This window comes from Lygodium microphyllum, chromosome 4 (assembly GCF_053477565.2).
Source record: "Lygodium microphyllum isolate KBCC chromosome 4, Lygodium_microphyllum_v1.1.10, whole genome shotgun sequence".
Classification (NCBI taxonomy): domain Eukaryota; kingdom Viridiplantae; phylum Streptophyta; class Polypodiopsida; order Schizaeales; family Lygodiaceae; genus Lygodium; species Lygodium microphyllum.
In genome coordinates this window covers 171,330,274-171,474,452 of record NC_141138.1, presented here as the reverse complement: position 1 = coordinate 171,474,452, position 144,179 = coordinate 171,330,274, and the positions used below count along the sequence as shown (strand labels likewise).

The 144,179-nt window shown below is 41.2% G+C and overlaps 1 protein-coding gene across 2 annotated transcripts; it reads right to left on the bottom strand.

Annotated features, from left to right (window-relative positions):
* Positions 1-38,275: 38,275 nt before the first annotated feature.
* On the bottom strand, positions 38,276-109,207 carry PFI (tubulin folding cofactor E / Pfifferling (PFI)). 2 transcript variants are annotated; one of them, XR_015690731.1, is made up of 16 exons: positions 108,801-109,207; positions 96,895-97,065; positions 96,754-96,800; positions 96,497-96,643; positions 96,245-96,319; positions 88,725-88,834; positions 87,894-88,000; positions 87,719-87,780; positions 62,467-62,574; positions 62,322-62,356; positions 62,164-62,232; positions 61,816-61,910; positions 61,646-61,722; positions 61,399-61,476; positions 47,352-47,458; positions 38,276-47,181 (listed from the first exon to the last, which is right to left on the bottom strand). XR_015690731.1 is itself a non-coding variant. In XM_087676888.1 (15 exons), the coding sequence occupies exons 1-15, from the start codon at positions 109,126-109,128 to the stop codon at positions 47,080-47,082; spliced, it is 1,611 nt and encodes a 536-aa protein (XP_087533014.1). In that variant the 5' UTR covers positions 109,129-109,206; the 3' UTR covers positions 38,276-47,079. The 2 variants fall into 2 exon arrangements, 1 of the variants encoding a protein (XP_087533014.1); XM_087676888.1 differs by lacking the exon at positions 47,352-47,458 and having other exon boundaries at positions 108,801-109,206.
* Between the last annotated feature and the right edge of the window lie 34,972 nt (positions 109,208-144,179).

Sequence of the window (144,179 nt, the reverse complement as noted above, 5' to 3'; positions counted from 1 at the left end):
CTCAAGCTAGAATTAGGGCTAAAGAAGCTAAGGACAATTTATAGCCACGTGGCATCAATAGCACACTTTCCTTGGCCTCAACCACTGAATCGAACACCTTTGGATGACTTACTACTAAACTTGGAACACAACTGTCTGGTCAACTAAGGAAGTTGTAGTATCAAGTAGTAGACCCTAGCATTTTACTTGCCTTAGCCTTTACAAGTGTCTCAATAGCATTGGGCATGCTTTTCAAGAACAATCCTTCCATTTGGACAACTTTTAAGACTTGGATTGATGGAAGTAATGAAACGCACTTTATTAAGGAGCATCTACAAAATTCATTGCTTGGTTCCCCATCTACCCTCGCCCCTAGTGCTCTTAGAGTTGCCATGTTCTAGGAGGGTGCTAAACAACATGTCATTTTTCTTGCAAAAGTCGTATGCGACTCCATGAGAAAAGGCATTATCGATACAGGAGTTGGTTCAACATCCTAAATCAAGCTATCCTTAAGATGTGGCACAACCCTCCTATTGAGGCTATCTACTTTAATCTCACCATCATCGATGGTTCTAAAATACACCACTTGGTATGTTGAAGGATTGGCTGGTGAAGATTGATGGTTTGAAGTTCTATGTCACATTTGTGGTCATAAAAGGAGTTAACTAGGACCTATTACTTGCAACGCATTGCCCTACCAACCCTACATGCACAATGCACAACTCATTGAGGATTAGGGTAATGGTCTAGTCTTTTTGAAAATTTGTACTGAGGGTGTGCGCATTGAAATGGGTGGTTGGAAGACTACCTCAATTGACCTAGACGCTATTTCTAGGTTATTGCATGGTGACATCATCCGTCCCCCAACACAGAAGCCATTGAATAAATATGTTCCATGCCCGAAGGATGAGCAAGAGTTGCTTTATAGTCTTGCTACCTTGGAGCTACCATTCATTGAGGAAGGAGAATACCAAGAAGCTAGTGCTCATCTAAGTCAAAAGGACTTCCTTCTATGTCATTGATGATGCATGTTGGCCCATCACGAACATCTAAGCCAAAAGGATTCCGTGCACCCATTGATAGACTTGAGCTTTGTAAACTCATCTTATTATGGAGACCAGCCTTCAAAAATGTGGGTGGGGATAACCTACTTGTCTTTGAAGAGCTCTTAACATGTTCCATATGGCACTGGACTACACTACATAATAATGTCTCCATGATGCCCCTTGATGAATCCAATAGAAAGGAAGATATTGACTTTAAAGATGAGCAGACTGAGTATCAAAGTAATGCAGATTCTGATACAAACCATGATTATGATAAAAGAACAATCGAGCAAATCAAGGCTGACCAAAAGCTCTCCAGACACTTCACATTGCTCATTGATGATGGCCTTGTTCGTGCTAAATCATACTTGGAATGATTGGAGTACCTAAAAGCCATGGATTATGCTTAGCTATAATCCCACAAATTGACCCTACTTCCAACCATGATCTATCCACAATCGAAACCTCAAAAGACCTACCCTTTGATGCTCCATTGATGCTAGAGGAGTCTGATTCTGAGTCTAATGCTAGCATTGAATCGAATTTTGAAATACCCCAAGTCGCCTCTCAAAGATTAGCTTTCCAGTTCACTTGAGAAGAAAGTATCTTAAGAAAGCTAAGAAGAACCCAATCTCTAATGTGGGCACTCAATGTAAGCCCTAGAATCTTTCGAAACTCTTTACTAGGTTTAAAAAAGAGTATCGGATTGTCATTATGCTTGGTGCCAAACACGAGGGCACAACTTGTGAATCTATTGAAGGCCCAACTAAAGTAAAGGAAGTTTACCTTGCTGAGGAGGAGGAAACACTTAAACCAACCTCCGTCATTGAGGATTTACATAAGGAAAATGAGGAGGCACTCATCTGGCTACTCAAGGAGTTCCACGATGTGTTTGCTTGGAATTACACACATCTCAAATGAGTGCCACCTTAGGTACTCACTCACACCATTCCCATGCAACAAAATACCAAACCTATCAAGTAGAGCACCTATCCTATGAATCCTCACTATGCTCAACATGTGAAGGAGGAATTGGATGAATTGCAAAAAAAAGAAGGAATCGTTTATGAGGTTGAGCATACTAATTAGGCATCACCCATTGTTATGGTACTCAAAAAGAATGGCAAACTTCAAGTATGTGTCAACTATAAGAAAGTCAATGCAAAGACCAAACATGATCACTATCCACTACCGTCGTACACAAATTACATGCTTGAGAGAGTGGGTGGAAAGGAGGCTTATAGTTTTCTTGATGGATCCTCTTGATACAATCAAATTCAGGTTCACCCCTATGACCGGCATAAGACTACTTTTGCCACCAAGTGACGTGTCTTTGCTTACATTGTCATTCCATTTGGTCTAACCAATACATCCACCACATTTCAATGATTGATGTGCACCACCTTTAAACGCATGTTGTATAAGTGGCTTGAAGTCTTTGTTGATGATCGCTGTTTCCATACCAGTTGGGAAGAGCAATTAGTCAAACTTTGCATTGTCTTTGAAAGTTGTCAACAGCATTCGTTTTCCCTAAATCCACTGAAATGTCAATTCTAGGTAAAGCGTGGTAATAGGATACTTTCCCTAAATCCACTGAAATGTCAATTCTGGGTAAAGCGTGGTAATATTCTAGGACATATTGTGTCCAAGAATGGAATTGCTACTGATATAACTAAGATCAAGGTTATTATGGAGCTTCCACCTCCACATGCTACATCATTGTAGCAACTAACTATATAACTAAATGGCTAAGACACAAGCCACCTACAAGAATGACACATGTACAATAGCTAAGTTCTTGTGGGAACAAGTGATTTCTCACTTCAACTGCCCAATTGAGTTGGTTAGTGCTAAGGGGATTCACTTTCTAAATGAGTTCATTGAGCATTTGCTCTCTACTTTTCTCATTATGCACCGCAAGTCATTTCCCTACTATCCTCGGACCAATGGCTAGGCTGAGTCTACAACAAAATTTTGCTCAATGTTTTGACCAAGATTGTTTGTACTTTGTGCTCTAATTGGAATAACAAGCTTATGGCTACCCTTTGGGCCTATCACACAACTTTCAAGACTACAATTGGCCAACCGACTTACCTATGGTACTCATGCTATTATGCTAGCTAAGTTTCTCATCTCTCATCTTTGCATTGCAATACAAGAGCATTGTGAAGGCACTAGTGCTTGGACCAACTGCCTTGTGGATTTGGAATGTCTCGTTCAAACTTACCTTTTGGCCACATATACCCTCAGTGCCGAAATGACCCAACATAAAGCCTAGAATGATAGACATGTGCAACAATGTTCCTTTGATAAAGGTGACCTAATGCTCTTGTATTCTCTTAAAGTCCATAAGAAGAAATTGAAACTTCGAGGCCTATAACTATATCGTGTTTGTCAAATTAGCAAAATGGGCAATGTTGAATTGGAGAACCCTAGAGGGAGATGGAATTGGACACTTCAAGGGCAGTCGTATTCAGACATATTACCCCCTAGGCCATTACTTACATTAATGCCTCATCCATCCTCCTAATGTTCCTGTTAGCACCGTCATGGTGGCTGAACAAAAGTGGTATGCAGCTTGAGCAGAAGACTAATGCCCATAAGTTGGCTTCACCCAGCCCTATGCAGGACTCCTATTCATTTTTCCATGTACGGGATGTTTCCATCTCTTTAATTTACCCCTAGGATGAACCTATCAGCCTTTCTTCGAATAAAATTGACTACTACCAAGCAAACCGTTGCCGATGCTCTCATTGCTGAAGGTTCTAACTTCAACACCCTTCCATATAATCTTTGGATGGAGTTAGGCAAACCCACTTTGATGCCCACTCACACTAAGCCTAACCCCTATGGTGGTGACCCTACTGGATATTGGGTAAATGTAATCTTATACTTACTGTTACAACTCCGAGCATTCCTCTTTTTTTTAATGTTCTTCCAAGGGAAGGAACTTCTCTTGGGTCGACCCTTTAAGTATTAGATTCCTTGAACCATCAACTATCTTGATCAATGCATTACTTTGCAATTTTCATGTGTCCATGTTCTTTCTACTTTCAATAAAGGGGATCTTTCTGCAAGACACATGCGAACTCCTAATCCCACCCCTTTGCAATCTAGTAGTTCCTTATTTCATCAATTTCTCCAAGCCAAACATAACCACGCTACTTCTATTACGTGAGAATCAAAATCCAAACTTTTGAGGTCTCCTAATTTCCAGTGGCACCCACCTCCCATTGTTGTCCCATCTCTGTGTAATGCCTACATTTGGATTCCCAAACAATCTAATTTTTTATCCGTAACTTCTCCTCGAGCTCAATCCCCGGCTGCTCCAGGCATATACAAGTGCCAAACTTCCTATCCACAAGCTTCTCACTCTTCACTGCCCCTAGCCATGCCATTTCATGTAGAGTTCAATTCTACAACCCCTTCTACCCCACTTGCATAGCCACTTTCCAAGGATTCTTTTCTATTGCCTCCACCTGACCCACCATATACATCTGTTGCTCCTTCTCACTGCCACAATTCACCTACTGATCCTATTCCCACACTCTCCCTTACATCCTCAAAATCCTCTAAGGTATCCTCCTTTTCTACCCTCTCTTGGCTAGTTCACCAGATGGATCTAGCCACCCAAGCTAAAATCCAACACAACACTTTGGTGAATTTGTTTGCTATGATTGACCTTGGCCTTGGTGACAATGAGGCACTTGAACTTGCTACCTAATGGAAACCCAGTTGGGAGGAGAATGAACATCTCTTCCACAAGTCTCTTGTTTCGAGTTGGATAAGTCAAAACTCTTCCTTAAAAGCATCTCCAGTCCTCCCCTTTCATCTCTTCTTATGCCCTAGTGATCAAATGTGATGATGATGCTTCGATTGCAAACCTTACAACTAGATGAACTACTTCTAGTCCTTCCTTATGTTGAAATTCCCATATGGATCTAGAGCATGGCTATGGCAAATGCAACACAAAGGCAATGTTCACGATGACATAGATTAGAGAGACCAATTGTTACTCAAGTGAATTAGGTTCCAAGATGGAAGCTTGGACTCATAAACACAATCTTGAGTATGACACTAACTATGATTGAATTGACAAAGTACAATAGTATTCCATCATTGAATGATAAGAAGGTACATCACTTTATAGGCTCATGATGGTTCCCTTTTTCTCCATTGTGTTTATGGGATTCAAGCATCCTCTCTAGTAAATTGTTTGAGTCTTGCCCTATTCGTCTATCCAAAGAGATTGTCACATGGGTGTGATTGCATAACTCTCAACACCCCTCCTCAATCACAACCATGAAAAAGGTACTAAGTATACAAAGGTTGTCACAAGTAGAACCTTGCTAAGTGTGGTGTATGCCACAAACATGGTAATCATCCAAAGGTTGTCACACAAAAGGCTAAGTGTGGGTACTAAAAACATGGCTAACATCCAGGGGTTGTTACAAGGTCCCACTAAGTGTGTAGAGGCTGTTATGCATAGGCTACATGAGGAGATTTACAAAGCATAAGACAGGAGCATTAATGGCAAGTACATACAATAAAAAGCTCTAATGAAAAGTGGAGATAAGTACTGACAGGACCTTGTGTTTTTCTTCATTAGATATGTCATGGTAGACATAACAAATCTTCTTTTCTTTGTCTTCTTCTTTGATTAGTCCACTTTACTTTCTTTGATGCTCTTTTTGTCTTCATGGTCTTCTTTTTCTTAGTTTTTTTGGTCTTCTTCTTCATTGACTTTACTTGCATTAATCTTCATGTCTATGTCCCCCTCAAGCAAAGATATCATCATCTTTGAGGCAGCAAAAATGTCTTCAAAGTCTTCAAATAAGATCATTAATTGCTCTTTAGTACAGGCAGCTACATTTCTTCCTGCAAATAGATCAAACAAGTCTTCCATGTAGTTGAAATGAGCAACAATGATTATGTCACTCTTTATGAGAAGCATCCACTTTAAAAAATTCATGTTTGGCATCAACATCAACCTCAAATGAGTGAGATCGGAGTTAATTCTTGAATATGCTAAAAAGCATTGTTGAGAGATCGAGCTCCACTCGTGATATGCCAGGGTGACCGTTGTGCATTTATGTCACCGACTTGTCAGTTTTGCAGATGCGGTTGGTACACCGCCCATGAATAATAGCTAGATGACAGCTATCCTTATCTACTCTAGTTCATGCCTCAGTTAGTATGCCACCTTAGTTATTTGAGTTTGGTTTGAGACCCATATATAGGGTTCTTCTATTTCTTTGTATGAGCGTTCTTTTTGTCTTACACAACTAAGAAGAGGAAAACTGTTTTCAGCCTCCACCTCTGTGTGTATTCCCCCATTGTGCAAGCAAGAAAGCTACAAGTGAGACTCCTTCCTTCTCTCCCACAATCTTGATATGGTATCAGAGCCTTGTTCATGGTAAGGAGCTCAAGAAAGCAAGCCAAGCTCGCGGTGTTCTGGTAAGAGGAGCAGTGTTGCTTTCATTTTCTGTTTTGGGAGCAGATCTCTGTAGGTAGCACAGCCGGAAAATTGCAAGAGTGCATTGTCTCAGGTTGAGACGCCCTTCGCAATGAAGCAAGAGGGCAGTATATGCTGCGGGACAGGGCTTTAGCCCTTGGCGACCCTGTTTTTTTGAATTGAGGCCATTTCGGGGCCTGTTTTGGAGGCGGAAGTTTTCTGCACGCACTCAGGAAAAGGCCCAGTTTTATGCTGTGTGACCACTGTTCTATAGGTCGGTGAAAAGTTACTGTAGAAATTCCATCGTATGCTTGTGTGCAGAGACATTGGGAGTTACAGAATCATCCTTGTTGCCTGTTGATGCAAAATCGTCACTCGGAAGTGACTGTGTGGTCAAATACCACTTTCGTCAGTTTTGCAGATTAGCCCTTGTGAGGCTGAAGCTGTGTTCTTTGCAGTGACAGAATTTTTTGCAGTGTTCTGTAATGGCGTCTGATTCTCTCTCACAGATTGTCACTGAAAAGCTTGACAAGAACAACTTCCAACCATGGAAGTTTAGAATGACGAATTTCCTTATGGGAAAAGGATATTGGGAATTTGTTGCAGGAAATGAAGAAGAACCAGTTCTTCCTGATGTTCCAAACAGCAAATGCAGGCATTTAAAGCATGGCATGAGAGAGCCAGGAAAGTTATGTACTGGCTGTCTATTAGTATTTCAAACTCTATGATTGTGCATATTCAGGATGCAAGTACGCCAAAGGAGACATGGGATACTTTGTCAAAAATGTATAGCACAAATACTCAAGCCAGGAAAATGCAGCTCAAGCAAAAGTTGCATAATGTGCAAAGAGAAAATATGAGCATCAATGACTACCACATGAAGGTGAAGAAGATTGCAGATGCACTTGCTTCCATTGGGTCGCCAGTGGAAGATGATGATTTAGTTTCTGTGACCTTGAATGGTCTAGGAAAGGATTATGCACAGTTTCAAATATCCATTTCCGTCCGTGAAAGATTTCCTGATTTTGAGGAGTTGATTGCTCTTCTAATTTCTGAGGAGCAGAGAAATGGTGGTGCATCTTCTTCAGGAGGAACTTCAAAAGAAGCTGTCTTCTACTCAAATGCTGGACGAGGTAGAGGCAGAGGTAGAGGAGGCCGATCTGGAGGCCGTGGTAGAAATCAGAAGATGCAGCAAACTCAAGAAAACTAGTCCTATGGAGGAGGACGTGGTAACTCTAGAGGCAGGGGGAGCCAAAGAGGCCGTGGTGGATGGCAAAGAGGGCAAAATGCAAACAGCAATGTTGAATGCTACTACTGTGGTAAAATGGGTCATATGGCTAAAGATTGCTATAAAAAGCAGAATGACATCATGAATGGAAAACTACAACAAGGAAATGCATCTTCTAGTAGACAAGGTGATGACAGAAATGAGCATTTGTTTATGGTGCAGCACATGAACAATTCTGTGACAAGTGCAGAAGAAAGCAACGATGTATGGTATGTTGACTCAGGTGCATCAAACCACATGACCGGTCATGCAGAATGGATGGAGGATGCAAGAAAATTGGAAAAACTAGGATTTGTGGAGACTGATGATGATACTGCACATCCTATTGTGCAGATTGGAAAAATTCCCTTGTCTATGCAGGATGGGAAAAAGAAATACATGTCCGAATATCACCAAGAATCTGGTTTCTATTGGTCAAATGGTTGAGCAGGGCTTGCAGGTCAGCTTTAATCCTCATGGATGCTTTGTTGAGGATATGAAAAATAAAGGTCGCTTGATAGCAAAATGCAAGAAGAAGGGCAAAATGTTTATGTTGGATGCAGACATGTCTGAATTGAGTGCAGCAATGTTTGCACATGGGACCGGTGTAGTTGCAGATATTGATATCTGGCATAAATGCATTGGTCATGTTAATGTACAGCGACTTAAATCAATGCAGGTCCAAAATATTGTTGCAGGATTGCCTAGATTCAAGGTTGCAGAAATGCATAAGGTATGTGAAGCCTGTCAGTTTGGAAAACAGGCAAGGAAACCATTTCCTAGACATGTTCAAGAGAGTAAGAAGCCATTGGAATTAATCCACTCTGATATGGACTACTAAAGCTGCATCTCTTGGAGGCTGTCATTATTTTGTCACTTTTATTGATGACTATAGCAGAAAAGTTTGGGTGTATTTTATGAAAAAGAAAAGTGAAGTTTTTGGGCATTTCAAAACTATTAAAGCTATGGTTGAAAAAGAAACAGGCCTGCAAATAAAATGCCTAAGGTCAGATGGAGGGGGAGAGTACCTCTCAAATGAGTTTGCAAGGTTCTTGCAGGAGCATGGCATAAAGCAGCAATATTCATGCAGTCATACCCCACAGCAAAATGGAATTGCAGAAAGAAAAAACAGGCATATTGGAGAGGCATCTCGTGCCATGCTCAATGAAAAAGACCTACCAGATTTTTATTGGGCTGAAGCAGTTGCTACAGCAGTCTACATAATGAACAGGACTCCCACTGCAGCAATACATGGAATGACTCCAGAGGAGAGGTATACTGGTAGGAAACCAGATATTTCTCATTTGAAAATCTTTGGTTGCATTGCCTATGTTCATGTGCCAGATGAGTTGAGATCCAAGTTGGATCCAAAAGCTAAGAAGTGCATCTTTATTGGTTACTCTCTGCAAGCAGAAAGGGTATAGATGCTATAACCCTTCTACTCGTAAGTTTACAGTGAGCAAAGATGTTGTTTTTTATGAGATGAGTAGCTAGTATAAACCAGTAAATGTGATTGATGATGTAGATGCACAAAATGGTAATGCTGCACAGAATTCACAGCAGTAGTCACAAAATATTAGTGGACCTGGAGTGTCCTCTAGCAATGGTTCACATTCTTCGCCATGGACAGGCAGATTGAGATCAGGAGAATCTTCTCAAAGCAATGCAGATAGTGGTATGCAGGTTTCACGAAAAGGAAAAGAGAAGGTAGATCAGCCCATGTTTGATGTGAATGCAGGTCACTCTTATGTGGATGGTGAATCCAGTGGCTCAGAACAGAGTATTGATGATGAGTTGGGTATCCCCTCTATTGTTACACCTGGAGTAAGGAAGACCAGGGATGTTTTGAGAGCACCTGGAAGTGAGCCTACTTTGCGTAGGTCTACTAGAGCTAGGTATCCTGTGGATAGGCTGAAATATGATGGATTTACAGCCATCGACTATGCATATATGGTCAAAGTGATACAGGAACCAGAACCCACTTCTTTTGAGCAAGCCATGGGAAAAGAAAATTGGGAGAAAGCCATGGATGAAGAAATGGATGCCTTGGAAGCAAATGCTACATGGGAATTGGTACCTTTGCCTAAAGGTAAGAATGCAATTGGCTGTAAGTGGGTTTATAAGGTGAAGCACAATGCAGATGGTTCTGTGAATAGATACAAGGCAAGATTAGTAGTCAAGGGGTATGCACAAACATATGGCATTGATTATGAAGAAACATTCAGTCCGGTTGCAAGGATGGCAACCGTAAGAGCAGTCATTACTATGGCTGCATCAAAGGGATGGTCTTTACATCAGATGGATGTAAAGAATGCCTTCTTGCATGGTGATTTGCAAGAAGAGGTCTATATGGAGCAGCCACCAGGTTATGTGCATGCTGTCATCCTGAGTTTGTTTGCAGATTGAAGAAAGCCTTGTATGGCTTGAAGCAAGCACCTAGAGCATGGTCTGACAAGATAGGGCAGTATCTTGTCACTATTGGCTTACAGATTTCCAAGGCAGATTTCTCACTTTATGTGAGAAAAACAGAGAAGGTATTATGCTGCTTGTCATTTATGTTGATGATTTGATTATGACAGGTGACAGTGATGAAGATATCCTTCATGCGAAAATGCTATTGAAGCAAAAGTTTGAGATGAAGGATTTGGGAGAGCTGCGTTATTTCTTGGGCATTGAGGTGATTAGATCACCAAGTGGGATACAGCTCTTGTAGAGGCAGTATGGATTGGACATGCTGTCCAAATATGGGATGACAGGCTGTAAGCCTATTTCAGTTCCTTTGGAGCAGAATGTGAAGCTGAGCGCAGATGCAGGTGAGCTTCTGGAAGACCCTACTATGTACAGACGCATAGTAGGAAGTTTGATTTATATGACTATTACCAGGCCAGATTTGAGCTATGCTGTTGGATTGGTAAGTCAGTTTATGCAGGCTCCAAGAAAATCGCATTTGGATGTGGCTAGACGCATACTCAGGTATGTGAAGTCCACATTGCAGTATGGACTATTTTATGAGACTGGGGTTTAGATACAGTTGCATGGATACACTGATGCTGATTGGGCTGGTAGTATTTCTGATAGACGATCTACCAGTGGGTATGTGTTCTCTTTTGGGAGTGTTGCAGCCACTTGGAGCAGCAAGAAACAGCCTACAGTTGCCTTGTCGAGCACAGAGGCTGAGTACAGGGGTGCAACAATGGGGCTGCATGTGAGGTAGCTTGGTTGCATAAGCTACTTTATGATATGCATCAATCTCTACAGATGGGTCAATTGTCATTTATTGTGACAATATGAGTAGTATACACTTGGCAAATAACCCAGTCTATCATACTAGAACAAAGCACATTGGGGTGCATTATCACTATGTGCGGGAGAGGGTTTTACTAGGTCTTATTGATCTAGTTTATGTCAGCACAGAGGATCAGGTAGCTGACATATTCACGAAGGCATTGGGCGCAGAGAAGCTACGCAAGTTCAGAGACCTGCTTGGTGTGCAGGAATTGGGATTGAGCTCGAGGGGGAGTGTTGAGAGATCGAGCTCCACTCGTGATATGCTAGGGTGACCGTTGTGCATTTATGTCACCGACTTGTCAGTTGCAGATGCGATTGGTACACCGCCCATGAATAATAGCTAGATGACAGCTATCCTTATCTACTCTAGTTCGTGCCTCAGTTAGTATGCCACCTTAGTTATTTGAGTTTGGTTTGAGACCCATATATAGGGTTCTTCTATTTCTTTGTATGAGTGTTCTTTTTGGCTTACACAACTAAGAAGAGGAAAACTGTTTTCAGCCTCCACCTTTGTGCGTATTCCCCCATTGTGCAAGCAAGAAAGCTACAAGTGAGACTCCTTCCTTCTCTCCCACAATCTTGACAAGCATAAGTCATGGCAGTGTCAAATCCCACTATGCAGTATCAAAAGATACTAGCCTAATTCTTGATGTTGTTGTTGCTTGATGTTTGATTTATCTTGATGATTTCGAGTGATGCTTTGCTGGGAACTGAGTAAGATTTCAGATCAGACTAGCATAGACTTCAGTGAGTTGGAATGAAGTGAAAATTTGAAGTGGGAGGACTTGAGCTTGGTGTTGGATGCTTGGTCTTGAGGTCTTCAAATCTTCCAAAGTCTCCCCTTCTTGCTAGTTTGATGGGCAAATGTTGTTGGAGAATAATTAAATCAATGATTCAGAGTAGCAGTAGGCTTGGTTTAAGTGGCAAAAGAGAGAAAATGAAGAAAAAAGTGAGCTTCAAGTGAAATGGTTATGGCTGCCCTTTAAGGTTTGCAGACAGGGCCCTGGTTTTTTTACTGATTTTAGCTCATATAGGTGATCATTTGGGGAACCCTTTGAGTGGGAGAGAGCTTAGATATGGGTCTTTAGTTTCCCTATGGTAATCATCAAGATCGCGACCTGCACACAGCATGGCAACAGTGTGAACATGCGCATGTGAATTTCTGCAATGCTGAGCTCTGGAGTGGTCAACGTCAAGGGCTTAGGTGATGAGAGGTTGCACCCTAAAGTTAAAAAGGTATCCCTAGAAGAAAGCTTGCAGATATATGCTCTAATTTGAGATATTGAAAAGCTCCAAGCAGACAGGGCGTAGGCTAGCTATGGAGAACTTGAAGACAAACTGAAGATAGAAGTGGAAGATGAGATCTTAAGCAAGTACTGATCTGCAAGAGATGGAGAGGGACCAGAGTAGCAAAGAGAAGAGATAATTTGAGCTTAAGGAAGTACTGATCTGCAAGAGATGGAGAAGGACTAGAGTAGCAGAGAGAAGAGATAATTTGAGCTTAGCCATGCTCACCATGGCTCTAATACGATGTTGAAATGCATCGATCTAGAGCATGGCTATGGTGGATGGAACACAAAGACAATGTTCATCATGACATAAATTAGAGAGACTAACTGTTACTCAAGTGAATTAGGTTCCAAGATAGAAGCTTGGACTCATAAACAAAATCTTGAGTATGACACTAACTATGACTGAATTGACAAAGTACAATAGTATTCCATCATTGAATGATAAGAAGGTATATCACTTTATAGGCTCATGATGGTTCCCTTTTTCTCCACTATGCTTATGGGATTCACGCATCCTGCATTTCAAGTATCCTCTCTAGTAAATTGTTTGAGTCTTGCCCTATTGCTCCATACAAAGAGGCTGTCACATGGGTGTGATTGCATAACTCTCAACATCTTACACTGCTCCTATGGCCACCGACTTGAGATCGTTCATGTTGGTAGCCACCTTATGACCACTGCTGAGCAATGGCATACCATTAGTACCCTTTGGGCTGATCCTACATATCATTCTCATGCTTCACTCCATGCCTTCATTTTGGCTCATGACTTAGGAGTGCCATTCAATCTACAACACCATACATTCATTGGTAAGATTCTTATGGTGGAGAAACTACATGTGGCTAGTTGCTTTGATGATCCCTATCTACTCATAAGTATTACCACTCATTTGTGTGGTTTGGCTATGTGACCATTTAACCTTTATGCACTTGCAGAATTGGACCATAATCCCAACTTTTACACTTGGTGGTTGTCCACCCTTCCTTCATCTTTACCCTCCAACAAGTAGTAGTCTTTGAATTTTCTTTGTATCTTATCAATCTTCTTTGTCTTTTGCTTTTTTATGTTGCACTAACATCTTTTCCAATCCTTTGCTAGTTACACCAACAAGCTATGAAGCGCCTCACTTCCAAGATGATAGAACAAGCCATAGGTCCTTGTCGAGGATCAACAAGCATAATAAACCCACTAAAACTCCCTTAGTGGACAAGAAGTGGGGTGGTAACTCTAATGTCACTTCGAATGATTTGCTACTCTTTGCTATTGTGGAGAAAGATCTTAGGTCCACTACAAACAACATGAGGAAGGAATTTTACAACTCACAAAGAGTTGAGGAAGAATTTGTTAGGGGACTAAGAGACCCTTGCAAAGGAAAGGGAAAGGTTGAACAGTGATCAATCCAATGGATCTTTAGATATTTAAGACCACCTTACAAACCATGTAGGCCAAGATCAATGTGTTGGAAAGGGGTCAAAAGAATGCACAAGGACATCAATAGATTTGGGTGGTTTTGGTCCAATAGAGCTCTTATTTGAGGAACTAAAACAGAAGAAAGAGCGAGTAATCCAGGACAAAGAATAGGCTATTGAGGAAAATTTTGAAATTCAAAAGAAGCATAAGGAAGAGAGAACAGCTCATCATCCATTTGTGAGGCACTCAACCCATGCCTCACAAACCTAGATTATAGAGAACAACATGGAGATGGAGGGGCTAAGAGAACAATTGCATGATGTTGAGATTATGAGAAAAAGGGAAGAAATGTACCAAATTCAGGTGGTTGATCTTATGGTCCAACTAGAGGAGGAAAAGGCAATGACAACAACTCTCACCAAAGAGTTAGCAAAACACATCGAACTCTCAAGGGCAGATAAAAGAAGCCTTCATCAGGCTACAAGATACAATCAAAACGAGTCTTACTACTATTGTTAATCAAGTTGAAGAGAGCATTTACAGAGCTTATGAGGAGATGTTGCATCAACTACTCGTAGACTTGGCACATTCCCTTCACAAAGAATGCCAATTTAACCTTCATGCAGCAACATATAGACATGCACTGTGATTACAGCAAGGGCTTTATCACAAGGCCATTTGCACTATATCATCCAGAAGCACAGATGATATGGAGGAACTCAAAGCTCACTTGGGACTCGCTACAAGTATTGTGGCCAATGTTGACCAAGGGCATGTCAAGATTGTGGGAGAGAAGGAAGGAGTCTCACTTGTAGCTTTCTTGCTTGCACAATGGGGGAATACACACAAGGGTGGAGGCTGAAAACAGTTTTCCTCTTCTTAGTTGTGTAAGCCAAAAGAACTCTCATACAAAGAAATAGAAGAACCCTATATATGGGTCTCAAACCAAACTCAACTAACTAAGGTGGCATACTAACTGAGCTACGAACTAGAGTAGATAAGGATAGCTATCATGTAGCTATTATTCATGGGCGGTGTACCAACCGCGTCTGCAAACTGACAAGTCGGTGACATAAATACACAACGGTCACCCTGGCGTATCACGAGTGGAGCTCGATATCTCAACACTCCCCCTCGAGCTCAATCCCAATTCCTGCACACCAAGCAGGTCTTTGAACTTGCGCAGCTTCTCTGTGCCCAATGCCTTCGTAAATATGTCAGCTACCTGATCCTCTGTGCTGACATAAACTAGATCAATAAGACCTAGTAAAACCCTCTCCCGCACATAGTGATAATGCACCTCAATGTGCTTTGTTCTAGCATGATAGACTGGGTTATTTGCCAAGTGTATACTACTCATATTGTCACAATAAATGACAACTGGCCCATCTATAGACTGATGCATATCATAAAGTAGCTTATGCAACCAAGCTACCTCACATGCAGCCATTGCTGCACCCCTGTACTCAGCCTCTGTGCTCGACAAGGCAACTGTAGGCTGTTTATTGCTGCTCCAAGTGACTGCATCACTCCCAAAAGAGAACACATATCCACTGGTAGATCGTCTATCAGAAATACTACCAGCCCAATCAGCATCAGTGTATCCATGCAACTGTATCTAAACCCCAGTCTCATAAAATAGTCCATACTGCAATGTGGACTTCACATACCTGAGTATGCGTCTAGCCGCATCCAAATGCGATTTCCTTGGAGCCTGCATAAACTGACTTACCAATCCAACAGCATAGCTCAAATCTGGCCTGGTAATAGTCATATAAATCAAGCTTCCTACTATGCGTCTGTACATAGTAGGGTCTTCCAGAAGCTCACCTGCATCTGCGCTCAGCTTCACATTCTGCTCCAAAGGAACTGAAATAGGCTTACAGCCTGTCATCCCATATTTGGATAGCATGTCCAATCCATACTGCCTCTGCAAGAGCTGTATCCCACTTGGTGATCTAATCACCTCAATGCCCAAGAAATAACGCAGCTCTCCCAAATCCTTCATCTCAAACTTCTGCTTCAATAGCATTTTCACATGAAGGATATCTTCATCACTGTCACCTGTCATAATCAAATCATCAACATAAATGACAAGTAGCATAATACCTTTCTCTGTTTTTCTCACATAAAGTGAGAAATCTGCCTTGGAAATCTGAAAGCCAATAGTGACAAGATACTGTCCTATCTTGTCAGACCATGCTCTAGGTGCTTGCTTCAAGCCATACAAGGCTTTCTTCAACCTGCAAACAAACTCAGGATGAACAGCATGCACATAACCTGGTGGCTGCTCCATATAGACCTCTTCTTGCAAATCACCATGCAAGAAGGCATTCTTTACATCCATCTGATGTAAAGACCATCCCTTTGATGCAGCCATAGCAATGACTGCTCTTACGGTTGCCATCCTTGCAACCGGACTGAATGTTTCTTCATAGTCAATACCATATGTTTGTGCATATCCCTTGACTACTAATCTTGCCTTGTATCTGTTCACAGAACCATCTGCATTGTGCTTCACCTTATAAACCCACTTACAGCCAATTGCATTTTTACCTTTAGGCAAAGGTACCAATTCCCATGTAGCATTTGCTTCCAAGGCATCCATTTCTTCATCCATGGCTTTCTCCCATTTTTCTTTTCCCATGGCTTCCTCAAAAAAAGTGGGTTCTGGTTCCTGTATCACTTTAACCATATATGCATAGTGAATGGCTGTAAATCCATCATATTTCAGCCTGTCCACAGGATACCTAGCTCTGGTAGACCTGCGCAAAGTAGGTTCACTCCCAGGTGCTCTCAAAACATCCCTGGTCTTCCTTACTCCAGGTGTAACAATAGAAGGAATACCCAACTCATCATCAATGCTCTGTTCTGAGCCACTGGATTCACCATCCACATAAGAGTGACCTGCATTCACATCAAACATGGGCTGATCAACCTTCTCTTTTCCTTTTCGTGATACCTGCATACCACTATCTGCATTACTTTGAGAAGATTCTCCTGATCTCAATCTGCCTGTCCATGGCGAAGAATGTGAACCACTGCTAGAGGACGCTCCAGGTCCACTAATATTTTGTGACTACTGCTGTGAATTCTGTGCAGCATTACCATTTTGTGCATCTACATCATCAATCACATTTACTGGTTTATACCAGCTACTCATCTCATCAAAAACAACATCTCTACTCACTGTAAACTTATGAGTAGAAGGGTTATAGCATCTATACCCTTTTTGCTGCAGAGAGTAACCAATAAAGATGCACTTCTCAGCTTTTGGATCCAACTTGGATCTCAACTCATCTGGCACATGTACATAGGCAATGCAGCCAAAAATTTTCAAATGAGAAATATCTGATTTCCTACCAGTATACCTCTCCTCTGGAGTCATTCCATGTATTGCTGCAGTGGGAGTCTTGTTCATTATGTAGACTGCTGTAGCAACTGCTTCAGCCCAATAAAAATCTGGCAGGTCTTTTTCATTGAGCATGGCATGAGACACCTCTCCAATATGTCTGTTTTTTCTTTCTGCAATTCCATTTTGCTGTGGGGTATGACTGCATGAATATTGCTACTTTATGCCATGCTCCTGCAAGAACCTTGCAAACTCATTTGAGAGGTACTCTCCCCCTCCATCTGACCTTAGGCATTTTATTTGCAGGCCTGTTTCTTTTTCAACCATAGCTTTAAGAGTTTTGAAATGCCCATAAACTTCACTTTTCTTTCTCATAAAATACACCCAAACTTTTCTGCTATAGTCATCAATAAAAGTAACAAAATAATGACAGCCTCCAAGAGATGCAGCTTTAGTAGTCCTCACATCAGAGTGGATTAATTCCAATGGCTTCTTACTCTCTTGAACATGTCTAGGAAATGGTTTCCTTGCCTGTTTTCCAAACTGACAGGCTTCATATACCTTATGCATTTCTGCAACCTTGAATCTAGGCAATCCTGCAACAATATTTTGGGCCTGCATTGATTTAAGTCGATGTACATTAACATGACCAATGCGTTTATGCCAGATATCAATATCTGCAACTACACCGGTCCCATGTGCAAACATTGCTGCACTCAATTCAGACATGTCTGCATCCAATGTAAACATTCTGCCCTTCTTCTTTCCTTTTGCTATCAAGCGACCTTTATTTTTCATATCCTCAACAAAGCATCCATGAGGATTAAATCTGACCTGCAAGCCCTGTTCAATCATTTGACCAACAGAAACCAGATTCTTGGTGATATTCGGGACATGAAATACATCGGACATGTATTTCTTTTTCCCATCCTGCATAGACAAATGAATTTTTCCAATCTGCACAATCGGATGTGCAGTATCATCACCAGTCTCCACAAATCCTGGGTTTTCCATTTTCCTTGCATCCTCCATCCATTCTGCATGACCTGTCATGTGGTTTGATGCACCTGAGTCAACATACCACACATCGTTGCTTTCTTCTGCACTTGTCACAGAATTGTTCATGTGCTGCACCATAAACAAATGCTCATTTATGTCATCACCCTGTCTACTAGAAGATGCATAATTTCCTTGTTGCAGTTTTCCATTCATGATGTCATTCTGCTTTTTATAGCAGTCTTTAGCCATATGATCCATTTTACCACAATAGTAGCATTCAACATTACTGTTTGCATTTTGGCCTCTTTGCCATCCACCACGACCTCTTTGGCTCCCCCTGCCTCTAGAGTTACCACGTCCTCCTCCATAGGACTGGTTTTCTTGAGTTTGCTGCATATTCTGATTTCTACCACGGCCTCCAAATCGGCCTCCTCTACCTCTGCCTCTACCTCTTCCAGCATTTGAGTAAAAGACGGTTTCTTTTGAAGTTCCTCCTAAAGAAGATGCACCACCATTTCTCTGCTCCTCAGAAATTAGAAGAGCAATCAACTCCTCAAAATCAGGAAATCTTTCACGAACTGAAATGGATGTCCGAAACTGTGCATAATCCTTTCCTAGACCATTCAAGGTCACAGAAACTAAATCATCTTCCACTGGCGACCCAATGGAAGCAAGTGCATCTGCAATCTTCTTCACCTTCATGTGGTAGTCATTGATGCTCATATTTTCTCTTTGCACATTGTGCAACTCTTGCTTGAGCTGTATTTTCCTGGCTTGCGTATTTGTGCTATACATCTTTGACAGAGTATCCCATGCCTCCTTTGGCGTACTTGCATCCTGAATATGCACAATCATAGAGTCTGAAATGCTGATAGACAGCCAGTACATAACTTTCCTGGCTCTCTCATGCCATGCTTTGAATGCCTGCATTTGCTGTTGATTGGGACATCAGGAAGAACTGGTTCTTCTTCATTTCTTGCAACAAATTCCCAATATCCTTTTCCCATAAGGAAATTCGTCATTCTAAACTTCCATGCCTGGAAGTTGTTCTTGTCAAGCTTTTCAGTGACAATCTGTGAAAGAGAATCAGACGCCATTACAGAATACTGCAAAAAATTCTGTCACTGCAAAAAAACACAGCTTCACCCTCACAAGGGCAAATCTGCAAAACTGGCGAAAGTAGTATTTGACCACACAGTCACTTCCTAGTGACGATTTTGCATAAACAGGAACCAAGGATGATTCTGAAACTCCCAATGTCTCTGCGCACAAGCATACGATGCAATTTCTACAGTAACTTTTCACCGACCTGTAGAACAGTGGTCGCACAACATAAAATAGGGTCTTTTCCTGAGTGCGTGCAGAAGACTTCCGCCTCCAAAACAGGCCCCGAAATGGCCTCAAATCAAAAAAACAAGGTCGCCAAGGGCTAAAGCCCTTTCCCGCAGCATATACTACCCTCTTGCTTCACCGCGAAGGGCGTCTCAACCTGAGACAATGCACTCCTGCACTTTCCGGCTGTGCTACCTGCAGAGATCTGCTCCCAAAATAGAAAATGAAAGCAACACTGCTCCTCTTACCAGAACACCGCGAGCTTGGCTTGCTTTCTTGAACTCCTTACCACGAACAAGGCTCTGATACCATGTCAAGATTGTGGGAGAGAAGGAAGGAGTCTCACTTGTAGCTTTCTTGCTTGCACAATGGGGGAATACACACAAGGGTGGAGGCTGAAAACAGTTTTCCTCTTCTTAGTTGTGTAAGCCAAAAGAACTCTCATACAAAGAAATAGAAGAACCCTATATATGGGTCTCAAACCAAACTCAACTAACTAAGGTGGCATACTAACTGAGTCACGAACTAGAGTAGATAAGGATAGCTATCATGTAGCTATTATTCATGGGCGGTGTACCAACCGCGTCTGCAAACTGACAAGTCGGTGACATAAATACACAACGGTCACCCTGGCGTATCACGAGTGGAGCTCGATATCTCAACAGGGCAAGAGCTCACATTATTGACCTTAGACCCAACTAGAAGTTAGATGATTGATCACTTGCATGACATGGGCTATAATGATCAAGAGTTGAGAGATTTAGGAATGGTGCAACCAAAATCCATTGAGCCATGTGACATATAGCGTGAATCACTTGATGAAGACTCCATTGTAGTAGAACATCTTGAGAACATGGTTCCTTCTTTTGATTATACGGAACCCTCAGAACAGGAGGAGAGAGCTACAAACAGGAACCACCACCAGTACCAAAGATGTCACCTAAGTTCCAAGAGCTCTATAATAGGATGGTTCATGTCCTTTAGGATATCCCTTAGGATGTGCCAGAGTATCCAATCAACATGCAAGGAGTTGAAGTGCAAGCAGAGAATCTAGATGAGTCCATTAAGACCTATCATGGGAAGCAAAAGAAGGACAAAACCATCATTTCTTATTTCAATTTCTATGAAAATGCCAAATTCAAAACACCCTTTGAAAGGTAGAGTGCGAGTGGAAGCAGACAAGCAGAAGCAAGAGCTATGGAAAATGGAGAGAGAGAGAGAGAGAGAGAGAGAGCGAGAGACCGTATGTGGGAACTCCAATAGTCACAATGTGTAACCATCCTTCCCTTATTCAAATGTCACTGAAAGAATAAAGAATGAAGTGATAATGATGGGCGCCTACCATCTGTAGTATACAAGTGTGCAAGTATTATCAATGTAATGAATACATAGGTGGTTAAGCATAGGTGTCTTTATCTCCAATAGCCTCCCACTTAAAGGCAAATGTGCCCCTAGTGAGGAGAGAACAAGAAAAAAATGACAAAATAAAAATGTACATAAAGTACAATAGAATAAGGATATACATCATCTCATCCAATGCCCATCAGCTTCCTAAGGCAAGATGCTCCGCCACTGAGAGATTTTTACTGAGAAAATCTACATGAATTTGGTCAATTGAGATCTCGAAAAGCTCAATGGACTTGTCCTCAATGACCTCTCAGATAAAGTGGTAATGTACCTAAATATGCTTTCTCTTTGCATGGAAGACCAAATTCTTGGCCAAGTGAAGAATGCTCATAGAATCCGAATGTTGTGTAAGGACCACATTAGTAATACCAAGGTGTGCCACAAAATGGCCTAACTAGAGAGCCTCCTTGCAAGCCTCAGTAGCTACAATATACTCTGCCTCTGTGGATAAGGACGTGCATTTCTATACCCTGGACATCTAAGAAATAGCACCTCTAGCAAAGGTGAAGACCTAACCAAAGGTGGACTTCCTACTATCTGCATGTCCTACATAAGTAGAGTCAATGTACCCCACAACTCATGTCTCCTAGCCACCATTACATATGCATATATCTCCATTTCCCTTAAGGTACCTCATGATACCCTTCATGGCATCCCAATGTTACCTACCAAGTGTAGCCATATAGCGTGTCACAACTCCCACTGCAAATGCTATGTCAGGACAAGTGGCTATCATGGCATACATCAAACTATTCCAATGTTGCCTATCAAGTGTAGCCATATAGCGTGTCACAACTCCCACTACAAATGCTATGTCAGGACAAGTGGCTATCATGGCATACATCAAACTATTCACTGTGGATGCAAAAGGGATCTTGGCCATCTTGGCCTTTTTCTCATTAGACCATGGACAATTAGTGTGGCTAACTTTCACATAAGAAGATAAAGGATAGCTAATAGGCTTAACATCTTGCATATAAAACCACTCAAGGATCTTCTAGATGTACTCCTTCTACAATAAGTAAAGGAGCCCCTTAAAGCAATCGTGTGTAATGTGCAACCTAAGAATATGTGAGGCATGTCTCATGTCCTTCATCTGAAAGCTCTTCTTGAGCTAATATTTCAAGGTACCCATGAGCTCTCCCTCAACATATCACCCACATAGAGTAACAAAATCATAAGGCTGCCATCATGGGTCTTCTTCGTATATAAACACAAATTCATATCACTACTGATATATCCCTGTGAATTCATGAAAGCATCAAACTTGTGGTACCATTCCCTAGGTGCCTGCTTAAGGCCATCGAAGGTTCTTTCTTAGCTTACACACCAAATATTCCCTACATTTTTTCTCAAAGCCCTTAGGTTGTTGTATATAAATCTTATCATGCAAGCCTCCATGTAAGAAAGACGTCTTGACATCCATCTATGAGAGGTCTAGATCTATCTACACAACCAAAGCCAATACCAATCTTAAGGTAGTCATCTTAAGTATAGAAGAGAAGATTTTATCAAAGTCAACACCATGCTCTTACTTAAAACCCTTAGCAACTAATCTCGCCTTATAGGCTCGCTTAGGGAATCCAAGGGGGGTAGTCTTCAACTTGTATATCCATTTGCATGGCAAAGCATGTTTTTCAGTAGGCAAAGTAACCAAATCCCACGTATGATTTTGCTACAATGAGTCATACTTTGATTGTATTGTCCTCTCTCCCAAGAGTGAGTAGCACCTCTACACATGGCCTCATCATAAGTAAGAGGCTTGCCAATATTTGTCACTATAACATAATCCATAAAGGGTGCAAACCAATTAGGCTAACATCTATCTCTAGTAGACCGCCACAAAATAGGATGTGGGATCTGTAGCTCATGTCTAGCATCATGGTCCTGGGCCACTAGAGTATCAACTACTATAGGTTATTGAACGGGTTGTATAGTAACAAGAGGCTTCTCTTAAAATATCACCCTGCGTACCTCAATGACATGCTCATGTTGCTTATGCATTTTCTCTTCATGGAAAACAACATCATAGATGTGGATAATTTTTCGAGCCTATGAATCCCAAAGGTGATAGCCCATCTTGCGTGCATCCCCATAACCAAGAAAGATGCATTTCACGAACGTAGGATCTAGCATATTGTGCTTGTCTTTGAGAACATTGCAGAAAGCCTCACAACCACAGACACGCAAATGAGCATATGATGGAGGACTTCCATACCATATCTCTTCTGCAACCTAATAGTCAAGAGCAGTGCATGGGGATCGATTAATCAAATGTACGGTAGTGATAACTGCCTCAGTCCAAAAGTACTCCAGTAAGCTTGCCTAGCTAAGCATACTACAGACTCGCTCATGAATTGTCCTATTCATGCACTTAGCCATACCATTCTAGGATGGGATGTACCAAAAATTCAGTCGATGCTTAATACCCCTCTCTCATCACAAAACTATCTAAAGGCTTTAGATACATACTTGCCCCCGTTTCAAATTGTAGGTATTCCAGCCAATACATAGCTTGGTTCTCAACAAAAGCAAGCCAACACTTAAAGATAGCCAGGACTTCTAATTTCTGCTTTATTACCCACACCTTATGTCAGAAATCATCGATGAAAATAATGAAATATTTCACATCACCTAACAACTTGCAGGGCATAGCTCCATAAACATCGCAATGAACAAGCTCTAGAGGCTTACCCATGCACATAATGCTAGACTTTTTATGTGAGTTATGAGTCTATCTGCCATAAAAACAATTATCATAAAAATTAAAACACTTATAGACAAGGGGTGGAAGATACTGCAAACAAGTAAGCATTTTCATTTCCTTTAATGACATGTGCCGAAGAGGCAATGATGCCATAATAATACATGTGGTATGGTAGCCACTACCAAAACATGGTCAATAGACCTAGATGCAAGTAAAGAAAAAAGAGTGCCAGACTTGTGCCAAGAAAAGATTCCTATGGGTAAGCTTTCATAAGGAATCACCAAAAAATACAACATAGCCTGCATCATCCAACTGTCCAACCAAAAGCAAGATTTTGGTCAAAGCCAAAACATGGCATACATCATGCAAAGTAGGCATACTGCTTGAAGAAAACTGTGACTGGACATCTCCAATACCAACAATATCCAAGGCTAGGTCATTATCCAATCTGATAGATCCTATCATGCTATGCTAGAAGTGGAACCACTCTTGATGAGGGGTGACATGAGATCAAGCCCCTGAATCAAGTACCCAACACTGAGCATAGATAGACAACACATTAGCCAACTATGAACCATCAAGAGAACAAAAGCTACAAGTATGTAGTCATCATCTAAATCAGTCTACACAACATTAATCTCTTCAATCTTGACACTCAATTTGTTAGGAACAAAACTACGATCATTATTCTTTTCTTGCCCTTTATCCTTTCCCTTTTCTCTGCACTTGTCATCATGCATTTTATGCCATTATGGTCGAATATGACCTTGCTTTCCACAATAGTAACAAGTCAATGTAGATTTACGATCACGGTACTTACTGCAAGAGTGTACATGTGACTAAGAATGAGACTTCTAAGAGTCTCTTTAGAGCATTCATTAATGCTCGTACCATTGTTACCTTTGACTTTCAAAGCATGAGAGGTGCAGGAAGCATCAACATTCTTTCAATTAACCTCTTCATTCAAGAGTGCACCCTCTATATCGTGCAATTTCAACCCATCAGTAAGCATATTTATATACATAGCAGTACATAATGTGTCCCATGACTCAAGTAATGTAACCAATAAGAACAAGGGGAAAATTTTGTTCTTAAATGCAATCCCCTACAAAGACAAATGGTAGAAAATAGAATGAAACTCATTTAAGTGGACGGACATGGAGATCTCCTCCTTCATATAAAGGTCCATGAGTTGCTATAGCCAATACATATGAGGGGCAGGGCTATGCTTGTCATAGACATTGTGAATCTTATCCCATAACTCCCATGTGGTTTGCCTCTCATAGACAATATTATACTAGACCTACTTAGACAGTGACAGAATGATTGTCGATTTACATAACTCGTCCAATTCAACCCAATCCTCTACATCAAAGTGTTTGAACTTTACACCCTTATGTCTCAATGGCTTAATCTACAATTTCTGCACTAGAACTTGTCGGATTTATACCTTCCAATAGCTGTAATTTGTGCCATCCGACTTCTCAATGATAAAGATCTGCCATTCGAACCACCAGCTAAAATGTAAGAGATGAAAGCATAGTCCAAGACAAACAAGCTACTGTAAATGACAACAAAATAGTTTCAAAATCACAACCAAATCAAGGACTAAGCAAGAGAAACTAACAAAAGGATGACTTGTCCATTAACTATAATCAAGTAACTATCAAACCCAAGTGACTTCCTGGAGAGATAAAATGCATAAAACTACACTAATATGCCAACAACCAGGTCTAAACAACAAAGAAAGAAATAACAAGAACAACTAGCACTAAAGGATGTCACAACTACAGTGTGTCAGTAACCATACATATGGTAGGCATAAACATCATATGCATAAGAGATCTCAAGGTAAAGAGAGGAGAACTCCCAAGTCTATAACCAATTGAACGAAGCTCAATACATAACCCAGAAGCATATAAATCTCTAACAATACACTGATTGACATAAAAGTCAGGTCCAAAGTAAGTGATCAAATCAGCCCACTGCTGTAGGGTAACTACATCCAATACATATCAAGAGAGCATGTGCATGAAGTAAGTATCCTATGGTCTTGGTAAAAGTAAGCTCAAGCTCAATTGCATAAATCCAAATATCTATGCAACGTCCAAAGTAGCGCAAGAGTAACTCCCACTAAAACAAAATCGAATGCCAAATGAGCAATGCAAGCTCAAAACAACGAGTACATGACATCCCAGTATCCAAGATACATGAAACATAAGTTAGGAGCATAAAACCCAACAGATTCGTCAAGCTCATACTTGTATAAGCCACTAAAGTAACCAAAGCATGTAACCACATCCAAGATCAATGTAATGGAGCCCAAATTTTAGCTCAAAAGCATACCATAGCTCAAGTTAGATGCATTCGGTGGCTTCAATCGGCTGGCTCCATCTCTAATCCCCTAGTCCTCCTCTCACTATACAATCTCAAGGCACATCAAGGATAGGACATCCTGGGCTTGCTCAACCGATTTGTCACCTTGAGTTTTACACCATACAATAACAATTCACCAACTAGGTCCTCAAGTGTGAGACAATACTTCAAACTTGCTTGGCGGACCCATCTCCCAATTACACTTGCATGTGCACAAATCACTACACAAGTAAGTTGGACACACCCCTTAGGGAGAGCACAAGCTAGCTTCCACGATTTCTTTGTGAAGAACCATTTGAAGAATAAAAGAACCATCAACATTCACGGACTCTACATCCTTACCATTCCATGATTTCTTCTTCAACAATGCCATCATTGATCCTTCGTGCTACCATCATCTTTCCATCACTAAGCTACATCTTCTAGACATCATCTACAATATCAATAGAAGCATCATTGTCTTCTGTAGCAGTTTTTTGTCATTAGACACTTCATTCTTCATTAACAAAAGTTCTTCATCACCATTCATCACATCAGGGCTCCTTCTTTATGGATTATTCCTAGCATTTTGTATCTTTGGTACAAGCTCCAGCATGCTACTTACGACGTGAGTGCCATGAAACTAACACTCATCTAGAGGAAAAATAATATTAACAGTATTTTAAGAAGGCTACAGAGAGCACAAGTGCTAGCCACTATGGCTGCTATTTTTTGGTGGATTATTATTTTATGGAGCTATTATTTTTAGCACTTGTGTTGTGCTTCATGGACATCATCAGATTATCATGGATGTGTTATTTTGTGACAATCGAGCTCCGTCCTATGTACATTATATTTATCACATGCAGTTGTATTTGAGTTATATTTGTTACACTTACAAGTGTTGCATGGGTTGCATACATGTAATTGTGATTAGATTAGTATAGACTTAGTCTAATTAGACTAAGGTTGAATCGTGCAATGAGAATCAACTCGCCTAGAACCAACTAAGTGGGTAAGATGTCCAAAAGAGGGTTGAAACCCTAAAATGCAAAGTGGAATGCAAACCTTAATCTAAAATGTTGCATCGTCCTAGAGAGGTGACCTAACCCTAACTCTAATTTTTGTCTATATAAGTATGGAATGCCTAGTTGTATTAACCTTTTGGTGCATCCATGTTGCGGAAGCTCTATCACTGTAACTATTGAAGATTTATATTCTCTTCTACTCTATCATCTTGCTTTCATTGTTGAGAGTGAATGAGAGACAGTGAGTGAGAGATATGTTGAGTGAGGAGCTAAGGGAAGTAAAGCTCTTCATTGTCTTCTTAATATTCTCTTCTTCTCTACTAGCTTCTTAGCTCATTGGTGTGCCCAATGGTGGATGCGAAGAAGTGACAACATCAAATTATGTTTCTTGGGTCATGGAACCACCTTCAAGCTTTTGGACTACAACACGGGAAGCTAAGATAGGCGAGTTCATTACACCTCAACGCTAGTCATGTGTTCTTACTTTCTTGGTTTGGAGAAAAGGATGCTTGGTTGGTTAGAGCGAAGTGTTGAGAGACAAGGTAAGAGATTATCACTAAAGTGAGTTACGACTTTTGAAACAATAGAATTATGTTCGAAGTGTTGGTGCGTTTAGCTCAACAAGTAATACACTTCTAAAAGAGAATGTTGACACAACAAGGAGCACTTCAATTGTCTATTCCACTCCCTTCAAAGTTAGTGAAAAGAATATTAACAATGTAGTGCCTAGTCTTGTTATTGGCTAGGTTGTGTGAAGCTAGAGAAACAAGAAGCAAAATTATACAACAATATGAAAATGATTGGTATGTGTGAACAAAGAGAGGTGGCACATTTGCAACAACACTCGAGCAAGTAAAATTGAAGTGCATGGAGATACAATTGCACATTACGCAACTCCTTTCCCTATCTATGAAAGCCCCATCTAAGTTAAACTAGATTGTTGATAATCCTTATCCATAGTTGTTTGCCTTTTATTTTTCTATACATCTCATGTGTTTAGTGCTTTGCGATGAGATCAATTGTTTATCTTGGTGAGTTGTTCATTTCTCTATCTCCATCATGATCAATTATTCAATTCTCTAATTTCTAAGTTTTTCCTCTTGGTCATTTAGTATCTCCTTGGATATTCTAATGTGTCACTTAGTATTTCCTTTGATATTCTTTACTTAATATGCTTTTTCCTTATTGGTATATTCATAGTTTTGAAAGAGATCTCACTGACTTGTTGGAGTGATTCATTTTTGCATCGAATGTTCTTTTAACAAGGTTACAACAAATCTTCCTATATATTAGTTTTATTCTTTTTGCTCTAATACGAAATATGATGTGTCTCCTTGAGGCATCCTTGGCAACATGATTTAGTGGTCCTTTGAGATGATTCTTTCAAGGAAGTGCCACTCAATACTTCTTTGAATAACATGAGGTTTAATGTCTAGACACTCTAAGCTCCACTTTGGAACAAAAGGTCTTGGCCATTCCCACGAGAATCAACCTAAATTTTTCATTTTCTATGTAATTACTTATTTTGTAGTTATGAATTTGTAACACGTGTGTCCAAAGCAAATAAAAGCTTACTAAACTTACACTATGAATATAGTTATTTTGTAGTTATGAATTTGTAACACGTGTGTCCAAAGCAAATAAAAGTTTACTAAAGTTACACTATGAATATAGCAATGTATGATTTGTGGTTACCAAAACACAAACAAAACTCTTAATGACTTATAAGACCATAAAGGTGAAAGGATGTAGCTTCAAAGCACCCATTCTAAATCACTTTAGTCTAATCTATATAGGTTGGCTTACATCTATGTGTAGCACATAAGTTTACAATTTATATGTTAAAGTGTATAAAAGTTCATACTTGTACAAGTTTCAACTTAGTAAGGCTACATGCATGTGTAAAGTGTATGAAAATCTTTTGATCATGTATGCTTTGTCAATAGAAAACTATCAAAAGAGAATCCTAAACTACTCAAAAGATCAAAAAGATGAAAGAAACATACCATGTGAAGTAAAAATTAGCATGCATGAGAGTTCATACTTATAAAGATTTAGACTTATTGCAATTTACATGTATAAACTAATCCTAAACCACAAAGTTAGCGATGTATGATTTGAGGATACAAAGACTAAAGGAACACATAATGTGAAATGAAAAGTTAGCATGCACTAAATTCTAAGGCATTGATATAAAGCATGAAGAGATGCCATTAAAGGTCGATACGATGTGTCCATTCCCAAAACACAACATTGGAGGGCTTGACCTTTGACACAGTTAGACCTTGTAATTTTCCAAAAAACATTTCAATGGGAATTTTCAATGCCCTAAGTTAAATTTCGTGGTGTGATATCATCTAAATGTGCCTCGAAATGACCATCTAGCATTCTGGTGAACATTTCAACAAACATTCCAACAATAGAAAAAATACATTTGGCCAAAACTTTTGCTTTCATTGTTCATTTCAAAAACCGCACTATTGAACCAACCTATATAAATGTTAAGAGCTACAAACTCTCATGTTCCCTCCATTTTCACACTTTTTTTTTCTTACTTCTCTTTCACACACATTCCCTTCTATACGCAATAAAAGAAAGACATGGCTTCAAGGTGTTGATTTTCTTCTTATTTATTTCTTATTTGTAGAGAGAGAGAGAGAGAGAGAGAGAGAGAGAGAGAGTGTGTGTGTGTGTGTGTGTGTGTGTGTGTGTGTGTGTGATATTAATATCCTATAAGACTCCTCAAATGTGTATAGAACAAAACAACACAATGCAAGATTTCCTATAAAATCCACTTCGAGGTACCATTGACACTAACAAAAATGAACTACTAAGATTACAAGAGTTGCTATATAAGTTAATGACCCTAAGTAGCCTAACACTTTAGCTTTTTGAACTCTTCTATGATAGCTTTTCCACCTTAACAGACTATAACTTTCCCTCTTTTCTAGATGCCTTAATTTTGGCAATCTCACATGGTCATGCTTTTAAGTTGTGTTGATGTGAGCTCATCCATGATCCACATTTTTGTTCCTTTTAAAAATTTTGATTGCTTTAGTGCTTCATGTTTATCTTGTATGTCTCCAAACTCCAAAGTTTCTTGCGTACTCCCTTATCTAGTGATGTGTCACGATGTCACCCAATCGAACCCATGAGTTTCCAATATTGACTTGAGTTTGGTTTCTAACCTATATCACTCCAAACATTTTTGGCATTCCATGTCCTTCTCTGATTCCTTATCTCTCTTCAATTCTTTGTTAAAAGTTTTTGTTGTACATGTGTGTGTGTGTGTGTGTGTGTGTGTGTGTGTGTGTGAAAGAGAGGGAAATAGAGAGAAGAAACATGAAAGTCATAGTAAAAAAGAGGATGTAAGGCATAGCAGTTAAGAGATGAAAAGTATGAAATGTGTGAATGTATGTTAAGAAATGGTCAAGTAGAGAAATCCCATCAGAGGGAGGGAGGGTGGGGAAGTTAATTTGTTTATGAAAAAAAAAATCCATTTATACAAGTTCTCTCTTCTTTGTGAGGTGGGTTTTTTCTCTTCTTCTTTTTTTTGGGCGAGGGGAAGGAAAGACACACACACGAAGAGTGTGTGTGTGTGTGTGTGTGAAGAGAGGGAGGAAGAATCAAAACCCCTTTTTTGTTAGAAAAATAGGCTTGCTATATAAATGTGGTTGTGACGTACCCGCCTTGATTTCTTAACGGATAACATTTTAGTAGTCGCCCAAAGTTTACCTTCTAGCCATCACCATCCGTACTCTAACCAGAATTATCGGATTTTGTCTGGTTGGTTAACCCTAGGTCTACCCTGCAGTGGAAGCGTCTTGCCATTACCGACGTGAAGGTTCCTAATTGATCTAACAGTCACCTATCAACAAGTAGCTCACATCCGGAGGTGTCCTTCGAGAGGCTTCTTGTCCGGAAGGAGCAACTGCCATTACCCTTGGTTCATGGAGTACAACACTTTTTTCTAGTAACAGACTAAGGATTTATGAAATCCCTCGCAATGCTCTAGCACAACCGCCGTACCTTTCCCCTAAGATAATTTAGGGTTCGCGTTCTGAGAGCAAATCCTAGGTAAGTCAACAAATCGATCCTTCCTAGAGTTTCTTCCTAGCGTTTGTTTTTTGGGAAACCTCTCAACTAATCGAGACCACCCTGCCATAGGACTACATTCGTCGAGAATCCATCCACCCACTTCCCTCTATGGAAGTTCTTAGTTATATAATTACCTATCAAATTATGTGAAACATATAAAAACAACTTCATTAATTAAAATTCTTTTATGCACAGTTGTTCGTTTACGTAATTTACTCACGGACATACAATTAGAATAAAACAAATTCATTGATTATATTCCATAATGTGTGTTCTTTTGCCCATACAAGAGAAGAAAAAAAATTACAATTTCGTGTGATATCTCATCCGACGCATCTGCACGTCACCAAGATCAAATCCACCTATAGCTAACGTTTATAGGCATCCCAAGTAGAACTCGGACCATACAGAGGACCAAGTAGTTCCTAGGAGCAAAAAGGGGTTTACTAGCCAGAGCCCCCCCTGGCACTCTATCCACCTCCTACTTAATATGATCCCTGCTGGGAGACCTCTTGCCATCGAAGCCGATACATGCTTCCACGACGGTTAAAAAAAACATTCCACTTGGTATGCGAATTCAGCACCTATCCTTGGGGGAGGTATAGGGCTTCTCAATTTTTATATGTTCCCACACTTAATTCAATCAAGATCTAATCTAGAAGATCACAAACAAGATTGATGTCTGCAAGCAGTTGTGACTTCAATCAATCATGTAACTTTCAAGTGATGCTTAATTCTAGTAGCAATCAACACTTGAGTTTTACATAATGAAATCTTCCCCTTGGAATTTAACTAGGGGTATCTAGATTTTGGGATCTCTAACTTCCTTGTTCTTGTAACCAAGTTTCTTGGTCTTAAGTCAGTATTTCTCAAGAGACTTATCTTATATCTATTGAATTTGGATAGAACTTTTTTTAGAAAGAAAAAACGTATGGTATCACGGTTGGTAAAGGGTTGTCATCCGCGCCCGTGACTCCATTAGTGACTCCCATACTCGCAACTCCAACTGTTGCTTCCACGTTAGTAGGGTCATTTGCGATTTCTGCTTCTGAATTCTTTTTCTTCGAGGCCATGACGGAATAGAGACGAGAGTAGAGGTATGATAAAATAGGATAGAGTTCTTCATTGTCTTCTCTTCTCGGATCAAGGTAGAAGAGGATGAGAGTCCTTCCGTGTATCCCCTTCCTTGGGTTGAACGGAATGATGTCTCTTTGTCTCGTGGAATAGAGTCTCCTCCTTCTCAATCAGCGTCTCATCCTCATCAAGATTGCTCGGTGTCACTCTTCTGGTCATCCCCAAGCTCTCAATTTATAGTTTTGCAAGGGGAGAGAGGATAGAAGAGAGTACGCTTGCTTTTTTTGTGCTTTTTGATGACATCATCAATGACAGAGAGAACGCTTTCTTTTAGTGTTTTTTGACGACATCAGGGAGGAGCTCCATTTTTGCAGCGCGAAGATAAAAATTGACGAACATACGGGCGAGGACACACTACATGCCGCATGGTCGAGCATCACTCCAAGCGTACGATTAGGGCCACGACCAAGGCATAGACCTTGGCATCTTAGCCTTGGCATAGCGTTGTTGGTTACGTACGAAAAGCTCCCACTAGCTGGTAGGAAAATCTTCCCAAAAGGTAACCCATCCCGACAATGTCGTCACCCAAGTGCGCTTAACTGCCAAGTGACTATCCACTAGGCTAGTTCTTTTTTTGTTAAGTACTACAATATAGTTTTAATAAGGTAGTCTTGGGAGGGTCTCCCAAGTCTTTTTTCTAAGAACTGACATATAATACCTCATTAATTATCTTCATAATGAGAGTTAGTTTCATAATTAGAGCTAGTATTTTTATTTTTCTTTTAAAAGTAAATGTGCAACATGAATCAATTTTTCTTTGAAATGTATACACACATTAGAATAAACTAAGTAATGGGGACATTACAGTGGTTGCTTTTATGATTGCATATATCCAAGAGCACATAATTCTAAAGCAAGATTAAGTGCATGTAGTCTTTAGAATCAAACATGTCAACTATAAATTACTTTATATAAAAATGATAAAAAGTGAAAAAAAAATATGCATAATGAAAAGATAGAGAGCATGTAGGATTAAAGGAAAAAAACTTATAGAAGATTAAAGACAATTGCATTTTCTGGACAACATGCATTTTTTTGGAAAAAATGTAATTTGTGCGGTCTAAAACTATCAATGTAGTGTGTGTATACCTAATGTCTTTATACATTAAAATAGTGACACTAGAAAAGCACGCACTACACCATCCTTCTAGAAAGCAAGCATGTGCATTTTGCTCACAAAATACATCCCACATACATGGGGAGGTGGGATCTCTACTAGAGGCAATGCATCTACCATTTGACACCACTAAAGGGTGACCAAAGTGCCAAAATTCATGTCCATAGCAGACATGCCATAGCTCCGCATTTTGCAATGCGAATGAAAGAGTACTAACTACCAGAGCATCATGAAATCATTTATCATACATATCCAATAAAAAACGACCCTTACATAGGATGTGGGATAGTCTAAGTGCATAATCCATCTCTCTATCTCTAACAATGCATTTGTCATCTTGAAAGATGACCATAAGCTATGCTTATTAAAAGTAGATATAAACAACTAATTTTTTGTGATGCCAAGACAAAACATCCAAAAGCATGAAATCGGAACCATTTGCAACATTAATCATGATTGAACCAATGCTACATGTGTCATGATTATTGTTGTTTGCACATGTAACACCCTTCCCTACAAGGACTAAATGGAAAGCTGTGAAGAGACCCTAGAAGTAATGTGTCCAAACGCCCCCATGTCAAAATACCATGCATGCTCCGTTTGTGCAGCATGAAATGCTAAATCAACCATTGAAGAATCAAAACTACATGTAAAAAATGCATAGTTTTCCTCCACAAAGTTGCCTAAAGTAGAAGTTTTACTGATTGATGCCTCTTGGACAACCAAACTGAAGTTCTTATTCTCTTTGGCAAATCGCTTCTTGCATTCATCAATATAGTGACCAAGGTTTTTGCAATAAAATGACATTTGCCCTTTTTTTTTTTTACCTTTTTGTAACTTGGACTGCCTTATTTGATGGCTATCCAACATCAACCTTTTGCTAATTTTTCACGTTCCTCCTAACTTTACCCTTGCCATGGTACTTTAACAACATAGCCACAATGCAATATTCTTCCAACGTTTTTCCTCTTGCAACAAGAGGCTTTCCAATTCTACAAATATAAGGGGCCATTGCCCTCGCCCGCCCGCCCCTCCCCCCTTCAAAGACAACATCAACAAGGTGTGGAATCCAAGATACAACTGAAGTGAGTTCAGTGTGAAGTTTACCAATTATGCATCCTGAATGACCTCATCAACATTAAGCAACTACTCGTGCAATCCTGAAAATGTATAAGGTGATCTGTCATACTATTACCCTCATCCATGTTTACGTTAGTCAGTTCTCTACGGAGATAAGATATCACGGCTCCATTACATGCTACAAATATACGCTCTAGCATATCCCAAGCTGCTTTTGAGGTCCTGCAAGGTTGAATATGCAAGATAATAGCCATTTTCACTCACAAGGCAATCAAAGATAGGGCATGTGCATCCTTGGAGTCCCACCTCTATTGATCCTCAATAAGAGAGGAAGGGAGAGACAGCTGCAGCACCAGTAACATGTCCTCTAGCATTACGCTAATGTATTTCAAGTGCAAGACCTCTTGATCACTCCAAAACACTAGTGGCATAGTCCCCCAAATCCTTCACGACAAGAAGGTTACGCACCATGAACTCCATAGAGGGTAGTTGGTGCCATGGAGCTCATCGTCTTGAGAAAGGACACCACAAATGCTACATTGGTCATTACATCCCTCACGTGCTGCCCTGATGCCTATAATGCACAAAAATCAGCAGCCAAATACCTCAAGCTGAAGTACAGAATGTACTCTACTGAGTACCAAAGATCCCCACACAAGATTAGAACGCAACACCAAACTGCCACAAATCTTGATAAATGTGTCCAATGTTGCACAAGTCAACACTCAGCCTACAAGTTTAAGCAATGCATTGTTGCTATTAAGCAATACATTGTTGTACTACATTTGCCTCAAAATACGTTCCCAGATAAACCATTTACACCATTTTAATGCTCTTCCTGATATTTTATTGAAAATCCCCAAAATTCACTGTCAAATCTAATTGGCGCAACAAGATAATGCTATTCCAACACTTATTGTCTGCCTTGGAATGCATATCAAGCAAAAGCTCAAAGTTTCTTAGCAAAATTTTAAAGAAATTGAATCAATTTATACCTTTTCGAATTCCTACCGTAGTGTTGTCTCAAGATGTGTGCTGACAATAATCAGCAGCTCGAATCCGCCTGCCTTGTAATGTGGGTTGAATCCTTTAGACCAAAAAGCCTCAAATTTGTTACACATATTTGAAAGGAATTATGCAGAGTTGATTTGTGCATTGGAAGCCGATTCAAGCAAAAGCCCCAAATTTTGGGTGCCTTAAGATGCGTGCGTAGAGCTTGGAACCTTCGTGTTGGACCCAAAGGAAATTGAAACTGTAGATTTAGGAGGTCATAGGAGGTGCTATGGTGGCGTAGAAGCCTGCAGCAGCAACAACAGAGGTCAGTGACGTAAGCAGTGGCGCCTGTGCAAGCGGTGTATACTTCAATGGTGTAGAGACGGACAAGTAATGCTGGTGTGCACAAGCTTGAGAGTAGGCGTAGTTGGCAGAAAAGAGCAACAACACAGCGTTTAGCGCTGCTAGCAAGGCACAAGTGATGTTGTTGACCGACGGTGCAGGCAAGGAGCGCTGGCGAGTCAAGTGTAGTGTGGCACAAATGACAGGAGTGCTATAGAAGGCCCAAGAGGGAGCACTGCAGGCGATACCTGGGCAGCAATCGAGGCAGCAACCGTGATACTGACGCTGAGAGTTCAGTGGCACTCTTCAGTGTGTAGCTCGGTAGCTAGGCGGTTGTGGCTGTGCCAATGGCAAACTGAGCTGGCCCACCAACGACAGGAGTTCAAGTAACCTAAGGAGTTCACAACTTCTCCTCACACGAATGGAAGATGGTGATAGTAGGACCTCCGACAGAGTGGCAACGGCTAACAGTGGTCCAGCGAACCACACGCAGAACTTGATTTTGATACCAAGTGTCCACACGAATTACATGGGCACTGCCCTGAATTGGCAAATTCTAACAGCAAGGAAACTGTAACCATTGCCTATTTTAGAACTTCCTTACAAGGATATTTCAATGGATTTCATTATCGACCTTCCAAAGAGCAACAGCTTTCAATTACAATGGGCATGTTCAACAAGCGATGTCAATGCTATGCAAATGGAACATGGATGTGGCGATGATTGCACAGCTTTTATCAAAGAGAGATTCTACGAGCACGGTATGCCAAAATGGATCATGTATAATTCTAATTATAAGTTTTAATGGGTTTTAGAAAGCTTCATTCTATGGTCTTGGCACTAAGTTATCGTTTTGTATTGCCTTTCACCCACAGACTTGTGGGTAGATGAAGAATTCTAATCGTATTGATTAACCCACTTATTGCTACTATTAAAATCCTCAAGCTACATGGAGGAGTATCTACCATTAGCCAAGCATGTGATCAACAATACAATCAGCGCCTCTGCAAACTGGAATCCATTTGAGATAGTTTATGAGCACCTAGTTAGGAATATCTTCAACCATTCTTTGGAGACCCCTACAAGAAGCAACTATCGTGGATATAGATCAATTGTTGAGATAGGCTCAAGGAAATATCTTACAGACATAGCAGCGGCAAAAGGTCTGACAAACATCGACATGAGTAATATTTCGAAAAGGTCAATGGTGCTATATCAAGCTCCAAGATTGATCCAATGTTTCATGTGATTAGTCTTTTAGAGTATCATGAAACTATTCCTACCATAATCCCAGATCGAGGATCCAAAGTTAGTGGACACTCATAAGTGTGAATAGTTGGTGCCAGAATATGACTTCACATGTGGTTAGATAAGTCTCGTTTTGGTGATAACTCTTTGCCTTTGCTTCAAATCTACCTCTTAGAGGCAACTCCAGACAGCCACTGTTCTATTGGGGCTAAATATAATGCATGTAGGCACAACCCACATACACACCATTGGCCAAGCAATGGAACAAGTGAAGACAAACGACACGGTCACAAGAGCATGCATGAGAAGGATTGCCGAGTTGATAAGAAGGATTCCACAAGGCAAGCCACCATGTGCAAGAGGCAAGACGTGCACAATCACTTGGCAGGTCACGGGTCAAGGTCACACCTTGATCATGAAATTGGTCAACTCAAAAGCAACATTTAAAAACAATGTTTCTTGTGCAAGACATTTCATTTGATGATGTGGCACATTAACACATTAAGGTTGGCTACATTGATGAAACTCTCAATTGAAATTTAACGATTAGAAATGCCAACTATTTGGTGTTTTGATTGCATGAACTTCAAGCATGGATACAAATGGGCTAATGGTGACATGTGAGGGCACTAGTGGCATTGTCCTAGTAGCATATAGCTATCGCAATGAGTGATTCTGTCCCCATGCTACAAACGCATGTGAGATCAAGGCAAGCAAAAATGTTCATGGTTTGATCGAAGCGAAGATTGCTTGAGGCAAATTGAGACGAACTAAAGAGGTCCTATACACGACGATTAGGTGACTTTTTGCCTTTGAAATGCTCATCAAAGATGGGGCTTTGAGAGTGGATAACTGTACAAATCTCTATCTCTGCTTTACTGTTGCACAATAAAGGTTTGAAGATCTCTTTCGCCTTTCTTGGATTGTCTCTTCTTTTGTTGAGTTGTACATTAGGACTGTCCAATCTTACAATTGTCTATGGAAGCTTCAACATCGAACTTACAGACAATATAAGTTAAATGAATATAGTTCACATCACTTTCTTCGTCTACTCTTTGGAGAGATTCATAGCCATTCTATAGAAAAAAAGACAGCTATGTGAATCTATTTTCATCAAAATATCGTAGATTAATACGCAACACACAATTTTTGGTAATATTTCAAACATTGAGGGAAGGCATACTAACATGAACACAAGAAGATAAGGAAAAAACTGCACTAATCAAAAAATGAAAACTGGATATGATCTGGACCGATCTAGCCCTACACTCAACCCAGCGTGTCGATGAGGACACTTGACCAGGCTGATGACATAAGAATGACGCAAGTTTTTTTTTAAATGCGCTTTTCCATTCAAATAAGTAAAGAAATGTTTACATCACCCTTTTAGGCGTTTCAGGCCATTGACCGACATACAAAATCAGGGCATTGAGCCTAGCTTTTTGCCAAAAAGCTTGAAGATCCAGTGCTCTGATTCCACAGTTCTAAGTATCATAACCAGTTCAGCATGAAGGGACTCAGACCAATTGGCTGGGTTGTTAACTTGGGCACTTCTGAAAAGTATAGTGTTTCTTCTGCTCCAGATATGCGTCATGACTATTGTTGAAATAAGCAGTATCAATCTCCACATGGCTTCATCCAAGTTGGCCTTGTCGCCAAAGAAAACAGTGGCAAAGCCAAACTCGGCTTTGAGATTTGCACCCTTTAGCCACTTCCTCACTCTGTGCCAAAGGGGTTTGATTACCGGGCAATCCCATAGTAAGTGTTTTTCATCCTCTTCATGTCTCTTGCACAGCGGGCAAAGTGGAGAGATGCGGATCTTTCTAGCCAGCCTTGCCCTTAGGGGAAGCTTCTTGATAAGAAGTCTCCATTTGAAGCAATTGAGCCTATGTAATGGTGTGTTCTTCCACACTCGCTTAGTCTATCGTTGCCAGGTGGCAAGAGTGGCCAAAGGGCTGCATTTCTTCCATTTATCCTTCAATATGAGAGGGATGTCCATAGAGGGAGGGCTAAAGTCCTTCAAAGACTTGCATTTGATAAGCTGTTTGCCCGCTTGGCTAGTTAGTGCAAGAAGGGGCGGTGAGTTCCTGGACACCGGTGAAGTGGGCCAATCATTTTTGAGCTGCGCAAGAACACTCTATAACCAAAGCAACTCCCTGGTTGTCAAGCCGAAGCTGGTTCTGACAAAGGCAAAAGGAAACCAATCATTGCGGGTATGGTCCAAAAGCTGCGACCAGAATCTTAAGCCTTTAGTAGCTAATGCTTTTACAAGAGATCTATTGCGAAGCACAGGTCAGCCTGGAAGATCAAATGGAAAGAGATTAAGCCAAATTGACGAGGATAGGGCCGCGCCACCCTGCCTACTAAATTTACGAGACCAACAAGATTGCGAGATGACAACCTGCCAGCTTCTCCAAACTGCCCTAGTCCATGCTCACTCAACTTCCTTGGAGGCCGTGATCCATGTCTTCAATATTACTGACCATCGTTGGTTGTCATTCAGCCTTGTGAGTACTCTGAATGCTAGTCGGTTGGCCTTGTCTGCTAGGGCTTCTATACCAGCTCCCCCTTCATCTCTTCTTGAGGTGATTAGGTCCCATGAGATTTGGTGCATTGCAGGGCCTTCCTTCTTCCACAAAAACTGTCTGAACATCTTTTCGATTTGCCCCCAGGCTGTCTTCCCAAACACAAAGAGGGATGCCATGTACACAATCTGTGAAGAGAGAACATTCTTGATCACGGTGATTCGCCCTGCCAAAGACAAGGATGAATTCATCCACTTGACCATTTTCTACTGGATCTTCTCCAAATACCATTTAAATCTTTGACTAGGAGTTATGCCAACCCCTATCGGAGCTCCAAGGTAACGTACAATTTCCCCCAGCTTTACCACCTTAAAGCCATAATCAAGCATCCAGTTTTGTGGGTCCCCCAAAGTAAGAGGGATAAATTCAGTCTTGCTTCTGTTTATGACCGAAGAGGAGAGTAGTGCAAAGTCATTGAACGCGCCCATCAATTCATCCACTGATCTTTTCTCTGCAGCCACTAGAGATTCGCTATCATCTGCAAAGAGCTGAGATGGTGAGCATGATCCGTCAGGCAAGGGCATCCCTCGGATGGTACCATCCTGTACTTTCTTGTCTATGTTACGAAGGAGTGGGTCAGTAACTAATGCAAACAAAAGTGGGGCCACAGGGCACCCTTGGCAGATCGACCTCCTGAGAGAGAAAGGCCAGGTCACTGAGCCTGATGGAGGCCGTAGCATTGGTGAACAAAGCAGTGATCATATTTGTGAAGATATCCCCAAATTTGAATGCTTCCATGACCTTCCTAATAAAATGCCAGTTGATTCAATCATATGCTTTGTCTAGATCGATATTGATCAAAACAAAATCAGACTTGTGTGTCAAGGCCAGGTCCACAGAGAATAGAAGATTTAACACTGCATCCAGAATTTTCCTTCCATTCACAAACCCGTACTACCTCGGGTGTACAATCTTATAGTTGAAATTAAGCATGGTGAGTAGGCGCCAATTCTTTGCCCTATTTCTCATAGGAGACTTAGGCACCATCTTGATTAGGCCTTGATTAATTTCTCGAGTGACGCACCCAGACTTCCGGATGTTGTTCATCATGTCCAACAGGTCTTCCCTACACGATGTTCAGAGGGCTTGGAAGAGCTCCCATGGCAAGCCATCAGGGCCAGGAGCTTTGCCCTTCTTCATTTTGAAGACGGATTGCTCGACTTCCTCCAGAATGAACGGCCTATCTAAGGCAAGAGAGTCAACTGGTGTAATGGGGATCACAACTCCTCCTAAGAATCTAGCAACCTGCTAGTCATAGTCAGGGGGTAGCTTAGGCTCCGCCCCTACTATGGAGGACAAATGCTTCTCGAAGAGTCTCGAGATGGTGCTCATCAGTGTGAAGCGTTCCATGTTCATCCTCAATCTCTGTGATGGTCTCTCTGGCCTGCTTTGCTCTAAGTGATGAGAAGAGCAAAGCATTAGGTGCGTCACCAAACCTTTCCCATTGGCCCCTGAGTAGGGTTTTGGCAGTCTGGACTGAGTAATCCTCCTATGTTTTCAAGAAGTGCTCTGTTTGCCTTAGATGGCTCTAAGCGGTGAGGTCTCCAGGGACCATTGCTAGAACCTGCAGGAGGGGTTCTCTAGCATTTACAGCAGCTTGGATGTCCCTCCGCCTTCTCGCTGCGATCATTTGACCATGCTCTTTCGCAGTTTTGATAGTAGCGTTCATGCATTTTTGCCATCTGAACTCCGGTGCTAGGGAGGAGTTTCGGGCCATCTCCCAGGACTCTTGCAGTCTGCCCGTAAAGGATTTATCCTTCAGAAATGATGTGTTAAAACGAAATGGCAGCGGGCCATTCTGCATGCGGCTTGTCAGGACAAGACGGCAAGAGATTAGAATCGGAAGGTGGTCAGAAGCTGTTATTTCACTTAGCATGTGCCTCTGAGGTCGTGCATGACAGTGAAATCATTGATAGACATAGCGCTGACAGCCTCCTCATCCATTTTCACTTCCTGTAATGCTATCACATGCGGTTTGTATTTTCTGATTATTCCATAGCACACTTGTTTGCGCAGGTCTGAACTGAAACCTCTTACATTCCAGGAGATCACTTTCAGTCTAGGTGACCACTTGCTCTGTTCAGCACAATACATCATGGGAGTCCATGAATTTGTGGTCATCGATGGGAGCATATAAGTTGCGATCCACCAGTGGCTGACGAGCAACCTGCTTAATGGAAGGTTTGCCATTCTTCTTGTTGTTGCCCTTCTTATTTGGCAATAAGTTCAGAATGATGCAAGTTGGACAAGGAGAGTGCTAAAATCTGCAAACAAATAGAGAAGGGCTGCTAAAGGGCTATTATCTATTGCAGTTGGCCAAGAATGTGACCAGCTTGCAATCCACTACATTAATTTCCCTACTTGATGCAAGCACCTGCACCTGCAATTAATGCAGTTAGCTTACATAAACAGGTTGCCTATCCCCAAATCTGCCTTGAAGAATGTGAACATAGCCCAGTTCCACTAAAGCTAAAATGCATGGGAGCTTGTCTAACAATCTGAACACACTAAAACACACTTGCCAACACCCCCTCTCAAATCCTTGGGAGTGTCTAATGACTAACAATCTCATGGGATGAAGTCTATAAGCCCGAGATAAGGGCTTTGTGAAGAGATCCACTACATTGTCCTCATGGAATACTAGACCACTGCTAGCCCACAATCCACTCTCAAACATAATGGCATTGAACCTCAATGTGTTTCATTTGGGCACAAAACACAAGGTTCTCTATCAGAGCAAGAGCACTCTGATTATCCACATGTAGCACTACTAGTCTTGTCTACGGAAAGCCTATCTCTGCCAATATGTGACAAAGTCGTACTACCTCCTATGCGATAGAGCTAAGGGCACGATACTCAACTTTTGTTTATGATAACGCCACAATAGACTACTTGCTGCTCCAAGAGAGAGCTCCTAATCCAAGGGAAAAAGAAAAACTGTGGTGAAGCGTGGAGTGTCAACATCTTGAGCCCAATTTGTGTCACTCCAACCCACTAGAGTTGCTCCCTCTCCATACATGATCCCATGGCATCAAGTCCCCTATAAATAATGGAGAATGTGCAAAGCAAGTTGCTAGTGAGCCTGTAAAGGTGTCTTTATGAAAGAAGCCAAGAGTGCCACCACATCGAAGTATTCAGCCTCATATAAGTGAGCCACATAAGAGAGTCAACACAACACCTATAACAAGTGACACCTGAAAGGGGATCAACTGTGATAAACAACTTGGAATCTAGGTCCATGGGGCATGAAATAGGCTTACATGTCTCTATACAAAACTCCGAGAGAAGCTCGGATATGTATCTATACTAAGAAATGAAAATACATGAGCAACTTGATATATCTCCCATCCAAGAAAGAAATGGAGGATGCCCAAATTTTTCATATAAAAATCTTGGCTCAAAATTCCCCGTATATGGTCTACCTCCTATGTGTGGCTACTTATAATGATCAAACATACCAAAACACACTCCAAACCCCCCAACCACTAGCAAAGCTTAGGGTCATGATTTGATCTTCTCAAGTTACTTTAAAGAAAGAACCCATATAAGTCACAACCAACCCTAAAGCTTCAATGTATAATACAAAGTCTACAAGGTGGCATGGTCATGTGAGATGATATTTTTAGTAGAGCACATCGATAAATAGTGCTCGACAAAGGATTACGGTGTCATGGAAAAGTTTGAGCACGAAAGTCAATGGTGGGCCAAAGATCCAAATATTATAGTGGATGAGCTAGGGGCCTCTAAAACCTATGATGCACGTGTATGGAAAAGGGACTCCCCCTCACTAGGCAAAGAAGGCTCCCATCCCTAATGGGTCAAACCCCCTTGAAGAAACATAAGAGGATGAAAATGCAGTAGGAATACTTATTGGAGTCAGAAGGGTGGAAGAGGCAAAGCAGAGGGAGAGGTGTCGAAGACAAAGGAGAGTTGCCAAGAGAAATCCTGGAAGGTAATGGTGGTGCCGACAATGGAGGAGGGGTTGGAGTCAAAGAAGAGCCACAGAAAGGAGAAGCCTCATTAGAGGGAGGATTGGAGGCCATAGCCTCATCAAACACCGCCTCCAAACTCACCACTATCTTACAAGTTTGGGGATCATAAAACTTCTAGCCTTTGGTTACGTAATTGTAACCAACAAAGATATGCTTCTTGAACATTGCATCAAGTTTGCCCCTATGTTTATTGTCAACATACACATAGGCATCACATCCAAGGATGTGAAAGTGGGAGAAGGGTGGCTTCTTGCAAAAGAATGCATGATATGGAGTCATGTCCTGCAAAGCTACAATCAAAGACTTGTTGCATATATGCGGCGACAATATTTAGTACACGATCCAAATGCCTCGAAAAGACTTCCCGATTGCACAATTCATCTTCCATGTCAACTCGATTCAACTACAAGCACAGAGATGAGATCCTCGTTAGTGTGAGAGTGTGCAACAAAAGAAGGAACTTGAACACAGAGGAAGAGAGAGACAATCTGCAAGAAAAGAAGAAAAGAAACCTGCACTGAACAAGGAACAAATGCTGAATACAAGAGGAGGACTGATCGGTCCCTGCACACAGCCCATAGTGTCAATGAGGACACCAGATTAGGCTGATGATGACGGCAACACCAAAGACGGAGGAAGATGACGGAGTCGGAGAGTACACTTGCAAGGAAGGAGGGAAGATGATAATCTAATTGACCGCCAAGTGGGAAATGGCTATAAATAGCCAAAAATCCCAAAAACTGGCCAACCCGAAATTTGGGGCCAAAAATATGTTGAACCAGCATATTTAATGCTGGTACAAATGCCAAAAATGCTCAAAAAAATCCCGGAAAGGGTGTACAATGTCCAACAAGTGAGGTAAGCTGAAGAATGCAGAAACTGCCCCAGGAAATGCACATAAAATCCCAACTGGAGGAGAAAATGCACTGAAATGCAATAAATTGAGTGCTCTAGAATGAGCTACCTCCTCCATCAAAACAAGTGATAGACAGGTCAGAGCTCCTAAAGTCCTCATCTGACTCAGACTGAGGTTCATAGGCAGGAGATGACAAGGCATGACAAACATGACTGCTAACAATTAGATGCTGAACAATGCAAGGCAATATGACCAAAAGCCCCAAATTTTTTATGATCAAAGGTGAGGAAATGCAATAACCATGTTAACAAGGATAATCTGAGACAGAAGGATGATAAAATAGGCAAAAGCCCAAAATTTTAATATATGAGCTGAGTAGGAAATTGAAAAGATTGTTATCAATTTTGTGTCGAATTTTGAGCAATGTTAGATGAATTGCAATCAATGTCAAAGAATTCAGCAAATAGGGGGTCCATTGCAGTGAATTTCTTTGAAGTTGCAGACAAACCCAATGTTGGAGGCAAAATCGGAGGTCAAGTGTGAAAAGCCCCAAACTTGGACAAAATCAAGAGAGATGCAGCAAAGTGAAAAGCCTCAAATGTTTGTGGAATTTTTACAAATCTCACTAAAATTGGGATGCCAACTGAGAAGAGAGAGCCACTAATGGCAGCATAAAGGCAACCAAAAATGGGTGACATTTGAACTGAATATGCTGCGGAAAGACCGAGGCAACAGCTAATGGTGATTGAGTGGCAGTCTAACACTGCTGCAAACAGCTCCAAGGCAGAAGGGCAGCAATGCTGGAAGCTGACACAGTAGAAGGTAGTGCTGGAAATCTGATAAGGCGATGCAAGTCAGGCTGGATAGTGCAACTCTGCAACCATACAATGCAGTACTCCAGAACGATGGGCAACAGACTCAGAAGCAAGGCAACTCCAGGGCAATGCATGGTGAAGAGGGCAGCACAGGCAACAGACTTTGTAGGACTAGGAGAGGGCTAAAGATACGTGGTAGCTGCTAGAAATTAGTTAGCTATTATGGTGCAACTCTGCTAGCAAAGCAGCACAAGTAGACTGATGCAGCACAGGTGGACTGACCTAGCTAAGGGCAATGATGTCCAAGAGTTGAAAAGCCATACAAGTGGAGCAGTGCCTAGCAAAGGTCCATCCATGTAGAAGTGATGACACTCCATCCATGCAGAAGTGCCAACAGCCTGGCTAAGGCATTACCCCAGTGGACATTCTTTACGATAGGGCTGATGCTGGACAACTGCAAGTGCATAATATTTGTCAGTAGAGCCAACTGCAGAAGGGAAATAGAGGCCAGCACCACTAAAAGCAAGGTCGGCAGTGGCAATGCCTCAGGGGTTGCAGCAGGCAGCACTGACTAGTCTAGAGGCAATACCTTGTTGAAGGAGCTGCATGTAACTCCTTCGCGAACAGTACAAGGCAACAGGAGGTGACAAGCTTAGTAGCAGTTCCATGGTAGATTTGGCTGCAACTAGTGTCAGGGTGATGAAGGAGGTTGTCATATGCTTGAACTACTGATGGCTGTCATAATGGCAAGAAGCTATTGTACGTCCGGAATGCGAGCCAACACAGGTAATGGCTCAAGCTAGCAGTCGACCAAGTATGGGGCTCAATAGCAATTGCTGCATGCTAGGTGATAGAGAGCAATAGCTATGCGAAAACCAGCTCTGATACCACTATGGGCCTGCATGTGGAGTAATTGTCTGTGTGTGAGAGGGTGGGTGCGAGTGTATGTGTGTAATCTTCCTGCCATAGATGATTTCATGCCCCTTAGCCAAAAAGATCCGATCCCTCTTGTCTACCATCTGGAGAGCTGCAGACTACTCATTATGGCGCTAGAGAGAGAGATGAAGTACAATGATACCCAATCACAACAATAAATGAAAGTATAATGATCAAATACCACACCAAATAATGACCACACTGTTATCCTAAAATGCACAAAATGACCTTAAATAGAGAATCCCGAGACTAAGCATCCTAAGTGTCATAACAAACCCTAGCTATAACTGTGGGGCATACTGATTGAACTGTCTTGTCTGTCTTAAGTGACAATTTAGACTCCAGGAAGCCCAAACCAAGGGGCTAAGGGAATCAATAGGTAGCCCATGAGATGGCCAACACAAAATTCAACCCAAATACCAGTAAGAAAGGCTGAAGCACATCATGAATCGGAGCCCATAAACGGCAATCATAATAACCCAAATAATACATATGCTGAGCGCGCGCGCAAGGGCAATAATAATGACCCAAATGGTACAAATGCTAAGCTTCTGGAAAATACACGAACTATGCGCATGCACGTGCACACACACATGCAAGTATGCATGCATACCAACACACAAAAATCTAACTCATAAGGTATTTCCCCATTTGTGTTATTACTATTGAGGTATCCAAAAGAAGCAACTTGTACATGGCCTGACTGAATGTATTGTCATTCATCTTCTCTTATGGAAGTCAATACTGGCAAGAGTACATTGATTTTAGAAAGGTATGTGTTTATTTCAGAACAGAGATCTCTCTCTAAAACATCTTAAACATACTACAGGCCCTTGTGTTTTTAACACCTCTCTTCACAAAATCCCTGCTAAACAAGTCCATATGCAAAAAATAATAATATGGCCTCTCAAGAACTCTTTATACTATGAGAGAGTGATGGAGGCATAAGTGTTGAAAATTGGCCGATCAAGAGCTTATCTCATCCACAAGAATGGTTGTTTCAGCTGCCAATCCAATGTCTTGGAACGTTTGTAAATCTTCCTCCAGCGGAATGGGAACAGGAGAATCCTGCAATCAATAATTATCCAGTATCAAAGACCAAATAATCCACAGCAACTAAACCAATGAGATGATAGAAGAAGGCACTCGATGCACCATGCAAAGGACACATTCTTTAATCTAGCAGACATGTTGAAACATGTTTCGATAGAGAACATCAAAGGTAAACAGCAGCTAACCGGTCTTCAGGGTAGCACATCTTCCATGTTGAACTAGTTTTGCAGTCTCAACAAATTCACTCATAGGAGCCAAATCAAGGGAAAAGTAAATCTTACCAACAATTGTCCTGAAACCCATCAGGAATTCTAGTGAATACAATGAAATGCACTTTGTGCAGTGAATTGCAAAAAATTCAGAAAATTCTCACAGAGGTCATTTTAAAAGTGACAACCGTGAGCTGATTTTAGTTAAATATTTCTAAAATGCAGATCGGAGCCTTGGAAAAGACCTACAAATCTCAAAGCTGCAGTCTTTTTTATTGGGTGCAGTCTTTTGTATTGGGTCTAAAATATGTTCCGAGCAAAAGCTGATTCACAATCCTGTCTTAAGAGGAGCTTTCTTACTTGCAAACCTAAGGACAACATGGTGCAGTGCTATAATGGACACTGACAAAGGATCAATTCACACCATCTAGCAGATGTTTTGCCATTTCACCATTCTGAGGTTTTGCAAGTCAGGAGAAAGAGAGTCTAAAAGGCCAATGTGGCCTCTGAGACCACAGCAATACATACAATGAAGTGTATCTCTCATCTCGATTCTAAAGAAAGAGGTAAAAAACATGCCTTTGGGACTAGATGTTAGACAATATTCTAAGTTAGAATATGTCTATAGTACAGATGTAATTGGAACTACTAGAACAGAGAAGGAAAAAGAAATGCTCTTTTTGTCAGTGAGGTATCTCCCTGAGGTGAAGATGTAGATCTAGCGACTGACCTTGTATCCTCATGTGGGGTGCCTTTTTCAACCCAACCCACAACCATAGTGACATGGGATGGGTTTTGGGAACGGGAATGGGAATGGGGACGGGGACTAGAATCGCCATTCCTTGTCACCATCAAAGGGGGCAGGAGACCGGATTGGGGCGGTTTGAGGATAGGTTGGAACATGGACAGGAAGCTAGAAAATGGCCATTCCATGCCACTATGCCCACAACCCCGTACTCGGAGTGCACATATCTTCCTTTTCACCTCTTCCTCATGTATCATTTATCACTCCCACTTTATTCTCTGGTGCCTTTGTGGTTATTGGCCACTTCTTTCCATTGGGCATTTTCTTCCATGACATTTTCTATCTTTTTCTTTGCTCCTACCACGTTTGCCCATGTATGTGTGTCCTTTTTCAATCCCTTCATCTCTATTTTCAACTACGGCATGACTGGCACTTCCCCTTGTACTTTCACTCATTTCTCATGTGCATTTTACTCTTCTTTTAATTATAAGATTTCTGTCCTACAAGCATCTATGGTTTGTTGCATTTCACCCCTTTTCATGTCCAGTTCCGATGATGCTTGCATTTACATTTCCTTTTTCGTATTTGTCTTCATTTCTTCATGCATAATTTTCATCTCCTCTAGCAGTTCAACTTGGACCTTTTCACATATTTTTTCCTCCATTTGTTGACTCATGATGCAGAACTCTGTGTGAATCATTATCTGCATCTCAGTATACATGGCTTCGTTAATAGTACAAGAGGTCTTGCCATGCCTATTTGATCCAAGGGAGACTGCCCATTCTCAGAAAGGAGCTGACCAGAAGACCAACAGCATCAGCATTCTCAATCCCAACCAGCATCCATTCGCTTGTCACTGCATTTTGAAACTCTTATAACAGTGTACAGTTCTCATGACAGCATCAAAGCTCTCACGACAACAGCTCTTGTGACTGCAGTTCCAACACTCAGAACACCATCAAGAGCACTGATAATAGTAGCTCCAACACTTACAACAGTATCGCCGGCACTTCATCATCACAAATTGAAGTATAGGGTACCTCAAATTTGAGAACTAGAGAACAGTTAAGAGAGAAATATAATACTTTGGGTTACCTGCAGGCTGCATTGCATAAGTTGCACATCTCATAGTGGATAATTGTAATTCCTATATAATTTTGTGCCAAGAGGAGGCCAAAAACAAGAACACCACAAGAGGGGTGAGGTCCAAGGAGAAGGATACTAAATAAGAGAGAGATGACAATGGAGAGGAGAGAAGCAGAGGATGAATAATAGCCTCATATTCGGCTCCTTTCTTCCCCTTTGGAAGCATGAATTCAAAGTCTTGATCTAGCTGCAGATGTGAAGTAGAAGCACAGCAGACTGAGTCCAAAATCTAGCATGCACTGATCCAGGCTTAACCAGAATAGTCTCATAATGTGGGGTTTATCATCCCTTCTCGACTACTGCCTTCCCTCTAATCTGCACCCTAGAAGCAGCATCAAATGATGCCGCATTGACCATCTTTGTAGCCAGTTGTATCTGAACCAATTGCACAGGAGGTGTATTTACCACAAGCGATGGAGATACCAATTTCATTGGAGAGCCAGTATTTAGAAGAAACATGACAAATTCATGACAGGTAAATCAAGCAGCCACAAAACAACCCATTTTACATTATATCATAGCAACAACACTTGGGCTTACTGACATACTAAGCATACATACATCTCCATTTCTAACTTTCCATCTCTGCATTGCTCGAGATCAAGGAATAACGCAAAACATATTGGATTCAAACCAAATGATGTCATAGGGATAAATAATCATATCATGGATACAAACTCTACCATATTATTCAGCACAACAATCAAGCACAGGGACATCACATTCCCCATATACCTACAAGAGCATATTGTTGGATTTCTCAGGCAACCAGTTTATAAGACTGCACAACCAACACATCACCTCCACATGCACCCTCTTTCCCCAACAGGAAGCTCCTTATTTCCACTCACGGCAACTTCAGATATCAGACTAAAGAAAAAAAAACCTTTGTATGAATCAGATTCATAGAAAGGGGTAACAATAGACCCCTCTAAATGATCATTTTATCTCAAAAATTGATCTTACCTTTACACAACCAACACTGTACCTTCTCTATCTGAGATACAGTCAATTTTCTGTCCCAAAAGTTCATCTCACCTTTATGCAACCAATTAACAACGGAAAGCTGCTTTCTTGAGATAAAATCAAAAAAATTTGTGATGATGTCTTTGAAAAAGCAAAATCTTTCTCCAAAAATGTCATAGGCTAAATAATTATTATTTCCTCTGTGCAAACTCCTCCAAGGTGGACATATCAACCACTCCAATTAATACTCCCAGATAGGTCTCTACGCAACACATGCCCCCAAGTCATTTCCGTGTCCATGCAATTAAGAATGGATACTTCCTAAGTATCATGGAAAAACTGAAAAGAAACTAATTAGTGACTAGTCCCTATCTAGGATGTTGTACAGATGAGAAACTTTACCTCTAACTTTACTTGCCTCAAAACCTCCACTAGGTTCTAGGCCTTTTTCCGTCTTAAGCATTATGATGTTTTATGCTTTCACATTGTTGCGATTCCAACTTAACTAATATCCAACATTACATCCAATTAACTACCCTCTCATGTGTACCTGACATGCTAGGAGCACCAAATGCATTAAGAAACATTCTTGTTTGCATACTTTGGACTCTTGCAATGTGACTATGCATGGGAATTTGCATACTACCAACCATACCAAGATGCATTTTCCCATACATTACATGCATTGCTAGCTGAATGATCATGGACCACACAAACAATTTTAACAAAAGAACAATGAATCATGAGTAAAAGTTAAATAGTAGGCAAATGATAAAATCAATTGTAAACATGCACACAAGGTAACTTAGTTCTCTTGCCACAAGTAGCCATTTCAAAGCAAGGCTTTCCAAATTTTATCCATGTACTCGTAGGATATGCAAGTTATTAGAGATGGAAGTGAGAGTCTTCACCAACGACTCCGCCTTAAGTCACCAACTCTCATCCAAGATATTGTGCCTAAATACAAGATCCTTTTCGAGACTCTCACTTCACATGATCAAATTCAAATGGACCCATATAAGCCTATCTAACACAATAAACATGTAAGCAAAACTGGCAATAAAAGACTTGAGAAGCTCAAGAGAGTTGTTGCCCCGAAACTTGTTGGTCATTGTTGACCTCTTCTTCACAAACTTACTTCTTACAATCTTGAAGATATTATTGACCCCAAGATATCTGACCAATATCTATGCTAAGAAAGTCAAGGCAATGTGAAGCACATGGAATCCATATATGATGGTAGAAAATTCATCCTCAAGCACGCATCCCATAGCCATACAATTGCTACCATTACTAGTAACCACATGCATCATATTTTGGACCCCTATCTCCATGATGACCGCTCTTATGTGTCTCCAAACAAAGCTCCTGTAATGGTAAGACCTACAATAAATATATCAATGAAATTAATGAACATTGTGCCGTTGCATGAAGACACGAAGATATTATAGGTATTCCTCTTTCGAATGCCCAACCACCCATCACATAGGATTGTGCATCTATATTTTGCCGAACTTTCCTTCAAGTGCTCCAATTGAGACTCTATAAATGCGTGTTTTAACTTCAACTCTCATTTACACAATGCCTCAGCTAGAGGACCTTCCCACTCACATCCTATGTGGCTAACAATCCTCATTGTCCTCTTTCGCTCTACTATGTGGTCGCCACATTGAAAGGAACAGTACATCCAGTGAACAACTGAATGAGCTCTCTAGTTGCATCCATAATGCATTGCTTTTTAGATCCAGCTTAGATACTTGCATTTTGCAATGAGTCCCTTAGTGCACTAGAAAATTGGCGATGAAACCCTTTCGCACAAGGAGGGATGGTGAAGGATCTAATTAGTTCCATCGTCGCAATGGAACCTAGTACATAATCCACTGTGCTAGAGTCAATGGGTTGGAAACAAGCCAATCCTCCAAATCCATTCCACTTTCTCATCCCGTTGTAGATACAGAGATAGTGCCGCGACCCTAGTTCTAGTAGGTATTAACTATAACGAGTACTATCTCCCCCCCCCTCCCACCCTCCTTGAATCAACTGATACCATGTTTGTGCTTGCTTCCTCTACATCCATCACTTGCAACCGCCCTAGATCCTCAAAGTCATATATCTCACACTATTTGCTTTGCACCCTGGCATTAAAGTCTCCTACCAAGAGGATCTCCCCCAATCTGAAGTAATCTATAACCTCATCTAAGAGATCTGTGAAAGGGAACTCTCCTACTACATCTCCCTCTCTCTCTTGCTACTAGGGCTTCCCAGTAGCATATCTCAACCCCCACAAGGGAAAGTAGCAAGGGCAATGTATAGCATCTAGCAGCGAGAGATCTTCACTCTAATCCACATGTATCATGTGTTGAGCTAAAAATGCATTAACTTTACTTAAACAGCCCCAACGCGTACTTAATTAATGAATCAAACTTGTTCTTTAAACAAAAATGCATTCCTAGAGAGAGTCTGTGTCCCATAAGCACAACCCCACTTGGGAGGACCCAAACTTTATATAAATAGGTATGCTGCCCTCCATTTAGTCTATCTCGTTTTTGCAGATTGCAGCCATCAATCAACTCACACGTGGCAGCCCCTCCATCCTTGCAATGCCCTAGCGCCTTCTTCCAAATGTCGCCCACTGTCTGGCATCTCCTTCCAAGCTACATTCGGCCTCCACCTATCATCGCCAACCTCTCCACCATCATCTGGTGCTTGCATTTGATCTTCATCAGCCACGCATCACTCCACACCCTCCGGCTACTTGCGTTTGGGCCTCCATCAGCTTGGCGACAGTGTAGCTGCTCCTCCCCCATCTAGCGACATCTTCTTGCTTATGTTTGCACTCATCAAGAGCCACGTGACATCACCCACCTTTCTGCAACAGTTGCATCTGTCTCCAGGAACCTCTAGTGTCAACGTTTTGCAAATTCCTCTCTCTTCACAGTTCGACTAGTAGTCACAGACTTTGGATCCGTATCCAGTGGACGTCACTCTCTGACACACTACTTTGCACTTGAGTATCTATACACTCTTACATTCATTTGCAATATTCATTCACTTCAGAGTTGTGTTCTTCTCTCCCTTCTTCTATTTGTGTTTGAGTTTTGAGTTTTGCATTTAGGGTTTAAGTTTTGCTTTTTGTGTTTGTGTCTGTCTCTTTGTGTTTCTATCGTGGTGGTCGTACACTCTTTGTTTCCTCAGTGCAAACCCTAGCAGTTTTCTTCACATGGTATCAAAGCTGGTGCTCTTGTAAAGAGTATCCTGCAGCTAGTCTTTGTGCGAGGCACACAATACAATTCGTAACCGAATCACAATGTCCCAAACACCTTCTTCTCCAGTTCCTATGATGTCCTATCAGGCTTCTCCATCACTGGAGGCCCTGAGATGGCATTATGGACTCGATGATGAGGACGACGCTCCACTTTCACCTTCACCTTGTTTTTCTACTCCTATTTCAGATTTCACTAACATGACGGAGGAGGACTTTGAGTACTATCGCAACAAGTATGGTAATGTTTACACCCCTCCTACAAGCTTTGCTACCATATTCCGACCGGTTGGTGAGGCTGGCCACCTCTCCAATCATGGAGGGCATACGACATTTGGAGCGTCTGACGATCCATCTTAATCATTTCAGCCAGGTCCAGTGTCAAGTTCGTACAACCCTTTTGAGTTGAATGAATCAAAACCCTCACATGTTTCTTCTTTTAAGGTGCGGGATCTGGATGGCTTTGCGTATGTGAACTTTAATAGAGGGGGCTCATGAAGCAGACGGAATTCACGTATATCTACAGCTTCTGTTTCATTTGAGCATGCAACACACACTTCTCACTTCCGTTCCATCCCACCCTCTTCTACCTCCACCCTTGATCATCTCTCTTCATCCTTTCAAAATCTCGGATTACACTCCACATCCGCTTCACACACACTAGGGGTTGGATCTTCCATCTCCGCTCCTAGTATCTTCTCCTTCTCTACCCCACTCTCTACCTCTTTGTACCATGGTACTTCGTTAGGGAGAATGCCACCCTTTAACATAGTGCCTCTCACCTTTCTGCAAATAAGCACACCCATAGAACCTAGGACGACTCTGATGGGCATCCCCCTCACTACTCCCAGATTTACCTCTCGCATAACCACTTAAACGCAAGGGATTCCATCCTCGGCTTATGGTGCGTCATCCCACTTACCTTGGGTTACACCTACACAAGGATTTCCATCTTCTGCTCAACGTGTTTCCATCCCACCTCCACCATGAGTTACTCATACAGCTACCATGCACATGCCTAGTCAACCCATCCCTACCTATGGATCCACCTTGCACATTACCCACATGCTTGGTGGGCACTCTAGGGCCCATTCCCAAGTGCACTCCACTCCCCCATCTTATCCCCATTATACTTTTTCACACTACCATCTCCGAGCACTACCACTCCTGTTGCAACGGCCACCAATGCCTTCACGAATAAGACTCGTTTTAACAGGTCGAATTTCACCACTTGGTCGAATTTCATGCAACAAGTGCTTGAGTCTCACGGTCTTTGGGACTTCGTCATTGGTCTAGAGCCTATGTCGAACCCTCAATAGCTCACCCTGACTGCATCTGTCAATGGAGAGCCCCCAATGCCACAGCCAATGTTGAGCTGATGCCGAGATTACTTTCTAAGTTTTACTCTCAATTACAGCACTTCCCGCTCGCGTCACAGCATTGGAGTCACCTTCTCGACCACTATGCGACCCGAGATTGTACTCGACGCATAAATCTTGACTTTGAGCGTCAAGAGTTCTATATTAAGGAAGGGGATGATCTGAAAGTCAAGCTGAATATAGGTGGTTACTCGCCGAGTTCGCCACTACTAGCTCTCCAAAGTCATACGACGATCAGGTTACGTTCTTCTTGAATAAGTTGCCTGAAAAATACTTCAATTTCATTCAACACATCATCTCACAGCCTCGATTGCCAACCTTCTACGAGTTTGAGTGTCAGTTCTTACATTACGTGAGGCTGCATGATCAAGTCCACAAGAAATCCTCATCACAGTCTTAGTCAGAGCAAAGGGGGTTGATTCCTTCTTCAAGAGGGAAAACCAACAGTGGCAAGAACTCACAAGATGCAAAGGCAAGCCAATCAAAGGGTGACTCCTCTTCCTCAGATGGAACCAAAGAATCTAGACCTATCCGACAGCAACTCATCAAGAAAAACCAGTTTTGCACACACTGCCAAGAAGTGTCGCTCCAAGGCCCAAGGTCTTCCACCTAAAAAGCCTCAACAGACCACTGCGACTGCACAATCCAGTAGGGCTACGCCTTCCACTCTGGCTTTCCTTCAGCACCCATTGTTGCTACTGGACATGTGGCCCGAGCACAGCCTCAACAAACAGTCTCTTTCACTACCCCTGAGAGACTGGCTAATTGGTCTACAGGTCCCGATCCCATTACACTTCATGCATCCATCTCACCTTCCTCTCCACCTTGTCAGGCGTTCCCTTGGCAAAGTCCTGCTACTGGATATACGCGATGGTGGACACCTTCTTAGACTAGCATGTCTCTAGGTCCTTTAAGATACCCTAGGTTAGTCTAGCATCCATTTTTCGCACTCTTAGATTCGGATCCATAGGATTCATTGTCCTTAGCTTTTCCATTCTTCAGTCTTCCGTTGCATTTACTCACACACATACACATTCATTACATTATCTTTTTAGTTAGATTTTCTCTCTGTTATGCTTTGCTTTGGAACATCTCACCACTGACCTCTGTGTTTGCAAATTCTCATCTCTTTCAGTGTAGGGCTAACTTGCAGATTGCTTTGGTCCTACCTGGGCTAGAAACGTGGGGATGCACACCATTCCTTTCATGGTTTCATCATCCTAGGAGTGCTTGCTCTACTTCCAGCATGGAGGTTTCTCCTCCCGAGGCAGATCGTACAGTATCTCTCTCGATGCTATCATGGCGGTGACTTCTACCTTGCTCTTCCAATGGGTGCTTCATCCACCTCATATTCATCATCTTCTTCCATTCCTTATGATTCTCGGCACTACAAGAAAACCAACATCAGACTCCTCTTCCTTCTTTAACATCTACATTCAGGTTGAGAGGGGGTTCCTACCCTTCTTGGTATTCTATAGGCTTCAGCACTTTGTCTTAAACATCGGCTTCTCCCCCTTGTTGTACCTTCCCCTTTGCATTGTATAATTTCATCATCTTTGTACTAGGGCGCTTGGGCAAGTGAACAATTTCCCCACAAGGGACAATGTCCAAGTGACAACTGCTGCATAAGCATTCTTCAGCATGTAGCATACTTTGCATCTCATTGTGCAGAGCACCACTTGAGCGGATCCTAAGTTGTTTCCACCTTTCTTCACATCACGCATCAAGGTCTCGTGCCACGATAGAAACTCTATCTCGGAGCTTCTATCTAATCAACATCGCAAATTCTCTTGATCCTCATACAGTACCATAATGTATCATATAGCTCCATGTGTGGACTCCCAGACATATCCATGTACTCTAGCCAATCCCCTCTCAAGACTCTAATATGTCTCTATGACTAGAATCAGCTCATGGTTCTCCATCACCTCCTCCATTCTCCATGGGTGTATCTATAGTAAGCCGTTACAGTTCCATATGGTCATCAATATCTCTGAAGTGCTTGTCTCATAGGCCACGCATCCCTATTCACCTACCTTGCCGTCAATGATGACTCTGTCATCTCTATACACTGCTTTCTTTTCCTCTTTCCTAGCTTTGATTATTTTGGGCATACTCACATGCCTATGCTCCACCGATATCCAAGTAAGGTCATTGTCAAGTAGATGGGATCCCCTCAAAGTCTGTGTAATACTCACGAGCCTATGCTCCACCGGTATCCAAGTAATGTCATTGTCCAAGTAGATGGGATCCCCTAGAAGTCCGTGTAATATTGTCTTTTTCTTCACAAAGGTCATCCTCTCCATCTCATCCCGAATTTTCAAGATGAGTCTACGCTTTTGCAGTTTTCTCCCAATTCTCCACGCTTTCGTAAAGGGGCATGCATCTTCCTTATATACACCGATTCTTACCATCCTGCTCAGGTGATGATATTTCTTTGTTAGGTATACCATTTACCCTTTCATTCAAACGTCTCGCTTGTCTCATTCTTTCTTCTTCAAGTGTGGCATTGACAACTCGCACCTCCTCCTTCTCATATACACCGATTCTTACCATCCTCCTCAGGTGATGATATTTCTTTGTTAGGTATACCATTTACCCTTTCATTCAAACGTCTCGCTTGTCTCATTCTTTCTTCTTCAAGTGTGGCATTGACAACTCGCACCTCCTCCTTTTAATTGTCTTTCTCTACTTCCTTTTTTATGTTCTTCTTATCTACCTCTACCCACCCTTATTGCGTGGCTTCAAGCTTAACATCCACCACCGCCTTGGAGATTTCCTCCTTTATGATCATGATCATATCCTCTTTGATCTCTCCTTGCTCTGGACCAATGCTCTTCAGTGCCACAATTTCCTCGTTTAGTTGTTGGATCTCTATTATGGCTGCCTTCTCATTCTTCCACTCTTCAATCTCATTCTCAAGTTTTGCAATCTTATGGAGTAGGCCATGTTGCACTTAATTAATGTTGTTGTTCAAAGTTTTTCTAGTATTGGTGATATGCGCTTTCATTGCTTTCTCTAGCATGTTAACCTTGGTGTCCATACACGCCATCTATTTGTTGGATTAAGCCTTGGTTTTACTCCGGATCAAGTGTGCAAAGACATCTTTTCAAGTCGAGATGATCCAAGGCAAGCAAAGCAAGAACACTCAAGATGAGGGCGAGACGATAGTATTGAAGGCTAGCAAAGTGCAAGGCGGGGACAGAAAAGACAAACAGAGCAGGAGTCAAGATGGAGAGACACAGCTAAAGGGTAGAGCAACGTAGGGCAATGTGAAGTAGCAAGGGACGGTGGTGAAGTAAGATCGAGGGCAAGGTCGGTCAAGTGGTCAAGGGTGGGGTCAAAGGCGACGAGATGGGTAGAGGGCAGAGGTGGGTCAAGTGGTCGAGAAGCAAGGTATAGGGCAAGGGCAGGTCAAGTAGTCAAGGGGATCGAGGGCAGGGCGACTCGGATAGAGGCAAGAGCTTAACAAAGCTAGGGTAGAGATGCAAGGTAGGGTCAAGCAAGAACATCAACTACATCTCCTTATTCTCCAAAAGCATTCTTCTCTCTCAAAATAGACTTCCATCAACCCCCAAAAACGTTTTTTCCACTTGCATGGGCAAATTTTGCTAAGTGATAGCCTTCTAATCCCAATTTCCAACATTATCTAGCTTATTAAATTACTTTTTAAAATATTATTTTTCAAAATTAAATAAATAATTATTCTAATATCCAAAATAATATTTCCACCAACCAATAATTAAATTGGCTAGGCTAATTTGGCTCCCAAGTATCTGTGAGTAGTTATCAACCCTTAGACTGGCATTAACTAATTAGTTAGTATCTAGTCTCTAATGTCACCAATGACATTAGTGACCAAGAAATTAGTCTATGCCCAATTTTGACACTTGGGTACCACCTAGTACATATCAAGTATAACTTATTACAACTTTTTTCTTTAGCACCAACTAGTATCTCAAGATCCTAGGTCCCACATGATAAAATAATTAACCTGCATCTCACATGTGCAAGTTACATTAGCACATTTCCCCTTCATTATCTGCAACTTCAAAATGAGATGTATCATCTTTGGTTGATCCCATCTTACTATCTAAAGATATCCTTGCTATAAATGCTCAGTTGAACACCGTTTCAGCACTTGAGCAAAACTTCTAACCTTCAATCGAGTGTCTCGAGCCCACAAAGTAAAGGGAATTGATTGTATCCCGACAATGGAACGTTAAAAACAGCCATCCTCCTTGAAAAGGGTAGTAATAATCTGATTTACCAATAATTACAAGAAATAAATAAATCACATAAACTAAACTACACACTTTACCATTTTGATCTTGGACAATGAACAACCTATTGGCCCCAAAACTAGTGCCCCTTGCAGTATATCTTCAATTGCAAATGGATGGAGTACAATTGAGACTCACTAATCTCCTCCACTAATCCAAGTGCCTCGTGCTGTCATAAATGACCAACAAGCCTTCAAACCAATTTGCCCCAATTCTAAGCATGTATCTCGAGACAGCTATCAAAACTCTAATTTCTATTGTAAATTAGGATTTACAGCACAAATTAACTGAAATCTCTTTCTCTAGTGGCTCAAACTACTGGAATATACTGAGATAACTTGAGAGATGGCCATAAGATGAGAGAGAATGTTGTAGAGAGAGAAATTTTAGAGTTTCGTTGTGAGAACGGCTGAAAATTTGATGCTGCCCTGCTCAAACAGCCATGGAAGCTGTCACCTGCAACTTAGGACCACGAAAAAGTTATTGCCCTCCCCTATATACTATCACTTGCACCAAAAGGATCTTCGGCTACTAACACCTCCCTGAAGGACTCCAAAACTGTCGTTGTCTCCTGACTGGTCCTTAGTGACTACAAATCACATCAGCAAAGCAACATCTCCTTGCTCTTCTAACAACCTCCGCTCTCACAATGGTTGGAATAGACTTCAACCAGCCCCCAAAACGTTTTTCCCACTTGCATGGGCAAGTCTCACCAAGTGGCAACCTTCTAATCTCATTTTCCAGCATTATCCATCTTATTTAATTAATTTTCAGATATTACTTATGAAAACTAAAATAATAATTTTTTAGTGTCCAAAAAATTAATTCCACCAGCCAATAATTAAATTCTACCTAGTATGGAATGTTTATGGCTTGTCTCGAATGTGTTGAAATAGACTTCAGACACCTCAACGCTTTTATGAGAGTGGAAACATCTCTTTCATTATCTCTAGGCATAAAATTTTGATTGTCTACAAAAGCTTGTGCCGAAAAATGTGTATCATTTGATAGTCCAAGCCATGCAGAGGCCCAATATTGATCATGTGATCCAAATGACTCAAGCAAGGTTGAGTAGCCACTACATATAAAAGGATGACTAGCCACTCCATATAGCAAAGCACTCACAGGAGAACCTTGACAGACAGATCTTCCCAATGTCCAAGATGCAGAGAAATCACATCCTAAAATGGTTGAAGCCTTGTTGTCTTCATACAGGCAAAAAGTAATATAATGTATTCTAAGACTGAAACCCAATTTCTCCTTACTTGCACCATGTAACATGAGTTTGCACTATCAAAGGTTTTCTCAATATCAACATATATGATCAGCAAATCCTACTAAGTATATTTAGTATGGGCATATGCACGCACAAACAAACACTCTCTGTTCTGTATACTTTCATATTATTGTGTAGAAGACCCAAAATGGGATGAAAACCCAGCATGAAGTATAACTACAAAATCAAATAAATCTCTGGTTATTTCAAAGACAATTAAGTACAAAGTCAAAAGTACACTTAATCTTTTTTTGTTATATTTCTTGTATAAAAGAAAATAGCATATACACATTTCTCTTGAGATGCACACGTGCCAAGGAAAACATTAAGGGCTACTTATTGCCAAAAGGCTAGTTCAGCCGAGTTTTGACATGCTTAGGGCTACTTTTCTGAACCACTTAGGAGAGAAAATTGCCCATTCTTCTATGGTTTGAACTCAACTTGAAAGAAGAACTTGCCAAATCTATGTACTTCTAGCATCACAGGGGTTGGTACATTAGATCCACATATAGCACATGTTAATGCTATTACTAAAGCCCCCCTACTTATGTATTTTTTATGCTTAGATGTATCCCGTTTCCTATGTATCAAATTTTTTTCTTTCCGAGTTTACAGACCCTTAATGTATCTGTATTTCTGTAACTCCAAAGATTAAGGAAAGCCTCTTCTGCTGAATTTGCAATGCATATGTTATCTTACATATATTTCAACTGATCCCTAGAGAACAGGCATATGAAGATTATGAAATATCCTCCCAAATTTGTATCTACAGATTATCATTTGTGTGAGCACAATATTTTTCAGCACCCTATTTTTATTCTTTCAATGGTACCAAGCGTTACTTTCTAACCCTGGCATGCACAGGCATGCAAGCGCACACACTCTCAGGACAAACATGCCTTGTAAAAGAAAATTGTTCTTCAATAGCATTTACAGGGAGTGCATTACAAGTAAAGGAGATTTGACCTGCTCCTGAAGAAAGAGCCGTTGTTTGGATGCTTTGACTTTGAATAATGACTCACACACAAGTTTCAGTTTGCCAATCTGTAAAGGAGCTCAAAGTAAAGAACATATGAGATACATTCTCCCAGACAGATTTACATTTCTATAACAGAGCAATTTTGTAATGCTTCAAAAACAGTCTGAATCTAACAAATTGTTCATGAACAGAGTTTGAAAGAATGCACCTCCACGTCAAAACCATTTAACATACCGTGGTGGACAAGGGAAGCTTTTTAATAGAGGGAAGCTTCTCTCCAACACTTGGAGCAACACAAACCAGGGTTATAACTGTGTAAAAAATACTGCTTCAGATTAGTACACTGCGCATATTAATTATACTAAGCTGCTAGAATGTGTCACCTTCACAAGCTGAGATTTTACCTCTTAAACTACTGGCCATTTTCTCAGAGCCTGTTAACCTGCTATTTTGTGTCTGTTCTTCATCAAGATCATAAAGCTCCTTCAGCTCTAAAAACCTGAAGATCATCAGAGCAAACATATACATGGCAATACAGTCAATGTTTGCTTATCAATCATAAGTTGGAACTAATGATGGAGCTTAAAAGTTCCCAATGACCGTCACAAACAGAACATGTATATTTGTTGGCAACTTGTCAAAAACCAAAACTTTTTTAAAAAAGGGAATAGTACATTCCTTGATGAGATTAGTAACTGATCTAAGAGCAGAACATACTTGTGATTGTATCCTGCTACATGTAGTGCTAATACCTTGGATGAACTTGAGTCCTCTCTTCCAAAGTACTGCTGGGCATAGTGTGCATCACATGGTGAACATATCTGTCACAAGCAAGAGTTTGCAATTCAATACTGGCAAGCTGTAAGACCAGTGTTTCTATCAACAGCATAGTGTTCTGCTTATTGGGAACCTGATCTCTGAATCCCTCCGCTCCTTTGCTTTTATCTACAGTCACATAGCATCAAGACCACAAATTCAAACGCATGGCCATAAGCTTCCAGGTGTTTAAGTGCAGGAATTAAAACAGACAATACAGAGAAGGTCATGCTGCTCACTTCACTTCCATTCAGCACAGTCATTTTGGAAAGACGGGCCACCAACATATAGCGTTGAGCACCACCAGCCTTTAAGTCAGTCAATGGGTTGTCGGAAAGCCGAACATCCTAACACATTAAACACACACATCTTCCTCATTCAGAAAACAGAAAGAGAGAAAACGTTTCATATGCTGCAAAAACACAAGGTGGGATCACAAAACTGGACACTTCAATACCCGCTATTGTGATCCAATTAACATGCTTCCTCTCTCTTTCCCTAACCCAGATCAGGATGGATAAAAGGGCAACACCCCCAAATTGATTGCAAATATGGGTACCCATTGAGCATTCTTTAGACCGCAAGACTAGGGCATAGGAAGCATACCATACAGCAGGAGACAGAAATTGACAACCTAATGGCAAACCAAAGGACCATGGAGGAAGGCCAATTCCCCTCAAGATGTGTGGATAAACTCAGAAGAGTCAACATCAGAATTAGAAGAAGCCATAAAGGCCTTGCAGGCTCAATCAAAGTGGATAGAAGTGGTCCAGAAGATAAAAGGTGTAAAAAAGGTATTTCAAGCCGAAAGAGTAAAGATTGCATGAGACTAGAAAGGCCAGACACCAAAAGAATTAGGCTCTACATTTCCGAGTGCTTGAGATGTCAAAGGAAATCCCCACTCATTAATGCTACTTCAAAATGCACCCTGCTCATGAGAGTCTGCCAAACCATTACAAGCTGAATGGTGGGTGGATAATAACCACACTAGGAAAATCCTCTTTTGCTGAAATTCACAACCTAAATAAAACATTTCTAGACAAGGTGAGCACTCAAGGCAAGAAATATATATTTAGGCGATACTCATGAGTAAGTCTGTCAAACCATTACAAGCTGAACAGTGGGTGGATAGTAACCACACTAGGAAAATCCTCTTTTGCTCAAATTGACAACCTAGATAAAACATTTCTAGACAAGAAGAGCACTCAAGGCAAGGAATATATTTAGGCGACGATCTCACACAAATGCAGGTTTTACACAGGACGACATGCAAGATAGATTGGACAAGCACAAGAGGACAAATGGTAATGCACCAAGATAAGGGAGTCCCACACCTTAACAATTGTCACAAACCAAGGCAAAACCCCCCCAACACCTGCCCGCACGACAAGACCCCAAATAGGGTGATAAGCTATAAAAAATCAGGTCAAAATTAAACCTTAAATGTTGGAAAACTTTTCAGTTTTGGTACGATAACTGGCTCAAAAGAAAATCAAATTAGATGCACTTTCAACGCCAGATTGCCACACATCCATCACATCATCATACTCCATCACCATCCCAAACTTCCATCATCATTGGAGATGAGCGCTACTATGTGCTGCTGTGGAGACTCTGTGCTTTCATTGCCAGATTGCCACACATCCTTCGCATCATCAAACTCAATCATCATCAGTCTTTCATCGCCATCCCAAACTTCCATCATCATTGGAGACGAACACTACTATGAGCTGCTGTGGGGAACCTCAATACTGCCCTATAAATGTATTGTTGCTGCCAGGCTGCTGTTCCTTCCCCCAAACACAGATTTTCTAGAGTCCTACCCTGCTAAGGATGCCTGATCTCCCCAGACCTGTCCTGCTGCTGCCACAAATACAAGCTACACTTTTGCTGTCCCAGAGAACTGTTGTTGGTGCTGTCAAATGCAGCCTTCCACATGATGTCATCTCAGCCAGATACAGCTCCAATTTTCTGCTTGTCTGCCAGGCAGCTGATCAGCACCCTTGGGCCTTCATGGTATCTTAGTGCAGTCTGATATGGGAGCCTTGACTTCCATTTAGCATCTGTTACAATACAACACACTCCTACTGATCCATGCTATCATTTATTCCCCCTTCACCACCCCTCAGTCTACACCACCAAGTGACACTTGAGTAGGCCCTTTCTTCTCCACCTTTGCTCCAACTAGATTACAATTGGCCTCTATGCTCCATAGGCATACATTGTACTGTACATTTCACTTGTTCATTTAGGGCATTCCATGATCTAATCACTCCTTTGCTAGTCATCTTGTTTGTAAATCTCTGTACATTCTCTATTAGCTCTCATGTTCTCACATCATATCAAAGCCAAGTGCTCTTGACACATGAGCTACAGTGAGTATAACAGTTTGCAAGAGCATAAAATAACATTTGATGTCTCAACGTTTTCCTCCAAACTTTTCACCATCAGAGTCCAAACTTTCTCATCTAATTTCCCCAATGACAGAGGCTCTAAGGGAGCAGTACAATCACCCTTCACTTTCAATAGCCATGAATCTTCACCACATTCATTCTTTGTCATGGCAGACCACTGAACCTCTCTATCTTTTCAGTATCATCAACCCAAGGCCTTCAAAATGTGCACCACAATCAGGACAACCAGCTTTCAAGAGTTCACAGACCCTAGCTTAGGATTGACGCACATACATGGTTACCCATTGCCTTCACCACCAAAGACAATATCACAGCATGGCACCATCATCCTTCACTTTCGACAGCCATGAATCTTCAAAATATTCCTTCTTTACCTTGGGAAAGCACCCAACCTTGCTAATTCCAGCATCATCAACCCAAAGCCTTCATGGTTTCCAGAAACGGCGTTTCTGCAGCCCCGAAAAGGAATGGCTGTTTCAAACTGTTTCCACTCCTTGGAAATGCGTTTTGGGTAGGTCATTTCTTCGGGCAGGAAAAAAACTTTTCAGAACCTGTTTTGGTTTCGCCTTCCCAGACCACTTTCCCCCTTCTCCTTTTGCCTCTGCTTTGTGTATTGCATGTGTGTTTCTTGTTGTCATTCTTCGCAACACCAGCTGTGCTCCTTGGCCAAGCCTTAATACTGCAAACTCTTGCTTCAATATATAAGCTTCAGCCCTGAACCTTTTGGCCTATTCATCTACTGATTTCAAACTTGAATATTTGCAACTTTCAGATTTGAAGTTGAAATTTTCATGTGCAGCCCAACTGCCAACCATGTGTGCACTATTTAAGTTTTATGACTTGTTTGTTTGATATTTGGCCAGGCCAACCAATTCTAGACTCATATAAGGGGCATTGTCTCACCCTTCTAGACTTGTACGAGGGGTCAAGTGGATGCAATAAATGGAAATGCATTTATTGTGGCTTGGTGAAAACAAGGAGTCTCACTAGGGTCAAAGACCATATTGCTCATACACACACATACATGTAGTTTTATATTATTTATATTCCAAGGCTCTGTTTCCACAAAATTTTCCGATGGCCAAAACCCCAAAACTCCATCTTTTCCCATTATCAAAACTCATGGAAACTATGGGCCTTCATAAGATGCAACAAAACGTGGCAACCAAATGGCGAGAATTCAAAAATCCTAGCTAGAAATGAACACCCCTATGATGCCATTCATTTCCTTCACCATCACTAGAGACAATGTCAAGTTTGTACATTCATGATTTGTTTGATCCATCTTCTAACTCTTTTCTCTTGATGTGCAAATAGAAAAACATAAGTTACTATGGAGAATCATACCTATACGAACATTTATGAATTTAACAAGAGGATACAGAAGTGGAAGATACCAAATAGGTGTTTCTCAGAATTTACATTCTACTTCTAGTGAGTTTGGCTTTTGTGCATCTCAAATTCAAATCCTACCCATTCCACCCACATATCCTTTTTACATCTCTCTTTTCCATTCCTCATTACACCAGAATCTGAAATACTTAATTTTTAATTAACTTCACACAACACTTTTAAAGCTTATAATCCTGACACCCCTAGCACTCAGCATGGTGACAATTGCATTTGCAATCAAGAATATGGGTGTGGAGGTGGCAAGAACTCTCAAAACCAGAAGGCAAGTCCTAAAAAGAATGACACCTCTTCTTTCCATGAAACCAAACAACCGAAACCAATATGGTAAAAAATGCCTAAAAATAATAGAAATTGCGCTCAATGCCAATGCCCTGATCATGTGGATGAGGAGTGTCATTTCAAGGCCCAAGGTTACCCTCCTAAACGATCTCCTTATCAAACCTTCAGCACACCCATGGGTGGCACTCTCCCTAGGCAACAAAGGGGGTCTTGTTCTAGTACTTGCTCCCATTTCTCATGGTTCTCGCTATTGAGCCACTAAACTTACGGTATGCATTAAACTAAAATTTACGTGTATTTATACCCAATTTATTCTCCTTAAAACAGCCCCAAAAAGCATTTAAAAACAATAACCATGAAACCAGATGGTAGATGTTATCTATAGGACAATGAACATAAACTTACAGCACAGACACTATTCAATTCAATAAATCACACAAAGAACCTGAGTACTAGAGCACTTAAGCACAGTAGACAACACCAAATTGGCCCCCAAGGTGAGGGCCCCTTATGATACTTCTTTAATATTGAAGATGAGCCTTTATACGAACCACTTGAGGCCCGCTTGTGCAATCAATATAGCTATCACAAAGCAGCACCATCTTTGCTAATGATTCCTCCAGTGATTGGCTTTTCAATGGAATAGATTTGCTCCAATTGCTATGTCCTCAGTTGCTCTCACCAACCTTGACCAACATGCTTTGAATCTATCCCAATTACACCAAAAGCAATGTGTCTTCAACCATGCACAACAGCAATCACTTCAATATCAACTAGCATGGCATTGCTCCGGCCAATGATCTATTGTACAGAGCAAACCCTAATTCTGATATGTTGTATAATATAACTTGCACACCTTAAGAGAGAGAAAGGAATCAAAAGAGATTGATTTCTGGTTGTCCAGCACCTCAAAATGGTTGCAAAACATTCTTTTCTTGATGTTTATAGAGAAACGCCAGCAAGTATGCATCTTCTCTTGCTACTACAACTCTCCAAAAACAAGAATGCGAGAGAAAAGACCCCAAATAGCCAAGATCAAGTTTGTGAGTGAATAACCAACTGCTCCTTAATCAAATCGTATTTTTTATTAAGGGATAATTGATGACTTTATCATTAATCATAAGTGAGCTACTCAATAGACCAAACTTAAGCTCGTGGCCTAATTTATAACTTAAAGTGCCCTGAGTAAGTTGGGATGAAACTTCCAGCATAGCTCAACCCTAAGTTGCAAACTTTCAATTTAATGAAGGTTTCACATTGCACCTTGTTCATTTTTCCACGTCCTTATACCAGATAGCCTATATACTTGCCTACCAAGTGCTCCGATGTCAAACCTTTCATTGCTAGTACAATGGTCTGTCAGAGTGCAGCGGTATCATATTTTTTATTAAGGGATAATTGATGACTTTATCATTAATCATAAGTGAGCTACTCAATAGACCAAACTTAAGCTCGTGGCCTAATTTATAACTTAAAGTGCCCTGAGTAAGTTGGGATGAAACTTCCAGCATAGCTCAACCCTAAGTTGCAAACTTTCAATTTAATGAAGGTTTCACATTGCACCTTGTTCATTTTTCCACGTCCTTGTACCAGATAGCCTATATACTTGCCTACCAAGTGCTCCGATGTCAAACCTTTCATTGCTAGTACAATGGTCTGTCAGAGTGCAGCGGTGCGGAAGCGTAGGACTGAGAGAGAGAGAACGCAGAGAGAGAAGGGAGAGAAAGAGACAGTGTACACTGAAGATCTGCTGTATAAAGAATGCTGAATACAAAGATATACACGGGCGCAGTGCGCTGGACTGCGTGTCTCCACCTCGACGATGCGACCTGCTGTCCACCTCGAAGTCTGCTGCAGTCTGCACTGTCTGCTGTCTGAAATCTGCGAACAGAGACAGAGATCTGCACGGCACCGGTCTGTAATCTGCGACAGAGAATGATCAGGAGACTGCTGAAAAACGTCAGCAATAAATAGGCGAAAAACTGCCTGGAATGGGGCTCAAAACTGGGGCGCAGCCTGGTAAAAGTGGCTGCAGGCAGTCGGACTGCCACGTGGCAGTCCGACTGCACAGTCCGACTGTGCAGCAGTGCTGCTGGTCCGACTGCTGCAGCTGGACAGGCTATGATCTCTGACACCCCCTCTCAGAGCCTGGACAGGGCAGAAGCCTGAGGGATCTGGAATGTTGCCGAAGTAGAGCCTGAGGAAGCGCCTTCGTAAACAAATCCGCAAGATTATCCTCCGTCTTGCAATACTCCACAGTGATGGTCTCATCCAAAAGCTTTTCTCGGATGAAGTGATACTGGATCTCAATGTGCTTCGTCCGGGCATGAAAAACAGGGTTCCTTGCCAAGGCAATGCAACTCTCATTGTCACATCGCAGCAATGTAGGACGAGTCTAGGGGCACCCAAGCTCCTCCAACAGTCTCCGAAGCCACACAACCTCGCATGTGGTGGAAGACGCGGCCCGATACTCCGCCTCAGTAGACGAAAGGGCTACCGTGGGCTGCTTCTTGCTACTCCAAGAAATAACACCTGCACCCAAAGTAAAACAGTAACCTGTTGTAGACCGCCTCTGATCCACGTCACCGGCCCAATCCGAGTCGCTCCAACCTGCAAGTACAAGATCTGACCCATCTGTCCCTGCGGGGTAATGAATCCCCAAATCAGACGTCCCCCTCAGATACCGAAGTATCCTCTGAGCAGCCTGCCAATGCACCGTCTTAGGTTCACTCATGAACCCTGCCAAGAGCCCAACAGCAAAACATAGATCAACCCTGGTGTTGAGAAGCCAAATCAAAGACCCTATCAACTGTCGATAGCGGGAAGCATCCGCCAAAGGAGAAGCTGTGGGAAGTGGCCTTCCAGTTCGGATCCATAGGAGTAGAGAGGGCCCGACAATCTTCCATCTCAAAAGACACCAAGAGCTCCTGTACATATCTCTGTTGGGAGAGAAAGATCCCCCTCTGAGACTGAAAAATCTCATGTCCTAAAAAGAAATGGAGTAGCCCCAAATCCGTCATCTCGAACGTCCGATGTAAAGCTGACTTTGTCTCCTGGACCTGCTGTGCATCATCACCTGTGACAATCAAATCATCAACATATAATACAAACAGCACACAACCATCCTCGGAAGTGTGAACATACAGCTGCGGATCGGCCTTGGACCGCCGATATTCCAACTGAGTCTGGAGGAACGAATCAATCTTCTCGTTCCAAGCTCACGGGGCCTGCTTGAGACCATACAGGGCCTTCTTCAACCTGTAGACTTTCCCGTCCGAAGAACCAAAGCCAAGAGGCTGCTCAACGTAGATCTCCTCCTTCAAATCACCATTCAGGAAGGCCGACTTCACATCCAGCTGATAAACAGGCCATCTCCTATGGCCAGCCAAAGCAAGAACAGCTCTAATGGTTGCCATACGAGCTGTAGGGGCAAAGGTGTCATGACAGTCAATCCCTGGGCGCTGGGCAAAACCCTTAGCAACAAGGCGAGCCTTGTGTTTATCCAAAGTACCATCACTGAGATATTTGGTCTTGAAGACCCACTTGACTCCAATCACCTTCTTCTTCGGGGGGCGTGGCACAAGTGACCAAGTGCCATTCCTCTCAATAGCCTCCAACTCAGCTTCCATAGCTTTCTTCCATGGGGCGGACTGTAAAGCCTCCTTCACGGAGGTGGGCTCTCGATCCTGCATAACTCGGGACATCAAACAATAATTGGAGCACACAAGCTCCGAAGAATGCGCCAGGTGCCTCCGTGACCGCCGCGGACCATCCTGCGGTCCCCACTCCTCAGGAACCCCCTCGATCCCTGAATCGCGGAGTGTGTCACGAGCTCAGCGAGGAGGACGCTGAACCTCCCCTCGTCGTTCTCCATCAGTAGAAGACTCTGGAATGTCCACCGGTGGTAACTCCTCAGAAGGATACGGTGGAACAGTAGACTCTGTGTCAGAAACAGAATCATAATCAAACGGCACAGGCTCCAGTGGAACTGTAGAAGGAGCCAAACTCTCCCCTGGATCTCCAAGAACGGGATACTCCTCACCCGTTGAAGAAGCCGGAACCTCCACAAACCGCACATCACGGCTAGTATATACATCCCGCTTGACGGGATCATAGAGTCAGTAGCCTTGGGACTGGGAGCTGTAGCCAACAAATACCTGTTTGCGGGAAGCCGCTTCGAATTTGTCACGGTGAGCTTTGGGAATGTGAACATAGGCATCACACCCAAAGACCCGAAAGTAAGAAACATCTGGCTTCGAGCCAAAATACGCCTCAAATGGAGTCATCCCTTCCACGGCCGAAGTAGGAGATCGATTAAGAATGTGGACTGCAGTAGCCACAGCCTCGGCCCACAGAACCTAGGGGGTCTGTCGGTGCTCCATCATGGTGCGCGCCATCTCGATCACACTGCGGTTCTTCCGTTCGAGAATACCATTTTCTTGTGGAGTATTCGTATTGGCAAACTCCTGGTGAATTCCTCTATCTGCACAAAACCGAGCAAATTCATTAGAGACAAATTCACCTCCCTTGTCGGATCGCAAGGTCTTCAACTTCCGGCCTGATCGGTTCTCCTCAAAGAGAAGCCAATCCTTGAAGTGCGAGAAAGCTTCTGATTTTAGTGCCAAAAAGTAGGCCCATGTCATCCTGCTATAGTCATCCACGATCAGCATGAAGTACGAGCTCCCACGCAGGGACTCATTCCTCATAGGGCCACATAGATCCGTAGATACTAACTCCATCGGTGAAGTAGACCGCCGCGAAGCGGTGTGGGGAATGGCATCCCTATGCTGCTTCCCCCTTATGCAGGAGACACATGGCTGCTGGCTCACCACTATATCCGGCAACCCTCGAACAAGCTGTCCCCGTAACGCCTTCCGAAGATAGTCATAGTTCAGGTGACCAAACCTAGCATGCCATAATTCAGACTGTGACTGTGAGGTAAGAAGAAGAGTAGAGAGGGCAGTGGAAGACTTCAGTTTGTAAATGCCGTTCTCCTCATATCCAGATGATAGAACCTTCCTCGATTCACGATCAAGGACTCGCACTGTAGAACTGTCAAACTCCACCAGAAGACCAAGAGAGCAAATCTTATGGACTGAAAGGAGATGGTACCCCAATCCTGGTACATGCAAAACCTCTGAAGTATGGGTGCCACCTCGTCCATCCGGAATAAGCTGCATCTTACCCCGACCTGCAATAGAAACTGAAGAGCTGTCTCCAATGAGAACCTGCCCACGCGAAGGTCGCAGCTGGGCAACACCATCTGATGAAGGAGTCATGTGCCGTGAGGCACCACTATCAATAATCCACTCTCGAGATTGGGAAGCCGCCATCGCAGCATCAGAAGCATTCGGTGAAGCGTCCTCAATGACAACTAGATGTAGAAATGCAGCTGATGAGGGTACAGCCACTGCTCCAGAATCCTTGGTTTCCTTCTTCTTGGTGTCCTTCGAGTCTTTGTCAGGGCAATCCTTCTTCCAATGGCCAGTCTTTCCACAAATATGGCATGTGGAGTCTTTGTCCTTGTCCTTCTTGGACTTGTTATCCCCCTTCTTCTTCTTTTGGTCCTTCCCCTTCTTCTAAGAGGCTTGACCTGTCAACGCCTCCGTCTTGGAAGCATTCTGTCCCTTTAACTGTTCCTCTTGGTCCAAGACCATAGGAACCAACTCCTCCCACCGAAGAGTAGACTCTCGCTCCGAAGCAATAAGGGCAGAGTAAAATGTACCGAATCGTGGCGGCAACTGGGACAAGAGTGTAATCGCCATGTCTTCGGAGGAGATCGGCTTCCCCGCATTCTAAACCTGCATCTGTAGCTGCCTTAGCTTGTTAATGTGTTCCCTTAGCGAAGAAGACTTATTGACGGACAAGGTCCGCATCTGTACCTCCAAAGAAACCCTCTTCATCAGGGTCATCCGATTGTACATTTGATCAAGCTCCAGCCATATCTCACGAGCCACCGTCAAGTCCTCGATGTGAGCGATCACGGCTATAGTGCATGATAGAAAGAGAAAGGATCGAATCCTAGCATTCAGTTTGTCCCAATGAGACTGGGCCCTGGCCAACTCCGCACGAGCATCGGAAGAGAGTTTGGACTCATCTCTTACCGAAGGCCGGTCAATATCTTCCTGTACCAACTCCGCCAAATCATAGGACTCCAGAATGGCCAACATCATAACGCGCCAAATGCGGTAGTTGTCGCCGTCGAGCTTCTGATCTGTAGGAAGAGCCGGTAGGACAGGCACCTTCCGGTCCATAATCGCCTGGAACTCCAAGTCCATCTCTGTAGACATCTTCACCTGCAATGCCTTCTCAAACGCAAAAGCAACCCCCTCTGACTGGGTAAACTCAGCCTGCTAAGGCTCTTCTGCGTCCCGAAGCTTCTTCACCCGCCGGAGGCGATGAAAAAGCAAAACCTGCACTTTTAGGTTGAAAACTCAAACTTTCTCCGCGTCAAACAGCAGCAAATCCACCACCTGTACTCCTTTCCTGTGCGCCCACACTCGTTTCAGCCTTGTTCCAAGGCGCAGCCCTCCTGTCTGCCCTTAAACGCAAAAAAACGCAAATTTGTGTCGCGATGGAAACTCCTCTTCAGGTTGATTCTGCGCTCAGTCAGCCCTCAAACACTGCTCTGATACCATGTCAGAGTGCAGCGGTGCGGAAGCGTAGGACTGAGAGAGAGAGAACACAGAGAGAGAAGGGAGAGAAAGAGACAGTGTACACTGAAGATCTGTTGTATAAAGAATGCTGAATACAAAGATATACACGGGCGCAGTGCGCTGGACTGCGTGTCTCCACCTCGACGATGCGACCTGCTGTCCACCTCGAAGTCTGCTGCAGTCTGCACTGTCTGCTGTCTGAAATCTGCGAACAGAGACAGAGATCTGCACGGCACCGGTCTGTAATCTGCGACAGAGAATGATCGGGAGACTGCTGAAAAACGTCAGCAATAAATAGGCGAAAAACTGCCTGGAATGGGGCTCAAAACTGGGGCGCAGCCTGGTAAAAGTGGCTGCAGGCAGTCGGACTGCCACGTGGCAGTCCGACTGCACAGTCCGACTGTGCAGCAGTGCTGCTGGTCCGACTGCTGCAGCTGGACAGGCTATGATCTCTGACATGGTCACCGTGCCAAGAGCTAGGGATACTAGAATTAGAATTCATTTTAATTAAATCATTAGGTCCATTTGTCATTCTAGTAACATACCAAAAGATTAAAAACTTATATTTAAATAGTGGGACAATTTGCCAAAAATCCTCTAGTTAAAAGAATATTGTGGGCATCCCACTTCATCCTTCATAAATCCTATTGGCCAACATTCATCATCTTGCTATCCACACCCCCCTACATGTCATTGTCAGCCTAAAGAAAGTCTACCCTGGCCAATCCATTCACAACCAACCTACTACTTCACCAACACTACTTCACCACCTAAACAAAGTCTACCCTAGCCATCCTATTCCACCCCACCTCCAGCCTTGTCCTTCACCAGGCTTTCAAGAGGTTTGCCATGCTATTGCCCAACCTCAGCCTACTTCACCTAGCCTTCGAGGGTGCCACCCAACCATTCACCATTATCACCGATTGCCAAAAAGGTTCGCTAGTTGTTGTAACACTTCTAGGACTTTTGTGGACTGTGTTTCGTTGCTGCCATACCCTACATTCATGGCCACCATGATGTCATCACTATTCCTCAATCCTTAATTGTCTATGAAACTGCCATCTTACAGCCAACATACCTGCATTTTTGCTGCCTAGGAGTCTCCTTTAACATTTTGCTGCCTAGATATTGCATTTATCTTCCTCCACTATTATGCTTGGACATCATCATCACTGATGGACTGTTGCTGCTACATTTTGGGATACATCACAAATACAATACATTGTCAAAGCTATTCATGGAGTCTTCAACATCACTCTCAACTCACATCATTCCCTAACCTTGAGATATGAAGGTTTCAAACCCCACATTGTACCATTATATCATATTCATTCGTTCTCATTGAGCATTCTTATAACTTGCACTAGGTCCCTTAGGATATGTTAGGCTGGTATATCCTCTAAGTAGTCTAGCATTTTCAACTACTCTCAACTCCTTACACTAATCAAGTCACGTCCATAGGTTCATTCTCTTCCGCTACACGCACACACTCATTCACTATATTATCTTCTATTGCATTCTACTCTTACTTTACCTTAGGTTTGTTTTCTAAGCTTTAACACCAAACCATCTCAATGTCAAGCACTAGGATGCAAGTTTTTATCCCTTCAATACTTACATGTTGGGCTTGTATTTCAGCTAAGGACTATGTTCTAACACTTCAAGCTTGCACAAGCCCTAACTAGGCTAAAGGCATGCTTTATGGGCCATTCTACGCTAGATTCATGTTCTTTCTCCCCTGTTGTAGGCTGCCACCCTACCCTTGGTGTTGTGACCCTTATCATTAGTGGTTCCACCCCTGCTTCCAACCTATTGCTCTTGCTATCTTGCTGCTACCAACTTGTCTTTTGGATCCTCCCTGCTACTGCCAACCTCCAAAGCACTCCAACCATCTATATTTTGGTTATAAGCACTCTCCTTCACATCTGTACCTATGTCACGGGGACGTGAAATTTTTGAGATGCTTTAATCTTGCTAGTAACATTTGCTTAAATTTATAATCAAATGTCAAATGTGCAAGGTTGTAGTGCGCATGTGTTGCACATGGCAGTTATTTCATGGTAACAAGCCAAAGGATGCAGAGGGTGTCAAATAAAAAAGTTGTGACGAGTTATACCAACTAGGCTCTGCTTGTCAATTAGTGTCAATTTTGACCCTAGGCCAATTGTTTGGTCATTAAGTGTCACAAGTGACACTAGGGACTAAGCATTGACTAATTAATTAATGCCAATCTAAGGGTCAACAAAGGTTGGAGATGACTCCAAGTTGCAAATGGCCTAGCCAATTTATTTATGGATGGGCACATTTAATTTTGGGCAAGGTTAGAAGGGCTGAAATCAATTTTCAGAATTAATTAATTCTGAAAATTAATTTTACGGTTGGACAATGCTGAAAAATGGGTTTAGTAGGCTGCCACTTAGCACAAATACCCATGCAGTTGAGAAAAACGTTTTTGGGGCTAGTGGAGAACCATTCAATCTATTCAACCTGTGAGAGAGAGAGAAAGGAGTAGCTACTGGTCTGATTTCCTATCATTGGAGGACCTTTTGAGGCAGTCAACAGCAAGAGATGACCATTAAGGAGCAGAGGACAGCAATTCCAGCCCTCCCCAGTGCAAGCAATAACAGCCAAGGGCTAGGAACAGCATTTGATGCCCTCCCTAGCTGACAGAATCTAGGGCAAGGATGTTCCAAGTAAACAATAGAATCCAGTTTTTGGGATCTCCCGCGTGGGAAACCAGGGTATTCTCTCTCTCCAACATCCTTTCAACTCCTCCAAGAAGATATCAGCATTTCTCAATCATTCTTAGCAGTTCTCAGCCAAATTTGGTGGACAATAGGGAGAATTCTGTTGTAAACCCTCAATTTCTAAAAAACTAAGGGTTTAGCAACCACTTTAGGACCTGTGCCATCGCTCAAGGCCATCATACACTAAAATCCGCACCTGAAATTCAAGGAATTGTCTAGGATTTCGGATGCCAGCTCATCCATTGTGAATTTGGGGTAGAATTTGGCCAGTTGGGGTTCCATTACAGCAAGACCTTGGTGAAAATCATGGGGCAATTAAATTATTTGATGTTTGTTTGTATAGCAAGACGCTTTTGCATTAGCAAGGAGATTATGGAATCTCAATCCATTCGCAATTAAAGTTAAAGAAATACCGAAAAGGGCACCAATTTTGGGGCAAACAAGATGTCTACTATCCAAGATTGCTAAGGTAAAGTGTGCATTTCAATTTATGTTCATTTATTGATTGTTATAATTAAGTATTACCAACCTATCTGAGAAGAAGACTGGTTTCATGGTTCCATACATCATCCCGAGCATTAAATGCGAGCTAATGTTGCAGAAATTTTACAATTTCTGTAAAAGCCCCAAAATTTCGGGGTCCCACAGTGCACAATTTTGAAGAAATTGCCTCATCCAAGCAAAAATTTCACTTGCATTTGAGAATCCCCAAAAAATTCTGAGGCCTGTGCACTCAATGTCTGCAATTTATGGTCCAGAGATCATTGCAATATGTGTCAGTCACCAAATTTGGAAAAAGCCCCAAATTTTAAGACACAGATTTGCACAGATTTGAGCTCTGTGCTTATAGGTGTGAACACCTAGTAGAAGGGGAAAAATAAGGTGAGGAAAAATTAAAAGAAAAAAGTGCCATTGACCTTCTGCCCACCATTCGTGAAGCCCCGTGCAGCCCGCCCGTCGTGTCGCACGCCTTCAGTCATGTCGCGCAGGTCACCCCATTACCCAGTCTCGTCCAGTCGCCTCATCACGATGTCTCGTCCAATCGAGCAGGTCGCCTCCTCACAAAGTCCTGTCCAGTCAAGCAGGTCGCCCCATCACACAGTCCCGTCAATCGTCAGTCTACAACTGACGTCCGTTACACCTACACACCACAAGTCGCTTGGCCTGACTGTTGTCACCTGGCACTTTCGGCCTGCACCCGATTGTTGACGCTTGGCACTTTAGTTCATCCAACCAATCACCCGACCAGTCAGTGCTCGTCTACTCCTCAACAGCCTGACAGACCGATTGCCTACTTGCGTGAGTCGTTGGCTTTGATACCAATTTGCTGAGTCAAAGCGGAAGCAGATCGAGAAAGAGAACTAAGAGCAGGCACACTAATCGAGGAGTTTAAGGACTCAGAGCTAAAGAGTGTTTGACAGTGATTGAGTGAGAGTGAGTCCTCGAATGGGTGTGTACCAGTGTGGTACATGCACAAAGAATGAAAGAATATATTTATACTTGGGGTACGGTACACTTACACCCATTAGGATGGGTTCACATGTGTAAAGTAATATATACACGGGAGAGCGCGTAAAGGGGCTTTACACCCAACACTATTTGGCTTGGTCATTTGATCAAGGATTTGGGTCTTTCTTCACATACTCAAGTGCTTGGATATGATAGCCAAAGTGTAGTATGTCTGGCCAAGAATGCCATATTCCATGCACGTACCAAACACATAGATGTTCAATATCACTTTATTCGATAGGTCTTGGATGATGGTCTTGTCACATTGACTAAGATCAAAACCCAAGATAACCTTGCAGATGTTCTCACTAAGAGTCTTACAAAGACTCAACATGAGCATTGCATCCGATTAGTGGGAGTTGGTTAGCTTAAAGGTACCACTTCAAGCCTTTAAGTGGAAGGTTGTTGGGCTTAAAGTCCCTTCATCTCTATGTAAAGTTATACAGGTGTGAACACACCCTTTCCCTTCACTTTCTTTTGCAGTAAGAGGACTAGAGAGCAAAAAGATCAAAAACTGGGTCTTATTAGACCCTTCTCCAAGAACTCATTCACTTGCTTTATAATCTCCTCTTGTTGTGTTGGACTCACACGATAGAGTGGCCTATTTGGAGGTGAGCTCCCAGGAATGAGATCAATGTGATGATCTTCTGGCGCCTCTGGTGGTAACTTGTCAAGTAAAGTATCTGCAAAACAATCTTTATATTCCTTTAAGAAACTCATTCGCTCCTCATTCATATCAGAGATGGACTCTTCAATTCTAGACTCTTTGTTAGAATCTTTGACAAAAATCAAGTATGAGGAAATAGTCATTTTCTTTGCTTTACAAATTTATACATGGAATAAGATGGAAATAGAGTTTCCTTCCACTCCCACATCAAAAGATACATTTTTACTCTTGAAAGGAAATCTAAATTTATTTTGATTCCAATCAATGGTTAGATCTATTCTTTTATACCAAGGTATTCCTAATACATCATCACAAAACCCAAGATCTCCCATGACAAAACTCTCATGATCTACATAAACTCCTATCTCAATTCATAGTTCCCCAAAAATGGGAGTAACTTCAAACTCCATTCCTTGAAAAGCAACACCTGACATTTCTAGTATTCCAAACCTCTCCTTTGGTAAATGTAGAGCTTCAACAATCCCAGGATGGATACAATGATATATAACCCTTGTATCAAAATGAATGAGAACAGGTTGATTAGTGATCATATCCCAAGCCATAAAAAGCTTCCTTTTCTCTGACAGAGTTTCATCCTGTTGCAAGGATTCCTTAAGTGCAACATTTGCTTGAGGTGTCTTTTGGGGCTAGTTTTTCCTCTTTGCCTCATTAGGACATTGACCAACCATGTGTCCTTTTTCACCACAAGAGAAACATCATCCTTCTCTTATTGTAATTGCTGATATGTTAGCTTCTTTTTGGATAGCAAAGGTGGTATACCTCCATCCTTATGCTTTGGTTCTTGTTTATCTAACTTCTTTTGGTCACACATCTTGGTCTTCTTTCTTTGTGGTTCTTCTTTTAAGGCTTTTCCAAGCATCCATGGCATATGTGGTCCTTCAACTTCTAGGGTTGTATCTTGGTCTTCTCATCTCCATATTGGATGAAACTTCATTAAGAGATTTAAATTTAAGAGAAATAGCTACAAACCTATTGATATATGTTTCAACATTGTCTCCATGGCTTTGCTTCAACTCATCCCATTCTTGTTACACATCGGCTTCAAAGAATGAAGGCAAAAACTTCTTGTTGAACATCTCCTTAAACTCTTCCCAAGGCTTCGATTCCTTTTTCTCTTGAACAACTTTGAGCCATTGATTCAAAGCGGCATCTTTTAGGTACATTTTTACCATCCTAATCTTTGATTTTTCTATATAATCTTCACCATTGTTGGGTGTAAAGTGCCTTCAGGTGTAAACTCCCGCGTGTATAAACTTACAGGTGGCTGATATATATTTAGTCTCTGTAATACTCAGTGCTACAATTTTCTGCAACCTTGAACACCAAGAAATAGCTCCACTAGCCAAAGTAAATATATACCCACTGGTAGACTTTCTAGTGTCAAGATCTCCTGCCATGTCCGAATCACAAAACCCCTACAGCTCTAGTGTACCCTTTCCATAGCATATACATTTATCTTGTGTACCTTTTAAGTATCTAAAGATACATTTCACAGCTTCCCAATGTGGTTTTGCCACGGTTAGACATGAATCTATTAACAGCTCCCACTGCATGGGCAATGTCTAAACAAATTGCAACCCTGGCATACATCACAGAACCACAAGCTGATACATAAGGTATGCCTTTCATCACAGTAGCAATTGCATCATCTTTTGGGCAATCAGCTTTGCTAAGCTTTGTATATGGTGGTAAAGGTACACCAAGAGACTTAGCATCAGCCATATTAAATCTATCAAGTACTTTACTGATGTACTTGTCTTGTGAGAGAGGCAACAAGTGTTGTCCTCTATCTCTTTTAATATGCATGGCCAAAATGTGTTCAGCTGGTCCCAAATCTTTCATTGAGAAGGCTAAACTCAGCTGCCTTTTAAGTGTATGTAAAGTACTCTTATGCTTTCCAGCAATCAACATGTCATCCACATATAAAACCAACACAACAAGGCTTCCATCATCAGCCTTTTTAGTGTATAAGCAGTGACCTGCATGACTACATTTGAATCCACGGCTGAGCATAAAGGTATCAAATTTTTTATACCATTGTCTAGGAGCTTGTTTCAGCCCATATAAGCTGCGTTTCAGCTTACAGACTAAATGCTCTTTCCCTAGAATAACAAAACCTTCGACTTGTTTCACGTACAACTCTTCATCCAGGTCATCATGAAGAAAAACAGTCTTCACATCCATCTGATCCAACTCTAAATCCAAAAATGTAGTGAGAGCAAACAAAACACGGAGCATAGTCATCTTCACCACCGGAGAAAACCTCTTGGAAGTCTATGCCTTCCTACTATGTATAGCCCTTAGCAACCAGACGTGCCTTGTATTTGGGCTTCCTATCAATACATTTCACCTTATAAACCCATTTGTGGGCAAAAGTACAAGCTGCCACGTGTTGTTCGCATATAGAGATTTCATCTCTTCCTGCATAGCAAGCTCCCACTTTTTTTTGTTTTCACATGATTGCACCTCTTTAAATGTCAAAGGCTCACCTTCACCAGTCAATAAAATGCAATCCAAAGATGGCTGAAACCTCTGTGGCTGCCTTCTCACCCGTGTAGACCTTCTTACCCAATGATCCGTGTTGATAGGCAATTGGCCTACATCCTCAGGTATGGGTACACTATCAATTGGTGGCTGATTTCCAGCATTTTCTTGTTGCTGTAACCTGTTTTCAGCATGTTCTTCTTGCTGTCCTATTCCATCATGTGCATCAATTTGTTGTCCATTGTCTTCTGGCTGTAGCACAATAGGTTGCTGCTCATTTTCAGCATCAAAAGGGACAGTATCTTCAGCTAATGGTTGCTGAATGACTGGCTGTTTATACTGAAACTTGACCTTCTTTTTTGTCAAGGTCACTATCTGTAGTATTTTTCAGCAACTTTGCCTCATTGAATACTATGTCTCGGCTGCGTACTATCTTCCTATCCTGAGGAAGCCAAACTCTATATCTCATCTCTCCCTCATCTCCATATCCCATGAAGATGCCCTTGATGGATTTCATGTCTAGCTTAGTCCTCTGATTTACAGGAATATGCACAAAAGCATCACAACCAAAGACACACAATGGTCATATAAAGCAGGTTTGTCAGACCAAACCTCTTCAGGAATGCCATTTTTCAACACACAATTGGGAGAGCGATTGCACACATGAACTGCAGTTTTAAGAGCCTCTTCCCAAAACTGTTGTGGGAGATTAGCTGTGGACAACATACATCTGACTCTCTCACAAAGTGTGCAATTATATCTTTCAGCCACGCCATTTGATGCAAGGTTGTAAGGGGTTGTCAGCTCCCTCTTAATGCCATGCATCTCACAAAATCTTTTAAACTCATTAGAGATATACTCCCCCCCATTATCCGTTCTTATAGCTTTTAACTTAAGCCCTTTCTATGTGGTAACAAAGGCATGAAACCTTTTAAAAGCATCAAACACTTCATTTTTGCTCTTTAGTACATATACCCATGACTTTCTACTAAAATCATCAATAAAAGTGACAAAGTATCGTGCACCCCCATGTGAATTAACAGACATAGTGCACACATCTGAATGTACTAAGTCAAAAACATTGGACTTCTTAACAACACCAAAGTAATAAGGAGACTTTACATGTTTTTCATATATGCAATCATTACAAAAGTCAAGTCCAAAGCCTTTTACATTAAATCTCCCTGAAGAGGAGAAAACTTGAAGGCCTTTCTAGCTCATATGACGAAGTCTTCTGTTCCAAAGTTCCATCTGTGAATGGACTTCAGCCACAGCCAAAAACTTGCCAGGTAATGCTTTACAATGCACTAGTACAAAGTCCCCTTTTTGCTGCCTTTAACAATCAGCATAGAGCCCCTGTGGACCTTCCAAGATCCACCACCAAAGGTAGTAAAATACCCTCTTGCATCAAGCTGCTCAACTGATACTAGACTTTTCTTTATGCCAAATACATATCTGACATCATGCAAAATCAGCTCTTGACCATTTTTAAGGGCCAAGTGAATGATACCTACACCCTCTATTTCACATGCATAATTGTTGCCCAAGTAAATCTTACCTAGACAACCTGAAGTGTATTCAGAAAATGACTCCAAAGAGGGAGTGACATGAAAAGAGGCATCGTTGTCCACTATCCATGACAAAGACAGCCCATCATGGGCTAAAAGTAAGGCATCAATCACCTCCTTTTTAGTGATGTGCATATCCATGACAAAGACAGCCCATCATGGGCTGAAAGTAAGGCATAAATCACCTCCTTTTTAGTGATGTGCATATCACCTGCTGTTGCCATAATATCTGCATCATTACATGAGGCTGCAACAAGTATCTCTCCAATGTCAAAGAGTTCTTCAATAACCACACTAGATGCAACATTTGCTTTTGCAACTTCTTTTGAGGGGAAGCTGTCATCATCTTTCTTGTCATCCTTCTTTTTCTTTCCTTGCTGTTTCTTTCTTTCTTGCTTCTTCTTGTAGTAGCAACAATCGAGCTTTTTATGCCTTTTACATCCACATTGATAGTAAGTGACATCCTATTGTTTGCCCTTGCTTTTACTCCTGCTTTTGCCTTTATTTCTTGCATTACCCCTCTTTTCTAACCTGCCTCTCAAAAGATAAGATGAACCACTACTTTCTCCACTGGACTTTCTTCTAATCTCCTCATTGAGAATTGAGCCCCTAATACCATCGAAGGTTAAAGCAGGATTGTTGCTCAATGAAACAACCAAAGACTCCTAGCTATCAGGCAAAGTCATCAACAAGAAAATGGCCTTTAATTTATCATTGCAGGGCTGCAAACCAAAGTCATGTAATTGGCTCAAAATCCCAGTGAAAGCACTCAAATGCTCCGATGCGAGCTTAGACTCATCCAACTCCATGTTTACAAGCTTGTAGATAAGGTGAACTTGATTTACTAGAGTTGTATTTTCATAAGTGTCCATCAACTTTTTCCATATGGCATAAGCCGTATCAAGACGCTTAATGTCTGTAAATACATCATCAGATATAGCCAACTTAACGTATGCAATGGCCGTCTTTTTGAGTCTAGCCCAATCCTCATCAGTCATAGATGTAGGCTTGACTTCCAAAAGAGCATCATCACAATCTTTTCGAAACAAAATGCCTTGCATTCTGTCCTTCCACAAGTCAAAATCGGGTGCTATCAAATCTCTTGATTTCAAGAAGGGATTTAGTGTCACTGCTACTTGAAGCATTTGCAGCCATTTTTCAGCAATATACCCAAGAAAAATACTGCAATTTATAACAGCAAACAATGAGCTGAATGTTTGGTCAATATCAGCCCAAATTTTCAGATAATGAGTGCAAGGTTTAGTCCCAGTACATGTACAGCAGTGGGACTGATGACACTCAACAATGTAACTGAAATTTTAGCATATACTCAAAGCATGCATGACTGCCAAGTGACTCCCACTTCAGCAATATCACCAAAAGTACATTTGCAACAATCCCAGATCTACAAATGATCACTAAGACTGCTGCAAAATGACTGTTCGACAATACATTAACTCAATGGAAGCTGCCAAACGTATGTACTGCTGTGTGTGTGACCAAGTACTTCTGATACACAAAAGAAGACAAGATTCTCTGCAATTTGCTCTGCAATTTCTTCAATGTTTCATAAGTGGGAATGAATCTCACTGCTCACAGCACCAAGATTGCATCAGCAGTGTTCCCAATGTACATTTCAAACATCATTTTTACCAAAATTCTAAAATTTCAGCAAAACCCCCAAAATTTTATTGGCAAATCTAAACCGATTGCATCAGCACATCATCCCAAGCATCAAGTGCAGTCAAATGTTGCAGAAATTTCACGAATTCTGCAAAAGCCCCAAATTTCGGGGTCCAAGAGTGCACAAATTTCCAAGAAATTGGCTCAATCAAAGCAAAAATTTCACTTCAATCTGAAAATTTCCAAAATCTCCAAGACCTGTGCACTCGATGTTTGTAATTTGTGGATTAAGAATCACTGAAATATGTATCAGGCACCAAATTTGGGAAAAGCCCCAAATTTTATGGAGCAAATTGGCACAGATTTGTGCTCTATGCTTGCTCGCACGAACACCCGCATGAGGGAAAATAAGTCAAACTGAAAAAATTCTGCTTTTTCTTTTTAAAGATATTGGGGCTGTTGACCTGCCCGTCGTCCGTGCACCCACATCGCATGACAGCATGTCGGCTCGTGCAACACCCTGTCGCCCGTCACGCAGCAGTCCCGTCACATAGCCCCTCGTGAAGTCTCCAATTACCCATCGCGCAGCAGTCAATCACTTGGCCAGTTACGCCTAGCGCCCGTCACGCTGGACCCTGTCGACTGCTTGCTCCCTCGTGTGATGTCGACTAGTTGCCCGCTCCTCAACAGCCCACCAAACTGTTACGCCTGATCACAATGGTGAGGACTACACTGTTAGCTGGCGTGAGCCATCAGCTCTGATAAATACCAGTTTGTTGCACTTGAGTGCTGACCAGAATGCGAGCTCAAAGTGAGCAGAGACAGAGCGCATTCTGGTCAGCACTCAAGTGCAACCAGCATCAAATTGTCTAGTAAAAGACGCAACTTTTTGAGAACCTCTCTTACCATAGAAAACGTCAAACTTAACACTATTCTCTCCCGGTTTAAAGTCTCTTTTAGCATTGTTTTCCTTTGCTAATAGCATTTTGGAGATTTCAGTAACCATGGAAATAGCCAGTTCTTTGACTTTCTCCTTGCTCTCCATGGAAAGATTCTTAGCACAAGAGGAAGCAGCTTATATATTATGAGACTTTGAAGTCGCCACTTAGGTGGATACTCGAATGATAGATGATGTATTACCCTAGATAGACTTAGCTGCATCAATAACATTGATACCTATCATATTGAGATAGGCCTTCTCGCGACCGTAATACAGTCTATCTCAAGAGCCTTCTTGATAAGAAAATCTTCAAAGACCTTCGCTTCAACCCATACTTTAGCTTTTCTATCCATCAAAGCTTGAATTTCTGGATCGGCTTCTAGCTCCTTGTATCTTTGTGTCTTCTCATAATCAAAGAAGCAGACAGGTACAAAGTCTCAAGAGACTTCCGGTTGTTCACCAAAATTCTCATCTTCACTTCTTGAGATGGTGAGAAAGTTGGGCCCAAAGATCTTGTCACCCTAGAAAAGTTCTTGCAAAGAAGAAGTCCTTGCTCTGATACCAATCTTAATGTAGGGAAGAACATGAGAATGACAATTCTTTAAACTAACCAACTCAATCAGTTTTCACCATGAAAATTAGGAGAGAGAGAGAGAGAGAGAGAGAGAGAGAGTCAACACCATGTTGAGAGAAGAACTGGCCTCTCCCCTTTTACAGGAATTTATTGAAACAAACCACGAGCACTAAGTGCCTAAACCATATACAAAAGAGCTAATTTGCTGTAATTCTAAAAATTAGAGTTTTTGAAACCCTAATTTCTACAAACTTCAAACAACAAGCTAGTTTTCTTTTTTATTGCTTGGATTAGGTCACAAGCTAAATAAAAAGTGCTTCTTGGATGGAAGATAGATAGGAGAGTGCAACACATATAACTAAAATTTCAACATGAGAGCTTATTCCAAATGAAAAGAGAGACCTCCAATATATAGATGTGAGGCTTGGATGCTCAAAAGTAAAAAGTAGAGATTACAAATGATAAGTGTAAAAACATTGTCTCTCCAAAATGACGCATGTCCTATTCTAGATGCCATGTGTTACTTTTGTAGAGAAATAAGCTTCTAAATCTTCTACTCTAAAAATCTCTTATATGGTTAAGAATTTGAGATAGCTATTAAAGACAAAATTGTTCCTTGTGAAATTTCAGAGCCTTTGAAGTGAGCAAAATTTCCATTTAAGCAACTTCAAAAAATAGTAACCTCCTAAATTTTAGGAGCTGCCAAATTTAGATTCTGGAGAGCTTCATTATATAGGTTCACCAGTTCATGCTTTGTTACTTTGAACAGGAGCATCTGGTTTCACTTTCTGTAACTACTCATTATATGTGTTTTTGGTCAATCTAACTATCTAAGTGTAAAAGTCTTAGTCATTCTGAGCTTTCTCGCTAATCTAACCGTCCGACTAGACTTTTCATTTCTCTTGGGCATCTCATCAATGACATCCCTAGTATAATTATAGGGCATTTTGAGCATTCTAAGCATTGACCACCATTGAATAGAAAAATGAATATTTAATCATATTTTGAAACACTCACATAATACAAATCGTGTTTCAAAGTACATAAGCATCAAATTAATTTGCATCATTAAGCCAATATGTCTTGGTAGTATTTTATATACAAAAGGTTGGTTACAAAACAACAATCAATGTTTGGGTTCTCCCACGTGGAAAATCAAGGAATTCTCTCTCTCCAACGTTCTTTCATCTTCTCCCAGAAGATCTCAACACTTCTCAACCATTCTCAGCAAATCTCAGCTAGATTTGGTGTACAACAAAAAAAGTTCTATTACAATCCCTAAATTTCTATAGAAATTAAGATTTAGCAATCACCTTGGGATATGCGGCATCAATCAATGGCATTGTACATTGAAATTAGCACCCGATATTTAAGGAATTATCAAGGATTTCAAATGCCAACTCATCCATCGTGATTTAAGAACAGTATTTGGCCAGTTGGGGTTCCATTAGAGCAAGTCCTGGGTGAAAATCAAGGGGCAATTGGCGCAAATTGTTTGCTATTTGTTTGTACAACAAGGGGCTTTTTGACCAATCAAGAAGATTGTGGAATCTCAACTTATACTCAATCCATTAGCAATTAAAGTTAAAGAAATACCGAAAGGGGCATCAATTTTGGGACCAATAGGGTGTCTATTGTCCAAGATTATTAAGAAGTGTGCATTTCAGTTTATGCTCATTTATTGATTGTGGTGATTAAGTGCTTAATCATGTATTACCACCCTATCCGAGAAGGAAGGCTGGTTTCAACCTACCTCTTCAGTACCCTATATTAGCTGCATTTTCATTCAAGCTACTTGTCCCCTGCTGTGTTTTGCTACCACGTGCCTCCACCCTCATACAAAGACTGTTACCAAGCGGTACACTGCTGCATTGTGACATCCAGTCTGCTACTGTGCTGTCTTCAGCCCGCTGAATCAGGCTTCCGCTCCAACATTGGTGGTTTTGCTACACTCAGGATCCATACACAGAGGACAACACTTTCTGGCACTCTCTCTCAGCCCACTCCATCAAGAGTCTGTGATTGTTGGTCTTGCACCTTGACCACCCACACATGTATACCTCATTTATTCATTTCAGTTCAACATTCGTTCATTCACGAGATTCTTCTCCTTCAGCATTTTGCATTCTTGTCTAAGGTTCACTGTGTATTAGTCATGTTCACATATTATCTGTGTTTTCTCTGCAAACCCTAGCATACTTTCACACCCCAGATTTCAGAGCAGACACTCCACAGACTCATGACCAGCATAAGCAGTAGAATCTATTGTACCTCAGTGCATGGGACTTCTGGACAACTTACTAACTTCAGGTCATAGATGGACAGACTACCTCTACACGACACACCATTCAACAACTGTAGGAAGACATCATCCACACTGTATGGCATTGCTGGGATCCAAAACAAGGCACCTCAAACCGCATGAAGGAAAGGAACACCAAGGGATGTAGTGTAAACCAGGGTCCCCCTCTTCATGAAAGGCAATGCACCATTGGCATAAGATTGTAATAATGACCCAATAGAGAAATATAAATATACAAATTTTCAAGTTCCAATATTCAAGATAAATGAAAAATCCAATTCTGCTGATCAACACCTGGAGACTTGGGAACAAATTCAGAGCATCCACTGACACCCAATCTTCGAGTTTGTTGCCACCTGAAAAAAGAAGTTCAAACCTCAGTTCGTGAAGCCATCAACACTATGTGTTCACTGTCTAGAAAAGGCAGTGCAAGATTTTAGGAAGTGCACAACCAAGGATAAACCATTACCTAGAAGCAGAGATCGGAGAGATGCAAAAGGCCTGACAGAATCACCCACAATATCTGGATAAAATATGTGCTTGAGTCTATTACCCCCAACTTGAAGCTGCTCCAAACTGTTGAGGAAAATATCATACATGAGCTTCAAAAGGTAAAATGCATCAGCCTTCTTTTTTTCTTTGATTAAGCATGAGAAAGATTTTGCAGAAATGTGTAAGACAACAAGGATTGAATGATGCCAAACTACCCAATTGGGAACTGAAGGAATAAAAAGACACAATTCCATGCCTCAGTAAACATCACACACTTTGTTATGTTCACTTTGTACTACTACAATTAATTATGAGGTGCTGGTTTATACACTAGCTACACAGGACACTGGGCACAAATTAACATTTATAATGTTGCAATTAGATATGCAACTCTAATTTATATACTAATTATGGAATCAACTAACCTTTATAATGTTGCAATTAGGTATGCAACTCTAATTTATATACTAGTTACCAAATCAACTATGCAACATACCAGGTACCCTAGCCACGAGTTGTAGTTACCCAATCAATTTTGCAACACTTACTATATACTAAATACGCTAGGCACCACTTAACCTCAGCTCAATTTCTAGAAAAGAGGAAGATCCAGCTGCCTGTAGAAATGCGTTTGTTCATAAACTGTATGCACCTAGAATGCACATCCACAATGTCTACTGGCACATTTTAATTTTCTTGTCCAGTTTTGCATTTTACTTTTCTTGTACAAACTGGACACAATGAAAGCTATATGTATATTGTGCAAGAAATCTGTAAACCAAAACAAGAGCTCAAGTTACTGTATGACTTTGCAAGCCTCGAAAACTTCACAAGCTCTCCCCAATCCTCTATGCAATTGTCTTCCAGATTTAACAGCCGGAGACACTTGAAATTTGAAACATAGTCACCTCCTTCTATCTGTTACCAAAAAGAAAACAAACCCAATTGGTCATGAATATGAGCACTTTGCTTCAGAAGGTTGTGCTTTACATTAACTTGTGTGCAATAGATCTAAATGCTATGCTTTAAACTATCGAGTGTTTAGTTTAGTTCAACATGGCTCCATGTGAAGAAATTGTAAGTTACAGTAATGGAAAATTCAGGTAGCAACATATCTTCTTCAAACAGAGGTCAAACCTCAACAATAGGAGTAACAGTTGCAAGTAAAACTCTCTTCAACCAATCTAACTAGCAATGCCATGCATCTCTTGCAAGAACAACTAGAAGTAGCCTCTTTAGCACCTAACTACAATAGTATAAAAGATAACCACTATTGAGCTAAAAAAATCATTACCCATTGATTAGCTCTTTAAAACAGCCCCAAAACAGCAAATTACCAAAAGTTTCATTAAAGGAGGAGCACATCTAGAGAGTTTCTATGTCCCACATGCAAAACCCTAATTTAAGAGGATCCTTCCATGTCTATAAATAGACAAGCTGCCCACCATTCAACCTTATCCTTGTCTTCCAACTTTTGGCTATCAGCCCTCTTCCACTAGTTGTCCAACCCCAAGCGACTGCTACTACATGGTCTACGTTGTTGCCTAGCTTCCCATTGTTGTCGGTGATCAACTAGCATCATCTTCATCAGGTCGTTTTTGTGTTTTCAGCACTTTTGTTCATCCGCCTCTACTCCAACTGGTGGTTATTGGACTCAAGATCCATCTCCCATGGATGATACACACCCACACCTCCCTAAGCCCACTCCAACGAGAACCATCAGCTGTTGGACAGTTTTGTCCTTGAGCATCTTGTACATTCTTTCCTTCATTTACAATATTGATTCATTCACTTCACAATTCTCTTTCTCCTCTGTTTGTGTTTGCGTTTTGTGTTTAGGGTTTTGAGTTTTGCATATCACTATCTAAGTCTTTGTGTTTCAATCGTGGCCGTACTTGTGTTTCACCTGTGCAAACCCTAGCATATCTTCACATGGTATCAGAGTTGGTTCTCTTGTAAAGAGTATCCTGCAAAAAATTATGGAGGCTTAGTTTTGTATGAGGTACACAAACAACATGTAACTAATTCATAATGTCTCAAATCTTGAGCTAAAAATGCATTAGCTTCACTTAAACAGCCCTAAAACATGCTTAATTAATGAAGTAACCTTGTTTATTTAAAAGAAATGTGTTCCTAGAGAGTGTTTGTGTCCCATAAGCACAAACCCACTTGGGAGGGCCCAAACTTTCTGTAAATAGGTATGCTGCGCTCCATTCAGGTGACATCTTGTTTTTGCAAGTTTCAGGTGTTTTCAGCTTGCTGTCCACACCCCTTTCGCAGAGGACATCGCAGTCTTAGCTGTCCCTTACTGCCATCTACAGTTTGGCGCCTGTTCCCAGCCTTCCACCTGCAGTTTGCGGCTGTTTACAGCAGAGCGACTGTTGCTGATCACTCTCCAGCTGCCACCTGCTCAGTTTTCTCTATCCTCCCTGCTGTCACTGCTGTTTTTCTCTCTCCTCAGCCCATTGCAGCAAATTTTCTCTCCATTGCCTGCGTTTGCTGTTTTTCTCTCTCTTCAGCATGCGTTTACTGCACACTCTCTCTAGACTGCCGTCTGCTTCAGGTCCAGCCATACGCAAGCTGCATTTACTGTTGTTATTTGGGATCCGTTCGGAGTACGACACTCTCTCCAACTCATTACCCCTGCCCTAATTCTTGAGATACAGGAGTTTGAGGTTCAGTATTCATTCACAACAGTCATATCACTTCATTAATTTTCTCTGTTCATTGTCTCTGAGTTACCCTAACCCTAATTGTGTTCTTTTATCAGTCTGTGCTTTGTCGTACGGTTTCTGTTTGTGTTTCTGTGTTAGGGTATTTCTTTACATCAAACACCTTCTCAAATTCCCACAATGTCTTATCGAGCATCGTTAGAGGCCCTGGGAAGGCATTATGGACTTGACAAGCAAGACAACACCCCACCTTCACTTTCACCTTCTTTTTCTTCTCCTATTCCAATTTTCAATCACTTGACAAAGGAGGAGTTTGAAGAGTACTTGCGCATGACATATAGTCGAGAGCTTACACTCCTATCAGCTTTGCTACTACATCCAAACGGTTGGTGAGACTAATCACCTCTCCAATCATGGAGAACATACGACAAATTGCAACAACTCGTGACCCATCTTCTTCATCTCAGCCAAGCGCAATGTCAATTTTGTACAACCCCTTAGAGTCGTATGAATCAAAACCCTCTCTTGTTTCTCCTTTTGATGTGTAAGATCCAAATGATTTTTAGTATGTAAACTTCAATAGAGGGGGCTCTCGAACATATATCTACATCTTCTATTTCATTTGAGCATGTAAACCACTCTTGTGAAATCCCTCCCATCCCACCCTCTTCCGATCCACACATCCATTCCTTGTGTTCTTCATTCCAAAACCTCAACTTGCAATCCACTTCCGCATCCAGTACCCTAGAAGTTGGATCCTCCATCTTTGCTCCTAGCACATTCCCTTTCTCCACACCATATTCTACCTACCTGCACTTCATTGCCTCTTTGCACCCTAGTACATAAGAGCTAATACCACCCTTTAGCACTCCCTTAACACTGTGCCTTCCACGTATTTGCAAGTGAGCACTTCTTTTAACCCTAGGACGGCGGTGATAGGCATCCCCCTCACTTCCCCTGGACACTCACCTCCTCATCTATCGACCTTTCAAATGCAAGGATTTCCATCCTCTACTTATGGTGCGTCATCACACACTCCATGGGTCACTCCCATGCAAGGATTTCCATCTACTCTCTCTCTCTCTCTCTCTCTCTCTCTCTCTCTCTCTCTCTATGGGTTACTCATGCAATCACCATACCCATGCCTAATCAATCCATACCCACATTTGGATCCACTATGCACACTTCCTGCATGCATGGTAGGCACTCTAGGATTCCTTCCCAAGTATACTCTACTCCCCCATTACACACCCTATCCATATTCTAACACTACCTCTCTTGTTGCAACGGCCAAGAATGCCTTTACAAATAAGACTAGTTTTAATGTGTCAAATTTTACCAGTTGGTCAGACTTCATGTAAGAAGTGCTTGAATCCCAAGGCCTTTAGGACCTCATCGTTGGTCTAGAGCCTATGTTTGACCCTCGATCAGCTCACCCTAATCACATCTGTCAATGGAGAGCATGCAATGCCACAACCAATGTTGAGTTAATGCACAAGTTGGTTCCTAAGTTCCACTCTCAATTACTGCATTTTTCCCTAGTCTTTGAGCATTGGAGTCATCTCATTCACCACTATGCAGCATGAGATTGCACTTGGTGTATCCATCTCAACTTTGAACTTCAGGAATTTTCCTTGAGGGAATGATCAAAAAGTCAAGTTGGCCAAATATCGATGGTTACTCACTAAGTTTGCTGCTACTACTGACTCTCGAAAGTCGGACAACGATCAAGTTACGTTCTTTTTTAATAAGCTACCTAGCACATTATCTCGTTGCCCCGATTGCCGACCTTCTATGAGTTTGAGTGTCAGTTATTGTGTTACACGAGGTAGCACAATCAAGTCCACAAAACGTCCTCCACATACTCTTATTCAGAGTGGGGTCTAGTTACCTCTACTTTACTAGGGAAAATAGGCAGTGACAAGAACTCACAATGAAAACAAAGAAACAAAACTCATCTAGCAACACCTCCATAAGAAAAATAGGTTTTGCACACATTGTCAAAGATCAGGCCATGTGGATAATGAGGGTCATACCAAGCCCCAAGGTCTTTCTCCTAAGAAACCTCAGTAGACCACCGTGACTGCCTTCCTCCTGCTAGAGAGTCTGGCGAGGTTACGCCTCCCGTTGTTGCCTCATCTTTTTCTTCTACTCTGGCCGCTAAACATGTGGCACACGAACCATCCTAGCAGCCTATATCTTTCAATTCTCCTGAAGAATTAGCTAATTGGTCTGTTAGTTCCTTACCCATTGCACTCTTTGCATCCATTCCTAGGTCATTCTCTACACCTCCATCTAGGACCACTTCTCCACCTCACCGAGCGTTTAATTGCCAACAACCTACTAATGGACATACATGCTAGTGGCCATATCCTTAGTCTTTCCTTCTATTCTTTCGCTACCTTCACTAATATACACACACTTGTTGCATTGCTTTTTCATTGAGCTCCCATTTTCTATTTTGTTTTGCTTTGGAGCATCTCAGTACAAACCTCTATTTTGTAGATTCTAATTTCTCTTTCAAGTTTGTGTATTTCAATGTAGAGCTAAGATATAGGTTTACATCAATCCTTCCTGGGCTGGAGACATGGAATGCGCATCATTCATTTTCGAGATTTCATCTTCCAAGAAGACTTGCTCTTCTATTAGCATGAAGGCTTCCCCTCCCAAGGCAGATTGTGCAACATCTCTCTCGATGCTCTCATAGCAATGACTTCTACCTTGCTCTTCCAGTCGGGCTGCTTAATCTTCATCTTCATCTCTCACCATGGTTCTCGGTACCACACAAAGACTAACATCAAGCTCCTCTTCCTCCTTCGACATCAGCATCTAGGGTTGAGAGGGAGTTCCTATCCTTTCATTGTATTCTATAGGTTTCAGCACTTGTCTTCGACATCAATCCCCCTCCCCCGGTTGTACCTTCTTGTTTGCTTTGCATGATTTCATCATCTTTGTAAAGGGCGCTTGGGCAAGTAAACAATTTTCCCAAGAGGGGCATTGTCCAAGTGGCACCTACTGATTGCACATTCTCATCATGTAGCACACTACTCTATGCATCTCATTATGCGGAGCACATCTGGGCGGATCTTGAGCCGTCTCCACCGGCGCTTCACTACCATCTTACTATCCCACCACCATTCTTCATCACTCTTTTCCTCATCGCCAATCCCTTGGAGTGGTTGGGTTAGCTTGTTTGTTTTGTGGTATGTTGGATCTAACCATCTCTACCTATTTATTTTTCCACAGGGCACAATTACTTGAAAGGTCGCAAACCATATCTATCATCCAACCCAAAGAAAAAAAAAGGTTCAATGTGGTTCCATCCACCTTTGCAAGACTTGATAGGCCACTTGATACCAGCGAGCACCCTTTGTCCAATGGCTCATCCTATCTAGGATGACTACTTGGACTCCCTAGGTAAGATAACCATCGCCTCTATAGTCTTGATAGGCCATCAGGCAACCGATGTGCACCCTTCGTCCATTGCCCTAGCTACTTTGGGGTGAGATGCAAAACCCTTACTTGGGAGGATCCTTCCATGTCTATGAATAGACAAGCTGCCCACCATTCAACCCTATCCATGTCTTCCAAGTTTCAACCATCAGCCCTTTTCCACTAGCTATCCAGCCCCAAGCAACTATTGCTACATGGTCAATGCAATCACCTAGCCTCCCACTATTGCCAATGATCAGCTCTACCATCACCTTCATCAAGTTATCTTCGTATTTTCTGCACTTTTCTTCATCAGCCTCTGCTCCATCTCCACTAGATGATACACATTGATACCTTCCTCAGCCCGCTCCCACCAAAGCCACCAGCTGTTGGACAGTGCTGCCTTTAAGCATCTTGTACATTCTTTCCTTCATTTACAGCATTGATTCATTCACTTCACAGTTCTCTTTCTTCTCTGTTCATGTTTGCGTTTTTGCATTTTGAGTTTTGCGTTTAGGGTTTGAGTTTCACACGTCACTGTCTAAGTCTTTGTGTTTTAGTCGTGGTCATACTTTCCATGTTTCCTCTGTGCAAACCCTAGTATATCTTCACAACCACCTCAATCTTGCCAGCTCTATCCTCACTCTACTCCCACCATCTCAACCACCTCAATCTTGCCAGCTCTATCCTCACTCCACTCCCACCATCTCACAATGACTAGACAACATCAGCTGCCAGCCCCCTTCTTTCCATCCAGCCTGTTCTCTCTTCCCTTTTCTAGTAAACAACAAGGTACACTAAAGATAGCAAGGGTTCAAACATAATTGTGCTAGAATAATGCCTACGATTACACATATTTGAACTAGCACAATGCTCAAGAGCACCGAGTTCGAGCAAACCAAAGCACTAGTATAATTTTAGATAGAATGCATACTGGAGCAAGGATCAAGTTTGATTGAGCTAAATTTGAAGTTGCATCCACGTTCACATCTATTAAGCTAGAGCCCTTGTGGTTGTTGGATCCCTAGAGTGTTCAATCCTAAGTGAGCAAGGGTATACAAGAAAGAAAGGATGGATTTCACTGCCACACATGCAACTATAACTTGTTTACCTGAGGTATTTTCTCTGTACTGTATTTCGCATACAGATAATGCTTGGAACTTTTTCTGCCTGTGCAAGGTTAGGGTGTCAAAAGCCCTAAGCAGGTTTGCTGCATAGACCCATTTCTATTAAATATGATATAATCATTCCAAACTTGAAAACAAATCGCATAAAGAGAAGCATCTCAATTCCAAGACCACATAGGAGATTGAAATTTGATTCTGGCAGACCCAGCTTTTAACAAGAGCCAATCCACAAAATAGAAAGCCATTTTTTAGCTTTCTTGGCGCAACAGAAAAAGTTTCTTTTGATCTGAAAAAACCCATTAACCAGTCATCACAACCTATAGTCCCAGTATCTTTAATAAATTTGCCAGCCTAGAACAAAAGTGTATGACTTGAAAGCCCCTATAATTGTGGTAGTGCAACCCAAATATAAGCTCTGTGTGTGTGTGTGTGTGTGTGTGTGTGCGCGCGCACACACTTTGAAGGGGTGCCACCATTAACATAAAATTTCTCAAGGCCAATTCTCCTTTATGTGAAGATATCTTAAACTTTAAACCTGGGATGCCACCCTTTTAACTCCTTGAAAATCTCTCACGAAGGTAGCTCATGATGGCCAGTTCAAGTTCAATACGCAAATCAGTTAGGTGATCTATCCAACCATGCATGCTGAATTGCAAACCTCATCATCACAAGTAAGTACTGAAGCTTTGGCCCTCTGAATTTCTGGCTTTTACCGGTCATCAACTTCTATGGAGGCAAGAGCACTCCAAACTCACTTTGCTTGCATCACATGAATATTTCATGCATATCTGTGGCAAATTAAGCACTGATATGGGTAATAAAACATCTTGAGATTTCTCTCATAGTGGTGTCCTCCAAAATCCAGCTAGACTTTCATTGCTTTGTCAGTGGAGACGCTATAAGTAAATCACATTATAATGCCTCTAGAACACTTGTCAGTCCAGGCTCATCTCAAGCACATCCTTAGGGACTCGGATGAATTGCACTGAGTCAATGTAAGTACATTCAGGAAAATACAGCGTTCTCAACATGATCAACCAAATCATCACAATCGAGAGAGCAGTAAATTTACAGCTGCGAGGAGAAAAAGAGAATACCTCAACCAATTTGATGTTATTGCCACACAAATGTAACTCTTCCAGCACTGGCAAATAATGCTTCAACACCTCCATCTGTACACCAAAGTTCATAGCTGATTCTAACTCCCCCAATTTCTTGAAAAGAACAACACTGACAACACTATAAATGAAAATCACACCGAACCAGATTAACTCATTGCTTACAGTATTGCTTTACTCTACCCCATGAACCATCTGAAAAATACCATTAAACAGGGAGTACTTGAATACCTGTTTCCAGTCTAAAGCACAGTAATTCAGCACAAGGACTTGAAGATGAGCGAATGCAGGTAAAGAATCCAAATTTGGTTGCAATCTGTTGCTACTAAGATCCAAGATTTTCAAAGCTGCAAGCTGCTGACAGATACTACTGACAGCCTGACAATCAACAGCCCAAAATAGAAACTATATTATTCCTCATGACAAAGATATGGCTTCCAAGTCTAATCCTATGCTTATGTAATAATCATAGTGACATTTTAACTTACATGCCAGTCAGGGAGTAAGTTTCCTGTAAGATCAAGCTGTTTCAAGTCTAGGGACAACCAGAATGACATAGAATTAAGTTCCGCACAAACAACAAAAAAGAAGTTTGACTCAAAAATGCAGGCAAATTACTATAGATTTACTTGGCAGTACATTTACAAGCTTTCCAGCTGATGATATCCCTTCATAGACAAGTGAAGCAACAGTAAGTTCTTCAAGACGCTTCAGCTTCCGCTCAATTTTTTCTTTTCCCACAAGCTCTACTGCTACCCTTCTCTGACGAACTGATAAAAGATACATGTCGTCTGACTCATCTGACAAAGTTTCACAAAAAGTGTTTCAGTTACCCAGCTCTTTTAGGCCACAATGTACAAAAAAACCCACAATGAGTTCAAATTTCTTCTTTTGAATCATGAGGAGCCCTTGGATATAAGCACTCAGCAGACTTCCACTCACATCAAGCTCAAATCCTCACGTCATGATTATCTTACAAAAGCCCAACTCCCTACATAGTACAAACCCAGACTCCTGAAAACAGAAGAGTTAAACACTAAATTCCATTATTAGATTATTATGATGTATTGTATCAGATATTTAGCTACATGTCATTTCATGTTGATTCATATAATGTACATAATATATAAGTGCAATTGATGCGTATGACGTAATTAATGAAAATATGTCTGTTAGTAGCATTCTTCTTCAGTCAGTGCAGTTCTTCCTTCATCTTCTGCTCTCTCTATCTCTCTCTGTTTCTCTGTGTTCGTGTTTCTCTTCAGTTGCACACTCCCACAAGGGGAAGGTTGCATCTCCATTTCCTTAGTGATGGGCAGCTCAATTATGTAGTGGATCTCAGATGTACTTGGTTTGCATCCAAGGTACTATATGCTGGCAATATTTCTAGCATTGGGATCACTATTTAGTATACTAGTCACTGCGAGTCTGTATGTATATGGTCTAGTTTGCACCACCTAGGATCTGAAACTATACATTTGCAAGGTTTTTGAAATGTATGGAATACATGGAATATACATTTGGATGTAATATACATTTGCAACGCATGTACGGGATACATGGATAGTATGCAATGTACATTTGCAAGTAATGCAAAAGAAGCACAGCATAAGTTACCTGTGGTTTGCAGCTAATGTATGCTTAACACGACTATCATGTGGTACATCACTGCTATGAGGTGGTGTTATGCTTAGTTTATGCATTACAATGCGTTAGTGGTCAAAGCAATGTTGGGTTTTGGCATGTGGATGCATCCCTTATGGTTCTGACAACTGTTATGATTCATATGTATAGATTGTAACCGGTGTAACTGATTGAAATTTCACATACAGAGGACATGAACATGGTTAAGCAATAGGTGCACATGTTTGACTACGATACCAACATGTATTTTCAATAGTGGCAACAGATGCTTTGGCACATTGCAATGCAATCGAGGACGATTGCAAGAATTTCAAGGGGAGCAGAGTCTATCACAAGGACGTGAAATTTTATTGCTTTGCTTAGCATTTGATTAAAACTTAATAAAATGTGTTAATATGACTTACACGTGTAAGGTACAAGTTAACTATTCACAATGCAAGACTCAAAACTTCGAAATATCAATTGGTGCCAAAGGCAAAAGTTGTAGAAAGTTATGCTTGACAAGCACTAGGTGGTACTTGATGTCAAACTTGGGCCTAGACTAATTTATTGGCTAGTGGTGACACGAGACTAGGCATCAATCATTTAATTAATGGCGATCTAAGGGCTAATATCACGGATACTTGGAAGACAAATTGGCCTAGCTAACTTAATTATTGGCTGGTGAAATTATTTTTCTAGGCACAAGGATAATTCTTAAATTAATTTTTAAAATTAATATTCTGATAATCAATTTAATAAGTTAGATAATGCCGGAAATTGAAATTAGAAGGCTGCCACTTGGCAAAACTTGCCCATGCAAGTGAAAAAAATGTTTTTTGGGAACTAGTGGAAGTCTACTCTAATCATTGTGAGAGAAAAGGAGCCTACTAGAAAGCAAGTAAATGTTACTAATGTGATTTGCAACCACCAGGGACCAATCCTACAACAGGTGACAACAGTTTGAAGCCCTTCACGTGTAAATGACAGCAGTCCAAGATCCTTTTGATGCAAGTGACAGCATATAGGAGGGAGCAGCAACCTTTCTGATGGTATTAAGCTATAGGTAATAAGCTCCATGGCTGTTTGAGTTGGGCAGTTTGAATTGGGCGGCAGCAATTTTTCAACCTTTCTCACAATGCAACTCAAAAATTTCTCTCTCTACAACATTCTCTCTCACCCTATAGCCATTGCTCAAGGTATATCAACAAAATCCAACCATTTGAGTCATCAAAGGAAGAGATTTCAATCAATCTCTAATGTGATCCCTAATTTAGGGTAAAAATTAGAGTTTGAACACGTTCACCTCGGGATGCATGCTCAAAATTGAGGGCCTAGAACTTGAATTCCAGTGACTGAAATTAAAGAATTTTAGGGAGATTCATGAGGCTAACTAGCCCATATCAAATTTGGGGCTTGATTTGTCTTTCAAGGAGCAAGGTGAAGTCCAATCCCCAAGCAAACCAAGTAGCAAATTGGTTTAAAGGCTTGATAGTCAATTTTGACTACAAGAGGCACTTGGATTACTAGAGGAGATCAAAGAATCTTAGTTGTACTCCATCCACTTGCAATAAAAGTTAAAGAAATACAACAACGGGCATCAAGTTTTGGAGCCAACATGCTGTCCATTGTCAAAGATTAAAGTGGTAAAGTGTGCATTTTCAGTTTATGTGAATTTTATGCTTGCTGCAATTGCTGATTAATCAGGTCATTACCACCCTCTTCGAGAAGGAAGGCTAGTTTTAAAAAGCCAAAGAAAAAAAACATCCAATGGAGGATCGAAACATATCAATATTCATATAGTCCCTCAATGAAGATGCCAATGGGTCATATCAAATGTATCCAATGCAAAACCAATTGGCCATGTCTCGGGTTCGACAAGATTACAATGGCGAGGAGCTATCAAAGGCACTGTAAAAAGGACTCCTACCAAAGATGAACATCAACAACCAAACGGAACTAGATACACGTGCTAGCAATAAGAAAGGGCGGCTAAAAGAGAAACAAAAGTAGCCACGATATGATATAAAAGCCATAGCAAAATAAGAAACCCTAAAAGAGCCCCTCACAATCATTGAAACCCCCATTGAAATTGATAGAAGCGTCAACAATACACAGCCACATCAATGATGTCAATATCCCCCTCTAAAAGGGATAAGAGGTCCAAGGAAACCACCAAATGATATGGTGAGGGATGAACCTATTAAATGGATGTTAGCTTGATAGGGGAGATATCGGAGAGATGTTGAGGAGGACCTCACTTAAACAAAGAAAACCGTGCTCCTCCACGTTACTAGAATGGTTTCTACAATAGCATCCTCTACAAAGAGGACCTACTCAAATAACCTATGTACTAACACGAGTAAGGCCAAGATTAAAAGGACATGAAATTCCAAATTCTATGGACTTCTACTCCAAAACTCAAAAATGCATGGTAAAAAAGAAAGGTATCATGCCAACACCATGAACAAGCATTAATGAGATGTCACCTACAATGACGGAATCCTCTTGAGAATGAAGATCCTAGAGCCAATGATACCACCACTATCCACAAGCGAAGGGTCCTCAAAAGTAAAGCAAGTCAAGGGAGAGTTCTCTATCTAATGGATGTAAAGAAAAACGAACTTGATCGTAACAATGAGAGCAAATGTGGATAAAGAGATAGGCTCCTTCACTCCATCCTTCACACTTTGGATAAAGGTAAGGACAATTCCAGTACTTCACCTCAAGATGCAAGGTCTCCTTAGTGAGGAAACTTGGGCAAGCTCTTATACTTGTTCTCTTTGTCAAAATCAAAGTTGAAAGATGAGTCCAATTTGAATTTGTTTCCTTTCTTCTTTTTCTTTTGTCCTCTCCCTAATGATGATCCTACAAAAGCACAGTTGACTATACCTACTCCACCTAAACCCATCTCCCCATGTCCCACGTCTTGTTCCAAGAGCATTGGGATTGACTCCTTCCATATGATGGTATTCCACACTAGTAGGCAAAGGAGACCAATATAGAAGGTCTCATATGTCAGTGTGATAGAAGATGTGAGAAAAGTCACAACCATATCCTTCAACTAGATAATCTTTCTTAGGGATAATAACTTTGTTTTAGTGGGATAGACATTGTTGAGTATTTTAGGTATTTTTTATTTATCATTATGGTTATCATTCGGGCATTTATTATTGGCCAACTCAATCACATTATTGGTATTATTTTGTGCTTTATATTCAAGCTCCCTCCTCCACATTCAATCATTCATCACTTGCAGATCCTTGTGTAGACCCTATTGAAGAGAGGGAGCCAATGCCAATGCCCACGCAGCTAGTGACTAACTATTGTACATAGCTATCTAGTGGTTGGTATATGGATTCCATTTCCCAAGCATATCTCTAAGTTCTCCTTTGTAGTGTTCTTGTAGTTTCTCTTTCCTTCCTCATGTCTTGTGTTCAGCAATTTATTTCAGCATTATTCTATGCTTTCATTGTTACATCCACTTCTAACATGGTATCAGATTTCAGGATCTACATTTTCATTGCTGTTTTTCTGCTGATTACTGATCATCTTTGTTTGTTGCAGCTAGGCAACCAGTTTTTGGGCTTTTTAGCCTTCGAAACACTGTGTTTTGCTGCTGCACTTCTCTTCTAGACAGCATTGACTGCATTGAATACTGTTGCTGCTTGTGTTCGCGCTGATTTTCATCGTTATTTTAATGCTGGCGACAGCATTTAATGCTTCTTCGTCTACGTCTTTTCCCTACAACATTTGCATTTGCAGCCTTTTAGACTCTTGAAGGCTAGGCGACATGGTTTTCAGCCTCTGTCCATCTTTGATTGGCTAATTCTTCCCGCTTTTTGCAGAGTTCATGGTCTCTCAACTATGTGTGAACTCTATTTAGTGCCGTCTATGCTATCTTTTGGCTATACTCTCTCTCCTGCTCTTCTTGCCTTTATTTTCTCTTCCTATCCTGTCTAGATGCCTCCCCCTTGTTGTTCTACTAATGACAAACTTCACGGCCCTAATTACCTAACATGGAGTGCTGTTATGAAAGCATGGTTTGTGCAGAAGCGGTTATGGTACATTGTTTTTAGAGCTATTGAGCATCCTGAGTGCCCCACTCCTCTTCCAACTAACTTCAATAAGAACAACAATGAGAAAGTTGTGCTCACATGGGATTCTGATGATGCACATGTATATTTTGCTCTTCTTCAATGTATGTCTAAAGAGGTTCTTCCCGCCATCTCCTCCTACAAGATTACTTTAGTGATCCGGGCAAATCTTCAAATGTTGTATGCGGCTCCCTCAACCATATACGCAATTAGCCTCTATGAACAACTCCAGTAGATGTAGTTTGAGCTCAAGGATACTATCCAATCCTTCTTGCTTTGTGTTACACGAGTACATGATTAGCTTTACCACATACAATCTGCCCTTCCAAAAGCTCATCTTGTGGGAGTTGTGCTCTACAAGCTCCCTCCCAAGTTCAATGGAGTGGCCAATGCTTTGCGAACCCAAACATCATTGAGGCCAATGAGCTTTACCCATATGTCCTCCATGCTACTTGATCATGAGGCGTCTTTGCATTTATAGGGGCAGCTTCCATCTCACTAGGGTGGCTCCAATGAGGCATATACTGCTTCAGAGAGGGGTGACAAGAAGAAAAAGTCCAAGGCCCAGTGTTATCACTTTGGTAAAAAGGGATGTTTGGGCAAGGATTGCAAAGAGTTAGCAGCTTTGAGGAAGAAGAAGAAGAAAAAAAAAACTGCCATGTGGCTGCAGTCGGCTGCATTAAATGCAGCCAACCTGGTTATTTCGGGTATTTTTCAAGCATTCTTTTTAGCTTTTTTAAGGCTGAGTTTCCAGCAGACTTCCACACTTGTATCTGACAGAGTTCAACCTGCTGGTGACGAAGACTACACTTGGGGCCGATAGAGATCAAGGTCCTCAAGGTGGAGACATACGCATATATTTTCTCTGAACCCGTGTATAATTCTGCATCCTTATACAGCATTCTTCACTGCAGATTTTCTCCGTCTCTCTCTCTCTCTCTCTCTCTCTCTCTCTCTCTCTCTCTCTCTCTCTCTCTCTCTCTCTCTCTCTCTCTCTCTCTCTCTCTCTCTCTCTGTGTGTGTGTGTTCACTCTTTGTCACGGTCATTTGCTTCCGCATTGCTTCACTCTAACAAAATGCTGTATAAGGATGCAGAATTATACAGGAGTGCAGAGAAAATATCTGCATATGTCTCCACCTTGAGGACCTCAATCTCCGTCAGCCCCGAGTACACATTACCAACAGGCTGAAATTTGTCAGATACAATGCTGAAAACTCAGCCTTATAAAGGCTGAAAAGAATGCCTAAAAAATACCCGAAATAACCAAGTCAGCTGCATTTAATGCAGCCACGTGGCAAAAACTACCACGTGGCACTGCTAACGTGGCAAGAGATGACTCTCAACACCCCCTCTCAAATCTTGAACAAGGCAACAGATGTAGGGATCTCGAATGGCAATGAAGTAAAGCCTAGGGAAGTGCCTCCGTAAACAAATCTACAAGATTGTCTTCAGTTTTACAATACTCCACATCAATGGTCGCATCCGAAAGCTTTTCCCTGATGAAGTGATATTGGATCTCTATGTGCTTCGTTCGGGCATGGAATATGGGATTCTGTGCCAAAGCAATGCAACTCTCATTGTCGCACCGCGAGATAGTAGGACAAGTCTAGGGGCAGCCAAGCTTCTCCAACAACCGCCGAAGCCACACAGTTTCACATGTGGTAGAAGACGCAACCCAATACTCTGCCTCATTTGAAGATAGGGCTACCGTGGGCTGTTCTTCCTACTCCAAGAGATAGCACCAGCACCCAAGGTATCTCAGTGACAGCATTAAGGTCAATAATTTAACTCAACAATAACCTGTACGCCTTTGATCCACATTGCAAGCCCAATCTGAATCACTCCAACTTGCAAGAACAAGATCAGAAGCACCTATACCTACTACATGAAAAGCTTGAGGTTGGAGTTCCCCCTCAGAAACCGAAGTATCCTCTGAGCAGCCTGCCAATGCACCTGTTGAGGTGCACTCATGAACCCAGCCAAGAGACCTGCAGCAAAACATAGATCAACCCGTCTGTTGAGGAGCCAAATCAATGATCCAATCAGCTGACGGTAGCAAGTAGCATCGGCCAAAGGAGAATCTGCGTGTAAAGTGGCCTTCCAATTCAAATCCATAGGAGTAGAAATGGACCGACAATCCTCCATATCAAAAGTCACCAAGAGCTCCTGTACATATCTCTGCTAAGAGATGAAAATCCCCCTCTGAGATTGATAAATCTCATGGCCCAAAAAGAAATGGAGAAGTCCTAAATCCGTCATCTCGAACTTTTGATGTAGAGCTGCCTTCGTCTCTTCGACCTTCTGGGTATGATCACCTGCAATAATCAAGTCATCAACATACAAAACAAACAACACATGACCTCCCTCGAAAGTGTGCATATAAAGCTGTGGATCGGCCCTAGAGCGCCAATATCCCAACTTGGCTTGCAAAAACGAATCAATCTTCTCGTTCCAAGCATGCAAAGCCTGCTTCAAGCCATACAAGGCTCTCTTTAACCTGTAAAGCTTCCAATCTAAGGAACCAAAGCCAAGAGGTTGCTCTACATAGATCTCCTCCTTTAAATCACCATTCAAGAAGGCTGACTTCACATCCAACTAAAAAACAGGCCATCTCCTATGACCAACCAAGGCAAGAACAGCACGAATAGTCGCCATGCGAGCTGTAGAGGCAAAAGTATCATGGAAGTCAACACCTAGGCATTGTGCAAAACCTTTAGCCACAAGGCGAGCCTTGTGCTTGTCCAACGAGCCATCACTATGGTACTTGGTCTTGAAGATCCATTTGACACCAATCACCTTCTTATGAGAGGGATGAGGCACAAGGAACCAAGTGCCATTCCGCTCAATAGCCTCCAACTCGGCTTCCATCGCCTTCCGCCAATGATCTGACTCCAAAGCCTCCTTCACCGAAGCAAGCTCTCTATCCTGCATAACACGTGACATCAAACAGTAGTTAGAGCAAACAAGCTCCGTAAAATGTGTCTAGTGTCTCTGTGACCTCCGCGGTCCATCCTATGGTTCCCACTCCTCAGAAACCCCCTCAATCCCTGAATCACGAAGTGTGTCACGGGCCCAACGAGGAGCAGGCCAGATCTCTCCTCGATGCTCCCCATCTACGAAAGACTCGGATACATCCACCGGCAGTATCTCCATTGGGGTAGGTGGTGGAAAAGAGGACTCGAAATTTGAAGAAGAATCTCCACCAAGAGGCTCTAGCTCCAAATGAACTATCTCCGGAGTCCAACTCTCCCCTGGATCTCCAAGTACAGGGTGCTCCTTAACCCCCCTGTTGCCGGAACTTCCACGAACCACACATCTCGGCTCATGTACTATGTAGGCATCCCGCTTTACGGGATCATACAAGCGATAACCTTGGGACTGGGAGTTGTAGCCAAGAAAGACCTGTCATCGAGAAGCCACCTCAAATTTGTCACGTTGCGTCTTTGGGACGTGCACATAGGCCTCACACCCAAAGATCCTGAAATAAGAGACATCAGGCTTAGTCCCAAAGTAAGCCTCCATGTCAGTCTCTGTAGACATCCTCACATGTAATGCCTACGCAAACGCAAAAGAAATCCCCTCTGACTGTGAAAACGCAGCCTGCTAGGGCTCTTATCTTCACGTCCCGAACCTTTTTCAACTGTCGCAGGCGATGAAAAAGTAATGTCTGCACTTGAAGGCCGAAACACAGTCTTCTTCCTTCTCTAACAACAAAAAAACAATAGCAGCTTCAGCAAATCTTCTCTTTTCTCACACACCCACGCTCACCTCAGCCTTGTTCTGATGCGCACTCCACCTAATCGCACTTGAACACTAAAAACACAGCCTTGTGTCACGCTACAAACTCCTCTTCGGATAGGTCCATGCTCTGATACCATGTCAAAGTGAAGCAATGCAGAAGCAAATGACCGTGACAAAGAGTGAACAAAGAGAGAAGAGAGAGAGAGAGAGAAAGAGACAATGAAATGCAGAAAATCTGCAGTGAAGAATGTTGTATAAGGATGTAGAATTATATACGAGTGCAGAGAAAATATCTATGTATGCCTCCACCTTGAGTACCTCGTCTCCATCAGCCCCAAGTGCAATCTCCGTCAACAAGCTGAAATCTGTCAAATACAAGTGTGGAAGTCTATTGGAAACTCAGCCTTAAAAAGGCTAAAAAGAATGCCTGAAGAATACCCGAAATAACCAAGTCAACTGCATTGGATGCAACTCGACTACAGTCGGGCAATCGGGCAATCCGACTTCAGCCACGTGGCAAAAAGAATGTCTGAAGGATACCCGAAATAACCAAGTCTACTGCATTTAATGCAACCCGACTACAGACCCGACAGTCCAACTGCAGCCACATGGCACTGCTAACGTGGCAGGAGATGACTCAACAAAAGCAATAGCAACAGGATAGACACTCCTTTGAGGGTGGTGAGGTGGGGCAGGTGAGCCTCATCTATACAAGTATACAGGTGCATAGATTCCAGAGAGAGACTTCCCTAACGCATCAATCAAAGTCTAGCAGGTTTTGAAATCCTAGAGTTGTGATTGATTTCCAAGTTCACGATGGGCTATTATTGATAGAGAGCCGGATTGGCTCGTAGTCCAAGCTCACATGGGGAGACCCTTTGGCGGCCTTAGCCAAAGGTGGGGAATCCAATTTCACATATGCTTAGAGGCATTTTTGGCAAGATGATCATGTATGCTACTATAAGGCACTGATGACGAAGATGGAGAGATCCTATGATTCTTCTCTATTTTTAGATTCTGGTACAATCGATATCAACAATAAGTTCTCTCCAAGGCACCTTGGTGGTGGCTTGATCACCCACTGCTTGGGTAACCATGGTCCTATTCTGGTGGTCTTTGTTGTATGGACTATGATGACTCGTTATCATTGTATTGTAACAAATCAGCCATGATCTGAGAGAGGATGTTAGTAATATAGTCGGCTCATGAGTGAGTCTAGGTTGTGTTTTAGTGGGACAAACATTCCTAAGAACTATAACAAGATCCCAAAAGGAAAATGTGTTGAGAATGACCTTGATTTTGCACAATCAAATGGCATATTCATCTCATCAAGCCTCTGGTCAAGTAAGAGATTGGCAAATGAGAGGGAAACAAGGGTAAAATATCTGAGAAGCTAATGTATCATTGGGGAGTCCAATCATGGCTCGCATCTTAATCAACGTTACAATCGCTCAAGTAAATTGCCATGTGATCATACTATTGAAAAGTTGTATGGTAACTTTGAAATTTAAGCACAATTCTACGACTCAAGGATTTTATATCACATCACAATGAAATAGTGTACAACTCGCTTACAAGAGTAAGATTACACAAGCAAACAAGCTCCAAGCATGGCATTACACAATCACTTTAGCTCCTACAAGGCACCTACATGCCTTCTATTCTTCAACCTCATCCCTAGAAAACAACATTAGTGCAATAATGTAGGCTGCAAATTGCAAGATCTCTCAATGTCGATGATAATAAATGTTCCATCCTTGGACATCCAAAAATGGGTGCATGCATCATTGCCACTGACCTTGTGTGAATAAGTGACCCGGTGTGGTCACTATACTTAGACCCCTCTCAACCTATTGGCAATCTCATCCACACACCAAGTTGTTGTGGGCTGGTGGTATGGGACAATGGCCCTTGTGATTAGAGTTTGGGTTATGTTGTTGCTCTCTATATGAAGAACATGTAACAGCCCACAAACAAGTTATCCAATTAATTTTGCAATAGACAAAACTTGGTATAAAAGAAACTATCACAAGCACCAAAATGCAATGTATGCTGATTCTTAAAGACCCATTTTCACATCAGGTCAACCCTTACACAGTTAGATATCCTTCAGCATACTTTAATAACGTCTCCAATGAGATGTGAAGAAATCATTCAACTGGAAGCAAGGTTTTATGCAAATAGACCAATAGCAATCAACCTCTAGAATGCTAGTGTAGGGTTTGAAATTCCAAAGTGAGGACGATGATAAATGACATTATGTTCTTTAATGCAACAATTTTGAAATGGTTGTGATTGGGCTTCATCCCAATCTTTGCAACCCTAAAGATAAGGCATTGTTAAGCTGCTCAATCCAAGAATTGAATTCTTGACCGTGGATTTCTCATATAGTCATCCTATTGATTGGCCTGCTACTAGTTGGTGAGACACATTATTACATTATCATACAGCCAAAATTGGAGTATCAATCGTATTAAGGGAATTAGAAGGGGTGATCCTTTGAAGTGGAGGGCTACATTTCATATAAGAATTGGGAGGAGAACTTACCATGAGTATTCACACCAAAAACTTTTTTGCTACAGTAACAATCAATCTCTAGAATCCTGGAGTGTAGGGTTTGAAAGTCTAAAGCAAGGACAATAAGAAATGGCATTGTATTCTTTAATGCAACAATTTTGAAATGATTGTGATTGAGCTTCATCCCAATGTTTGCAACCCTAAGGATGAGGCACTGTTGAGCCGCTCAATTCAAGAATTGAACTCTTGACCATGGATTTCTCATATAGTCATCCTATTGACTGGCCTGCTACTAGTTGGTAGACACATTATCATACAGCCAAAATTGGAGTATCAGTCATATTCATGGAATTAGAAGGGGGTGATCCTTTGAGGTGGAGGGCTACATTGCATATAAGAGAACGGAGGAGAGCTTACCATGAGTATTCACACCAAAAAAAATTTAGGTGACATACTTGACATTTTTATAAGTAAAATTTTTATGAAATTCATCTTTTTTGAAATTTTTGCACTTCATCTTGGATTAAACCCTCAGTGTTTAGTGGATAGTGCTTACCATCGCCGCCTTCTCTGACGGTGGCTTCACCCCTGTACCGGGCGAAAAGGGCCTCCAGCAGAGTGCGGCCGGCAGTCAAGGCTTGAGGCCGCACGAAAGAGCCAGACTTCTCCCCGGCTGCGTCGAAGTAGCGGACGCCATTCACAGAGCCGTCGTGGCGGCCAATGCTGTCGGGGTCGTCCCAGTCCACCCCGATCCAAAGCCCCTCGTATCCCTCCACACCTCCCACGTACTTCACCGTCCCGATCGCAGGTCCTTTCTCCTTCTTCTTGCTCAGGCTCATTACCCGTTGCCCAACCTGGAAAGCAGCTCCTACTTCCTTGGCCATGGCTGGCCCCCGACAAAGAATGGAGTCTAAAGGTTGGTGCTTTTTCCCTCCTTCGGAGCTTGAACCATTTTAGAACTCTCTCTTAGTACCTAGTAGAAATGTGTTAGTTCCTACGTCATTAGGGAGGGAAGTTAAGGAATCACCGTGGTATCAATGTGTTAGTTAATACTATGCTGAAAAAGTGTTGGTTGATACCATGCTGATTTCTTAACTTCCATCCATAATGACATAGTAACCAACGACTCGAAGGGCTTGATGGTTTATGCCAATAGTGTGTGTGCGTTTCGACTGAGTTTAATCCTAGGGATGGACCAATCGTCATTTTGCCTGATTTATATGGGGGGTTTGGCATCCTAATAATAAATCTATCGCATTTTGAAAAGAAATGTGTTAGTTGCTCTTACTATATGTCATTAGGGAGGGAAGTTAAGAAGTCAACTTAGGACATATGCAAGTTTCACAAACATCCCAGTGGACATCTCAGAATGCATCAAAAGAAAGCCAAGAAAGGCACATCAAACACAAGTTGGACACTCTTGCTTTTGTAGAAACATATGGATGCCTGCCTATATTTCATGGGTGTTGACTAGCTAGTAACTTCTTTCAATGTACTACAAAAAAATTGTCCACTCACATCCTATTGGTCATATTTAGCAACACCAATATTGCTTTATCCCCCCAATGGATAACTACCACCTCAGTTGAGGGCCCTATCGCACTTATCCATCTGGACGAATGTAAAATGGCCCTTAGAGTCCATGTTTGGTTGATTTTGATGCATGAAGCTTCATTGCAAAGATAGCCTACCTAGGAGGGACAGCTTTCCTAAGAGAGATAAACTCTTTCATCAAAGACTTAATGCAATTGGACTTCCCTTGTTTTGAGGAAACAAAATCCTAACCTAATTTCTAGATTGTTCATGTACTTGAATCAACCCCATTGAATCGATGAACTTGTATGTGTGTACTTAGTCTTATTAGAAGAATCTTCCTTGAAAAAAAAAAAACTAATGACACAAAAAATGAAATGGCTTTAATTTATTGATCATTTGATTAAAATATTATGTAATAATTCAATTATTTTAATAGCATAATAAACATTTTGTCCTTGGTGTACCAATCATAGAATTTTGATTCCTAAGATCTTGCTCACTCGCTACAAACACACATATGAAGCTTTTTAGTGTTGTTAGATGCATATGAATGTTTATGGGAGCTACCTTGTTTGTTATACTAGAATTTTGTATTCTATGTAGATCTAAACTTACTCTAGAATGTACCGATCCCATACTTTTTTCATAAGAGCTTGCTTGCCACAAACATAAAAATGAAGGTCCTTAGTATTGTTAGTTATGATTTTGAGAATGTGAGCATACAAAATAGACTATACTTCACATTTATCTCAATTTGAGATGGTTTTGAGATGTTGTCTCTGTGATCTCCCTCCTCTTTCAATGGAAAACCTTGTCACTACCAATATTTACAACTTTATCATTTTCATCATACTCAATCAGGACCCCCTATAACAGGGGTTTAATCAATGTATGTGGCGGTAACTAATTGTTGGGTTTTTTGCTCAATGGTAGGACTTGGATCAACTCTTATTATTTGAAGAGCTTCAATTGTATTGAGACTATGCAATATCTTGCATAGGTTCCTTACAATCCTCAATCCAATTGTGCACTCTCCTCTCTACTCAAGAAAGTGGAAATGCAAGACCAGATTTGAGGCCTTGTGAGCTCACCTACTTACCAATTGTATTGTAGTCATCACTCGATGGGTTTGTAAATGGCACCACGATCCATTCTCGCTATTCCATTGCAAACTGATACGATCTATAAGTGCTCCATTGTAGAGAGAAAACGTAGAGAAGAATGAATTTTACCAATCTCAACCTCATACTCTATCTCTCACCCTCAAAGCTATGAAAAAATAAGGAGAAGCAAAGAAGAAAGGCAAGGAGATAGACAATCTTCACCCTCCAAGTTCCTCACTTGCACTCTCACTCTTCCTCGTTCTCAGCAAGGTGCTCAACTGGATAAGACAAAATCAAGAGAAGGGATTCCTCAAAGTTTGCACACGCAAGAATGAGTTCCTCTATTCACTTTTTAGCTTTTATACATAGGGTTTGAGTTTAAGGTTTCCCCCATAAGTTGGGCACCCTACCCACCTTTTTGGCCTTTAATCAATTCTCTTTTGATATATGTATATATATTTAGTCTAATTGGACCAATCCTATCAAAAGTGAATAGAAGCTTAGTGCCCAAAACCTCATCTAGAAGACTTGTTCCTATCTAGCTCCTAGATATTTTGGCATATGTGCACAGGAGTGAGACTAGCTCTCAATTTATAAATTAAATTTATAATCAAATTTTCATACACACCGTGGAGGATGACTATGTCTAAAATAAATAAATGTTGCCCAAAAGGATCAAACTCTCTAGAATATTTTTAACACATAATGGCTTTGTTGGACTTGTATCATTCTTTGCCATTTGTAATCAACGTTTACCCCCTCCTAGATGAGTGCCAACCCCATGGCACTCACCATCGTAGGTGGTAGGCTCTATTTTAATCCAAAGTTGTAGATATTAAAAACATTATTTTCCTTGGAGGAAATCTAGAGTTGTTGATGATATATGCTTCTTGGAGCTCAATTATTGGTTGTTGGAGTGGTGGTGGGATGACAAGGCTATCGAAGATTATGACGTGCTTGATTGGTAATTTCCAGTGGTGGACTATCATTGAAAGACAAACATATCGGATTGAAGGTTGTAGAAGTAAGAAGAATTGACATCAAAGAAGAGGTCATGGCATGGAGGTCCTCACAATCTTCTATACCTACAATGGAGGACTTCTCATGCATTGCCTCTCTAACGGGGAAGTAGTAGTCCTCTTTTTTGTGCACCCAACATATCTTGTTTGTTTGGGAGATGGGTTGAACTCCAATAAAACTTGGAGCATTGTCTTACACTTGAGGACCCAAATTGTGCATAGGTGGTTATGCAATTACTATGTGAATGCATGTGAGTACTTAGGTATTACTTAGTTAGAAGACAGCTCAATTGGTTCTTCATAGTTATGTAGGCAATGAAGCAAGGGATCTTGATCATTAAGGATGGAAATAATTGTTAGTGTTGAGGAAAAGGGTGCTCGGAGAAGATTATGGGAAGATGCCATTTGGACAAGGTATTATATCCAAGTTGAGTGATTTGAAGGAGACAAGATCTCTCATGGTTGTAATTGCTTGAGGCAATTGGAGAATTTGGTTTTTTCTTAATGTCCTTCCACCTTGCTTTCGTTGTTGATGTGATGGCACAGAAGTGAATGAAAAGTAGAGAGAGAAAGTGCAAGTGACTTATGAAGATAGATGTAACCATGGGTAAGTTGAGCTCCTAAGGCATGTTCTGCCCTTGATGAGCCTTGAGCAAGTGTGGAGGATTTGAAAGAAGGCCTAGGGAGTTAAAGGCAGAGCTAGGCAATCCCAAGCCACTAGATGTACCTAACTTGAAGACCTCTGGGTGCAGTGCCATGGTCATGCGTGCATTTTTATTCTTTTTTTCTTCATTTTATTTTGGAATAAATATACAAATTCCATACAATGAGGTTTTCAACCTTATAAAAGTGACTAGAAAGTATCATAGATTGAGAGCTAAACATGAGAATGATTCTAGCTTTTCACACCATTAGTCATTGTGGTGCACATAGAGTGAATGTGATGCCAAAATGGATAAAGCACGAGTTGTAGCAAGTGTTATTATTGAACAATCATATGTATTAATAAGTATTGGAGTTTTTAAGGAAGTTGACAGCTTTTGAGATGGATGTCAAAGTAGATTCTATTTAATGAAGTTAGGTGTTCGATGTTGATTGTCTTCTTGTGTGTCCTTGAGGTTGATGAGGCTTCTACTTTCCGCATTCTTGAGCATCTTATTTAGGTTCAAGCATACTGCTTATCACCTACTTTGTATTGCATACACTTGATAAAACTTGAGAGCATATGCATTTGAGTTCAAATTTTTGAAAATTTGAAAGTTTTATTTGAGAAATTTATCACTTCTCGATTTTGGACTCATTAGTAGCTTACCTTTTTGGTCGCTCCCCTTGCACAAAAATGTTACAATGCTTCCGAGCATTGTAGGGGTATTGCTCTCTTGGTCGCATGGATTTATTATTATTATTATTATTTTGTTTATATGTAATAATTGCAATGAATTGATTATTTATCTACCAGTTAATGAACTATGGCACAATGTTACTACACCTAGGGACAAGCCATTTGTAGAAACTGGGATGTAGCCTAAGCATTGTGAAATTGTGAGATTTTCTCAAATAATCGTATACAAGAAATGATGTCAAGTACCACATTCCCTTGGCCCAAGTGGCTAGTAATGTGCAGTTCCTCCTTTACAAGAAGTCTATTCAACAGAGGGCGACGTTCAAGTAGTTTGACATTTTATAAAATTGGAAGTACTTAAAGGGAAGTGGGAGCTACATACATTAGATCATTCTTGGAATCTCATATAGCTTATCTTTCCTCGATGAGAGTCATTAATTGAGCATCTACTCTTGCAATCGAGGTTTGCATGGTGTACCAAATCTTATCAAACTTGCTACCATTTTTTCTTTAATTTCAATGCTTGTATTGTCTTTGTGTTGTTTGTATAATTCTCAATGTGGAAGGAGAAAATTAAGTAAAGCTCATTGATTTCAACTATTGGCATATGCTACATAACTACATGCACCCTTTCTAGGTAATGTTTACAAACATGTTCTTATTTATCCCACATCAATGCCCATTCTAGAAATTGCTCATACTCCTTAGGCAAACATCCAAGATCGGCATGTATGGTCATGTAAGTCAACAATTTTATTTTGTTATTGATTTCCTTGTAGCATTCCATTAAAGTAGCACAAACATCTTGGCATGCTCCCCCAAACATACATAAAATATGAGAAGAAATACATAGATATCTTCTATATATGAACAATACCTTGTAAAGCACACTCTCCCTATTTTCCAAATCCCACCCTCAATACACTCACATGGTACTATACCATCCCCATTGCTAATTCTTTGGGGCTTCCGAGACCTCTGTGAACATGCTTGTCAAGTTTTGGTGTGAATCAATTTTTGAAGATAAAAATATATGTAGTGTGGTAGGACATTTTTTCTTCATGACACTTCCTAGGTAATGATCCCAATGTTGTTAAGTCTTTCCAAGGTTAACCATGTGAAGTTGCTTCTTCAGTTAGTGTGAGATTTGCTGGGATTTCACTAGGAGAAAAACACCTTTTATTTGCACATATTTTGTAGAGCTTGTAGGGGATAGGTGCTATGCACGTCTAGAAGAATCTCCAAAGGCAGAACCCCAATGCTCTAGGTCTCATAGAAGTATTGTGGACTACTTACTCTTCTAGCTTTAAAGGACTAGCCATATTAGTATCCTAACCCCTTTTGTTTGTTGCTAAACAATTGTTGTGGACTTCTTACTCTTCTAGCTTTAAAGGACTAGCCATATCAATATTCTTACCCCTTCTGCTTGTTGCTAAAAAAATTGTCCCCTTTTCACTCAAGGACAATAAATTGTAAGGTGGTGTTTTAAAAAATATTTGTTGGATTGTCATATACTAATGACTTCTAATTTCCTAGCTATAGCTTAGGACACTCCTTCAATAATAAGTAGCCAAAATTTTTATAACTAAATCAAGATCTTACAGACCTCGAGTTAGATGGACATTGCATATCACTTGAGAAAAGTAAGTGTACCACTGATGAGTTCCAAAGGATGCATACCTTGTCCTTATCGGGACAACCTCACATTGAGATAAGCAAATTCCTTATAAGTTTGGATAGCTTGGCAAAATTCAATTACAAATTTGAGCATGAAGGGTTGGGATTGCAAGGGGATATGGAATAAAACTTTGAAAAGAGGTCACTTAGTTGGATCCTTAGTTGCTTTGTTAGAGTTAGATTGTTTAATTTCATGCTTCAAAGATATAAGTATGCTACAAGTTAACATCTTCTTTGAGATCATGTCTAACAAGTTCTTAGACATGTTGCATTACTATTCGAGGACCCATGATTTGTCACTAAAAGTTCTTAGACTATCACGTTGATACGTAGTAACCCTAGCAACCTTTTTACTTGCTTGCATGGAGATGTAGGACCTTCTTATGCATGCCTTGCAAGAATATCAAAGAGGTTAGCATCTATGGATGCTTGATAGCCCACCTCTCCTTCTCCATTCTTAGGCATCTACCCATCCTACAATATTCTATCGTATCCTCACACTTAGGTCCTCAGGGGAGCTTCTTGGTTGACTATAATTCCATAGGAATGCATGTAGATTTACCATGCATGTAATGATTAGAAATGAGGACAATAAATAACTGCATACCATATAATGTGTATGATATCATAGGGATATAACCAAAATAACTTTATACATTAACCTTCTAGCATCTTGGTAATATTTTAGGCAATTTGGAGTAGTTATGTTCTTATCCAAAAAATTTGGATTCCATTAAGGCAATTGATGAAGTCGTCAACTAGGCCATCCCTTCCTTGAAAATAAAATAGAACTTATGTGGTTCTAAATTCTTCTAATAATGATGGTCCTCATGACACTATAGGCCTAGTAGGACCAATCATTCGTTGAAAACAAAATAGCACTTATGTAGTTCTAACTTTTCTAATAATGATGTGGTCCTCGTGACACTATATGCATAGTAGGACCAATCATTCATCTTGTATTTGTTAGCTATTTATGTTCTTTTTGAGCTAACAAAATGACAAACTTTAACTTAACCACTTATTATGGTTAAGGGGAATACCCTAACTTAACAATAACTCAACCACTTATTGTGGTTGAGGGGAAAACCTTCAATAAAGATAAGAGGTGCCCCAATTTAATTTTACATTTGTTACCAATCAATGAGATATCAAATCATTGGGTTGTCATGTGGGGATTGTAATGTGGAATCGTCATATATTTTGAGTAGTAGTTGGTAGCTTGCTTTTGAGCATTAGATAGAAATTACTCTATCATTACTCAACTAAACTCTCTCTTGTAGAAATAGCAAAGCTAGCCAATCAAGTTCTAATGTGGATGATGTGGTACATTAATTCATGTTGATCTTTCTTTCTATGCTTTGTTGGGCAAGTGAATCATGTTAGTACAAATTTAACTTGCTTAGGAGGGGACAAAAGAATAACAATGGAAAATTTGCATGGAATGCAATCATTAAACTGAGATTTAGAGGGGCATTAGGCAATATGGATATTTTTATTTTATTTTATTTGTTTGGGGGCTTTAAAATACCTTGATATGGCTTGAATTTGTTATTGAGAAGTGTTTTTTAGGTGGGACCTTCTTAAAAAAATAGTTTCCTTTTGGGGGAAACCCCATAGAAATAGCTCTTGTAGGGGTTTCAACACTAGATGCTATATGAGCATGGAATATAGGTAAGATGTCCTTCATACAAGTGTGGACAACACCATTACTATCCCATATACAATTGATGGTCCCTTTCAACTTGTTCTTCTTTAGTGCACTAAAATAAAAAGTTGAGGATGCATCATCCTCTACCTCCCAACAAGCTTTCACCTACACTTTCATAGGCTAAATGCTATATGATTCCTACCTCTTAAGGTAATCTTCACTTTCCTACAAGAATAAGATCATCATTAGAAATTTTGTAGGGTAAATATCACCTCTAGCTTGGGTAGCACTATTCGTCACCATTTACATTGCATGAGCAACAACTCTACCATATCTATTTGCTTCTTCCACAACAACCTTATTGCAGTCTAATTATGCCCACTCACTAGATCACACGACATTCTTTAGCCTCTATCCATGCATGCTTAATTCTCATTACAAATTGAGGATCACCTAAAAATGGTCTTTACCCTAGACATAGGCGATCCTCCATAAAATCTTCCATGCATAATTTGAATGTGTACTAGAGAGGACAACAATTAGACACCATGATCTCAAAAAGGACATTAACCTTGTAATTAGTTGATATTGACATACATGATGTCCGACTAAGTGGCCCTCTAGGTATCACCAATCTTATTACTTTTCCAAGTATAGCTAGTGGAGCCCCAAGAGGAACACCAAGAAATATAGGGAATCTACTGTAATAAAATCTATGTTATATCATCAACAAAGCACGTTCTTTATAATGTAATCAACCATAAGAAGAAAAACAACAATCTTCTCAAATCTTCACACCATCATATAACAATTCTCCCACATATTTATCACAACAGAACTTTAATAACACATTCTTCATATTCTTCATCAAAAGAACAAGAGAATACAAAGGAATGCTCCACTTTGAATGGAAATCATCACATAGATTTAATCTTCAATGTCTTCATAGTCTCTCTCGTGATCTCTCACTTATAGATACATTATTTTTAGCATGAAAAATTGGCTATCTCTCACTCACACTCTCTCTTACATATGCTTTCTCTCAATAGTACATTGGAATAATAAAGAATAACTATTCATAATCCCTCTTTGGTCATGGATACCCCTCCCAAGAGGTATGTCTGATATGAAGAGTCACCATAACCACTGCAGTGTCCTTTTGTAGCTCAACAGTGTCACTGTCACTTTAGTCCTCACTTGAGTCTTCAGCAACTACTTCTTGCACTTCTTTAAGCTATTTTGAACTTGTATTCATCTCGTCCCAAGATTAGAAAACTTCCCCAAGCTACACATTCATCCCACATAACACTTACAGAGGCATATAGAACAAATGCAGAAGAGAGATAGAAGCTCTACAGAGGGTCTACAATACCAATCAAAAAGTCATCAGATCGCATTTAGCTCAACTAAAACCATTCAAAACCATGAAAAATAATTCAATAAGCTTCCAAACACTCTTAAACTCCATCAATCATCATTCCAACCTCTCATGGAGAAAGAAATCAGAACAAAACAGAAGCGAAATAGAACTTATCAAGTACTCAATAGAACCTTTTAGCACATCATATCTCCACTGAAAAACATCATGAGCTTCTCAAACCTATTCAACCTTGTCCAAAACTCTCTAAAACACTTCCAAACTAATCAATCATCATTCAAATCATTCAAAAATCACCCAAAAATCCAACAAAAAATAGCCAAAAACAATCATATCAACCTCAACATATCCCCATACTTAATTAGGGAGTGTCCTCGTGACCTTAGAAAAAGAGAATAAAAGTTCAGAGTAATAGCTCATCACTTTATCTTCAAATATCTGATTAACAACCAAAAAGGGCTCTATCTTCATCTCCAGAAAGGAAAACCTATCTAATCCATTATTCAAGGAAAAATCCCAATATAAGATATTAGAAACAATACTTAATCAAACCAACTAAATTTAAACAAACTCTTAAGGAATATGAGAGTTTCTTCATCTACATCTATCCATCTATCATTATCACCACAAATCCCCAAAAGGGTATCTTCTCGAACAGTTGGAATATCCAATCACGACCCCATCATACAAACACTACAAACAATATAGACACTAAACACAAAACAACCATCTGAATGGCACCTCCAAAAGAGAAATATAACATTATAAATCATCAAAATACATCGAATGATATCAATGAAGGTGATCCCTCTTAAAAGCTTGGTGGTTTTGGAAATGATCCATGGACAGAGATTCATCTATAAAAGTCTTGGGAGGATTTTGGAAAATTTGCAAGCAACACATCCTCTCCACCAATACAAGATACTGGCTAGGCAAGCAAAGGGCATGAAAGTACAAAATATCTAACTGGTGGGGATCAATATCCACATTTACATTTACACACAACTTCGGGATTGACTTCTGATCATTATGTGAATACCGATGCATGTAGGCAAGATACCAAGCAAAGTGAGCAGTCGGTCTCATTGAAGGATATTAGGACTGAGAATACTTTTGAGCAAAGTGTAGACAATTCTAAAAAGCTTGATTGGTAGTTATCAATTCCCTTAGAATCAACGGCCATTTGAAGTCCTATTAGATAATTTAATGAACTCCATCCTTGACATTTAGGAATTTTGAGATCATAGCCTATGTAATCACTAACCAACTGAGGGGTTGAGGGATAAAAGTGGTAGGAGATGGAAGAGAAACAAGAAAGAGAGGGTGAAGGTATGGATAAGCAAAATCATAAAAGGAGGATTGGGTTAAAGAAGGATAGTTTGCTAGTTTAGGGGAATCACCTAAAAAGGTTGCTAACAAGTAGGCTGGGAAAGTGAAAAGGACAGTTGTGGATAGTGAAGAACAAGAAGGAGGAGGGGAAAAAACACAATCCTCAATAAAAGAACAACAACTAAAAATAGGGATTTGATGGGCATCTTGGGGTTGAAAGAGAAGGGGCAGAATAATAAATGGAGTAGATTGATACATAAAAAGGTAGGCTTCATATTTATGGGCCATCTATTGATAATAAGATAAATAAGGCACTGATGGACCTAGCATAGATATGTGATGATAGGCATCAAAGAAAAATGAATCAAATGGAGGTTGTTTGGAAACGTGGGCTAAGAGATCCACCCTTAGTTGGTTAGTGTTTTGCACATGAGCAGAGGCTTTGTTTTGATGTTGATTCAAAATCATAGAATCAATCATTGTATGCCAAGAAATTTTAAGGCAATCAGCCACTTTGGAAAAATATGTATGAAATATTTGATCTATCTACAACTCCAAATGTCTAACATATTAAACAACTTGCAATACCACATCTCTAACATACCAAGACAAATCTTCATAATCAAGGATCAACAAATCACCTCGCAAGTACATGTATGACATAAGCATGGTATTTGGAGTCATCGAATCCTCAATGACCATTCTAACCACTTTAGTTAAAAAATCAAAAGACCAAGCTCCACTCTAGCTATCCTCTAGAGGAGATAAATCCATCGTGGAAAGCTTAATATAAAATGCTAGCTTATGTTGCTGATAGTGCACAAAGAAGAAGTGATCTAGAGGAACAAATTCTTGGAACTACTCAAAATAAGTGCTCAACAAGTCTATTCTTGACTGAAGCCTTTCCACCTTGACTTAGAATAAAGGACATAATATCGCATTTCTTTGAAGAATGACTAAATCTATAGGGGATAAGGAAGGAATTGGTTGCACAGGACTCTAAGAAGTAGAATGGGATTGAGCCAATTGTTCCTTAAGCTATTGAATTTGAGTATTATTTTGGTTTATGATAGTGTTGGTTGACTTGAGCTCTTCTGTTTGGACAACTATCAAAGCTTTTAGCTCTTGGGCTTCCTTCAACAAGCTATCCCTCTCCTTAGTCACAATAATTACTTTAGATTTGGTATTTGCCAACTGAGCTTGCAAAGCAAACATCTCTTCCTTCTGGGCATCAATGACCTTAGTCAGTTGCTCCATTTGCGTACAAAGGGTAGAAATTTTTTATGTGGTGGCGGAGGCTAGCTTAGTATTAGCCTTACTCAACTCCTCCTTGGACTGATGAACCTCCTCATAAAAAGAAGAATAGAGTTGTTGAATACAAGCAATAACTGAGTTCCAGAACCATTTACATGATGTATCTCGATGACTTCTGTGTCTATAGCCTAATCCGTGAGCATTGGGGACACCTAGAGTAGTGTTTTGACAGATGTCGAGAGTATGGGATTTTTCTCAACCTTGACAAATGTGTCTTTGGAGTCTCATCAGGAGTCCTTCTAGGCCACATTGTCTCTACACAAGGGATAACAACAGACCCTGCTAAGATTAAGAAGATTGCCGCCTTAATAGCCCCAACCAACCTTAAGCAATTAAGGGGATTTCTTGGCCATGTGGGCTATTACAGAAGATTCATTGCACACTTTACGAGGAAGGCAGTCCCTTTGCATAAACTCCTAAGAAAAGATGCTGAGTTTACATGGACCGCTGATTGTGACGAGGCATTCAACACCCTGAAGCAATGTTTGATTGAAGTACCCATCTTGCAACCTCTTGATTGGATGAAGGAGTTCCATGTGCACATTGATTCATCAGTTGAAGGGCTAGGTGTAGTCTTATGCCAAAAGGGCCCTTCTAAGTTAGATCAACTAGTCTATTATTCAAGCCGGAAAGTAACCGACAGAGAACTGAACTACACAATGACAGAGCTTGAGTGTCTAGAAATGGTATTTGCTTTGGAGAAGTTTCGACATTATCTGCTATCGACACATTTCAATTTCTATGTGGACCATAAAACACTTTCCTTAATGATGAACAAGGTCGATGTAAAGGGAAGAATGATGAGATGGCTCCTTCTGTTTTGAGAGTTCGACTTTTAGCTTTGAATGCCTTTAGATAGAAATGGAATTGCATCTCCTCTCACCACACATTGCACAAAAGGAATTGAAATATCTAGAGTACCATCTCTATATGCTCTGAAAAGAGTTGGCGTTGTAAGGAAAGCATGCAGTTAACTACAAGATTGGATAGGAATTAGAATTGAAGGAGTGGAAACTAGTACTGATTTAGCAACTTGTTTAAGACGTTTCCTCTGAATGACTAAAGGAGGAGGATTGATGTCCTCAATTAAGATATATGTATCTTCAGTAGGAGGATAAAAAAGCATACGGAGTGTACACTATGTGAACGTCTAGTTCATATTAAATAAATTATATGTGTATGTATAGCGTGGATGTGTGTGAAAAATGTGGTCAACTGGTTCGTTTTTAGCAATTAGTTCTGATCTCTTGTGCAACAAAGAAAATAAGGAAAGGAACCAAGTATGTGGAGGAGGGTGTGAATGCAAGTGTATCTGAATGTGCAAAAAAATCAACTGATAGGATGAAAAAGAATCACGACCACCATTGAATCCACAATACACTTTAGATATGTGAAAATTTTGTGGCATAGGTAAAAGTACCACAATCCATGTGTATTTTGTTTAATTTATTTTGGTTTTTGTTTTTTAGATTTTTTTAAAAATTATTTGGATGTGTTTAGTTTAGTTTTTGTTGTTTTGAAATTAATGATTTGATTGTTTTTAAATATTATTTTTTGTTTATTTATTACACACACACACAAAATCAATAAGACAAAGTTGAAAAAAAAATCATGGAAATTTACTAGATTTTAAAAAAACTTTAGGTAAAATTTTAGCTACTTTTTTATTTTAAATTTTTTTTAAATGGATTTTAAGGTTTTTATGAGATTGTGAATTCTTTATTTATATTTTAAGCTAATTGACATAATCTAAATTCTCAAAATTTTTTGGGTAATTTTTATGATTTTAATTTTATTTAAAACATTTTTAGTGTTTTTTTACAATTAAAAAAAAACAAAAATGCATGTACCTAGGGTTTGGACTTGGTGTGAATAGCAATCAGTTCGCTATTGAAACGAATAAGAGTACATGCATGTCCTTGCACGTGAATGACTGCGAAAACAATGACCAATCACGCCCCATGCACGAACAACCACAAACAGAGCGAAGGGGCAAGGGAAGCAAATTTTTTTACGTGGAAATGGGGTGGGCTACTATTGGTTTTTGTTAATTTTATTGTTTTGTTGATATTATATATAGTTCACATGGGGACTTTTTTTTTTGGGTTAATAAGAGTGTGGCCAATTGGGGGGCGGAAAGGGAGGGACCAAAGGGGAGTATTGGGGGGGGGGGGGGGGGCGGGGGCGGAGGTGTGCAAGGGGGAAAAGGGAGGGTATGGGTGAGGTGGTTTTGGGCAGGGGGTGCGCGAGCAAGGGAGGAAGCTCACGAAGTGGTTGTGGGAGGTCCATGATAGGGAGCAGGGAGGTCGCTTGATGAAGCAGGCAAATGACTGTAGCTCCGTCGACAAGCGGCCGACGGCAGATGGCGCTGCAATGGAGGCGAAGACCTATGGTGTGTTCAACGACGAGCGGTGGTGGCTCCCTCGGCAGTAGCAATGGAGGGTGGCTCCCTCAACAACGGTTGGGTGTGGCGGCAATGATTGGGCGGTGGCAGCGGCCACAACAGGGCCATGGGCGAAAGGGGAGGAGGAAGGGAGGAAGGAAGGAAGAGGGAGAGAAGGAGGAGGGGGGCGGGGGCGGGCAAAGGGAGAAAGGAAGGGTATGGGCGAGGGGTGCACGAGCAAGGGAGGAGGCTCACGGAGTGGTTGTGGAAGGTCAATGACAATGAGGAGGGAGGTCACTCGATGGAGCAGGCGAATATCGGCGGCTCTGTCAACAAGTGGCCAATAGCAGACGACACCACGATGGAGGTGACGACTTGTGGTGGGTTCAACGGCGAGTGATGGTGGTTCCCTCAACAGTTGCAATGGCGGGCGGCTCCCTCAACAATGGTTGGGTGTGGCGGTTATGACCAGACGACGGCGGAGGCCACAATAGGGCCATGGGCGAAAGGGGGGGAGGAAGGGAGAAAGGAAGGAAGAGGGAGAGAAGGAGGAGGAGGGGAAAGAAGAGGGGGAAAAAGCAGGAGAGGGAAGAGGAGATGGAGAAGAAGGAGCAAAAGGAGAAAGAATGAGAAGGGAGGAGTGAGAAGGAGATGGGGAAAGGAGAGAGAACGTACGGAGGAGGGTCGAGGAGAAAGAAAGAGAGAGGGGAGGGGGAAAACCGGATGGTTGGGGGGAAATGTTAAAATTTTTGGGTTAAGAAATGGTTTTAAGTTTATATAATAAAAAGAAAGCATATCCGCCCCTGTCCCGTGTATCAATGCAGGCGGGGGGTAAAAAAATTTACATTGACGAGAACAGACAGAAGCATAGGAGAACTCGGGGGCCAAACGTGACATGGCGAGCACCCAACACGTGTTACAAGGCAAAAATCGGCCATTTACGAGACTCGCAAGAGATGAAGAATAAAGAATTTGATGGAAATTTTGAATCGAAGGGATCTGGGCATCGGATGAACATGTCATAAAAAGTAAAAGTAGGTAGGGCAATGGGAGGAATGGCACGGACAACATGTCTAGCACGTTTGGCAATAAATAGGGGGTTCACATTGAAAAATATAAAAAATCGACGACAAAAAAACACACAAAAATTAATTCCGCCAAGTCTGCCATTTGAGACAAAAGGCAAAAAGAAGAAAAAATATTTGTAATGAGAAGTTGGATAGGCTTGTCATGTTAGAATGTGGTTTCGACGAGAATAGAATCCATTTGCATGGAAAAATAGAAAAATAAAATCGAAAAACGTAATAACAAAAAATTAAAAAGTCAGAATGGAATGCAATAAGAAGGAAAAATGTGCAGATTGACAAGCGTGATAGAGCTATCTAGACAAAACATGATTTTGATGATGAAAGGGGAGGTTCACATGGAAAAAATAATAAAAATATATTTAAAAATCTGAACAAAAATTAATTTCGAACAATTCGTAAGTAAAAACAAGGGGCAACAAAAAGAAAAACTATGGGAGGACTAGGGGTCAGTCAACAGGACTGTAGGATCATAATGTGATTTTGATGGAAAAAAAGTGAGTTCACATGGAAAAAGGGGCAAAAATAAGTCAAGGAACATAATAAAAAATTAATTAAAAAAAGGGTAGGTTGGAATGAAAGGGAGAAAAAATGAAAATTGTAGGGGAAGTAATAGTTTGAGGTTATCAAAACAAAATGCCATTCCGATGAGAAAGGAGTGTGTTCACATGGAAACAAACGTAAAAATAACGTAAAAATAAACCTGCAAACATGTACAAATAAATAACAACCAATCCGTGCATCAAAAAGAGGAACTATAAAAAGAAAAAGTGTTCGGGAAAAGAAACGGATCAGAGCTATCACTCAAACTGTAATTCTCGCACAAAAAAGATACATTTGCATGGAAACACGTGTGATTCACGTAAAACTCTTTAAAAATTAATAACTCATAAACTGTGGCTCAAAATCGAGGGTTGTGAAAAGGATTGAAGTGATAAATAGGGCCAAAGGGGCAGATTACAATTTTGGTGAACATAGGGTGCATTCACATGGAGGATAAGCCAAATGATTAAACAACCAAAAGGGCAAGGAAAGACCATAGAAACGGGTTAAAATAGATCGGTAGAGGTGGGGGAGAAAGTGATCTCAAAACGGCATAAGGAAAACATGGTAGCATGTAAGGATAAGTATGTCTGCTCTTTGAAAGAGATGCACGAACGAAGAAAGAAAGATGAAGATGCAACATTCAACTTGATGGAATCCAAAATGACAATGCATGACATTAGACCAAAGCCTAGAGAGTTTGGTCCTAATTTTGGTCCAAGGAGGTTTCCCTCCTAGAGTTACAGAGGATGACAATTTTGCGGTGGTCAGAGATCAGAGGTGGAGTGTTACAAATGTGGAGAAAAGGGCGATATTTCACCAAATTGTCCAAACCCTAGAAGGTCTATGGATTACAAGTCCTTATGCAGTCGATGTAAAGAAGAAGGCCACACTGCAAAAGATTGTCCAAGTTCAGCCCCTTTGAAATCTACTTCTGATACCCAACAAAAAACCCAAGAACCTGCTTCCAATTTGGTGGAATTGGAAGTCGCTGCAATAACACGTGCAAAGAAAGGAGAACTTGTAGTTCCAAAAGAGAACATTCCCTTTGTCAAGACTATGAAGCTCAACCTTCCTTGGGAAAAGCAAAACAATGCAGTCCAAAACAATGAAGTACAGAGCACACTACAGAGCTATAGAGAGCTATAGAGACAATTACCGAGACAGGACTAAAAGTCCATGAAATAGAGGATGCAAAAGTACATTCTCATGAAGAAGAAGAGATGATGTTGTCGTTCCTAGAAGAAAAAGGGAAGATAAAAGTGGATATAGCCCTATTTCCTAGCCGATTGGAAAAGCATGTGGATCCTATTAAAGAGTATGATTTGTTCAAAGACCTAGACACTTTTAAACCAAACTTAGCATTTCAATAGTTGTTGATGTTATCTCCCAGCAGTGGAAAGAAATTCAAAAGCATGCTTACAAGAAGAAGAGGCCTAAGAATTGTTTCTTTCATGGTGACCAAGTCCAACAAAGCCTCAGAACCCGTAAAGGAAGTAGATGTGGCTAATGCCTTCCTGGATCTTAGAACCCCAGAGATTGGCGTATGGATTGAGGGATGCTTTATTGCAGATGCATTGATTGATGGAGGCTCATCAATAAACATAATAACAAACATAACAATGAAGGATCTAGGCTTGCAAGGAATGCAACCTATTACAGAGTGGCTTATTAGATTGGCAGACCAAAGCAAAATCAAACCGTTGGGCATTCTCCCATACATAAAGACAACCCTCACATGAAGAGACTATTGGCTGACACATCTGGTGGTCAAACCAAATTCCTACAAGACCTCATACCCTCTACTGTTGGGAAGACTTGGCTTTTTGAAGCAAGAGCAAGGATGGATTGGTTCAAAGGGATCCTAACCCTAGGCAGAGGACCCAATAAAGTAGTATTGAAGTTGTATGGAACACAAAAAGGCAATGAATCCATATCCATCAAAGTCCTAACAAATCCTCCAATGAAGTAACAGATGGTACATCAGGAGATGAAGAGGCCATCAAACAGATCTTTCCCAAGAAAACAGAGCCACAGTCCCTAACAGTGGGCACTGTAAGCTAACTATTGAAGGAAGCAAAGTCCTTGTCCATGGGAGAATACCTCGTGCCTGAATCCGAATTGACTTCTGAAATCACCTCTGACAGCAAGATAGAAGCATGGATGTGCTATTCTCCCTGTTACATGGTAGTCTCACAGAGTCAGGAGAGCAGAGACAGAGATAAACACAGAGATAAAAGCAAAAGCAGAAGTAGAGGACATAACAAAGAGTTTGTTCTTCTCTTACAAAGCACTTACCGATGTAGAAATAGAACCTCAAGCAAACGAAGGTGATAATGTACAAGAAGATGATGAAAGCAAGCTAAAAGGATCTATCCTACTCATTGAAGGCGGAGATGAGGAAGAAGTTCTTAAAGTTCCTGAAGCCTCGGAAGCAAAAGATCCCTCTCTGATCGACAGAATGATTATGGTACCTTTTAGATTGATTAATGAGTCACGTCATGAGCAAATCCTTTATAAGAAATGGATTAAGAAGAATAGGCATTCCTTTGGCAATGGCTCTTGTCATCCAAAGTTACCCTTCCTTAAAGAAAATGATGATGATGCACCTTGCCAACAACCCCCAGCCTTGTAGCTCAAACAAAATGCAAAAAGTTCTTGCTATGTGACATTATTGGATGCATCTTCAGAAGATGAATCCTTGAGCCAATAAATAATTTATCCCCAACCCAAACCCGAAACCTTAATGATACCCTTTCAGTCTCCCAAAGAGCAAGCTACGCCTCCATTAAAAGAGGACATCAATTCTGGTACATCATCAGAAGATGAGACCACTTCCTTAAAGGAGTTGCGGATCTTTACCCAGAGGCAGTTCGCGGGACATTTATCCATGAAGTGGAAGGTGAAAAGCAATTGATGTTTGTGGATACTGACGATACTGAACGTCATCTAAAGGTGGGTCTAAATTTTCTAGAAGAGGAACTAGTGGTCCTGCGAGACCTACTGAAGGAGAACTTAGACATGTTTGCATGGTCGTACAAAGATCTAAAGGGGATTAATCCCACAGTTTGCCAACACCACATCGATCTAGAGCCTGATGCCAAACCTGTGAGGCAAAGATAGAGGCATATGAATCCCAATTAGTCTACTCTGGTGAAGGCCGAATTATTGAAGCTCCTTGAAGTTGAGTTCATTTATCCAGTGGCTAACAGTGAATGGGTCTCACCCATTGTGGTCGTACCCAAGAAGAATGGGAAACTTTGAATATGTGTGGACTTCCGAAAGCTGAATTCTAAGATGAAGAAGGATAATTTCTCTATCCCTTTTATAGACCAACTGTTGGACACAATGGCATACCATGAGCTCTATTCCCTCTTGGATGGATTCAACGAATACAACTAAGTCCAAATCGTAGAAGAGGACCAATCCAAAACAATCTTCACAACCGAATGGGGAACCTATGCTTACAAAGTGATGCCATTTGGGCTTTGTAATGCTCCTGCTACTTTCCAACGAGTGGTTACCAAACCTGGTGGCTCTCATGTTCTGGCTAATCAGCTTTCGCGAATCCCTTAAAGTGATGATGAAGACAAGCAAAATGATCCAAACCTTCTTGACGTTTCATTGTTTCTAGTTGAAACAGTTATCCCATGGTACACAGACATAGCTAACCTCTTGGTAACCCAATAGTATCCCCCTGGCATATTGAGCCGTGAGAAGAAGAAGCTTCTGTTGGAATCAGCCCCCTGCAGAGGTGTTCTGTACAGGAAAGGCAAGGACGAAGTCTTGCGAAGATGTGTTGAAAGAGAAGAAATTGGCATAGTATTGAAAGCATGCCATGACGAGCCTTGTGGTAGACACTTCGCAAGAGAAGCAACAGCCGGAAAGGTCTTACTTGCAGGATATTGGTGGCCAACCCTCCACAAGGTTGCCTATGATTATTGCAAATGGTGTGATGCCTGTCAGCAAATGGGAAAGCCTACCAAATCCAGTGCTATGCCTCTGCAATGCATTCTTTCCCTAAAGCCATTTGAGAAGTGGGGGATTGATTTCATGGGCCCCATTGATCCACCAACTAGAAGGAAGTAGAATAGATATATCTTGGTTTGTACAAACTACGTAACAAAGTGGTGTGAAGCTAACGCTCTGAAGCGAGACGATGGTAATAGTGTGGCCTTGTTCCTATACGAGAATATCATTACCCATTTTGGCAATCCCCAAAAGCTCGTCAGTGAGATTGAGGTACTCACTTCCTTAACAAGATCATGGAAGAGTTGACAGAACTGTACAAGATTCGTCACCATAAGTCCACACCCTATTACCCGAGAGCCAATGGCCAACTCGAAGTTACCAATCGCATCCTCTACTCGATTCTGACAAGAACAATAGCCGCACATCATCATGATTGGGATGATCAACTTATAGAGGCCCTCTAGGCGTACATAATCTCCCATAAGGCAACTACAGGACAAACTCCTTTCTAGTTGGTGTATGGAACAGACTCTGTCTTTTTTGTTGAACTCGAGTTACCCTTTTTGCATGTGGCCATCAATGAATGCTTGGGAGATGCCGAGTCCATGCAACGTCGTCTCTTGCACTTGAAGTGTCTTAATGAGATCCACAGGATGGCCCTACAATGCATGGAAGCCACACAAGTAACTTAATCAAATGTTATCGGCAAGATTAAAGCATCTTAAAATTTAACGTCCTCCTGACAACTCTCTCACTCTATCCCTTCTATTCACTCTATACCACCACACCTGTTGCAACGACCAAGAATGCCCTCACAGATAAGACATGCTTTAATGGGTCGAATTTCACCACTTGTTCAAATTTCATGCAACAAGTGCTTGAATCTTAGGGTTTTTGGGACCTCGTTGTTGGTACCAAGCGGTCCCTCCATTAGCTTACCTTGATCACATTAGTCAATGGAGAGTCGACAATGCCAGAACCAATGTTGTGTTAATGTAGGGGTTGCTTTCTGAGTTCTACTCTCAATTACAATATTTTTCCCTTGCATTTGAGTGTTGGAGTCATCTCATCGACTGCTATGTGGCTCGAGATTGCGCTCGATGTATCAATCTCGATTTTGAGCTTTAGGTGTTTTCAATTAAGAAACATGATGATTTGAAAGTCATTTTGGTTGAATATCGGTGTTTACTAGCCAAGTTTGCTACTACTAGCTCCTGAAAGTCAGATGATGATTATGTCACATTCTTCTTGAACAAGTTATCCGGCAAATACTTGCATTTTATGTGGCACATTATCTCACTACCTAGATTGTCGACCTTCTACGAGTTTGAGTGCCAGTTCTTGCGTTACGTGACGCTGCATGACCAAGTGCACAAGAAGTCCTCCATACACATCCATTCAGAGGGGCGAGGGTGGGTTGTCTCTTCTCCAGGAGAAAAAACCAACCATGGCAAGAACTCGCAAGGTGAGGCTAAGACACGTCATTCTGATAATGTTTCCACAGGGAAAGCAAGTGATCTAAGGGAAGTAGAGTCAAAAAAAACAATCTAATGTTGTGAAGGCCAGTGAAAATCTGGCTAGCAATAAGGATCCCAAGAAAGGGGGTGCTTTAAACTCCTTGAAAAAAGAGATTTCGTAGCAAACTAATTGCTACTTGTACTCCGTCTAAGTTGAACATGAGAGTCTTGTTGCTTCAACCCCACCTCATGCAACTGAAACTTGATAAATTCACACAATGAAAATACCAACAGAACTGGAGTTAAAGACATTTGGTCTTCTACACCATCACATAAACATCCCAAGTTAAAAGGTAAATATCTTTTCAAAGCACAATTTTCCATGGCCATGATACCACTTTACCCAATCATGATTGCAGGACAAAGAAATTTAAAAAGATAATCCTCATAAAGTAACTTTGAATGTCATATATTGCCACCACTTCATGTAGTACCATTGAACCTTGAAAATGAGATAGAACAATTGCCAAATAGATTGCACTTCATAGAGCACTACTGAAGTTTGCCTCACTTCTTCATGTTCACCACAAGTGATATACAAGATAACATTATCAGCTAATAGCTCACCATAAAAGAGTAGTTCTTTTTGCCAAAAACCAAGCCAGGACACCCTAAAAACAATAATGAGAGTCATAGAATCATAAAGTGCTCCATGAGGTAAAATGCCACAGATTACTCCATGAGGTAACACTGCTGGAATTTGAACCAAATTTAGTGCAACTGGTTCTTGTTCAACTTCATAGAGTACCTTATCATAATCTGGTTGAACTAACCTTCTTAATCTAAATTCATTCACTGCAGGCTTAATAATTTCACCCTGTAAAGTAGTCAACACAAAAGTGCCTTGACCAACATCTTTCAAAACTTCATAGGGACCGGTGTACCTTAACTTTAACTTCCCTGGGTGCTTCCCAAGCCGTGAATTATACACCATAACCAAATCCCCTTCTTTGATTATCTTCTTTTTAATATGCCTATTAACCCATGCATGTCTTCTTGACTGCACCACCCCTTGAAGGTAGTGAGCTATAATCCGATCTTCCTCTAATTGGAACAACTTCAGGAGCCTATCATGAAGTGATTCTTCCAGACACAACCTATAAGCAACCGCTATCCTCAAACTAGGCACCAAGAATTCCATGGGGACATCCGCCCCAAGTCCATAAACCAACTTAAAAGGAGTCAAGCCTATTGACACCTTATATGCTGTACGAAAGGACCATAATACCAAATCTAACTTTGTATCCCAATCCTTACGGTTATCAGCCATAATTTTCTTAAGAATTCGGAGTAAAATCTTATTTGAACTTTCAGCTTGTCCATTTTCCTGAGGGTGATAAGGTGTAGACTTCTTATGAAGGATCATATGCTTAACAGTAAGCTCTTTGATTACTTCATTCAGAAAATGCTTACCCCGATCACTTACCAACTCTATGGGGCATCCAAAACGGGTCATGATATTAGAGTACAAAAACTGAGCTACACTTGCCGCTTTATTATCCCGTAATGCTTTGGCTTCAACCCACTTAGTACAATAATCGGTACAGACCAGAATATACTGATTCTTACTCTGACGAGCAGCTGGCTTGATGGGGCCCACAAAATCAATACCCCACTTTTGAAATGGTTCCAAAGGTAAAACTGGATGATCTTGCACATATCTCGAGATTGAGGTTGACCCTCCTTCATATAAGTAATGCATTCTTGAGCATATTGATGAGCATCTTTGAGTACAGTTGGCCACCACAATGCCGCTTGAAGAACCTTTCTAGCTGTAATCTGACCAGAGAAATGCCCTCCAGTTATTCCTACATGTGCTTCATGGAGAACTGCAGGTTGCTCTTGAACAGTTACACACCTTCTTAGCACATTATCAATGCCTCTCTTGTAAAGAACTCCCAAAATAACTTGATAACTCTTGCTTTGTAATGCCAATCTTCTACGGTGGTCTCTAGACAAATCTGGAGGCATCACTCCATGAAGCAAAAACTGTAACATTTGATCATAGAAAGAATTGAATTGACTTACTTGAACATTGAATAATTCTCCATTAGGCAACTGATCATTCACCCCCAATACAGGGTCCACTGACTCAATTCTACTCAGAAAATCAGTAACTGCATGCTCTTTACATGGTGTATGTATTATTTTGTAATCAAACTCTTACAATAATAACATCCACCTTGCCAATCTTCCTGTAAGCTGCGGCTTGTTAATAAGATACAACAAAGCCTGATGATCCACATGAAAAATAACTTGGTTCCCCAACAAGTAATGTCTAAATTTTTGCAATGCAAAGATCGTCCCCAAAGCTTCCCGTTCAGTAACAGTATAATTCTTCTCAGTTGTTGTAAGTCGTCTGCTTGCATAATAGACAGGTCTGAACCAACCAACAACCCTTTCCTGCATCAAGACTGCACCTACTGCAATATCAGATGCATCCACAAATACATGAAATGGAATATCCCATTGTGGTGGTTGCAAAATTGGTGCTACAACCAGCATCTTTTTCAATATAGCAAAAGCTTTATCCTGGTCATGCCTCCACACAAACTGAACCCCTTTCTTGGTTAACAATGTTAGTGGAGCACAAATATGAGCTAGATACCTCAAATACCTGCTATGCCATTTGACCTGCCCCACAAAGCGCATCACTTCTTGAACTGTTGTAGGTACTACAACATTTTGAACTGCTTGAATCTTCCTTGAATCAATAGCCATACCCTCTTCTGAAATGATATGCCCCAATAGAACTCCTCTTTTAGCAGCAAAAACAGATTTGAAAGGGTTAAGGGACATGCCAAATTGACGGCATCTTTCAAAACAAAGTCTAAGATGCTGCAAATGATCCACTTTCTTACCAAATACACAAAAATCATCTATGAAGACCCTCATAAAAGATGTAAGATAAGGATCAAAGGTTTTATGAGCTGGACCCTGAAATTCTGGAGGTCCATTCTTCAAACCAAAATTCATGACAGTACTCACAAAGACACCCCATACGGTTACAAAAGCTCTCTTATCCATATCTTTCGGATGCATACGAATTTGATTATAGCCATAGAAACCATCCAAAAAACTATAAATCTCATGGCCCGCCACATCATCCAATAAAGAATCCGTGAATGGAAGAGGGAATGGGTCAGTAATAGTTGCTGCATTCAACTTTCTATAATCCACACAAACCCGTATTTTGCCATTCTTTTTAGGCACCACCACAATTGGTGACAACCAAGTCACTTCATTAACATGGCGGATAAAACCCACTCGAAGAAGTTTGTCAATCTCTTCCTTCACCTGTTTAGCATAATTAGGATTCATACGATACCGTTTCTGCATAACCGGCTTTGCATCTGCATTTAATTTAATTCTATGCTGACACACCTTTGGATCAAAGCCCTTCATATCTGTATATTCCCAAGAAAAAATATCCTGAAAGTCCTTACACAACTTAATTAATTGATGTTTGAAGTCTTCCTCAACGAAAATACTCACCTTTATCGGCTTAGAGCCTATTTCAGCTTCCAAATACACTTCTTGGACATCATCCTCAAAGACTCTAGCTGACTTATGCATGGTATGCTCATATTTCAGCTCTGCATCTATAATAGCTTGCTGACTTGCTTTGTCTAAATCCTCCTCTGCATCCAAAGAAGGCTTCTTTTGGTCTTTAAGTGTTCCCAAACCAGTGTTTTTACTTCCCTCAGAAGTAACATTACTTTCCACCACCAAAGTACTATTCTGCTGTAGGAAATCACTACTCTGCTCCATGAAGTCACTGTCTTGCTTCATGGGGCAAACAGTTTGCTGCATCAAATTACTCTGCTAATGCATGGGGTAACTATTCTGTTCTGAAGATAAAACCACTTCTAATGATAATACCGCTGGAAATACCCTATACTGAGCCAAAATTTTCTGAACATCCACTTCAAAAACTGGCACAACTGTGGGGTTACCTTGCATAAAAAGTTCCTCCTCATCATCCTCAATCTCAGATGCAACATTAATTGTTTGAGCAACTAACAGACGGTACTTAGGTTCCAAAACTACCCGATTACTTGTGGATAACTTGACCTCCTTACTTCCATGAGGAATAGTCGATGTATCTGAGCCCCAATCCTACTTCAACTTGGCTAGTCTAATCCACGGTCTTCCCAACAACATATTATATGAATCCCCTAAACCTTCCATACGAAGAACAACAAAACTAACCTTCGGCTATCCGAATAAGCTGATTCTTTAATATTCCCAATGGCTGAATTCTTCTTTGATCTGCCATTTTAACCTGAAATGGTACTGCCACAAGTCCTTGCAAGTTATGTGCCAAATACATATCTTCAGGCAAAATATTAACTCTAGAACCTCCATCTAGAAGAACATCATCAAACTTGCTACCCAAATAGTCAACTTGAATAGTTGGAACTTTATAGTCTACCACCTCCATCTGTGTGGGAATCACCGCTTGACAATCTGAAGCCTGCTCTCGATCCATAGCATAATGCTTAAACACTTCATCCTGATTCGACATAATCTTAGCTAAAAGCTTTTCTTTAAACCCTGGAATTAAATCAAGGATTTGTTCCAAAGTCAACTGTAATGAAGATTTGGCTAGTCCAGCAAACAGCTCATGAGAACCATGCAATGCTTCATAAGGCTTCAAACTTTGTGAGTGTTTACTGAACTGCATTCTTGACACAAACATATCCTTTTGATTTTCCTCATGAAGCAGCTGACTGTCCTAAACTTCATAAGGCAATTCTGCAACTTTAAGCTGTTTTGAAGACTGTTTTTTCTGCAACTTCATAACTTCATTTGAAGCCACTTCCCTAGCCTTTTCTTAATCTTCCCAATTAATCTTTTTCTTAGCTTTTTCTCTGGTAATGGCCAAAACTGCTGTCTCATCCGAACAATCTTCCACAACTATGCAATTTGAACAGTCATAACTCACCTGCGGCTCCAAACCATGCATAGTAACATTTAACACACCCTTACAAAGCACTTCTTTCTGTATAGCTTCACAAACTTGCTGGTTCTTTTGATGACTTATTGCCTCACTCTCCATGACTTTTGCAGGTAACTCTACTAGGACTACTACTGCGGGTGCCGATGGTTGCTGTCCACGGGGTAGTCCTGCCGGTTGCATTTCTTGCTGCTCCCCGGTCTGCATTCCCCTTTCAGCCCTATAGCGTATCCATAACTCACAGTTAGGTCCAGACATGTGTCCCTGCCTGCCACAGTAATAGCAAGGTCCTCGCTGCCTCTGTTGAACACTATTCCACTGCCTTGGCTGGTTAGTACCCCATTGCTTAGGTGGCTGACCCTTCCTACCAAAGCCTCTAAATCCTCTTTGCTATGCCAATTCAGGTGCAATTTGGTTAACTGGTGTCGCCGAAGATGCTGTTTGCTGCCTTGCATTCCGTACAACTACATTATACCAGCATTCTCTAGCCTCATGACCCACTTTTTGACAAATGGTACATGACTTTACACTTCTGGAAGTTGTCAATACTCCCATCTCCAACAGTTGCTTCTTAATTTTCTTTTCCAACCTTTTTTCCAAGGCCGTTTTTTCCTCTCTCTCTTTCCCCTTCTTGCTATCCCTAGAAGAGGTTTTATCTTTCATGGATTTCTTTTTGTATCTCTTCTGTCTACGCTTACTTCGATCATCATCTAAGTCACTTGATTCAGTTACCGACTCAGAGCATGATGAAGTATCTTCCTCCTCACTACTATCCTCTGAATCAGAACCATCAGAGTCAGAGTCTGAAGAGTCATGTTTACTCTTCTTCTTGGATCTACTCTTACCAAGTCCTTTTCCACCCGCTGGGTTGCTTCAACCAGCCGATCTATACTATTATTGTTTCCAATTTCTGCATTAGCAATTGCCGCTGCAATAGCTTTGTCCAAACCCTTAACAAAATAAGAGTATTGTAACTCCATAGAAGGTCTATCTTCCTGATTCAACTTGTTTAATAGATTTTTAAATTTTTGTGCATAATCCTATACTAACATTGTCTTCTGCTTGATCTGCTTCAACCTTTTCAACACATCAGTAGGCTGTCTTATGCTTTCTAAACCTACTTAAGAAAGTGGTTTTAAGGTCACCATATGTGGTAAAGTATCCAGCATCATAAGTACTATACCAATCCATAGCCTTACCCTTGAAAGTTGCAGCAAACTGCTGTAACTTAACTTGATCCCCAAACATATTGTTGAAGCCACTGGCCACCCATCTTGTCTCGAATTGAGCGACATGACAATCCAAGTCTTCTTTCTTCTTCCCTGAGAATTTAGATGCCCTAACCTTAGGGTTAAGTGGTGGATTAGGATTTTCATAATTCGGAACTTCTTCGTCTTCAATGGGGGTAAGGGATCAAAAGTTAAAGACTTCCTAGCAGTATCCACTGGTCTCCTTAACAAGACTGCACTTCCTAACACCAAATGATGTAATCGCTGTGCTGCACGATCCGGAGGAGTTGAAAGATCTTGTAAGTTAAGTACTCCTTTTGCTTCATCAGGAGAACTTGAGGGAGATTCAGTACGACGCAGGGGAATGATACACAGTAGCGGTACCAGCAGAGGTACCAACATCCTGGAACTCCTCTCCAAAAGATGGAAACTCCCCCTCATCCAGGGTGCCAATTCCTCCTGCTTCCCAGCTATCATTCTGCAATAACCCCCTCTATTGTCATGCCAATAACTCCCGTAATTCTCTGGATTTGCTTCGGGTTAGAATAACATTTGATCGGTATGGGTAATTCGCTGACATATATGCAGAAATGCAAAGTTAAACCTGTAATCTGCATCATGCTGCTTGAAGCAATATACCACTACCCCAAGAAGCAACTAGATTTTCAGATATATATCATCAAAGAAAAGTATTTCGACTATGGTTCAGCATCCAAAAATAAAAACCACATAAAGAGTGTTAAATCGTCTTGATTCTGGTTCTGCTTCTTCACGCAGAAAACTTCTGCTTCACATAGAAAACTGTTGCTTCATGCAGCAACTTCAAACATCTGGGCTCAACCTTCATCATTCTGAATAATGTTTTGACACAGAGGTTCCAAGAAGGCAATGGCAGGATCGCCAAAGTGTTGTTGCCCTTTCTATGCAGAATACATAAAAGAACAGAGAAATACTTCATGAAGCAAATACCTAATCTCACACCCAGAAATCATAGGAACTCAGAACTAACCATATGAAAGCATAGATACACTACGTTCAGCACTACTAATGAGAAAGCAGAGAATGAATCACACAAGACATGCTACAAACGAGATCAAGATTCCGGCCATGATGGCGCCAACTGCCAGATCCTCTTCATAATTAGGTAGAAACATCATACATCAGGCGTGATCATCAGTGAACATATAGACAAGAAGCAGACACAAAATACCTCATCAGGTCACGTTTTTCAACTGCCCCCAAAACTGCACTTCATGAGGCAGTAAACTTCATAAGACATATAAAGGCTGCTTCACATAGAAAATAGTAATAACTAAGGTAATGCACTATTCTAAGGATAAATGTAGTGTTAAGTCAATGGCTAACAGGTCCGTTGGGCGCATTGATTCCAAGCGGGTGTTAATGGGTGGATTTAACCCAGCACAAAACTTTGACACCTGTTGTGTCATGTCCATTTGTGGCACGTACTTTAAGAGAGAGACGAATTTTGAATAGTATGCAACCAGGGATAGTCCGAGTTGCTTTAATTCATAGAATTCGTTCATCTTCTGTGTGCGATAGGCAGGTGGTAGATATCTCTCTCGCACAGCTCTTTTAAGCTTCTCCCAAGTAACTGACCCTTCCGAGATCCCTTGGTCTCTGCACGATTGTTTTCACCAAAGTCTTGCTTCCCCGATAAGCTTCAATTTGGCGAGCATAGCTTGGTTAGCGGGTGCAGTTTCTGCTGCCTCGAAATAATCTTCCATGGATTCGATCCAAACCTCGACGTCAGTTTGGACGGTCCTTCCCTTACCATCGAATTCTGGTGGCTTGATTTGTTTGAGAAGGAACTTCTTCTCTTGAATTACAGGCGTATTTAGTACAGGGGTCGGACTAGGAATCTACACGAGGTTGCGCCTGGGCAATAAGATTCTTTACGTTAAAAACTTGTTAAACGTTTCTCACATTACATTAATATGCCCAGTTTAGCTATTAGCCAAGTAACCTAATCACTTAACTCCTTTACCAACACTTACGGCCATGACAGACAGTGATAGAAAAAATCTTATCCATTCATGTGGGCATAGCCCTTTTTAGTACATTTATTTTCAAGAAGGTAGAACAAGCTGATACATCAATTTGGGAAAAATAAGATTGTGTTACATTCGGCTACGGGAACTGAGTAATAATATGGAGAGGGGTCATGGATTTTCAGCAATCGATAGGTCATAGGAAGCTTGGGGTATCCATTCCTTTGATACTCGTTCTTCTCATAACATCCCAGCACCTTGATTCTGTCGGCAGGGATTACTCGAGTCACTTCTTCGTACACATATTTGTTCTGCTTGACCTTTCGACCGCCGACATGTAGGGTTGCATTTGCATGAGCCTCAACAAAGATGTACAGCTTCACAATCTTTAAATCCTCCATCCACTTGATTCTCTTCAAGTTGATCCGAAGGTACGCAAGTCAGTGGGCCGCTATGTAATATATTCCGGATTCACCTGTCCATCTACGTTCCATATACAGGGGTGAAGGATTGTAGATACGGTCTAGAATATTCATCATGCCTAGCCTCCGTCGATAATCCAAAGCACGCATTGCAGTCAAAAAAATAACCTGGAAAACCAAGAATTTGTTCCATGCTTTGCGACTCTACAGACCAACATCCATAAGTAAGTAAGGAAATGTTATTAACGGCAATATTGGTCTACTTCCCCTCATTAAGTTTCTTGTAAATATTAGATTCCGTTGGTGCGTTCTAATACCAACTGTAACATGTCCCCTTGTCCCCTTGTATGACACGTCTTAGCAGCCCATCGGGGGAAGAGAGTCTAGAAAGCGCTGCCCGGAACTCCCAAGGAATGTCACGGGGTTTGTGATCTAGGTCCTTCCGAGTCTACCACGAAGCGTAAGCATTCCAGCTGTTCCCACTTAGGACCGACCTGAATTAAGGTTTTCCTAATGGTCAAGTTCCTAGAAGGTAGCTAGCGTCGAGCCCCAGACAAAAACTACTTTGCGCAGAAATATTAGGGTCGAAGCGGATTTGTACTGCACTTGGTTCAAGGAGAATGGGAAAGGAGAGGGATGCGAAGCTCGACCTCTCTGCCCGTAACGCATAGTCCCATTCCGTTCCCCTAAAACAACATAAATCGGGACTCTATCTCTATAAATTCTAGGTCATTGTTACCTCACTGTCAAATCCTTTGAGAAAAGTTCCCGGTCAACCGGGACCACCCTTCCGTAGGACGGACCCAAAGTCTCGTCCATCGCACTTTCCTCGGGTTGCTTTAGATATCTAATTACCTACCACATTTAGTTTGACAAGCAAAAATAGCTTCTTTAATGAACCAATTAATCACTAGTTCATTCACGTAACTTAGGCACTGACATAGAAAAACAATGCTAAGAAAGTTCATTTTCAACATTTGATCTTTATTTATCAGTTTTTGAAATACATCAAATAAACCTGCCCGAAGGCTATTCCAACAATCCACAGGGATCGCTATTCCAAGTTCCACATGTTGACTAGTATGCAGGCCTCGAGATCCCATCTCGAGTCATGTCAGTCTCTTGTGCAGGATCAAGAGGCAAGGGATTTACGACCAGAGCTTCCCCTGGCACCCAAACGTTCTCTTGCTCCAAGTAGCACCCACGGAGAGACCTCTCGCGGTGGGTTCGGTCCACGTACCCGGCGCGGCTAACAGCTCCCTTGGATAGGGTCCGGCAGACAGTCGGAGGTAACTGATTCTGCCTCTTCCTCTAGGCTTTTAACCTGAAGCATTAGATGTTTTTCCTGAATTAGTTCTTTGAGCAAAGAAGTACAAACAGTGCATCTAAGTGTACAATCAAGAACATTCCAGTGGTTGTTTGTACGGCCAACTGCTAAGGTATGATTCTTCTCCCCGAATGCTTCCAGCATTCGATCCTGGACCAATCGCGACTTGGCAAGATCCCAAGGGTTTCGTAAGCTGAGTTGCTTGTTTACCATCTTTCCTTGGGTTAGGGTTTATACCCTGTTGACCCAAATTGTCAATATCTTAGGTTTCCTTATATTAATGTCAATAAATCTTGGGCAACCTCATCGCCCTAACTTGGTTGGTCAACTGCTTTCTTGGCAATTTCGTAACTCCCCTAGCTTGGCAGATAAGTCCAAGGAAGAGTGATGTAGCAGGATGACTATTCATCCTCTAGAAAAATTAGACTTGTACTTAGAACTCGCCAACTTGGTCTAAGGAGTGGTAATACTATTTTATGATTTAGACACAAGACCATACGACGTTGCAGCTTGTTGCACGAGATAGGTGTCAGCACCTAACTTGTGGGATTATTTTCTCATCACACGGTATTCCTTGGTCAAGAATACCTTTGACCAAGATATGGGGTTTGGGAGTCTTCTTGACCCAATCCAACCCCTAACCCTGCTAGGCCGATAAACGTTTTGGCCCTAGGGTTCCTAGATTCCTTGCGGAAGTTTAGCATTTTGGTCATCTGATCCTTAGGGTGAGAACCCTAGATCGTTCTTGCACGGGTGATTAAATAGTCCTAACATTTCGAGAATGTGGGTAGGACCTTTGAGATCAGAAATATTAGATCGGCATCCCAAGTGCGATACTAGGTAGAATTTTATCATAGCTTATCCCTACCTAGCACATTGAGGTGATCGTCATATACTAGCTAATCATACACTTATGATTCTCATGTAAGCTTATTCAATTATATGCGAATTACTTAGTTGATCTAACCAACCCACGATACAAGGTGAGTTTCCCTTTAAAGATGCAAATACTTTCTTCTGAATTTGCAAGTACTTTCCCCTAAAAGATGTAATTAACTACAAGATAAGTGAGATGTATCATTCCATGCAATTTCGAGGCCATAGTCCTTTTCTTTATGCAACTAAGGATCTATAGAGATCTTTCTTTTCCTTGCTCCATATTATAATGATTGACATTCAGAGCTAACTCTTATAAACCCTACGTTGATGCATCGAATTCAAGCTTTAATATTCTAATGAAGATGCATTCAAACTTTATTAAAGAACTCCATGCATGAGCGAATGCCATGAATCCATAATTGATTTAATCCTTCCTTTTACACTTAACCCAACTTAAAATGTAACTATCATCGCATGCAACTTGCAAGGTTCATAAATCCTTTCCATGCATTGTGACTATTCGAATATCATTTAATGACCGTCTACGATTATCTTCTACATGAGTCACAACAAAGAATTTATTTCATAAGTGCATTATGCGACATAAGTCCTATCCTTTGCGAGATGCAACAAGGACACGGTCTTAGCATCATATCATCTTTTAAGTTATGCATCATACGTTCAAAAATATTATAACTACCCTTTGACCACAGAAGTGTATGCAACTGAACTATGTAGATCGAATGAGTATATAAATTCCCTAAGGCATTTAAACTTTCCTACGAGAATTTAAATCATGCTTAATGCATCTTTTCCATGCGGAAATATTTTCAGAACCTAGGCATTAAGAATCGGGGGGTTGTCCACTCTTGTACTCGGGGTGGAAGCTCTCGTGTGCGCTCCTCTTGCCTTTTGCTTAAGAGCCATTGATGCGGAAAATTTCGCTTCAACAACTCTCCCTTGGCTCTCCTACGCGTTACGAAGTCACTTCTGCCCGAGATTACTTCCCTGCACAGAAATTGGGCCTTGCAAACGTGGTTTTGACAAAACTCGAGAGGCATGGGTGAACAAGGCCAATAGAAGCTTCCAAGCTCTTGGAAGGACAGGGAAATGACATGGAAGGTGGGGATAATGATGGTGAAGATGACGATGACGCTGATGGTGAAGATGATGATGATGCTAATGATGATGACGAAGACAACGGGGAGCAGGTGTAGCCTGGCGGCGTGGGTGTATGGCAGCGGCAAGCAAAAGGTGGTGGCAGAAGGCGGGCAGCACGGCACCACGATCCCTTCCTCCTCCCTACCTCAAGCTTGGGAGGGGGGGTTTATATGGGGTGAAGGGGGGGGGGGGGGGGGGAGTGGCCACACAAGTGGCAATTGCATGCCTCCCTCCCCCATGCCCCTCCATGACATTACTCATACTCCCTCTCCCCGCCATGCAACGGCTAAAGGGGAGGGGATTTAATTTAAAAAATTGCACTTAATTCATTATCTTTTTGTCCTATGAAGGGGTGTTCCCGTGGAGGCCTACGGTGGCTTGCGGTTTTCGAGCCACGGTTGCATATGCACTACGCGGAAATGGTATTGTAAATGCACGATGCTGGAGCACTTAGGCCAGTGTATCTTTATTGTAGGAGATTACTTTGGGTTGCTGTTTGTGCGGGGTGTGCGGGGTCTAGAGTCGTTAATATTTCGCTACGAAAATATTACAAGAGGGAACTCCTACTCCTCCAGTTTGAGAGGGGGACCCTACTACTCTCAAAGTTCTTTCCACCCCATCTGTTACTTCCAAGGTTTTGAGCTCTTTTGAGTAGTCTTACCTCTGCTGAAACCCAACATCTAGAGGATCTATCTTCGATCAAGGCCCTTGGATTTTCAGCAACAACTTTATGACTAGGCCTTCATATTCTTTCAAGTACGTGTATTGAAAGCTAGTGGCTTCTCACCCAGAGTTGTGTTTCATGTTCTACCACTCATTAGGTCTCCTGACTATCTTCACAGGTCTCTTTTCAAGTGGCATTCTCGAATTACAAAGTGGATCTTCTTCTCATCATCTCACTCCTCTTTTTTTGCTCCTTTTTGGGCATGAGAGGGGGTGTTGAGAAAGCACATCATTCTATACAGTTTCCGGCCCTAAAAAGTCTTTCTTGGGCATTCCAAGAGAGTCAAAGCGCCACTCAAGAGACTTTAGTGGGCAAGACTCGAGACTGTTTGTGCTTATATATTCAACACCTCCAATTCATCCTTCATCCACCACACTCACTTCGTGAAACCATCATATCTCTCTCTCCTCTCCTTCAACCATCATCATCTCCTACTACCAAGCACCGGTCTACATCATCACCAGGGCTGGATTTTGGTAGTAGTCTCCCTCTTCCTCAGCTTGTGCTTCTCCTTATTTGCCTCACTTTTGAGGCTTCCAAGTGATGTTAACCAACTTTCTGAAGTGCTAGCAAGCCACAAGATGGCAAAACGATGTACAACCTAGAGCAAGATAGTACAAAGGAATTCCTTCTACTCATCTTGGATGAGGCAAAGCAATGTTGCATCACTTTCTAGCCCGCTTTTGGGGTGGGTTGGGTGTTTCAATCTGCTTTGCTTTCTTCAATGGCTGTTGCTAAGAATGCTTGGAAGGCTGACCAACCCCCCTCTTTACTCACTCTTGAAGAACATATGTTTGCCGAATAGATTAATTAACGCGTGAAATACTGCTTGTCAAGTCTTTGTTGGATCATACTGGTGTAGGTTTACAGAGGCTTCCAAATTTAGAAATATTGATAGGTGGTGCAACTGGACTCTTGAAGATATTGTCAGGTAAGGCAAGTGGAAAAAGGGCAAATTATGGCTAAGAAGACTTGTGTGCTATCACCTGCGCCATTTCAGCAGCATCTCTCTGCGACTTCACGCCATCAAGTTTCATCATTTTCTTCATCTCTTTTCATTACTAATCCACAGCAGGTCGTTGCTGATGCAGTCATGGTGAAGACAAGACAAAAGAAGAATTCGAAGCTCCCTGTTAAGAGGGCATGACAGCAGCCGAGAGCAGTCTAGGACCGGGATGATGACTCTAGTGATAGTCCACCTGACACAACGCCATCGAAAGTCAAGAACTCCATGCCAAAACCGCCTTCTGTTATGTCGAGTGAAGATGATGGTGAGTTGCCTATTCCTATGCTTGATTGTTCTATACTCATGGATACCAAAGAACCCAATACTAGGGGCTGGTTAAGGTAGATTGGGTTGCTTGATTATGCGGAG

Bases quoted from the DNA above. Each gene is read 5' to 3' on its own strand.
- PFI (XM_087676888.1), bottom strand. From the start codon at position 109,128: ATGGCCAAGGAAGTAGGAGCTGCTTTCCAGGTTGGGCAACGGGTAATG. The intron at 61,911-62,163 runs GTATTAGCACTA...GATGATCTTCAG, and splicing joins AGGACTCAAGTTCATCCAAG to GTTTTTAGAGCTGAAGGAGC. The intron at 61,477-61,645 runs GTATGTTAAATG...GCTCCTTTACAG, and splicing joins AGCTTCCCTTGTCCACCACG to ATTGGCAAACTGAAACTTGT.